General features: G+C 52.3%; 9 protein-coding genes and 1 pseudogene across 16 annotated transcripts; 3 read left to right on the plus strand and 7 right to left on the minus strand.

Moving 5' to 3' along the window:
* Positions 1 to 333: 333 nt before the first annotated feature.
* On the plus strand, positions 334 to 2,744 carry EMC9 (ER membrane protein complex subunit 9). The gene is made up of 5 exons (XM_057724280.1): positions 334 to 780; positions 923 to 999; positions 2,092 to 2,161; positions 2,254 to 2,348; positions 2,511 to 2,744. The coding sequence occupies exons 1-5, from the start codon at positions 583 to 585 to the stop codon at positions 2,689 to 2,691; spliced, it is 621 nt and encodes a 206-aa protein (XP_057580263.1). The 5' UTR covers positions 334 to 582; the 3' UTR covers positions 2,692 to 2,744.
* Positions 2,745 to 2,748: 4 nt separating this feature from the next.
* Positions 2,749 to 5,505, minus strand: PSME1 (proteasome activator subunit 1). The gene is made up of 11 exons (XM_057724279.1): positions 5,286 to 5,505; positions 4,682 to 4,714; positions 4,474 to 4,536; positions 4,248 to 4,358; positions 4,116 to 4,161; positions 3,904 to 4,001; positions 3,576 to 3,644; positions 3,422 to 3,489; positions 3,281 to 3,335; positions 3,119 to 3,205; positions 2,749 to 2,946 (listed from the first exon to the last, which is right to left on the minus strand). Exons 1-11 carry the CDS (start codon positions 5,322 to 5,324, stop codon positions 2,866 to 2,868), a joined length of 750 nt encoding a protein of 249 aa, XP_057580262.1. The 5' UTR covers positions 5,325 to 5,505; the 3' UTR covers positions 2,749 to 2,865.
* Positions 5,506 to 7,417: 1,912 nt separating this feature from the next.
* On the minus strand, positions 7,418 to 9,228 carry FITM1 (fat storage inducing transmembrane protein 1). The gene is made up of 2 exons (XM_057724278.1): positions 8,439 to 9,228; positions 7,418 to 8,056 (listed from the first exon to the last, which is right to left on the minus strand). Exons 1-2 carry the CDS (start codon positions 8,702 to 8,704, stop codon positions 7,444 to 7,446), a joined length of 879 nt encoding a protein of 292 aa, XP_057580261.1. The 5' UTR covers positions 8,705 to 9,228; the 3' UTR covers positions 7,418 to 7,443.
* A 3,263-nt stretch (positions 9,229 to 12,491) lies between these two features.
* Positions 12,492 to 20,556, minus strand: DCAF11 (DDB1 and CUL4 associated factor 11). 8 transcript variants are annotated; one of them, XM_057724346.1, is made up of 15 exons: positions 20,243 to 20,556; positions 19,430 to 19,664; positions 18,402 to 18,529; positions 18,052 to 18,179; positions 17,714 to 17,778; positions 17,301 to 17,401; positions 16,936 to 17,082; positions 16,672 to 16,726; positions 16,254 to 16,322; positions 15,836 to 15,893; positions 15,552 to 15,737; positions 14,945 to 15,098; positions 14,374 to 14,526; positions 13,441 to 13,547; positions 12,492 to 13,340 (listed from the first exon to the last, which is right to left on the minus strand). In XM_057724346.1, the coding sequence occupies exons 2-15, from the start codon at positions 19,582 to 19,584 to the stop codon at positions 13,206 to 13,208; spliced, it is 1,641 nt and encodes a 546-aa protein (XP_057580329.1). In that variant the 5' UTR covers positions 19,585 to 19,664; positions 20,243 to 20,556; the 3' UTR covers positions 12,492 to 13,205. The 8 variants fall into 8 exon arrangements, with proteins under 8 accessions (XP_057580329.1, XP_057580330.1, XP_057580324.1 ...); XM_057724347.1 differs by having other exon boundaries at positions 19,453 to 19,791; positions 20,243 to 20,491; XM_057724341.1 differs by having other exon boundaries at positions 19,430 to 19,791; positions 20,243 to 20,486.
* Positions 20,557 to 27,081: 6,525 nt separating this feature from the next.
* Positions 27,082 to 35,570, minus strand: PCK2 (phosphoenolpyruvate carboxykinase 2, mitochondrial). The gene is made up of 10 exons (XM_057725096.1): positions 35,368 to 35,570; positions 32,921 to 33,166; positions 32,271 to 32,455; positions 31,981 to 32,184; positions 31,437 to 31,624; positions 30,950 to 31,112; positions 30,449 to 30,667; positions 28,380 to 28,517; positions 27,955 to 28,050; positions 27,082 to 27,721 (listed from the first exon to the last, which is right to left on the minus strand). Exons 1-10 carry the CDS (start codon positions 35,394 to 35,396, stop codon positions 27,267 to 27,269), a joined length of 1,923 nt encoding a protein of 640 aa, XP_057581079.1. The 5' UTR covers positions 35,397 to 35,570; the 3' UTR covers positions 27,082 to 27,266.
* A 1,213-nt stretch (positions 35,571 to 36,783) lies between these two features.
* NRL (neural retina leucine zipper) lies at positions 36,784 to 47,915 on the plus strand. Its single transcript, XM_057720752.1, has 3 exons — positions 36,784 to 36,829; positions 46,209 to 46,616; positions 47,505 to 47,915. Exons 2-3 carry the CDS (start codon positions 46,236 to 46,238, stop codon positions 47,913 to 47,915), a joined length of 792 nt encoding a protein of 263 aa, XP_057576735.1. The 5' UTR covers positions 36,784 to 36,829; positions 46,209 to 46,235.
* A 2,969-nt stretch (positions 47,916 to 50,884) lies between these two features.
* Positions 50,885 to 57,410, minus strand: CPNE6 (copine 6). Its single transcript, XM_057722128.1, has 17 exons — positions 57,338 to 57,410; positions 55,850 to 56,021; positions 55,254 to 55,433; positions 54,827 to 54,901; positions 54,595 to 54,669; positions 54,331 to 54,414; positions 54,151 to 54,240; positions 53,673 to 53,777; positions 53,349 to 53,435; positions 53,052 to 53,111; positions 52,658 to 52,791; positions 52,527 to 52,581; positions 52,383 to 52,434; positions 51,916 to 52,049; positions 51,560 to 51,796; positions 51,188 to 51,362; positions 50,885 to 51,089 (listed from the first exon to the last, which is right to left on the minus strand). The coding sequence occupies exons 2-16, from the start codon at positions 56,015 to 56,017 to the stop codon at positions 51,225 to 51,227; spliced, it is 1,674 nt and encodes a 557-aa protein (XP_057578111.1). The 5' UTR covers positions 56,018 to 56,021; positions 57,338 to 57,410; the 3' UTR covers positions 50,885 to 51,089; positions 51,188 to 51,224.
* A 2,073-nt stretch (positions 57,411 to 59,483) lies between these two features.
* Positions 59,484 to 75,939, minus strand: CARMIL3 (capping protein regulator and myosin 1 linker 3). The gene is made up of 40 exons (XM_057722680.1): positions 75,847 to 75,939; positions 74,275 to 74,369; positions 73,912 to 73,962; positions 73,748 to 73,807; positions 73,547 to 73,662; positions 73,235 to 73,332; positions 72,927 to 72,997; positions 72,752 to 72,825; positions 72,444 to 72,519; positions 72,276 to 72,364; positions 71,751 to 71,845; positions 71,436 to 71,522; positions 71,108 to 71,217; positions 70,891 to 70,968; positions 70,254 to 70,330; positions 70,072 to 70,176; positions 69,908 to 69,977; positions 69,374 to 69,455; positions 69,150 to 69,246; positions 68,946 to 69,000; positions 68,693 to 68,865; positions 68,386 to 68,454; positions 68,069 to 68,162; positions 67,886 to 67,984; positions 67,366 to 67,494; positions 67,086 to 67,199; positions 66,459 to 66,634; positions 65,595 to 65,682; positions 65,317 to 65,454; positions 64,974 to 65,037; positions 64,657 to 64,856; positions 64,157 to 64,257; positions 63,206 to 63,521; positions 62,730 to 62,858; positions 62,030 to 62,096; positions 61,837 to 61,926; positions 60,270 to 60,388; positions 60,004 to 60,184; positions 59,740 to 59,850; positions 59,484 to 59,615 (listed from the first exon to the last, which is right to left on the minus strand). Exons 1-40 carry the CDS (start codon positions 75,884 to 75,886, stop codon positions 59,590 to 59,592), a joined length of 4,110 nt encoding a protein of 1,369 aa, XP_057578663.1. The 5' UTR covers positions 75,887 to 75,939; the 3' UTR covers positions 59,484 to 59,589.
* Positions 75,940 to 76,745: 806 nt separating this feature from the next.
* Positions 76,746 to 88,184, minus strand: LOC130845460 (dehydrogenase/reductase SDR family member 4-like). The gene is made up of 8 exons (XM_057722681.1): positions 88,026 to 88,184; positions 86,703 to 86,880; positions 81,922 to 82,023; positions 79,866 to 79,936; positions 79,718 to 79,769; positions 79,264 to 79,398; positions 78,762 to 78,817; positions 76,746 to 77,275 (listed from the first exon to the last, which is right to left on the minus strand). The coding sequence occupies exons 1-8, from the start codon at positions 88,154 to 88,156 to the stop codon at positions 77,161 to 77,163; spliced, it is 840 nt and encodes a 279-aa protein (XP_057578664.1). The 5' UTR covers positions 88,157 to 88,184; the 3' UTR covers positions 76,746 to 77,160.
* LOC130845462 (cytochrome c-like) lies at positions 85,305 to 86,142 on the plus strand (annotated as a pseudogene).
* Positions 88,185 to 102,945: the final 14,761 nt, after the last annotated feature.

A 102,945-nucleotide genomic window follows, 5' to 3' on the forward strand; every position in this document is an offset into this window, starting at 1 on the left:
CTGCTACATGCCCAAGTTCGAAGCTCCACGGCCCTGGGAGACACCCGCCGAAGGGCGCAGGCTCCACCCCGGTGGCTCAGCGTGCGAAGAGGGGCGGGAGGCAGAGGTTAAAAGAAGCAGCTATCTTGTAATCAAGAGCCTAAGCGAGGTAGCCTAACCAATCAGCGTGCGCATAGCTCTCTTTAGTTTCCAGTCAAAGGCGGGGCAACGTTGGATGCTACCGGTGATTGGGCAAAACGAAACCCTCTACGCCTATCAAAGAGCACCACGTGGGCGGGAGCCCAGAAGCTGGTCTGACTTGGAGCCCGGTTTCTGTGTACCCCAGGCTGGCACAGCTCTGCTGCTGCCGCTTGGGAGCGGGGCGGGGCGGAGCTCGGTGCTGCAGCAAACAATCCCGGCCGCCTGCATTCCGGGCCAGGTAGGGGCCGTGCGCCGGGCCGAGGTCTGCCGGAGCCGGCGGGCTGCCTTCGAGTCAAGTCAGCGTCACCGTCGAACCTAAGTGAGGGGGCACGGGGAAGGGCCCAAGAGGGCTCCGGGGCGCTGGAGGGGGCTTCGCGGACGCGAGCTGGGGCCCCGCTCGCCATGGGGGAGGTGGAAATCTCGGCCCGGGCCTACGTGAAGATGTGCCTGCACGCCGCCCGGTACCCGCACGCCGCTGTCAACGGGCTATTGCTGGCGCCGGCGCCGCGGTCGGGAGAATGCCTGTGCCTCACCGACTGTGTGCCCATGTTCCACAGCCACCTGGCCCTGTCTGTCATGCTGGAGGTCGCCCTCAACCAGGTGCCGCCGCTGGACGCCCACCGACCGCCGCGAAGCCCCCTAACACCCCTACCCCAAGCCCATCCCCGGCCTCTTGGCAGTAGTGAGCACCCATAGGGCGGGAGGCACGATTTAGTTACTGATGGCCCCTCTCCCACGGCAGGTGGATGTGTGGGGCGCGCAGGCCGGGCTGGTAGTGGCAGGGTACTACCATGCCAATGCAGCTTTGGACGACCAGAGGTGAGTAGGATAGCCAGAGGCAGAAGGCTGAGGGTTATGGGGTTGCGGGGGTGTCAAGAGAACCCCTGTTGGCCATTCCTTCCATCTTTCCTTCATCCAGGGCTTAGGCACTGTAGAGCAGGTACTAGGCAGGGTATGCAGTGAGGAAATATAAAAAGCATTATTTTCCTGGATGAGCTGCAGTGGGGGTGGGAAGAACAATAACAGGCTGACACCTGCTGTAACTGAGATGTCCCCCCAAGTGCTGAAAATGCAAAGGAAGCCCAACCAGCAACTTCTAAAAAAGGAAGTTTCTTTTTATATATACAGTTCACCATTGAACAACACAGGTTTGAACTACCTGGGGCCACAAATAGGTGAAATTTTTTCACAGAATAGGTACTACGCTACTACAGGATCTGAGGGTGGTTGAATCCCGATGCGGAATCCAGAATAGGGAGGGCCCACTGTAAAGTTATCTGCAGATTTTCAACTGTGGGATGCTCTGTGCCCCTAACCCCCTCATTGTTCAAGGGTCAACTGTATATAGAAAAAGTTATGTGTATCGTAATCTTGTCTTTGGAGCAAATTATACTGTTTTGTAATTTGCTTTCCTTTCCTTAATAAATATCTGACATCTTTCCATCTCTACACTAATATTTGCCTTACCCTAACAGCTATATATTATGAATACGGATGTATCATAATTTATTTAATGCCTTACATTTAAACAGCCTTAAACACTGAGGTTGTTTCCAATTTTTTTGTTATTACAGACATTGTCCTATTACAGTAAATTCTTCATAAGTAGAATTTCTGGGTCAGCATATGTATAGTATACAATATAAATTGGGATGGTTATGCCAAATTATTCTCCAAAAAGACCATCTTAGATTTCCACTCTCACCAGCAGTGTCTAAGCACCTGTTTTCCACAGCACTCAAGCATCAGGCAGTCATGAAGGAAGCATCAAGTAGGCCTGATGCCCCCAGGCAAGCTGCAGGGAAAGGCCAGCACTGCATCCATGTCTGTGGGCCCCGGGGAGGCCCAGCTCAGAGGGACCGGGTCTGCCCACAATAGTCTCCTCACACCTTTGATCTTCCCTCTACACAGCCCTGGGCCCCTGGCCTTGAAAATCGCTGGGCGGATTGCAGAATTCTTCCCTGATGCGGTACTTATTATGGTGAGGCTTGGGTTTCAGAGTGGGGAGTTGGAAAGAAAGTAGGAAGGGCGGAAATCCTTGAAAACCTCACCTGCCCTTCCTTGTTCTCACAGTTGGATAATCAGAAACTGGTGCCCCAGCCTCACGTGCCCCCAGTTATCGTCCTGGAGAACCATGGTCTCCGCTGGGTCCCCAAGGATAAGAACTTGTGAGTGCCCCACTCCCTCCACCTCTTCTTGGAAGCCCACAGCTCCTGACCCTCCACTGTTGTTGGTTCTGCTCCAAGGGTCCTTCTCTAGACCCTAACCTCTGCCAAGTGTCTGGCCCCAATGCCTGCTGAGTTTGACCTCCATGGGGGTTATTATTTCAGAGTGATGTGGAGGGACTGGGAAGAGTCACGGCAGATGGTGGGAGCATTACTAGAAGGTCGGGCCCACCAGCACCTTGTGGACTTTGACTGCCACCTTGACGACATCCGGGAGGATTGGACCAACCAGCCGCTCAACACCCAGATCACCCAGTGGGTTGGTCCCACAAATGGAAATACCTGAGCCAGGGCCAGAGGGGAGGCTCAGGATCCAATAAAGAGACTTGGGCTGTTGGGTGATGGTATGACTATATTTATTGTGCCTGGGAGGCAAGGTGAGGGCGAACCCTCAACAGGCAGAAGGTGAGAAGAGTCACGACAGTCCCTGCTGGACCCATCACAGAACGAGAGGAGGCTCTCAATAGATCATTCCCTTTGTTTCTCCCCGGGGCTTCTTGAGCTTCTCGAAGTTCTTCAGGATGATGTCATATAACACAGCCTACAGGGCCAGGGAGGAGTGGGGGTCAGCAGCAGGCCCCCGGTGGCTCTGTGCCCCATTTCACGCCTCGTGGAGGGGTTGAGCTTTGCACCCTTCGCCCCCAGCCTGCAGGGTCAGGGAGTGGACGGCCTGGGAAAGCTGCCGCTGCCCACCCCTGCCCTCGCCTCCTCACATAAGCGTTGCGGATCTCCATGACCATCAGCCGGATGTCCTGGTACTCTGCCTCATCCAGCTCGTGTACCAGCTGCCGATAATCACCCTGTGGGAGACTCAGGTCAGGCCTGACTTCAACGATGTCCCTCTTCCCATGCGCCCTGACCTGGGCCTCACCTACCACGTGGGGCTGCTTAGCTGCTTTGGCCACAGCATCACCGCGCTCAGAGAAATACCTGTGGGAAGCAGAAGGGTCTGGAGTAGGAGAAGGGCGCACAGGCCTCAGTCCCAGCCAAAGGCAGCGCAGTGGGCAATCACTCACTTGGAGATTTGAGTGTGGAAGCCTTCCAGCTTGGTGTGAAGGGCGGTCATCAGCTCAAACACCTTCTCCTGCGGAAAGAAAGCCAGGGGGAAAGTGGAAAAGCAGCATGGACTGGGGAGATAAGGGGGGCTGAGCAGTGGGGCAGTGCTCTCACCTGGACAGCCACTCCAAAGTTGTTCCCATCCTCAATCCGAGGTATCTGCAGCTGCAACCAGGTGGTGACCTGGGGGAAGGAACGGCACTGAAGCCCCATCAGCCTCCAACCCAATTCCCAGTTCCTGCCCTCCTTTGTTTCCCTGCCCACAGTGGGTGGAAGTATGCCAGGTCTGTCCTGAACCCCAGGGCCTGGAATTCTGGCTTTACTTGCTGTTCACTCTCCTACTAAGATCTGGCAGGTGCCATGCCCAACTGGCAGGGATGAAGGAGGACAAAGGGTTTGGGGTGGGGGGTGGAAGCATGGGGGTGGAAGTGGGAGGGCTCACCAGGTTGAGTTTCTCAATGACATCCTTGATCTCAGGCTTCAGGCGCTGCAGGAGGACCACGATCTTCTCATTGCAGTTCACTGGGCCACAAGGAGGACCTAGGAGGTGGGCATTGGGTCAGTCATATGACGGACTGTGCAGGGCAGGGAAGAGGCATCCTTAGAAGGAGCTCCTGGGAGGTGAGACACAAGTCCCTTCTACCATAGTAATACCTTTGTCTTCATCTTCCCCTTTCTTCTTCTCATCCTTGTCTTCCTTCTGTAGGGAGAGGGGGCTCTTGGGAGTCAAGCCTAAGGCTGATTTTCCCCAGGTTTGGTCCCTTCTCCCAGCTCTTCCCAACTTGCCTCCTGCTGTTTCTTCCTCTCCTCCTTCTCTTTTTCCTTGACTGGATCAGGCACTGGAATGTCCAACGGTGCCTTCAGATTGCTCAGGTTGGCTTCATTGAGAGCTGGCTCCTGGTGCAGGGTGGGAGAAGGGCTGGAGACAGGGGCGAGCTCTCACCTCCTCACTCTCACAGCCCCCCAGGCTCCCTTTGGGCTCTACTCTCTACTCCCTGCCCAGCCCCAGTACCTTTAAAAATCCATCCAACTCAGAAATCTTCTTGGGGAAATAGCTCCCGAGCAGGTTCTCTGTCTGTGTGTAGGGTAAGGGGAGGGGAGGATGAGGGTCAGAATCAAATGCCCTTCCTAGGCAGTGAAGCAGGGCTGCCCCTGCTCAGCAAAGAAGGGCTGAGCAGTGGGATTGGGTAGCGATGGCGTGATGACAGGGCAGGTCTTACCTTAGCACATAGGTCTTCACGGAACACATCAACCTGTGGGACACAGTCAGCCCTTCAGACATCTGGCTTTATGGCCAGTTTATTCTAGGACCCTTAGGGTTGTGTAGGGTCTGACTGGGGAAGGGTGGAGTGGACCCCGATGGGGCGGGATTTGGGGAATGAGAGGTGAAGGGCGGAGGGTTCAAGTGCGAACGGATCCCTCGGGTCTCCTGGGCTGTGGGAGGAGGGATGTAAGAGAGCCGCTGCGACTGGGGCAGGGTCGGAGTGCCCAATGGAGTGGGCCCGGGGCCTCCCATGGTGGCAGGGCAGGGTCCGCACTCCGCCTGTGTGTGGCCCGGGCCCGGGGCCAGCCGACTTCCCCTTCACGCCAGCGCTCCGCTTCACCTCACCCCGCCGAACCTCGGCCGCCTCGCTTCTCCCTCTCCCGGCAGGCAGACCTGGCCGGGCTCCCGGGGCTCAGGTGCTCTGGGCACGGAGGCTCACGAAGGTTCGCATGACTGACCCCGACTGGAGTCGGGGGGCTGGAGGGGCGGGTCACGGACGCCCTCAGCCTCTCAGAGCCACGCCTCCGTGACAGGCCCTTCCTCGAACCCGCAGCGCTCACCTTGGCTTGGGCTTCGGGCAGGACCCTGAGCGTGGCCATGGCCGGGGCGGGGGCCTAGCGCCGCACGCGGAGCGAGGAGTGGGCACGGGGAAGGGAAAGCGAAAGCAGCGCTCGCTCCGCGCACGGCCTTCCTGGGTAGTGGGAGTGGAAGTACTGGAGGAGGCGGGGACCGGAGCCGCGCGGGGAGGCAGCCCAGCCGGGGCTCCCCCTAGAGCTCCACAGGCGCCTCCCCGCCTCCCGTCTTTCGAGTCCCCGCCTACCGACTCCGCCCACCCCACCTCCTCCCTCCAGACCTCCTCCCTCCCGGCCTCCCCGGCCCGCAGGCCAGTGCCCGCCTCTGAACTCGCTGCCTTTTATCTCCCAGCTTCCTGATAGCTCTCTAGCTCTCTTCTTTCCCTCCTCGGCCTGGAACAGTGATTACCCACTTGGCTCTCTTCCTTCTTTTCTCGGTGCCGGAGCAAGACCTGGCCTCCCTTCCTTTGCCCTGCCAGCCTGGACCCCTGGCTCCACGGGCCAGTGACATTCAGACTCTGGCATCACCCCATCACAGGGTCAAGAAAGAGGGTCAGCTTTCTTACGACCCTTGTGGACTCCATTCCTCTGTAACCCACTCTCCACACAGCAGCAGGATTCCACCTTGCTCTTGCTTAAAACTTTCTCAGCTTTCTGTTGACCTTAGAATGAAATCGGAAGGATTTTCTTGGCCCAAAAGGCCTGTCTGGCACCTGTTCGCTTTCAGCTTCACGTTCCACTGCTTTCTCCCTCTTTCATTTCACTTATAAATACCTAGACTTTCCAGTTGTTTCTCAAACCTGTCAGCATCCCGTTCATTCCTGCCTCAGGGCCTTTGCCCTTGCTAATCCCTTTGCCTGACACCCTTCCCCTGCCTCAGGATGTCATTCTGTTTTCAGCTTAAATGTCACATCTTCGGGGAGAACTCTATCTTCCTTATAAAGTAACTCTCTCCATGTCTATTAGAAAGCAGCCTGTTTTAGTATCTTCATAGCACTATCTCTCTGATATTAGCCAGTTTATTTTTTGAGGATAGTGTGGTTAGACCAGGGGTTGGCAAACCTTTTATGTAAAATGCCGGAAGGCAAATGTTTTAGACGCTGTAGTCTCTGCAGTGGCTACTCAACTCTGCCACTGTAGCAGGTAAACAGCTATACTTAGTTCCCATAAAACTTTATTTACGGACAGTGGCATCTGAATTTCATGTAATTTTCATCTGTCATGAAATATTCTCCTTTGATTTTTTTTCAACCATTCAAAAATGTAAAACCATTTCTTAGCTCGCAGACCATACAAACACTGGCCACAGGGGGGCTGTCATTTGCTGATCCCTGATTTAGAGCCCAGACAACGGACCCATACTGCCAGGGTTAATAATTCTACCTGCAATATTTACTAGTTGTGAAAAAGTTACTTAAACTCTGTGCCTCCATTTTTGCAAGCGTACAATGGGAACAATACCAAACCTACCTCATAGTGTTGTTGTTTTGTGGGGTTAATACGTGAATTTATATAAAGAATTTATAGGCACTTAGAATGGTGCCTGAGACAGAGTCTGGTAAGCACAACATAAGTGTTTGCTATTATTGTTTGTCAGTTTATCTAATCAGGCAGTATCCCATGGGCCCCCAAACAGCAGAAACCTTGTCTTTCTTATTCACATGGCAAGGAACTATGCTTGCCTCAATGAACATCTTTTAAGTAAATGAGCACATACAGACCCCCTCTGGGAAGTCAGGGTAGGAAGGGTCCCTGAGTAGCGTGCCCAGATAGGCAGGTGCCTGAGGATGGTGGAGGCAGGATTCCGTGCTGGAGGTGGAAAAAAGGAATCAACCAGGCTGGAGATGGAGCATCTGCTCAGCAGGAATGCTGCCTATACCTAAGGGCACTCTTACCTGCCCTGGCAGTGCCAGACCTTGACATCAGAGCCCCAGATAGCTTGACATCTGCAGGGGCTAGGAGACTGAAAGAACAACAGGAGGGATAGCGATCAAGCATAAGGACATTCAAGGTCAGTGACAGCAAGGAATGGCTCAAGAACCCTGGCGACGATTACACTCTCTTCTTGTCCTTCTTACCCTTTGCGGGTCCCGCCAACCCAATGATGAGAAGAGCCACAGCCAGGCCTGATGTGCCTTTATTTCTTTCAGTTATGCTTGTGGCTGGAGTGGGGGCTAGGGAAGAGCCCATGGCCTGGGCTCCCTGGAGACCAGGGCTGATGATACCAGCTGCCGTAGGTGAGGTACCAGGCAAAGGTGCCCACGGCGGCGCCAACCACCTTGTGAGTATACTGGTGGAAATAGATGACAGTGCAGAGTAGCAAGAAGTTCCAGAGGCCCAGCAGCAGCACATTGAGCAGGAAGACAAGGCGCAGGGGTGCACCAGCGGGCAGCCCATGGGCTAGGTACTTGGCAAACACTGCAGCTTCCTCAGCCATGAGCAGGCAGCAGAAGGTAAGCAGGAAAGTGTGGGAGGAGACGGTGTAGCCCCTCCACTGGTGGCCGGCTGCCAGGCAGCTGCGACGGTCCGGCAGCTCATGGAGCAGCAGGCCCTGGGGCAGAGGCTCGAAGCAGGAGCCGGTCAGGTCCTCGATGAGCAGGAAGGCCCGACCAGCCCCCCGCCACACCGCTGCCCCCACCACCAACCGGCTCAGGTGCCGGGCAGTCACCGCCACGCGCCGTGTAGCCAGGAATACCACCAGCAACACGAAGCCCCCCAGGAAGGTGCACGTCCAGCCCCACGCCGAATTCACAAACTTTCTGTGGGCAGAGAAGAGGCAAGGCTGCTGAAACTCCTCAGCCCCATCTCCCCACCCTGCTTTGTGTTCCCATGATGGCTGTGTCTCCAGTTGTACCTATCATCCCCATTTCTGTTTCCTGTGCCCTCTGCTCTCCACTCCCCCCATCCACTTGAATGTGGCCATCTCCTTAGAGGCCCATTCAGCCTTCTAGGGTCCATGTTTCCTCTTCAGCCCTGCTCCTGTACCCCCATGACTCTGTTCCCCTCCCCACTCTGACCTTCTCCTCAACCTCCTAGTCTATTTTTAGTGTCCTGGACTTGGCAGGAGGACAGAAACCTGGAGGAGGGAGCTGGGATCCCAGAGCCCAGGGAACCAGCGCCCACGACCTTGAGTGGACTCACATGTTGAAGAAGTTGCCGTGGCTGGCGAAGATGGTCCGAGGGTTGACGTGGAACTGCAGAAGGGGCCCGAAGATGACCACTGCTGCCAACCAGGCATGGTAGAGGCGCCGTAAGCAGGGGCTGCCCAAGAGGCGGGCAGCCTGTTCACTTCCAAAGTACAGCAGGGCAGAGGCCACCCAGAGCAGCACCCTGACCAGGCAGCCCAGCAGTGCCCGGATCCGGGCCCTGGCCCCCGGCCCTGCCCCCACCACTGGCCCCCGCTCCATGTTCCCTCCCCTCCCCACTAACCGCTTGCTCTGCAGGGCAGCTGAGGAGGGGCTGATGGGGCCCCCCGGACAAGGACAGGCAGTGACAGGTGTGGCAGACACAGGGCAGAGCCCTGTTGGCAGCTGGCAGGCGGGGGAGAGGGGCGGGGGGCAGTAAGGGGCCAGGGTGGAGGGCTGCCACGTCAGCAGGGTTCTTGCCTTGGGTGCATGTCCTGACAGCAGCCTGTGTCCTTCCTTGTTAGTCCTGTGTCCCCTTGACCCTCTAGGTCGTGTTTCACCAGCTCAAACCATGTTCTAGTTCATGTTTCAGGATCATGTCTGTGGTTCAGGGATGTTTTTGTCCACAGCCTGTTTGGGTCTGCCTATCTCTGTTTGGTCAGCCAAAGTCACCCCCACCCAACCCAGATTGGACTCTCAGAGCCCCAAAGATCAAGTTCACTCCCAGGTGACAGAGAAGACCCTAGAAGGAAAATCCCCGGGCTGGAGTCTAGCGAATCCTTAGATTGTGTCCCCCAACCAATTACCCTGGGGCTCGGCCCCACGTAGGACTTGGCCTCCCAGCCTGACCACTGAGGCTGAAGCCATAGGGCAGTGAGTAACCTACCCTAGGGAAATCCCTGATATTCAGTAACCGTTTTGAGATCCTTTTTTGTCTTCCTTTCTCCTTCCTTAAAACTGGTGGTGGGATTTTAGAGCACAGTGGAGGCCCACGAAGTAGTGAAAGGAAGGAGTAAGAAAGGGCACCTGGGTTCTGGCCCAAATCTGTGACTTAACCAATCAGGATCCTTCCAGATCCTACAGCCCTTACCTCGACATAGTCCGTGCTCAGGGATCCTATACCTGAAGACCTACAGAAGCACACACACGTTTTTAAGTTGACACAAAATTTTGCATTGTAATTTTAAATAGTTGCAAAGGACATCATTTCTAGTGTAGCACATATACTGACATTTCAAAAATAAAGCTGTATCACTTTTTCAGATATATCCAATGGAATCTAAACACCACAGTGATTATGTACCTCACCATTTTTCATTTAAAAACGTGACAAAAGCTTAATAGTCAGAAATAGTATTTCCATTCTACTTTTCCACAGAAATTATCCTAATATGTTTTTATGCCTGAGTCTTTCACTAATCACACTTCTCTACCAAAAAAAGTAGATAATTTGAAACAATTTTTACACATTTCTTTTGATCACAAGGTTAAATTTTTTTCTTCTGTATTGAATTTCCGTATTTTTAGTAGCACAAACTTCAAAATTATTAGTAGTACAAAATGTATTTTTTTAAATAAATGTATTTATTTATTCATTGGCTGTGTTGAGTCTTCTTTTGCTGCGCACGGGCTTTCTGTAGTTGCGGAGAGCAGGGGCTACTCTTCCTTGTGGTATGAGGGCTTCTTATTGCAGAGCACATGTTCTTGGTGCGCGGGCTTCAGTAGTTGCAGAGCTTGGGCTCATCATTAGTTGTGGCTCTCAGGCTCTAGAGCGCAGGCTCAGTAGTTGTGGCGCAGGGGCTTAGTTGCTCCATGGCATATGGGATCTTCCCGGACCAGGGATTGAACCCGTGTCCCCTGCCTTGGCAGGGGGATTCTTAACCACTGTGCTACCAGGGAAGCCCCCAAAATGTACAACAAACATTTCACAGTTTAATAATTAATAATAAACTAAAATTGTACTGGAAATGCATTTCTTAATGAGAAGAATAGATAGCCCTTGGGGCCTTGACTAAATGAGGCTTTGAGGACACTAATGATTTTAATTGGTCTCTACCTTTGGCATCCTGGAGGGAAAAACAGTTCTGGGTGAGATGGGTAGCATCTCTGGGTGAAGAGGCAAAGGGGGCATGAAGAGGGCCAGTGGGAAAGATCTGCATGACAGTTTCATGCAGGCAGATCAACTGGAGGAAAGACAGCACATGAAGGCCAAGCATCTGGACAATTTACTCTTTTATTTTTTTATTTTGTATTTATTTGGGCTGCATCATGTGGCATGTGGGATCTTAGTTCCCCTACCAGGGATTGAACCTATGCCCCCTGCAGTGGAAGCATGGAGTCCTAACCACTGGACCACCAGGGAAGTCCCTTTATTCTTTAAAACTGTTTCGCTGTTGAATAGGTATGTCTTTTAACCCCTTGCTGTTTTTAAGACCCCTGGAGGTGTGCATCCCAGTTTGAAAACTGCCTTAGAGATCATGGGGAAAATCGATCCAAGCTGCTCCCCTACTGACCATACCATGGGTCTGCCCTGGGGCATGGTGCCTGACCTCTGCACACCTCCATTTCCTCACCTGTCGAAAAGGGTGGCTGTGAGGGTGGATGAGGTCCTAAGTGTGAAGTGTCCAGATGGGACCTCGTATCAGTGCCCACCAGGTGCTCTCTGGCTCGGGGTTACTTCTTTCTGTAGACGGCACCAGCTCCAGGGGAGAGCTGATGTGGGTGTTCTGGGTTCTCATCTAAAACGTGTTTATTTTCATGGTCCGAAAGGATACATGCACCCCAATGTTCACTGCAGCACTGTTTACAACAGTGAGGACATGGAAGCAACCTAAACATCCAGCAACAGAGGAATGGATAAAGATGTGAAATATGACTCAGTCATTAAAAAGAATTAAATAATGCCATTTGTAGCAACATGGATGGACCTAGAGATTGTCATACTGAGTGAAGTAAGTCAGACAGAGAAAGAGAAATATCTATCGTATGGTATCCCTTCTATGCAGAATCTAAAAAGAGATGATACAAATGAACTTATTTACAAAACAGAAACAGACTCACAGACTTAGAGAATGAACTTATGGTTACCAGTGGGCGAAGGATGTGGGGAAGGGATAGTCAGGGAGTTTGGGATCATCATGTACGCACTGCTGTATTTAAAATAGATTCTCAACAAGGACCTACTGTATAGCACAGGTAACTCTACTCAATGTTATGTGGCAACCTGGATGGGAGGGGAGTTTGGGGGAGAATGGATACAAGTATATGTATGGCTGAGTCCCTTTGCTGTGCACCTGAAACTATCACAACATTGTTAATCGGCTATACTCCAATATAAAATAAAAAGTTAAAAGCCAAAAAAAAGTCACATCAATTTCACCCTGTGCTGAGTTTGGTCAAGAGCTTTTTCAGCATCTATGGAAATAAACATATTTTCTTCTTAAATCGATCAATCTGCTGTGCATTAGTAATGGTTTTCCTAATCCCACATGTTCATAGTATTTGGTAGTGTGATGTGGAATTGTTTTCTAATATTTTCTAACATAACTACATGTGATATTTTATTTAAATATTTGCTTTAGTATTCACAGCAATTCAATAAGTTTATAGTTATCTTTTTTGAGCTACATTCTAAAAAATTGAGTTTAAATATCAATGTGACACACTACATAATGTGTATCACAATGTGATACTTGCTACATGAGAAAGAAATTGGAAGTTTTTCTTCATTTAAAAAACTTTGAAACAACTCATGGGGCAGTGGGGCTATGTAGTCTTTATAGATTAAGTAAAATTATTAATTGAAACCAAAAAAATCAAAAACCAAAAAAACATATTTCCTATTATCTCAATTTCTACTTGCTGGTAAGTTTCTGAGGTTGGTGAGAGAATCCCTGTTGCAAAGCTCAGTTAACAAATGATTTTGGTATTTCCCTTCACCTTGGGGGCATCAAAGAAGTGTTTTCTCCCACAGAGGAGCATATCTGAAGGCTTTGCTGAAACTATTTTCTTGAAGTGAGAGGATAAAAGATCTCAGACAGGAAAGAGAGGGAGACAGACGGACACTGAGTCAGGTTCCCACAAAGAGTTTATTGAGGGAGCCAAAGCCAGTGAGAGGACGAAGAAGTCCTACTTCAATATCCCTCCTTGAAGCTATTGGCCTCCAGCACGATGGAACACTCTGGGAGGGGAAGCCCTGTCCTGTGTGGGGCCACACGGAGCCTCTCACACCACAGCCTGCCTACCCCAAAGACCCAGATGCACGAGAGAGAAGACGTAATTTCAACCCTGGGAGGGTGCTGAGGACACAACTTAACCATCCCCCGTCCTCTGTGGGGCTACAGCTCTAGCCATTAGGACCTCTGGAAGAAAGGCCAGGATGCCTGGCCCTCTGATTGACCAGTCTAATCCTCAATGTGAAGGCCTAGGCAATGGGCCTGGCTCAGTTCAGACCTGGCCCCGGGCACCTACTCTAGGAGCCAACACTTAACAACCAAACATGATTAAAAACACTCAGGACGGTTCTCCCGCTGACCAGATAATGGCAGTGCTGCCAGACCCCGCCCAGAGACAGAGACCCAAGCTAATCGGTGTGAGCATGTGAGGAGACCACTCTGCCCCAAGAGGAGGATCTCCCTCCTGAGGCTCAGCTAGGGCCCGAAACTGGGCTTCTGTTTCTCCCCATCCAGTGCCAGTGATTCCCCAAAGATCCCCCAGAAGGGAGAAAGGGAGGAGGCAGAGAGTGGTCAAGAGGCTCCCCCATGAATGGGGTTGGAAGTCAGATCTACTGGGATGAGGAAAAGGCTGTAGACGTGTGAGACATTGGGGCAGGGGTGCTGGGGTGTTCCTCGGACTCTGGCATGTCATCCTGGAAGTACTCAGCCTGGCGGTACTGCCACAGACGTAGGTTCCCGTCCCACTGCAGGGCAGAAGGTTTGGGCAAGTAGTCAGGGGGCGCCGCCTCCTCCTGGGTCGAAGTCCCAGACACACACTGGCCCCCCTAACCCCAGCATCCTCACCGAACTGCTGACAATCTTCTCCTCGAAGGGGTGCCAGCTGACGTCACGCACACAGGCCTTGTGGTTGGTCAGCTTCTTCACGATGTGGCCACTGAGAAGGTCGTACACTGTCCAGGAAAGGCCAGAGTGGAGAGGGGCTGCCAGAAGATCTTCTAGCCACCCCTCATCTCTCTCCAAGCAGCATCACTTACCTGCCTCTCAGGCAACTCCCCACTTTCCCAGGGGAGCAAAGCCCATACCCGAGGATGGTGTTAGTTTCTTTTCCCTACCTCATTGAGGGTATGGTCTAGCAGAGCTTGGGTATCTCTGGCCCTTAGCTAAATGTCACAGGGTCTACAGTTAAGAAAACGAAATGTGGTTTTAAAGCAGCAATTTCCTTAGAAGCCCATGAGATATGGAAGACATCACAAAAGTGAACAATGGGCTGTCTCCACAGACATGTGAACTGCTGTTCCTTTTCTGGACGCAGGTGCACCTTTCTCTCTGCCTGGATAGGCCTCCATCTCAGGGTCTCCCTAGGGACGGCACTGTCTTAAGCTCCTTCTATCTGTGACTGTATGTTTTTTTTCGTGCATTCCTCCTGCTTCAACGGCTGTACATCTTTTACTACTTGGTGCTGTCTTTTTGTGCCATTCTTTTTTCTCTGTTCCCTCCTACCTTTCATCTGCAATCTCCTCCCCTGACTGGCTAAAAAGCAGAACTGAGTATATTTTTGGAAATCTAGTATATTTACTGACTAGAATTCTGTGTTCCTTTTCTTAATTTAAAATGCTGATGAATAGAATGTTTTCTCTTTCTCCATTTAAGCCTCCTTGCTCCAGGCTAAATGAAATTGTCACTGGGTTTCTTAAGGGGGTCATGGCTGGTTACAGGTAGAATGCCAGGGGAACGTTCCTGCCCTTCCTGAGGCCCCTGTTCTGACACAGTCCTTACCGACCACTTTGCCAGTGGAGCAGCCACTGTAGATGAACTGCTGGCCAGTGCTATGGCTGGGGGAGAATCGGCAGCGGATGAGGGTGTGCAGCACCCCGTGGCCCCGGTAGGTCATCAAGGAGCTGTCCCCTGGGAGCTTCAGCTTCCGCCAGGCTGGGGAGAGATGTGGGGTGAGCCTTGGGTTAAGGGAGTCTGGATTCTCCTGTATCACCATGGTCCTCAGTAAAGACGGATGCTCACAGACAACTGCCTTTCCAATTCCCAACTGGTGGCTCTTTCCCCACCTAACAGTCAGCTGATATACACCAATATGGCTCTGCTGATTGTTAAGATGCTGAAATACTTTTGTATTTGTAGGTTTGGAGTGATCCCCAGCCCTCATACTGGGAATCCCTGGCTCTCCCATGGTTCAGCAAACAAGGAGTTAATGCCTGGCAAGGGGGAGTCAGGGAGGGCTCCAGGCTCCAGCCCATCCACTGTGCCCATGCCAGGCCTTACCAGGGGTTAAATGTTTTAACTATCACCCCTGACTCTTCACGCTCCAGATCTCCCGTTCTACTTCCACTCTCACCTTTCTTGGGCACCTGCTGCCAGCGGTAGTCCCAGTTTTGCTGCGTGGCAGCCTGGCGAGAGGCTTCCATGCCTTCCCGGCTGGAAAAGCGTCGGATATCCCAGAGCTTGATGGTCTGGTCTTTGGAGTTGGAGATGAGATACCGGGCATCACCCTGTGTATCCCAAGATGGATAATGAAGCATCAGAGCTTGCAGATGTGTCTGTCAGTCCAGGTCCCCTCCCCCAGGTAAGGGGTACGAACGCTAGTCCTTTGACTTTGGTCTCCTCCTTCTTCATCCAGGTGGGCCTCACCATCAGTTTCCTACCACAGACCCCACACCCTGGCTAGGTTTCCCCTTCTTTGCCCAGGGTGCTGGCTGGGCTCCTGTTCTATCTTGGATCAGGTTGTCTTCTACTTTTCTTGTACAGAAAGCCCTGCTCCTTGAGGAATAGTGGGTACTCATGGATCTCACATCTCGTGGCTTAAGCCTCTTCCCTAAACTCCAGCTCTTGCAAACCTTGGCTAATGAGGAGCCTGGCGAGCTCCCACACCTATCCACTTTGATGCCCTCCTGGACAACCACAACCTCAGTTGCCTGGCTGTGTAGTCTTGCCTCTTCACCCACCTTGCTGTCAATGAAGGTGATGCCGTCCTGGTGTCCGGCCAACGCGCCCACGGGCTTGGGGTCATCCTCCCGCATGGTGCGTCGATCCCACACTTTGCAGATGGCATCGTCACCCCCGGAGAACAGGATCTGGGAGCTGATGTCAGCAAAGGCCACCGCATTCACATCATCCTCATGGGATTCAATCTAGGGGAGAAGGGGGCCAGGATGCCTCTGACCTCTTTCTAGGTCTTCCAATAGGGCAAGGACCAAGAGACAGAGGCTCAAAGTCTCGGGAGCCATACCTGAAGGGTACGCCGGTTCTGCTCTCGGTCAAAGACATATAGGCAGCCATCATTGGCCCTGAAAGTGGGGGATAAAGAGAGTTCTGGAGCCAGGACTGAGAAGACCCATGCTACATGTGCTCTGGAGAGACCACTGTCTCAAAGTCCTGCTGAGGGGCAAGCCCTTGTCTCTTCTTATACAGGAGGTGGGAGAAGAGTTAGCTGTGTTTGCAAGGAGGTTTGAGACTTCCCATCTTGTGCTGGGGAAATGGTGAGTGAGAGGTGAAGCAACTCATAAACCTTGGCCCTGGAGAAGACCTCGTTGTTCTCCACAGCTGCCTGGGTACGGGTGTCCGACGCAGTCTCTGTAACTGCAGAGCTGGTCTCTGGGAGAGCTCCTAGCTCATTAAGTGAGGGAGGCATCCCCACAAACACTCACCCTCCTAGTACTTCTCGTCCATCTGAGGAGACAGCAATAGAGAAGACAGCAAAGCGACGCTCATCTGGCCTGAGAAAAGCAAAGGAGGAGCTGCGTTAAGTGGACTTCCCTTTAGCCCTGGTTTATACAGAATGTGATGAAGGCCGTATGGCACACTGCTGAGGGGAAAAGAAGTCCTGCCAGCACGTGCCAGAACATGGAGCACCTCAGTGAGAACCCGGGAAGAATCCTGTAGCCGTCTATTTTACCCTGGTCCTCTAGCTGTCGGGCTGGGTGCTTCCCTCCCAGGAATCCACAGAGAAACTTGCAACCAGTGTACTTTTCCCTCTAAGCAGGAGTTCCAGTTCAAGAGGTTTGCTCCTGGAGAGCCTTCCTTGAGAAGTTTCTGATGAGTCTGACCAGGAAGGGAAGCCAGTACCTTAGATCCAGGGCAGTGTGTGTGTCTCCCTCCCCGTAGATGTTGCAGATATGAACTAAGAGAAGCAAGAGAAATGAGAATCTTTCAGGGCTGGGGTAAGGAGGGTTGAAGTAAAGTTAGGGAGGAGATGGAACAAAGGGGAAGGATGTTGGACCCTGGGAGTGATCTGCCCAGGAGGTGTGGAGTCAGAGCATGGAGGAGATGGGCATTTGGAGACCTCAGGTCCCAGGCTGGAGAGACCATGGTGGTCTGGGGCACACTCACTGTAATCAGACCAGCTGGAGTAAAGGAAATGGTTCCCATCAGGGGTGAAGGCCACATCCAAGACGCTCCAGCCTACATCTCGGGCCTTGATGCTCTTGAATTTATGAAAGCGGCCATATCGGCAGTCATACAGTCGGATTGTCTGGTCTGTGCGAATGGGGATCAGGCAGAATTAGGGAACACTCTCCTGGAATCCTCCCTAGACCAGACCTCTCTCATTCACCACTGATCTGTGGAATCTTCCTTTGATCATGGGACTTGTGTTTTAGCTAAGGGTCTGAGCTTCCTGGGTCTGGCGTTTTCTAGCCTCAGTCAGGGGGAACATCTCTTGTTCTAGGGCAGTTGGTAGGACTAGGGTCTGGTACCTTGACAAGCAGACATGAAGATTTGACCATCTTTGCTGTAGATGCCACAGAAAGCCTTCTGAGAGTAGGTATCAGTGAAACCCAGATCATTGGGCAAGAAGCTGGGGAAACAGAGGGAAAGTAAGGGTAAGGGGAGCTCAGGATGGGGAATGTCCCAGTTAGCAGAATCCTAACAGAGCTGGATGTGAGTACAAAGGCATTCTTCCCTTTGGCTTTGTGGTATAAGCCCCTTTCTTTGATTCATTCTATCATCCTCTCATCTGCTATAGTTTTCCACTTTGTTCACTCTCAAAGCCTCAACCCCACATAACCTAAACTTAACATCCCAGAGGATCTTTTAACACCAATCCCTTCAAAGCATAGGAAATAATTTATCTGGCCCTTGGAATCTCTCCACTAAACCCCATACTCACTGAGACATCATTCGAGACCGTTCTCCAAGGGAGAAGCTTCCCTGGTGGCAGAGACCCCGTTCTCTCTAAAGGAAAAGATTAGGGAATATTGCTAGCAGAAACAGAGGGCCATTCAGCCACACCCAGCCCCCACCTCCAAAAATATTGCTCTTGCTACAGAAATGAACCCCACACACAGCAGCATGTCCCACCAAACTCCAACTCAGGTTGGCTAAGAGCTCTCCAGCTCCAGCACTTGAGGCTTCCTTGGAAAGTTTACTTTCCTCATCTCTGGGATTGTAGCTTCTGGCTGCATTGATAGGCCTGTTGCCAGGCTGGCTGGAAGTGGAGCGGCCTACCTGGTGCAGCATTTGTGGAAAGCTGTGCTCCAGCGCTGCCCGCCTAAGCCCCAGCCGCCCTGTGGCCAATTCCACTTGTGTCTTGATCTCATTGCATTCCAGCTCCCGGGTGTCAGGGGTTGCATCCACTGTGAATACCAAAGAGAAGGTTTCTCCTAGGTCTTTTCCAGCCCAAAGGACAGTTAGCAGAGCTGTGCTCAGCCTACTCAATGTGGCTGAATATACTCGGGCTGCAAAGACTCCCTCATTCCCTGAATTATCTCATCTTCTTCTTTCGGTTATTTTTTTTTAAAAAGGTTTTCCGATGGAGACCCTTTGATATTAGGGTCTCAGTCTGCTTTTCCTCTTACCGGGTGGGTTGTATCGGTCTCCGAGACGACCATCCCAGGCACTGTCATGCTCTTCCTCTGAGTCTGAGAGGGCCTGGATGAGTTGTAAATTTGCTGCGCCTCCTCCCTGCACCAACCTCACTTGGCCTCTGTGGAGAGACCCCCCATGATAAAGGGGAGGATCCCTTCCCCAAACCAACCAAATTCAGAGTCAATGGCTAGGTAGTTCTTAGACCACCTTGTCCTCAAATCCTCATACTATCCCCATTTTAAGGTTTGAGGCTGACTTTGTTATTTTGTCTCCTGTAAGACACACTAGGAAACTAATTCTCACTCTTACAGCAGGAGTAGAAAACCCCAACATTGCATGGATGTTGACAGACCTACTAAGTTGACTTCCCAGAAAGCTAAAAATCCTGAGAGCATTTCCTTCTGAGCCTCTGCCCAAGAAATCCAGCATAGAACATGGTTTTCTGAAGGGATTCCCAAGCTTGTTTTCTCCCCGAAGAGCCACAGCTAAGAAACAAAGCCAGCTGCACCCCTTTCCAGTCAGTTCCTGGTGGTCACTTCCTTCAAAGCATTCTTTCCTCAAGAACAGGATTAGAGTTAGGTTAATTTAAACTTGTTTTTCAAGTAAATCCACGTGGCCTCATATCATGTGTCAATAACTTTCACTTAAGTTCAACACTTCCTCAATTCTTCTCTTCACCCCTCACATCACTCCCTTCCCTCCAGGGCACCCCCCCCACCTTTTTATTTTACTTACTTGGAAAATAGGTTACATTTGTGTAGTCATAGATAGAGAGACTCCCCTGAACAGTCCCCTCAAACACAAGATCAAGTCATCTTACTGACCCTCCCTAGGCAAGAACCACTCTTACTAGGTGTAAGGCTGAGTCCATGAGTATCCAGCAGGGAAGGCTGTTCTGCTCAAACAGAACAGCTGTCCTGGGCTAATCCCATTCCAACTCTCTGAAACTTCCCTGACTGGAGCTGAGATCAAGGGGCTGTGGTGGCGCCTGGTGGGGACACACTAGGGGGTAAGTTACCTGCGTAGGAGATAGGCCAGTACCTGGGCCAGATCCACATCTTCATCTTCCTCTTCCTCTTCCTCACTCCTACGCAGGCCAGCCCCTCTTCGGGGCAAGCCCTCGGAGGGGTCTCCGGACCCAGTTCCTGCGCTGCTGCTGTTCCGTGATCCCATCTTCTGGTCACAGCATCCTTACGTCCTGTGCAGGGACTCCTCCTGTCACCTCCTTGGGTTTGGTGAAAGCAAAGCCTGCTCTAGAAACACCAGAATCTCCTGAGATACAACTATTTCTATGAGGGCGACCCTTCCTAGGCACTGAGATCCCTTCTTCTTAGTCTGTAACAACTCCCAAGCCTTCGGGAACACAAACCTTTCCCAATCCTGTGGAACAAAAAAAAGCAGGCTGAAGCCTAGGGCGCGACCCTGGCTCACCAGTGAGAATCCTTTGAAGAGGAATTTCTCAGTTTTCTACCTCAAACTCACCTATCAAAATCCCTGGGGTGGGGGTGGATTCCCAGGTAACCTCGGCCGACCAATCAAAACCCCTCGCGGAAGAAAGCGCCTCATTAGCTTACCCCATTTAACCAATCAGAAGCCTTAGGACTCAGAGACCCCCCGACGCCCCCTTACCCGCCAATCAGAGCATTCCCTTGCGAAAGCCGGCGGCAGCAACAACCAATGAGGTTAAAATACGGCCTAACACCCCCTCCTTCCTCGCCTCACGCCCACGTGGTGTGCCGGGGGTGTGTACGCTAAGCTGAGGAGGCAGGGAGGGAGTCGAGAAGCACCTCCCACAAAGCCGGCGGTTACCGCCCCGCGCGAGACCACCCACCAGCCAGGAGCGGTCGTAGGGCCCGCAGCGGCGCGAGGCCTCGTTTACAAAGAATGCTCCCGCGGCGTCGGCCAACCGCCTCTCCGTAACGCGCCTCCTTCGTCACGTATCTCCCGGCTCCGCGGCCGGCAGACCGAAGACGTCACGCGACGCCCCTTGGCCCCGCCCCCTTGGCCCGCTCACTGGACAGCTGAGCGCGGTGATTGACAGATGGGAGCGAGAAAGTGCGCGAGGGGTCTGAGGGGAGGAGAAAGCGGGCGACCCAGTAGGGGCGATCGCTCCTTGTTGTGGGAGGAGTAAGTAGGGCACCGGCTGCCTCCTGAATCAGAGAGAACGGAACTGGAGTTCATGGGCGAGGGGCGGCGCTTACAAAAGAAGTTGGTTTGCTTCCCAGAGGTGTCTTAGCGAGGGATACAATTTGCTGCGGGCCCTTTAGGTTAATTTGGCTTCGCACTTTTCAGAAGATCTCTAAGGACCTACTCTTTCCTCCCGTTGTCCCCGTCCGGCTCTAGCCTTCCTCTTTTTGCCGGCTGCAGCTGTGGCCGTCCCTGCCCTAAGGGGTGCCCGGCGCTTTGGGATGTGTTCACCTCACAGGCCTTCACACCCGCCCTTCCGGGCTTAGCTTCCGGAAGCCTTGTTTTTGTGGGGACCGCCCTTTCTAGACCTCCCGTTAGCCGTTTTGGTAACTTTTTAGATGACCCCTGGCTTCCCTCCGCGGTCTTTGCAGACGCTCCCTAACACAGCCGAGGGTCTCCGCCGGCTTTTCCTTTTCGTCAGTTCCCCTCAGACGCCCCCTGGGCCCTCAGGGGTTTGCGGGCTTTCCTGAGACCCTCAGTCTTTGGGGTGCCTCTCCGCCCCGGGCCGCCGGTCCAGGGTGTGCACGCGCGGCGCTTCCTACCCCCTCCTCCGGGTTTATGAGTAACCCGGCTGAGTGCAAGGCCAGGACTTGTGTACCTCGGGATCCTCGCCCGTGCTGAGGTGGGGGGTGGGGGTGTGTGTGTCGGGGGTCCGTCAAGTGACCGTGCCGGGCGTGTAGGCCCGGGGTCCAAGCTGCACCTCAGCTCCCCCAGCCCGCCCTTTCTTAGAAGTGGTGCGATCTGACCCTCTCCCAGAGCCCCCGGAGGGCAGAAAGGGGAGCCAGGGCCCTTGGTTTTCCTGGGCTCTCCTTCTGGGGCTCGCTCTCCTTCTGGGGCTCACTCTCCCTGGGAGAGCGAGGGTGTGTTTAGTCCTTCGGGTGATGCCTCCTGGTTTCTAGATAGGAGCTTATCATCTGGTCACCAGGGCGGGCTTCATGGGCCCACACTTGGTTTAATGTTCTGCTATCACCCTTTGAAATTCTTAAAAATGTTTGAACAAGCGCATTTTCCTCTTGCTCTGGGCTCTATTAATTATGTAGTCAGTTCTGCCAGTCAGCCATCTCCTGTTGTCAGATTACTTACTATCTGCCCTATAGTATTTATTGTCTCAATAAATCTTAGATTTATTTGTAAATAAATTCTACAGTTTATAAATTATAAAATTTATAAATTATAAAAATTTATAAATTATAAAATCTAAATTATAAATCACAGAATCTTAGGAGTCTGTAGTTTCTGGGTTGTCCAGCCTGGAAAATCTGGAATCATTTTCCAAAATGATCTTTCCCTCCTCTTTGCCCTTTAAATTCAGTTCTTCAAATCCTACATTGATTCTTGGCTGATTAGTTGAGGAGGTTTTCAGGGTCATCACCCAATATAAAATTTTCATTATTTCGTGCCTTTCCTAGTTAGTTGATCTGCTGGAAGTATTCTTCTCTAATAGCATTTAGTTTTTAGGAATCTACAACTGGTTCACTATTGTTTATTGTTTCAAATGCAGACTTCTAAGCCTGGTTGTCTGTTTTTCACTAGCCTCATTTTTTGTTACTTCTGCCAAGCAAATATGGCCATGAATTCCTTGCTTGTTTCCCCCTCTGCACCTTCCCAGGAGAATTTCTTATCTGGGGGAAACTTTGTCTCTACCAATCAGGGTCCCTCCCTCATGACCCAGTGGTGTCACTTCTAGGAATTGAGCCCTGACCTATATGCTAAGTCTAGCATAAACGTTTCTGTTCAGCAGAGAATTATTGATAGTAGGAAAACACTGGAAACAAAATAGATCCAAACACACTGCTACAGGATGGGACTGGTTAAATTATGGCCCATATGGTAGACACAAAAATGCCAAGTAGCCATTAAAATGATGTAGTCTTCTATTTTTACGCTGTGGGAAATTGCGCAAGTTACATTTTTAGGTTTAAAAGAGGTGGTAGTTCTTCTGGTGACGTGGTAGTGGGTGCAAAAACAATATGGTCTAAAATTTGCATATAAAAAGTATAAAAATACCCAGGCTCATTATATCATTAAACAAATAATAAAATGGAGGAGGCCTTGCATGAACTAATGACAAAGATACAGTATGAACAAAGCATTATGGTTAACACAATTCGATTACTTGTGCTCCACAGTAAACAAATAACAACTTCTGTTAAACTCATTTCCTTAACTCATTTTTAAATTACCTCTTTCCTCTTCTCTTTCCAAATCCTTTTAATTTACAAATGCAGTTTAAAACTGAATAAAACCTAAATTCAAGCCTTTGAAATGTGGAACTTGTATATTATTGAATAAGACATTTAAAAGTCATGGTAAATGTTAAAAAGAAAAATCTGAGGTTTTATGGCCCAAACGAGTCTTAACATCAAATGCTAGAGAATATAGGATTTCATCTCTGGATTCCATTGGTTGATATTTGTATGTAAAAGATTTTTAAGCCTATGAACTTGATTATATCACTTGTGACTTACAGTATTTTAAGAATGTATATGAGCATTTATATGTTAGGGTATACTATGTGTTTCATTGAAAGAAGATGGCATTTCTTTAAAAATAATTTAAAGTCATTTTGATAAACTTTATTGGCCCTTCCTGTCATGATTTTGAAATTTGGTGTGTTGCTTGGTGACAATTTGCAAGTGCTTTCCATTTGAGCAGGCTGCACTCTCCCCAGCTACACTTTAAGGTGCTTGAGGCCACAGAAAGGTCTTCTACCTTTAGCACCCATTTTAGGACTGGTTCTAGTAACTGCTATGTAAATGTCAGCTCGTTGACTTCCTGTCTGACCTGCCTTGGACTGTTTCCTGCTCATTAGCATCTCCACCAGGGGGCGGGCTGGGCTTGAGAGGAGAGAAGGAAAACAAATTTTTCTCTCTGGCTACTCCTGCCCTCCCTCTCCCTGGTCTCAGCTCCCTCCTGGTGACTGCACGGAGCTCCTGGGACACGTGTACAGCTTCAGGCAACACAGGGAAAGTTCTGTCTTCCGAAATGACGGGTGACGTGTGTTTTTACATTATCTTCTTAGAGCACACACGTCATAGAAGAAAAGGGGGAAGTATGCTAATTTACCCAGGACTTAAAATGTGTTGACTCTAAAGCAATTGAGTAATTATGAGATTTCCAATACTCTTGTGTCCTGTGTCCTGGGGAACCAGAATTTTTTGTGTGGCGGATAGGAGGTACAGGTGGTAATAGAAGTTAAAAAACCTTCTAGCCCTGAGTTTGAATAGGAACTATCAGTATGAACTCATGAGGTGTTTTATCTTCCTATCCCTATCCACTGAAAAGATCTAGAAACAATCTAGTAGCAATAAACTCTCCTGCCACCTAAATCTTAAAATGCCATTTCCCATGGAAAGAAACTAGAGCTTGGGGAAATGGTTGATTCCAGGTCTGGGGTAGGAAATATACAAGGTGAGTGTGGAACAACTTACCATACCAGCTAGCAAAGAAGCCAGTAAACAATATTAGAGTAATGTCAAAAGGACTCAGGAGTCAAGCTTATGGCCAAAGATGGGATAATTTGAGCATTTTAAGGGTAATTTGATAAACATTAAGTATGTTTAATCTATGAGTTCATAGTGGGGGTGTGTGTGTGTAATTAATTGGTCACCATTTTGAAGAGTGATTTGAAACCAAATCATTACTTTGAAGATGGTAAATAAAGGAAAAGAATCAAGCAGTTATCTTGCTGTTCCTATATAAACTGTACCTCTGGGTAATGAAATAGAAGATAAAAGGCGTCTCCCTTAAAGGCATAATTTTTTTTTTTTAAATGGGCAAGGCTAAACTATAATGTCTAGGGATCTGGATTTGGGTAATACAATACAGAAAAAAAAAAAAGCAAGGATGCGATTATCATGAACCATGGTGTCCATTTACACCAGGAAGGAGGGGCTGTGATGAAGGTGAGGAACATGGCGATGGGGTGGGGGTGGGGGTTTAGTGCTTGGCAAAGTTCTGTTTCTTTTTCTGGGTGATAGTCTCAAGTTTGTTTGATTTATATTAGTTTATTAAGCTATACTTTTGTATGGTTTTCTGTATCTGTGTTTTAAAATAAAAAGTTTAACTAAAATGTGTTAACTGTATTTTATCATTTATCTGGAGCTGCAGGGCATGCAGCCCAATTTTATTTTAATTGACAAAATCATTTTTTACTTGGGTTCCTCCAGAATTTTTGTTTGTAAAATTTTTAAGTTGAGGTATTTACAATGAGTTGATTTACGGGTTGATTTACAATGTGTTAGTTTTAGGTATACAGCACAGTGATTCAGATACATATGTATGTGTGTGTGTATGTATTCTTTTTCAGATTCTTTTTCTTTATAGGTTATTACAAAATATTGAATATAATTCCCCGTGCAATACAGTAGGTCTTTGTTGGTTATCTATACTTTATATATAGTAGTATGTATATGTTAATCCCATCCTCCTAATTTATCCCTTTCCCCCACATTCCCCTATGGTATCCATGTTTGATTTCTGTGTGGGGGTCTAATTCTGTTTTGTAAATAAGTTCATTTATGTCCTTTTTTTTTTCAGATTCCACATATAAGCGATATTATATATTTGTGTTTCTCTGTTTGGCTTACTTCCCTTAGTATAATAATCTCTAGGTCCATCCATGTTGCTGCAAATGGCATTATTTCATTCTTTTTTAGGGCTAATATTCCATTGTATGCATATACCACATCTTTATCCATTCTCTCTCGATGGACATTTAGGTTGCTTCCATGCCATGGCTATTGTAAACAGTGCTGCAATGAATACTGGGGTGCACATATCTTTTCGAATTCTAGTTTTCTCTGGATGTATGCCCAGGAGTGGGAATGCTGGATCATATTGTAACTCTAGTTTTTTAAGGAACCCCCATACAGTTCTCTATAATAGCTGCCCCAATTTACATTCCTACCAAAAGTGTAGGAGGGTAATTTTTTCTCCACATCCTCTCCAGCATTTATTATTTGTAGACATTTTGATGATGGCCATTCTGACCAGTGTAAGGTGATACCTTATTGTAGTTTTGATTTGTATTTCTCTAGTAATTAGTGAAGTTGAGCATTTTTTCATGTGCCTGTTGGCCAGCTGTATGTGGAGCTGTATTTGGAGAAATAAAATTTTTTTTTCGGCTGCGCCATGTGGGATGCAGGATCTTAGTTCCCTGACTAGGGATTGAACTGGTGCCCCCTGCAGTGGAAGCAGCATCTTAACCACTGGACTGCTAGGGAAGTCCCCAAAATCATTTTTAAGGCTAACACCTTCCTATCTCTGTGCATTTAGGTACCAGAGAGGTGCCTGGAACCCCAGTACGCTGCCTCTTTCCAGGAGGGACTTATTTCCAAACCTACTTCTTTTTCTCCTCTAAATTGTATTTACATTGCTCATTTTCCTCTTAAACTGTGGAGTCAGCAATGTGTAACATATGCCTATGGGGCCCACTCTAATCAATACAGAGCAAAGAGGTGAGGACAGCTAGCATACATTCGATGGTTATTCCTTGTCAGGCATAGTTCTGAATGCCTGGCTTCACTGACTCTTAATCCAAACAACACTGTTAGATGTGTAGGCCATTTTACAGCTGAAGAAACTGAGAGGCACCCCTGGCCTGAGTCTGTGAGGTGCCTAACATCTATACTACGCTGCCTCTGATCATATTGTTTCAGTTATCACATGCTATTTGTGAAGCTGAGGACTGGGATAGATATTTTTTAGTGCAATGGACTCCACTGCTGTGTTTTAGCATGTGATCCACTCTGATCTTTAGATGCTTTTCTGCCCTTACACATTATAACTGATTATTGGCTGTTTTCTATGAGAACACTTGGTGTTTCTTCCTCCAGTGTTTTCTTTTGAGGGAATTCCTAGTTTTATTATTCCCATTTTTAAAACGGGAATTTTTATTTCATTAAGATTTGTCCTCATTTCCTGGGTACAGACTTCCATTGTACCCATCTCAGTTTATACATTCACTCAGCCTGATCCAGATCATGGGTGAAGTTATTCTTAGCTGACACCCCTGAACAGTGCCTGGCACACAGTACTATGGAAGTGTTAGCTGCCTTAACATTGAATAAGCTTTCATGAATACTTTGCGAGTCCCAATTTCAAGTCAAGCAGGAGGAAGAACCGGTTTGAGAATCGACACTGAAACAGCTTCACTGGAGAGTGTTATAGAGGCTTATGCATCTCTCAGGGGAGATTGGGAATTTTAAGCCTGGAGGCTGTACTGAGCTGCTCACAGAGGCCCCACCTTTTTAAGACCTCAGGACACAAGTAGACTCTGCCTTCTCCCAGATTCTACAGATAAGCAATTCCTACTTAGCTGGCTCGGTGGTAGACCTGCCTGTGAGAGAGATCCTTATACCACCAGGCTGTGCCAGGCTGGGCTGCATTGGGACACCAGCTGCTTGGAAGAAGACTGTGAAATTCATGTTAAAGGGAAGTCTGTGAAGACAGGCAGGGAATGAAAACAGCACAGATGTTATGTAAAATAAACGAGCATCTCATTATTGGGCAGCATGTGGGGGAAGGTCTGTGGCCTTATCTCATGGCACCCAGAAGATAGTTATGTCAAGTTGCTCACATTTTCTGCAAGCCTCGTGGCTTGCTTATTCCTGGGGGGTTGGAGGTGGGTAGGGGTGCCGTGCTCTCTCACAAGCTGGAGCCTTAGGTCACATTCTACGCACACGTCCCTCCAGGGCCTCCAGCTCAGCCAACACCTCCTTGGGCAGATCCTGGTTGACCTGCTCTGTCAGGTAGCTCCGAATGTCACGAACCTCCTGTTCCCAGAAGTCCTTGGGGAGTGAGAACAGCTGGGTGGTGTCTACGGCTCCCAGGCCACTGAGATCCAAGGCACCTTCCTTTGGCACCAGCCCGATGGGCGTCTCTCGGGCACTGTCCTCCCCCTCTAGCCGCCGGCAGATCCAGTCTAGCACCCGAGCATTCTCTCCAAAGCCTGGCCACAGGAAGTGGCCTGTCTCGTTGCGCCGGAACCAGTTGACATGGAAGATGCGGGGCAGCTGGGCCCCCTTGAGCCCCTCCATGCTCAGCCAGTGTTCAAGGTAGTGCCCAAAGTTGTAGCCAAAAAAGGGCCGCATGGCAAATGGGTCGTGCATGATGACCTTCCCTGCGGAGGGGAGCAGGATGGGTAAGGAATCTCCCTTCTTACTGGAGAAGAGAAGGGTACCCTGCCTCCAGCTGGAGGAAGTTGTGAAATGTTGGCAGTTCTGGAATATCCTCGAGGCAGGGGGAGGGAAAGGGAATGAGGAAAAGATACACATGGGAAGGGGTGGGTAGCAGGAAGGTCTGGCTCAGGAAGGGAGAGAAGAGGCAAGCTGGGCACACAGGAGAGGGGCTCACCTTTGTGTTCAGCGGCGGCAGTGGCCTCCGAGCGCATGGCGCTGCCCACAAACACCCCATGGCGCCAGTTGAAGGCCTCATATACCAGGGGGACTCCTGGGATACCAGTGCACGTGGTCAAAGGCAGCCAGGTCAAAGGCAGCCCTTATCTTTGTACGATCACTCCATCCCTTCTGGTGATCTTGACTCCTACTCACTTTCTCTGTCTCTCTCTCCCCGCTAGGACCTCAGCTGCCATTTTCAAACCCCATGCCTCCCCCCTCCACCTCGATTTTGCATTCTCCCGGGGGGGTGCTCTAGAGGCAGGCAGCTGCAGTTGGCGATCCAGGCTGAGGCTCTCTGAGCTTTAAGTACAAGAGGGAGGTGGGCCCTGATAGAGAGCCCGACCCTTAACCCAGATGGCATGGAGCCCACACAATGTTTACCTTTGGGTCTGCGGCCTCCAAAGATGATGGCGTCAATGGGGACACCCTCAGGGGCCTCCCAGGCTGGGTCTATGATGGGGCACTGGCGAGCCGGGGCACAAAAGCGAGAGTTGGGATGTGCACAGGGCTCCTTGTCACCTGGCAGAGCAAATACAAATCCTGTCACTTCCAAGGGCATGTCCACCCCCAGTACACACATACATTTGCAGACACTCTTGCACAATTTCTTTTTGCCTCATCAGCTCCCTGTGACATCGGGTTGGAGGTTGGTAAGGAGCAGGGAGAAGGGAGTCAGGACATCTCCCATGAAGATCAGGTTATTTATCCATAATGGTACTGCCAGCTGAGCTATGAGAGAAAAGAGCAGGAGAGGAATTGGGGTTTAGCAGGGCACTAATGTTTATGTCAAGCTACAGCCACCAGGCACTGACAAGTGCTCAAGGGAATGGGGGTTAAATATTGGCATAGGGTTATAATAGAACATTTCCCCCAGGAACTCTTCTTTTAACTTATGGGATTATTTTTTTAAATAAACACTCAAACCCAAAGCAGACCCTAAGACTGTCAGGTCAGTATGTCAGACAACTGACTTTCCATCAGCAAATGGTGGAAGACAGAATCTCCTGAGCTATCAAATGCAAACAGGAAATGATTCTAAAGCTAGCAGGATTTTGGTAATTTCCCTGGGTCTGTTCAGACCCTGCTGGAGTGACAGGGCTTGAAGAACTCAGATGAGGACATAATCTGGGCAGTTGTAACGTAAGGAGCCCAGGTCATTTGGCCCCGTCAGGTGCCTGGAGAGGAGCTGGGACTGAGTCAGTGGCATATGTATAAAGCACCATCAGGCAGGCCCTGAATGGACACAGTACTTTCTTTCCCAGAGGTTGCTGGTTGGACCTGGGGGGCAAGGGAGTCACAGAGCCAGCACCCCCTGCCCCCCTCCGGTCCCCCAGCACCTGTCTCCACTCTCATATAAGAGCCAACCCTTATGCATCTCTCTTGCACTTTCATCAGCCCCCAATTCAGAACGTAGCACAGAGTATTATGCGCAGAATTGAAGCTGGGCACAACACGCCCTAGTTACACCCCTGAATCCTGAGATGATGAAAGGGTTGGGCAACTAGCATGTGGGGAAATATGAAAGTCTCTTGGATTTCTCAGTAGGGTGGGGAGGCTGAGGAGGGCTTAATGATGGTGTTAGAGAAAATGCAGGATGACTAGATGAAGAGGGTGACTGCTAAGCCAGTCTGGAAAACTTGACTGTAGGCTTCAGTGACCACAGGCACCCTCCCCTGCTAGGCTCTTCTTTGTTCCCACCCTGAGGTCTGGGCTCTTTGAATGCCAAAGGACACTGAAAGCTAAAGGTCCAGAGTGCAGGGCTGGGGGGAAGGCGCCGGGCTGCAGGATACCAGGGAATAACGACAGGGTTGAGAAACTAGCTTTTAGGAGAGGCTAGACAGCTGGTCTGATTTTGTTTGGAAGGATTGGGGTGTGTGTGTTGGAGGGGCAGGGGAAGGGTGAGGGTAAGAATACTGACCTTTAGACAATGGTTATTACACGGGGGTGGGATGGGGGGGTGGGGGGGACCATGTGGCAGTGGGAGGGATAGGCTTCCTCCTTCCTAAGGGGTCAAACTTTAGGGACTGTACTTTGAGTCCAATTCTTTCTGTAATAATTTCCAAGACAGCGCCCCCCCCCCACCTTTAAAAGTATGCAGCTTATATTAGCTGAGCATTTACTATGTATTTGGCACTGTGTTGAACCCTGTGCACGCTTTGCTTAATTTAATCCTCCAACCCCTTACGAACTAGGTACTATAATAACTACCCCCATTCAAGGGACGGGGACACTGAAGCTCAGGAGGTTAAGCGACTCAGCCAGGCCACAAAGCCAACACTTGGTGGAGCTGAGATGTGAACTGAGATCTTGCTTAGGGTTGGAAACCGAGAACAGTCATAACTCCCTGTGCCTCCCAGAGGTCCTGGGAGATGGCTGCAGGTTGAGGAAAAGGCTTTTACATCACCAAGGTGCTGAGCCCTGGGGGCTGACTCCACCTCCCCACCCCATACCAGGTTTCCAGGGTTTGCCCAGCCAGGAGGTCACGGTGATGCCTGGTGGAAGAGGCTGGTCGATGCCCTCCCAGTACACGCCGCCGTCGCTGGTCTCAGCCACGTTGGTGAAAAGGGTGTTACTCTGGATTGTGGCCATGGCATTGGGATTGGTGGTGGCAGAGGTGCCAGGGGCCACTCCGAAGAAGCCATTCTCAGGGTTGATGGCCCGGAGTCGACCTGCCAGGAGGAGAAGTGAAAAAAAGGAAGGACTAACCAGGAAGAGTTGAGAGGTTCAGTCTCGGAAGTTTCTGCTCAGCCCCTCCCGGCCCTGAACTGGACCCTAGATCTGAGGGGAAAGGTTCTGCATCTCCAGGGTGGCTGGGCTGCCAGGAGGCACGGGGGAGGGGCCGTTGTTCTGGAAAAGGTTCTCACTGACAAAGTTCACCCTGAGCAGTGGAGGGGAGGCTCCTACACTCTGGTAGGAACAAGAACCGAGAGTACGATCAGAGGGCCTCTCACCATCACTGTCAAACCTCATCCAGGCGATGTCATCCCCCACACACTCCACTTTCCAGCCTGGCAGTGCCGGCCGCATCATGGCCAGGTTTGTCTTGCCACAGGCACTCGGGAAGGCGGCTGCCACATAGCGCTTCTTCCCCTCGGGGTTGGTGATACCCAGGATCTGTGAGGCGAGGAGAGAGGAAACAAGGAAGAGGTCACCAGAGGTCAGGCATGGTCTGCACGGGATGAACAGCAAGGGGTCAACAGGGAGGACCAACGTTTGTTCACTAAACAGGTGCGCCGCCTTGCCACACGGTGTGGGGTGGCAGCAAGGGGAAGCCCCCCGACATTCAGCAGCCTTGGGTCAAAGCTTCGGGCATTTGGGCAGAATCCCTGGCCCACCAGTCTGGCACCTGACAATGGAGAGGCGAGGCTGAGGATGACTGGCCAGGCCCCGCCCCTGGCCTGCCCCCTAAAGCTGCCCAGATCCTCACCAGGCCCTCACCAGCATGTGCTCCGCCAGCCAGCCCTCATCACGGGCCAGCCGAGAGGCGATGCGAAGGGCAAAGCACTTCTTGCCCAGCAGGGAGTTGCCACCGTAGCCGCTGCCGAACGAGACGATCTCCCGCTGGTCAGGCACGTGGCCAATCAGGGTTTTCTCTGGGTTGCATGGCCACTGGCTCACTGGCTCCCCTGAGGACAATGGGGTCATGGGGCTGCTGGCAGGGGCATCAGGCATTGGGGTGTCTGGGGCCGGAGGGATTGGGGTTGGCAGGAAAGACACTCGGGAGCAGTGGCGGTGTCAATGGGTGGCTGAAGGCTGCCACTTCATAGCATCCATCAGCTCCCATGCCCCTACTCTTGGCCATGGATAATTTACTCTTCTCAATCTCTTGCAAACTGCTCTTCCAATGCAGCCTCACCCCCAGCCCACTGTTGCCCTAGATCTTGGGAATTCGATATCTCACTGATTAGGATGGGTAGGGTGTGGGGTTTCCTCTGAATGCAAGCAGGCCTCTGTGCCCTCCCTGGGCCGAGCAGGCACTCACCTTGCCCAGTCAGGGGCTGGCCCACGGAGTGCAGGCACTTGACAAAGTCTCCATCTCCCAGGGCCTGAAGCACGGGTGTCCCCAGACGGGTCATAATCCGCATGCTTGCCACCACATAGGCGGAGTCCGTGAGCTGCACTCCGATGCGGGACAGCGGGGAGCCCACGGGACCCATGCTGAATGGAAGCACGTACATGGTGCGGCCTGTGGAGGAAAACGCCACCTGGATCAAGGGTTCCAACCTGTTCATACCTTCAGTGCCCCTGCCTCTGTGGCCCTGCCCTGGTTACCCTGCATGCAGCCTGGAAACCTCTCATCCACAGCTTGCTGGAACTCAGCTGGGGACATCCAGTTGCCCAGCTGCCCACGGGCCCCACCAGCCGGGAGGGGCACCGTGTCCCGTTGAGAAGGAGTTACAATCACCGTCTTGCTCTCTACTCGTGCCACATCCTTGGGGTCTGTGCGGGCCAGCCAGCTGGGGGAGAGCAGATATGAAGAAGACAGTGGCCAGCAGAGCTCCCTCATCCCAGACCCACTCTTTCAAGTCCAACTTTGTCTCTAGGTCTTCTGTTGGCCTTATTTTTTTCCCATCCATTTGCATCTCAGTTGCTTCCTCCAGATTTTGTCCCAATCTAAGTGTTAGTGCCCTTGGCCCCAGCCCTCTAATGGCCTCTGCCCTGGCAAAGACTCCCTGAACTTGTAAGTTTAAAAAAAAAAAAAAAAAAAAAAAAAGCAAAGGCTTTTATTTGTATCCGCTTCTTCACTTAACGTAAAAATACAGACCAATCCCAATAATTCCTGATTGTTTCCCCCAAAGCTCGCATTCTCTCTCATTCCATTGGGATGGTCTACTTAAATTTGATTCTGTCTTGGTAAACCCAAAGTGGCCTCAGCCCACACAGCTGCCCCCATCTTGCAGGTCTCTGGGCTCAGGGCTTACCAGTTGTTGTACTTCGGGAGCTTTCGGATGAGTCCCTGTTGTTCCAGCAGGGTCAGCGTGGCAGTGTTTTCCACCTCGGTCCCATCACAGATGTGGATGCCCTCTGGTTGGCACAGGCGGGCACTATGTTCCACAAAGTCTCGAACCTTAGCAGGCAGCTGGCCCAGATCTCCACTGAGTACTCGCAGGGTCTGGATGCTGCGCCGTGATGGCCAGAGCCAGGGGCTCAGCCCATGCCAGCTAAGCCTGCGAGAGAAGAAACAGAGAGGTAATGGGCCAGGCGTTCTCGTGGAAGATGGGCAAGTCAAGGGGACAGAAAGCCAGGCTGCTGAGGATGGGCTAAAGTAGGTCTGGGTACAGGCACCACAAAGAGGTTGGAATAGGTGAGGGAGATGGGTTCAGGCCTTGTGTATCTTGTGGCCTTTATGAGGCTTAGTGAGGATGTCTCCTGATTAGCAAGGGACAGGTATCACCAAATGAGCATAAAGGCACAGGTCTGCTGTGTGGAAGTGTATGTACAGGCATGCTGATTTATTGTAGGCCTAGCTCAAGCCCATTTTTCACTATGTCTGGTCAATGTTTGGAAATGAGCGGGTGTCCCATGGCCCAAATGCCAATAAATTGTGCCCGGTTGACAGCTTCCTGTGTTTGGTGTCCTTTTCATTCTTTTTTTTTTTTTTTTTTTTTCCTTTTTTAAGTGGCACCCAAACTGGAGCAGGGATCGAACCCGTGTCCCCTGCATTGGCAGGCGGATTCTCAACCACTGTGCCACCTAGGAAGCCCCTCCTTTTCATTCTTAAGTACAGTTTTTATAAGTTAAAAAGGCAGCTGTTTTTATTCTTTTCTTTTGATGTGCATGCTCTAAGACTATGAAAGCCTCAAGCAGAGGACCAGGTTTCTAGATTTGGGCCCTTGCACAGAGAGTGGGTGATCTGATGTCAGGATTCCAGGCACTGGATCTGCAGCTGCCCACCTGGGCCAAAAGGATTGCATAAAGTGTTGCCACTGGGTAGGTATTTTTGAACTGTGTGGAAGGGTGACTGCTGGAGAATGTCACTGGCTGGGGTGCAAGCCTCAATTCTTAGAACAGGGTCCCTGGGATCTGTCCCTTTACACCCCTAGGAGACAGAAAAGTAGGGTCTGCTCTGATTGGCCTGGACCCAGAGCAGAGTGACCCAGAGAGAACAAAGGCCAAGAGAGAGAAGTTGCCGTCCTCCTATGCCAGGGCCTCGTCCGCCAGAAACTGTGCCCGACATGCCCAGCACCACATGACCTTGGCTCTCTTTCCTAGAGAACACATGCCTAGAACTTTGGTTGGTGGTGGTGGGGTGGAACATTAGACAGCGGGATGCTCAGACTCACAGGGAATAAGCCTGGGGAAGGGAGGATGCTCAGACCATGAATGTGGGAGCTGGGGTGGCTTCACTGGGCAGGGCACGGTGGAAATCCAGTGTGGCCCCAGGGGCAGAGGTGGAAGCCTCCTTGGACCTGGTTCTGTTCCGCCTCAGAGAGAAGTTTTCCCCTGAGCATTAATTTTAAAGGCACACAGCCTTTGGGAGAACCTCTCTCCGTGGGGAAGCTGGCTCAGGAAGTCTCCTGTGAAGCTCCCCCACTCTCCTCCGGTCTACTGAGTGGGACCTTCCCCTTTCCCTCTGCTCCAGAGATCACCCACAAGGGCTGGCCAAGTGGAACCAGCTGTGGGAGAGCCAGAGGGTCAGCTCAGACTCTGGGACAAAAGCTGAGAAGGGAGGTTACAGAGGGAAGACAGGAAGCTGTGAAAAGGGGGAGAGGGCAGACATGCAGGGCCTAGGGGCTCCAGTCCTGGACAGGGGACGAAGCCAGCCAGGTAAGAATGAAGGCAACTTGGCCTCCTCCTGCACCTTGCCTCCCTCCTTCCCGCGGCCCCAGACCCCTCTGGCTGCGCTGGGCTTCTTGCCAGGTTCCAGTCCGGGGTGGTGGTGGGGCGGGGCAGGGAATGCTGTTTACCTTCTACCTCCTTTTGGGAGCTCTGAGTTTAGTGCCCAGGGGCTCAGGCACCCTTGACCCCAGGGCCCTACTGCTCCCTACCGCAACCCAGGGCACAAGCATTACATCTGTAAAGCGAAGGAGGAGACACGGAGACTGGGCCCAGAGAGAACGAGCGAGGAGGGGAAAGGAAGTTCTGAGAGTGGCAGACAGAGACGGTGTGGTCAGGGACCCGCAAAGCAGGGAGAGGGAGGAGGCGACGGAAACCGAGAGACCCGGAGCGGCTGAGGCCGCCCCGATCTCCGGCGAGACGCACGACCCCACAGGCCGGGGATCCAGACGCACTCGCCACCTGCCCGCCTCCTCCTCCTCGGATGAGAAACCAGGCAGAGAACGGCGAGCAGGAGAGCGCAAATGGCAGCCCCGAGGCGGGCGAGAGCAGAGGAAGGTGCGGGTCGGCCCCTGGACTGGGGGTCACTCACCGCAGGCCAGGGCGGTACACAGCGGCCATGGCACCTGGGCGGGGGCTGCGGGGTGGCCGTGAGAACAGAGCGGAGCCGGGGAGATAAAGAAGGCAGGGAAGGAGGGAGCGCGGCGCAGAGAGCGGGAGCTCAGGCCAGGCGGGAGGCGCTTAAAAAGGAGGAGGGCGGGCACAGGGGCGGGACCCAGTAGGGCCAGCCTGACCCTCTCTCCGCCCGGGGGCTCTAGCCCCAGGTCCGCCCAGCCAAGGTCCCACCCCCTGGCATTCTACCCCCCAAATCCTGGCTCCCATTGGAGGATTGGGTCCTCTCCTCGGCTCCCCCCTCCCTGAGGCCCCGCCCACCGCTCCGCCTCACCCCCTGCACATGATGTAATTTCGAGGACTCTTGCTCCCGGGAGATAGCGACTGGGAGACACTGGGTGACAAACAAGCTAAGAACAAGGGCCGAGGCCAGGGGCCAGGGGCCAGAGCCCAGGGGCGCTGGAAGTCTAGAAGCCGGGGGCTGGGCATTGCCTTTCCCCTTCCTCCCCGGGCTTGGGCCCTCTGAGCCCAGGCTCTTCTGTTGTTCAGGACCCTAATATGCCATGTTGTTCAGGGCCCTAATGCCTCCCAAATCCCTGTTTCTTCTTCCCGTGATGAGGGCTCTTCTCTGCTTTGCCATGAAGTGGTGATGTCTCCCCACCCCAGAATCTCTTCTTTGGGTCTCTGGCCTGGTCATTCTCTCCACACTCCCCTGGAGAACACATCTGCTCCACCCAACCACCACCATAAAGCCCTCTGGTAATTTCTCGAGTTATGTCTCCATCCAGACATCTCTCTTCAGCTTGCGACCATGGATATCACCCCAAATGCCATAGCACCTCAAGCTCAACATGGCTATGGTAAGCATGGGCCCAGCATCCACTTCCACTTTCTGGTAATAACACCCTGATGTTCCTTTCGGGCACCACCTCCTCAGTCTGTGTGGTCTTGTGGGTTTCCCTGGGGATGGGCTCTCAGCTTGGCCAATTTGTGCGTTCTTCATTCTGGCCACAGCCAGTGGAAATGTTCAGGAAAGGGCATAAATTCCCTCTCTGGGGCTTTTTCTGTCAACTTTCAAAATGAGTTCTCTTTCTGCTGGGTTGCTGGGCTGGGAGAACCTAAGCCTGATGCTACTGGGTGTCAACTTGGCCCTGCAAAGCAGGAAGCTGCCTGAGATGGAAACCAGCCTAGGGGAAGCAGGCAGAGGGGTGGAGAGTGACAGATTCCTAATTCTCAGTATAGGAGTCAATAAATTTCTTCTCTTGCTCAAGCTAATTTTAAGGGGACTCCTGCTATTTGCAACAGAGACAATGCTGATTCTCAGCTTTCTCAGAGTTCTGTGCTGGAATATAATTGGACAAGGAGAGCTGGCCTCCAGCCTTGGCCTTGCTGCTGACCCTCATCTCTTCCACCCAGGCTCCATCCTGGACTCAACTTCATGTGTATGTATTTGGGACTCTCCTCTCCTGTCCCTACATCCAAACTCTGTTCATACCCAATCCACTGCAAACAGCTGCCTCTTTGGTCACTCTCTGGGCCTAAAGATGTGCTCACTGATGGCATCATGGCCAAGCTATTGAAGTTCATCATCTCTTCTGTGATCCTGCACCTGCTCTCATGATGCCCTATCACAGCCAATGGCACCACTACTGAGCCAGTTGCCCTAGAGGAACCTGAATCAGTCTAGACTATTTCTTTCTTATCGTCCGTAGCTAATCAGACACCAGGACTTTTGAATTTGTATTTCACAATTAGCTCTCAAATCTGTGTCTGTGCCCCTAGCCACTGCCTTACTTCAGGGTTTATCTCTCACTTGGCTTCAAACAATAGCTTCCAAGCACCTTCTTGGCCTCCCACCTCTCCAAATGCCACCTCCTCTCCCTCCCACCAAGCTATTCTCCAAACTCTGTGCGTAAGTTCACTTTGGAAAATTGAGAGAGAGATAATGTTTGTTGCGTGGACAGCAGATGCCAGGCTCTGAGCCAGTAGATTTACATGCATAATGTCATTCAGGTTCACAGCAGCCCTATTTTACCGATGTGGACACTGAGGCTTAGAGGTTAAGCCATTTTTTCAAAGTCACACAGCTGATCAGCAGGAGAAATGGAATCTGAATCCAAGTCTTTCTGACTCTAATTACCAAGTTCGTCCCCCCCATCATCCCCTCCCCGCAATCCTGTATTGTCTCCTTGATTTATCATTAGGAAAAAAATGAGATCTTATCACTCTTAGGCTTAAAATTCCTTCAAGGCTTCCTACCACATGATAACTGGTGTGCTTCATAATCTGGTTCCCATTTATCTGGCAATATCACCCCCACCTCCATACTTGCTGCCTTCTCTCCTATCTACCAAACTCTGCAGTTCCCAGAGCACTTCTGTGAATCTTTCTGCCCTTCAGATTTAAATTAAACACCACCTTCTATGTGAAGGTCAATGTGCCCCTTAAAATTAACACCTGTCTCATCTGTGTTGGTTCTATACTGTGTACATACCTATGTTTTTTAATTAATCACACTTTATTATAGTTGTTTTTGTATCTCTGTAATCCTTACTGGATTGTTAGCTACTTGAGAAAAGGACCCAAATTTTAGTCCTGTTTTTATTCTAGCTCCTAGCAGAATCACCCATAATAGGTACTTAATATTGGTTGAGTGAAAGAGTGAGTGAATCCCACATTTCTAATTCCTCCCCCCATTCTTCCTTAACTTTAGGCAGACTGAACAAAGGGCTCCCTTGAGAGTTTCCTTATCTGATTCCCCTTATCTGCCACACTGTCTTGTTCAGTTCTCTGGCCCTTCTTCTAGCCGGGCCCACCAGCTGGTCCAGTGTCCATGGCACACCACCAGGGGGCAGGGTGTGATCAGCCTCGCATTGGCCTGCATTTTCTGATCCCCAGGGCATGCTGGGTTGGCCCTTGCATACCTCACAGACCCCCTGCAGTGGATGCTGGGGAGTGTGGCCCAGACCCCCTCTTCAGGATCACAGCACTCATCAAAACTGAGTAGGACCCTGTGGGGCCCTCCCAGGTACAACTCTTTTTTGTGTCCCCAGTTTCTTTTCTTTTCTTTTTTTAAAATTTTATTTATTTGGCCACATTGGGTCTTAGTTGCGGTATGCAGGCTTCTCTCTAGTTGTGTGTGTGAGCTCTAGAGCGAGTAGGCTCAGTTGCCCCACGGCATGTGAGATCTTAGTCCCCCGACCAGAGATCAAACCCACATCCCCTGCACTGGAAGGCGGATTCTTAATCACTGAACCACCAGGGAAGTACCCCCAGTTTCTTATTTGTAGGAAAAAAAGGCTTCAGGCTTCTAGACCTTCCCTGAGTACCAAAGGGCAGATTCAAACAGTTACTCCTAATCAGGGAGGGGAAGTAACGCAGAAACAGAGGGGGAACAGTCAAGAAACAATAGTGTGGCTACAAAGCAGGGTCCTGGTTCCTCCTTAAGGGACTAAGGCCCCCACCCAGGTGGAGAATGGTAACTTCAGGCTGAGCACAAGATCCTTGGAACACTGCCCTGTTGCTTCACCACCAATCAGTCAGAAGAAAAGTCACACACCCTGCAGCCCCCAGCTCAGATTTTGCTTATAAAAACATCTCCCCCAAAACCATTGGGAAGTTTGGGTGTTTCAGCACGAGCCACCTGTTCTCCTCGCTGGCCCTGCAACAAACCTTCCTCTGCTCCGAACTCCAATGTTGCAGTTTGTTTGGGCTCACTGTGTGTGTCAGGCACATGAACTTGCGTTCAGTAATAGGGGCAGGGTGTGGCCATCTTTGCCTTAGTTTGCATTTTGTCCTTCTCAGGGCCCTTTGGGCCCAGGCCTTGGACATCTCACGGACCCCTGGCAGTGGATGCTGTGGTGTGCTGCCCAGACCCCCCCTTCAGGATCATGTCCCAGCCGCTGAGTGTTGGCTGCTGATGGTGCAAAGCTGAGCACTTCCCTGAGCACCACCTGTGGCTGAAGGGCGCTGTCTTGCCAAATGTAACGCCCCCTTCCTGGGGTAGCTTGTGTCCAATGACTGGTTGATTCAGGGGTCCAAAGTCCTGGCCGCCTTGCCTCAATTTGAGACACTCTGAAGTTCCATCCCAGCTCCAGAGCTCCCATGGGGTCAGCTGAAGCCTCTGTTTCAGCTGTAATACTTTTCAATTCTCCCCTCTACCCAAGTCCCACTTCTCTCAGTGACTAGGAAAATCCTCCCAACAAATCACCTGTACACAAGTTTCTGTTGCCCAAATCTTAGCTCTCTGTGCACTGATGCTGAACAGAAATATGGAGACAGCGTTATGGAGAAGGAAGAAAGAGTGGCTTTATTTCTTTGCCAGGCAAAGAGGGAACACAGTAGGCTAGTGCCTCAAGAACTGTGCCCCTCTCCCTGGGGAATAGGGAGAGGTCTTGTAGCTGGGGCTTGTGGTCAGGCATAAGGTATAAGGATCAAGGCAGTAACATTGTTGCATTCTTCTTTCTTCTGCAGAGTTTCAAAAGGGCCGGGTTGCTGACAAGATTAGGGTGTGTGCAGGGTCTCAGGTAGTCGGTCTTCTAATCTTAATGAGCTTCTCTGGTCCCTTTAATCTTGCCTCAGGTGGTTTCCTCGCTGCTCCTCCCTTGATTAGCAACTATTCGAATCTGCCCTTGGAACTCAGGGAAGGTCATGGAGGCTGGAGTCTTGCCTACAAGAAATGGGGGACAAAAAGGCCTCCATGCCTGGGAGCCCCATAGGGCCCCACTCAGTTTCATTTCCATCTTGGAGTTTTTTTTTTTTTTCCCCTCCACCTTAAGATATACACCCCACCCTCCTCTGCCCCAACTCAATTTAGATACTGCATTAATCCCATAATCTGACTCTGATTGCATTTTGGCCATCCTCCACACTAGATCCGAAGTGATCTTTTCACAACCCTGCTGAAAACCCTTTAGCAGCTTCTCATTGCTCTTCAAGCAGAGCCCACATCCTAAACTTGGCCTACAAGGCTCTGCGTGATCTGGCCCTCCCCTCCCCTACTGTCATTCTTCCCACTTTCCTTGGTTTCTGCTCTCTGGTTACATTGTTTGTTTGTTTGTTTGTTTGTTGTTTTTTCCAGTTTCGTGAATATGTCTACCTCTTCCCTGCCCAGAGCCTTTGCATATATTATAGCTGTGGCTTGGAATCCCCATCTTCTCCTCCCTTCCAGGCAAGGTCACTTTTCACTCCCCTAGTCAGTATCAGTTTAATGTGACTTCCTTAGGCGAGCTGTCCCTGCAATGCCACCCGCTCCCCTGCTCCCACATTATATTATGTCCTCATGAAATAAAGTCTCATAGCCCCCTGCCCTTCTCCTGCACAGCACCCATTTTGTTATAATGGTTGGTTTTTATGTAGGCCCACCCCTAACATATGTAGGGCCTGGGGCAAGAGTACAAATAGAGGCTCACAAACCTTGTGTTTAAATATTTTAAATGTGTGACTCAAGCTAACAAACTATTAAATAAAATAAGTTATATTCTTCTACCTTGACAAATATACACATAATGGTCTAGAATTAGGTTCAGATTTGGATTTTGTTTGGAATCCACAGGATTCCATAGCAGAATGCGGTGGTGTGGGGAGAAGCAGCTTTCAGCCCCTGGCCATCGGGCCTGCTTCTTTTCCCATCTCTGACACCATCTTCTACTTTGAGGGGCCTCATGTGCATGCCTGTGGACCTTCCTGTCTACACATCCCATTGCTGTCCACAGCCTCCTGCAAACAGCCACCCCTTGGCCACCCTCTGGGTTTAGAAATGTGTGTACGAGTAGTGTGATCTACCCTTGGGAGGGCAAACCCAGGAAAGAGGTCCATGTGAGCCCTAGAAGTGGGCTTGGGACTCTTCGGACAAGGAATTCCTAAGTATCTGGAGTGTGGTCCAGAAGGGGTTGGGGGTGTGGGCAGGGGAGGCCTGGACCTCTCACTCCAAGGGACACAACCAGAAGAGGGTCAGAGTGGAGCCTTTCAAAGCACAGGGCCTAGGGCAGGGTCCACTCCTGCCTGGGCCTAAGGGCAATAAATTGGCTTTTCTCTGGTTCATCAGTCTATAAGCTCCATGAAGACAGGGCTGGTGTCAGTCTGATGTACTGAGGTGTCCCTTGTTCCCAGCACAGTGTCTGGTGCAGAGTTGGTGTTTAATACATTTTTGTCCCATGAATGAATGTATGAGGTAGACCAGGAAGAGGTTTGAGGATTTGGATCCATTACTGAAGATCTGGATTCCATAAACCAGAAATAGGAATGAGAATGGGTGGTACAGGGATGCAAAAATGGGGGTGCAGGACAGAGAAGATGGGAACAGCATCCTGGATTACTGACTGTGTCTCGCCTCCTCTCCTTCTGCTTTGTTTTCTACCGCACTTCTCCAGGCCCTTTACCTTCCCGGCCCTCTGCCGCCATGATCCAGAATCCCTCTGGCCATATCCTTCCACCTTTTTGTCCTTCGTCCATTGCTCTTTCTCTATGGCCTGACTCTCTAACTGTCTGTTTTTCTGGATTTATTTCTGGTTCTTAGTCCCCAGTCTTCCTTTCCTCTCTCCCTCCTTCCACCCTTTTGCTCTTCTAGTCCCTTGTTCCCATCACCTTTTGCTCCCTTTTGCTCCCCTCCCAGAAGCTTTCTTCTCTCTTTTAGTTCCCATGGGCCTTTGCCCATCTCTTCCATGTGCCTACCTCCCTCTGTCTCCTTCAATCCAGATTCCTGGGGAGCCCGTGACTAGTTCTGCCCTCTTTCCCACGTCCACAACTCCTGCCTCCTTGGCTAAGTCTTCTTGCCTCTCTTCCTCTGTTTTTTCCTTGCCAGAGTCCACCTGGTTTCATCTTTTTCATCCCCATTTCCCTGTCTCCAGATGTCCTTGAGCCAGTCAGTCTCAGCATGCATCCCTCCCAGCCCGCTACTCCCGGCCAAGAAAACCCATGAGCCACCTCCTGGGTCCTCACTGACCACTATAGCTTCTCCTCTTGGTGTCCTTGGTCCTTTCCCCTGGCCCAACGCTCACCCCCCAGACTCCTTTCCCTGGTCAGCGGCGCCTGGTCTGAGCCCCGAGCGGCTCAGCTTGCCTGAGCTTGTTTAGTCTGACTCCTTTAGCCCGTTAGCAGCTTAGCCCTCCCACCTCTCCTCTGAGCTCCAGTAAACAAGAGGATCAACGCAGACCTGACAGCTGCTGGGGGGCGAGGGTCTGGCTAGACCGGGCCAGGCCTGCAAAAGGGGCTGCAGTCCACACTTGCTATTCCTTCTTCACCAGGGAAATTCTGAGGTCTTTTTTCCTGGGTGTTTACCTTAGAACCACATTCCATGGGCATGTGTGCGGGGTTCCTGGTCTCCGTGTCCCCATTCCCATTTTGTGGCCTTGTTCCCAGGCCTTGGGCTTTTTGATTCTTCTGTGAAAATAGCACTAGATTCAGGCAATCACATGGAGAAGGCTTTCCACTTGAATAATGACAATGGTCTCTGCTCTACAAAAGGGAGGCCAAGTGTAGGAAGAGAGATATCATCTGATGTAGGTCTTCTTATATGCGTGTAGAGAGCATGATAGGAGAGACCACACACACCCCCCCCAAAGGAAGCTGAGTCGACTATAGGAACTCTGTAGACTAGGGGTTCTTAAAATTTAGTGTTCATTGGGCTTCCTAGGTGGCGCAGGGGTTAAGAATCCGCCTGCCAATGCAGAGGTCACGGGTTCGATCCTAGCTCCAAGAAGATCCCACATGCCACAGAGCAACTAAGCCCTGTGTGCCAAAAAAGAAAAAAAAAAAAAAAGAAAAAAAAAATTTAGTGTTCATCAAAATTACCTGGAGGGCTTATTAAAACACAGATTTTTGGGGGTCCCATCTCAGAGTGTCTGATTCACTAAGTTTGAGGTGAGATCAGAGAATTTGCATTTCTAACAAGTTCCCAGGTGGTACTGCTGGTCTGGGGACCCCAGTTTGAGAACCACTGTCTTAGATCATCTGAATCTACCAGCTCTTCACCTAACACCTAAGGCTGGGACCAGGTTAATTTTTATAATTGATGATCTTTGGGGCTGATGGACACCCAGGTCTCTCTCTCTGGGTTGGGAAAGAGGACCTGTTAATCCCAATGGAAGTGTTTGGATGTCCTTAGAAAGTAGGGAATAGCCTTTAACTCCTGGAGTTCTATTCTAGTACAGACCCTATTTAAACAGCTTCAGACAGGTTTAAACATCTCCTTGGCTAATTCCTAGTATCCCTGTTCCAACTTCTACTAGGGGATGATAACTCTAAGAGGTGTTAGGGGATTAGGCTGAAAATGTAGGTCACCCCCCAGCCATCTGCAAACCAGGAGGAGTGAGAGAGGAAGAGAGAGGGACAGAGACACACACAAGGAAAAGGTGAGGGGAAGCGGAGGGCACATGAGGGCAATTACAAAAGTGTCTCAGCTGGATTGGTGGTGATTGGATTTCAGTGTCCCGAGGTGGCCTGGAAGGAAGGAACAGGGTTCCCCATTCCCCCTTCTGCTCCTGCTCCCAAGCTGGCCTGCCTGTCCTGGGGCTGTGTCCACAGGAATGGGAGAGGCTAAGAAGAGGACGGGCAAGTCCTGGAGGGTTGCTTATCTTTCTGATGCCATAGCTGTGAGGGGCATGAGGCCAGATATGGTGGGAGCAAGGTGGGGGCAGAAATGTGAGGATCCTTGAAGACAGGAAACGGACCCAACAGGCCAGGTGAGAGTGGGTGTGGGGGAGTTCGTGCTCCCCCCAAACACCCACAGGTGCTGCAGAACCTTGGAGGGTAAGGGTGCTGGAAGCTCATCTGGCCCTCTTTTCCAGTCCCAGGCTTTCAGCTGCCAAGGGCTGAGGGTTGTGTCCACATGAGGGTGCCGGTGGGAGCCAATGCAGCACTCCGTACTAGTGAGCTGGGAACAGTGAGTCAGACCATCCGTGAGGCGCTTTGTTGGGGAAGATGCCCCCTTCCCTTCCTTGAGAACAGGCAGATTTGTCCTCTCCTCTCATTTCCCGCAACCCCCAAGCCAATGAGATATGCAAATGATCCTCTTACCTCATTGGCTGGAGGCCTGAGAACCACAGATGACCTCAGAGAGCTGGCCCTTTAAGAGTGCCCAGTGGGCTCTGTGCCCACAGCCCCTTGCTCTGAGCACGGAGGCACCAGGCCCTGCTCAATGGGGCCTCCAGCCTCTGGAGAAGCTGTGCCTGCCTGGTTCTGATACTACCAATCATCTCTGCCATCCCTAAAGTGAGTATGTCTGAGGCCTACCTGGGTGCCAGGCCTCTCACCCAGAGCCCCTCCTCCAACACCTGCTGTCTGTTTTCTGTGGTCTGTTTTCAGGAATCTTCACACTTCTGTCTGCTGCTCTCCTCCCACCCTGACTGGCTTTATGTTCCTCACTGCTATCACATCAGAAAGATAAACAGCCCTCCTCACTTATCTTTTCATCCAATTCTTTCTGGACACCGCTCTCTGTGTCTCATCTCCTCTCTGCCAAAGATCAGTTCCTTTAACCTGTGTTTTTGTTCCCATCCCCTCTGCCCTCTCAAGGGTGAGGGGCTCAATATGTAGGGCAACACCTGGGACAAGAAGAGAGAGAGGACTTGTCCTTCCTCCCACCTCTCTGGGAAGAGCCTGGGGGCCTGAGATGTGGTTGGAAAGTGGGCTACTCAGGTTTGAGGCATGGAGATGGAGCCAAACTCTAAGCCGTGGGGATGAGCACTCCCTGGGGTGGGTGGAACTGGGAGTTGGGCTCAGGCTTAGGCCTTCCAGGCTGGGAAGGCTCTCCAAGGTCACCTAGCCAGTGGTGCCTCAGGTGGGCACATGCTCTGCGGTTGATAACGAGGAAGAGTGTTCCTGGGTGATGTAAATTTGGGACACTCGAGGTTAAACAGATGATTTACTGGAGGACTACTCCAATTGCTATGCTGTGGTGCTCTGTGAACCTGCAGGAGGTAGGGATGAGACGCAGCATTTCTCAGAACGATCTGAGCACAGACCCCTTCTTGGCTACTTCTCAGACTTCATATCTCACAGAACGCACTTTAGGAAATGTTAAAGTCTAACGACCTTCCTTGAACAGAAGGGGAAACTGGGGTCAGAAGGGGAAGGTGACCTGCTCAAATTCATACGACGTCGCAGGTCCTGGATAGATGAGGAAAACCAGTCTCAGTTGGTTTCCCTTCGAGAGATTGGCCTTGGGGAAAGATGGTCACCGCTCTGTCCTGATCTTTCTAGAACTGATTCTGGGGCCTTTCTTTTTTTCCTTGAAAAGTCTCTTGTTCCTAGATAAGGGATGCATTGATTAACCCGCAGAATGAATATGCATTGAGGGTCTTCTGTGTGCAAGGCATTGGCCTGGGTGTTCTGAGAGAGAGAGGTATTACAGCATGTTATCCATCTATATAAAAATCTACAGCATATGTGCCTTCCCATTGCCCTAAAATATACACAGACTCTGTCACAGTTAATTAAGCAACATTTTTTAATTGCTTGGAAATGAAATGATGCCTCTTGAGATGACAGAGACACTCTGCACATCCCAGCACTAGAGCTGGGAGTGCTGTCATATCCTTCTCGTTTTTTGTAGGTCCCAGAGGCACCAGTGGGCCAGAGGCTGTGCTATCCTCTTCCTCATTCAGGCTTTAAGCCGCTTGCCCCCTGGTCAGGAGCCCCTGCCACCTAAGAAGTTGTCTTTCAGCCCGGAGGTGACTATGCAGGCGACAGGCTGCACAATCACTCCAGCTTTCCAGAACTCTGTCTCCAGGGCCCTTGGGCTTTGGGGGAAGTGGGTTTTTGGTGAAAGAGGCTGGCAGGCAGCCTCCAGGTCCTCCAAACCTGTCCTGTTTTTTTTTGCAGGTGCACCCCTCCTAATCCAGCCCCAGAATGGCACTGCCTCCCAGTCCCCTGGCCATGGAATATGTCAATGACTTTGACTTGATGAAGTTTGAGGTAAAGCGGGAACCCTCAGAGGGGCGATCTGGCCCCCCCACAGCCTCACTGGGTTCCACACCCTACAGCTCAGTGCCTCCTTCACCCACCTTCAGTGAGCCAGGCATAGTGGGGGCCACCGATGGCACCCGGCCAGGCCTGGAGGAGCTCTACTGGCTGGCTACCCTGCAACAGCAGCTGGGGGCTGGGGAGGCGCTGGGGCTGAGTCCTGAGGAGGCTGTGGAGCTGCTGCAGGCTCAGGGCCCAGGCCCTGGTGAAGGGCTCCACGCCTGCTACCCAGGGAGCCCAGAGGAGACAGGAGTCCAGCATGCCCAGGTGAGTGATCAGTGAGCTGGTCTGAGGGAGGGCGGGGTGAAGGAGAGTCCCTGGAGAGGGTTACCCATCGGGAAAGAGAGGACGGGAGAAGGGAAGAAGGACTTTAAAAAGATATCAGATAGAGAAAACTATTTTCTGGCTCCTCTTATTTTTTTTTTCCCAAATGAGTAGGCTGAATCAGGATGAAGAGGGAGAAGATAAGGTTAGAAGAGGGCAGACCAAAGGGGGAGAGTTGAGAAGTAGAGGCAGTCAGGAATGGTTGATTACTGGACGGTATATAGATACTGCGGCCGTGGAAACCACGGAAGGGGTTGTGCGGGGAATGAAGCAGAGTTGAGGCGGTGGGAACCGGAACGAAGTTGGCCTTTTCAAGACTTCGTGCTTCCCCAGTCCCCAACCTTCTCAGGAAGGATTGGGACTCATCCTATTAATTATAGACACAGATGGGGGTGTTGAGGGCATTAAGATTTAATCCAAATCCTTTGAGGGTCACAGGGTTGCAGCCTTTAGGACGGGGAACGAGGTGTGCTGCAGGGGCAGGGTCTGTCTGGCCAGGGTCCACGGGACATACGTGGGACAGGAGCCGGATGCTCACGACCCCGCTGGGCCGGGTGGGGTTCAGGGGCGCGACTGGCTCGTCCGACGGTGGGTGGGAGACGCGGGGACCACTCAAAGGGGTCGAGGACCCGTGCCGGGGGTGGGGGGCAGGGGAGGTCGTGTTGGGACCTGGAACGGGATCTAGACTGCGGGATAGTTTCAGGGAAGGCGCACATTCAAGTAAAAGTGGGAGCCGGGGGCGGAGCATTCCCGGGGGCGGGGCAAGGTGGGCGGGGCTTGGAGGCGGGCTGGAGCCGGCGCTGACCCGGGCCCTGCCTCTTCCCTCTGCAGCTGGCTGAGCGGTTCTCGGACGCGGCGCTGGTGTCGATGTCCGTGCGGGAGCTAAACCGGCAGCTGCGGGGCTGCGGGCGCGACGAGGCGCTGCGGCTGAAGCAGAGGCGCCGCACGCTGAAGAACCGCGGGTACGCGCAGGCCTGTCGCTCCAAGCGGTTGCAACAGCGGCGCGGGCTGGAGGCCGAGCGCGCCCGCCTGGCCGCCCAGCTGGACGCGCTGCGGGCCGAGGTGGCCCGCCTGGCTAGGGAGCGCGACCTCTACAAGGCTCGCTGTGACCGGCTGGCCCCGGGCGTCCCAGGGCCGGAGGCCACCCTCACTCCTTCCTCTGAGCCGCTGGCCGCTGCCGAGTGGTGGAGTCGGTGGGCGGGCAGCGCGCAGCACGCGGGAGGCGGCTGTACCATTCACTAGATGGTTACTGAGCGCCTTCTGGTGCCAGACACTCCTTTGGATGACCACACACATTTCCCCAAACTTCCTGGACCCTCAAGGCATGCTCCGAGGTTAGATGCCGGTCATTTTCTGGAAGAGGGGTCCCCTTCCCTCACGCAGGATGTGCACAGAAACCCTTTACCTTCTGCGCCACTCTGCATGACCAGGTCCCTGAACTCTGCAGGAGTCAGTGCCAGGCACTGTGTGGGGGACAGGGCGCAAGGAGGTGTGAAAGGCGCACAGTGACTGGGAGGTGAGGGAATGGTGCAGCTCCCCGCTCAGTTTAGATTTTAAGTCAAGGTTTTCAACCTGTAGTGCACTAAGGTGGTCATTAGCAATGAGGCTATGTTTTCATTCGAAGGCTTGTAACCTCCCCATTTTAGGACTACTACATTTTCAAGATTTCGGCTCCCAATATCAAGCCAGACCAGGAACTCTATTCAGGAGGCTTTCTTCCTAGCCAACTCCGTGGCCTCCAGGGTCCAGAGCAGCAAAGGCCTGAGGAGCTCTGGTGGTGGTTGGTGTGGGCTGGGAGGGAACCCTGGGCAGGAGTCTGGAGACTGGGGTGCTAGGCTCAGCGCTGCCACAGGATATCTCGGTCACCTTAAGCAAATCGCTTGCGCCCTGGGTCTCGATCGCCTCATCGAATCCTCATCTGGACTGGATGACCTCTGCCAGCTTTCCAGTTCGGGCCTCTCCTCAGTGTGAGAGCGCCAGTGGTCTCCCCGAGAATCCCCCAACACTGCCTCACCAAAGGGACTTTCTGCCCTGCTCCAGCTTCCTGACCGCAGCGCAGGCAGTGGAGAAGCCTGTGCACTGGCCCTTTGTTCCTCCCTCCATGCTGCCTTGGCCTCCAGACCTGCATAGGGCGCCCCTGCTCCCTCCTGCCTCTCTGAGGGCTGAGGGGAGGCTTTCCCCAGCCTGACGAGGCGCTGAGAGAATGCAGCTTTTGTGAATTAAACTTGAAGTCTAGGCACAACTGTTTGCTCTTGGCTAGATGTTCTTGCAATTTGAGAAGTGTTTATTCTATATCTTTGCTCCAGGATATACGTGTGTGTGTGCGCGCTTGTGTATGTGTGTGTGTGAGAGAGAGAGAGAGGAAGAGAGATTGGATAGCCCCTACCTGGGCTGAGTGGAGCCTCTCAGTTCTGAAGGCCCAATGAAAATGGTGGGGAAGGGTGGGGATTGGGCCAGATGGAGCCTCCCCCTCCCACCTCCACTGCACAGAAGCCCAGGAACAGTAGTGACCCTGCAAGGCCTGCCTGTGGCTATCCTGCTGGTTCACAGTTGCCATGGTAACTCAGTCCTCTGGTTCAGCAGCCTACAGAGAGAGTGGGCGGGGGCTCTGGGCAGAGCAGAGACAGTAGCTGGGAGCAGTTACCTGGGAGCAGCCTCTGTCATAGGTCCTCTAAGGGACATAATAAATGGGGAGAAGGAGTTGGGTGTGGGGGAAGAGGCTCCCATATGTCTCTCTTCCTTTCTGCCCCCTCTATCCACCCCCTCCCCAGCTGTCTCTTCCCATCCCCGCTCTTGTTCCCTCTTCCCCCTCCTCTAGCCGAGCTCGTCCCTCCTCCACTCAGGAGCCTGCAATGGGAGTCCTCTCCTCTATCTCCACCAGGATTTCTTTCTCTTCTCCTCTCCCTTCCCCACCGCTGGCCACTGGCCACCCTCTTGGGCTCTGGCTCCTCTCTCTGAGTGGCTCATGGCACCTTTAGCCTCTCCTCCTCCATCCCCTTCCACGTGCATCGTTGAAGGGAGAGGCCAGGACAGGAAAGGTCCTTCTAGGAGCCCAGTTCTTCTCGCCTCACTCTGGCTAACTCTCAGAGCCTCACCTGCTCTCTACAGCTGTGATCCAGCCCCACTGCTGCTCTTGCTTGCCTTCCTTAACTGGCTGAGCCCCTGCAGGGCACACATAAGAGCAGGCACCTACACCTGCATGCACAACCGGGCCAGGTTTACGCACACTTGGGTCACAAGCTGAGGGGCACACGGATACACCTCAAACGGAAGTTGTGCACTCATGATTAAATGTGGGCCCTTTAGTCACGTGGGCCTGGACTCAAGTTCCAGGCTTACCAGTTCTTCTTTGACCCTGGGTGAGCTTCAGTCAAGCTTCATTTGCTTTGTCAGGAAAATGGGGGAAATAATGGTAACTACCTAGTGAGAGTGAACGCATTTAAAGCACTAAGCACAAAGCTTCACACATGCTAAATGGCAATGTTTGCTGTTGTTGTCAATGTTATTAACAGTACACAGGGAATTCCCTGGCTGTCCGGTGGTTAGGACTCGGAGCTTTGACTGCGGGGGGCCGGGGTTCGATCCCTGATTGCAGAACTAAGATCCCACAAGCCGCGAGGTGTGGCCAAAAAAAAAAAAAGTTCAAAGCTTGACTTCCGAACCACTAAAGGAGAGTTGGGATACGCAGTGCACGAACACACATACACACACACACACACACACACACACAAACACACGCACGCGCATATTCACACACCAGGAAAACCAGGCTGCACAGACCTTAAATACCCCCTCTGTATTCCTAATCTACTAGCAGACCTGCTGCCCTCCTTCAGTCTTCCGCCATCCCCCCACCCCTTCTCAGCCCGCCCCACAGCTGTGTGGGGGCTGGAGTTCAGCCCCTGGGGGTGCTCGGCTGGGCTTCTCTGGAGACAGCTTAAGAGGGCATCAACTCGCCCCCTCGACAGCCCCTTATTACCCCTCCATCTCTGGTAATTAACCCCCAGCGAGCCTGGGCCCCCCTGGGGTTGGGAGGTGAGGGTAGGGACTCAGATCTCACTGGCACATAGTTGGGGTGAGACTGCAGAGCCACCAGGCTGTCTGGGGAGCTCTGGCTCAGAATTCAAAAGGTGCTGATCCTCATGTCTTAATGGTGTGTGTGGGGTGCTATGGACTGCCCAACGGGCATCTGAGGCATGATGGCTAGAGGCTGAGGTGCTAGGAGTAGTTGCCTTTATTAACGGCCAGAAAGTCAGGATCACGGAAGAAAGTCACTGAGGGGCCACGGAGGCTGAGGGGTATGGGGCCTGGAGAGATGGGGCAGGGCTCACCACTCACTTCCAGGACCCAGGGGGCACACGTGGTCCAAGAGGGAGAGGCACTGGTCACTTGAGTCACAAGGGTCAGGACAGGCACCTGGGGGAGAGTGGGATAATCATAAGCACCCTCGTCTACACGACACCCAGCCGAGATGGACTCCACCAAGCCCCACCGCCAAGTGTCCCAGGACTCACTGAAAGACTGAGGGAGTGTCGGTCAGGTTGTCGGCAGTCACAGGCTAGGGCTGGGGGTCGTGGCTGGCGTGCAGGACCTGGGAGTCCCGGGGCTGATGCCCTGGCTGGCATAGTACTCCACCACCTGCCGGGGCACTTCGGCCAAGACGCACTTAGCTAGCGCGGAAGGCGCGGCCTGGGATGGGGGCGGGGACGTGGTTAGGCGCTTGAGAGTGGGGGAAGGCGGGGCTCAGGTGAGGGGCGGGGCTTCGGGTGGCCAGCTGGGCTCCAGCGTCCTTCGCAGGACATCAGTCAGCTGGGAGAGACCGGTCAGATTTGGGGGGCAGGAGCGCTGAGGAGTCCTTCACCCGGGAGGCGCCTCCAGGCACTCACATCCTTGAAGTCCCGGAAGGGCACGAACTGGACGATGTCGCGAGCCGCGGGTACCCCTCGGGGGCAGCGCAAGGGACCGTCGTCGCCGTCCAGCAGCCGCATGTCGGAGAAATCGGCGTTGCCCACGCCCACGATGATGATGGACATGGGCAGGCGGGAGGCGCGCACGATGGCGGTGCGGGTCTCGGCCATGTCGCTCACCACGCCGTCCGTGAGCACCAGCAGCACCGAGTACTTCTGAGGGCAGGTAGACAGAGAGGAAGGGTCAGCTCTGCGGCCTTGGCACTGGCCCCCAAGCCCGGGCCCTCGCCCCACCCGAGGACACCAGGCTGCCCACTTCAGCTCTGGCTCCTCACCGTGGCTTGGCGGGTGCTCTGCTCCCGCTGGGCTGGCCCTGCCACGCGGTTGATGATGGGGGCCACGTTGGTGGGGCCATAGAGCTGGATCTGGGGCAGACAACGGCGGTAGGAGGCGATGACTCCTGAGATCTCTGTGGGCAAAGAGGTGAGGAGGGCAGAGATCAGCAGGGAGCCCTTCCTGATCCCCCTTAAGTCAAGGAGGTGCTTTCCTGTCTCAGGACTCCCCTGTCACCAAGTTCCTCATTAAGCAGGAGCGTTAGATGGTCCAGGTGCTGGCAGAGTTGGGTGGGCAGATACTGGGCCAGGGGCTGGAAGTCTTACCAAGTGAAGGCAGGTGTTGGATGGGTGAAGGCGCAGGGAGATGGGCCCATGGGAATGGAGTCTGTGCTCCTGCATGGGGTGTACAGGAGTGGGCAGCAAGCTGTATGGAGGGAGGCGGGACTGCTGGGAATCTCCTCTCTTACCTTCACATTCAGGATTTTCCGGGTCAAAGTTGATAGCAAAGTCATGGGACACCTGTGAGGACAGGGTGAGGCCAGCCAGGGGATGTTTTTCCTTCCTGTCTGGCTCTCCCACCATCTCCTCCCTTCCCCTCGCACCCAGCCTACCTCGAAGTTGGGGGGGATTCGAGCCCCAAAGCCAAACGCTGGGAACCGTTTGTCACTGGGGAGAAAAAAAGCTGTGGGGCCCCATCAGGCAAGGTGTTCCTGCCTGTTCCCCACCCCCAACCTCCTGCTACCTGTCGTAGTCCTGGCAGATGCCTCCCACTGCTCGCAGGGCCTGTAGGTAGTGGTTGGGCTGGCGGGGGCTCAGGCAGTGCAGGGACTGGCTGCTCCTCGGGTCCCCATTGGAGGCGGTGAAGTCAATGGCCACCTGGTGGAGATGGGGAAAGGGTTATTCTGCATAGAGCCCACAGAGAGGCTAGGCCAGAGCTAGGGTCTGCAGGGCGGACTAAGGTGACTCTGAGCAAGCCCACGGGTAGTCTCGGGTAGTCTCATCATGGAGTCCAGAGAGGCGAACAAACTGGGCTCATAAGAGGTCCAGGTAGGGGCGGTGGGGATTCTGGGCTCCTTCTGTTCACCATGGGCCGAGCCCCTCCCCCTTGGCCATGTCCCCATCCCCTGGGTCTTCACCGTGAAGCTGATCTGGCAGCCGCCCATGATGTAATCCAGGAAGGTGTGCACCTTCTCCACCTGGTGGGAAGGGGGAGATAGGGTGGAGGGATGGTCCCTTGAGGAGGAAGCTGGGTGGGGCTTCTGTAGGGGAAATGGAGGGGCCAGAGTTTTGGAGTTTGAAGTTGGTGGTGGAGAGGGTAAGCGTTCTCAGTTCCAGGAGCAGGGAAAAGATCTTTGAAATGAGGGTAGGGTTGAATTGGAGGTTGCCTCGGGGGTTGGGGTGGGGCAGGGCTTGAGGTGGGCACTGGGATTTACCGTGCATTGGGCCAGCACTACGGTCCCTGAGCTCTTGTAATTCTTCTTCTTGTCCCGGTACTTGGGGTTGATACAGTCCCACTGCATCTAGACGCCACACACCCCACAAGCCCAGGGTCACATCATGTGACCCTTCCTCCGCCTCCCAGAGGAGCCTCTTGGAGTAAGACCCCCATGCCCAGCCCTCAGGCTGAGCCGAGGGCTTCCCACCCTCTCCACCTCCTACCACATGGGGGGTGGGGTGGGGTGGGGAGCTCTTCAGCATCACCCTCGGGATTCTCCCAGGGATCTTGGTGGGCTTCGGGCTGGAGGTCTTTGTGGTACCTCCTGCCCAGGGTTCGCGGTTCCTTCCTGCATCTCCTGGAAGGTGCTGGTGAACTCGCCGATGAAGTCATGCTTCCCGCTGGAGTCATAGTCATACACCAGGAACTGAGACGGCAAGGGGGGATAGGTGGGGTTGGGCTCAGGGAGGCTTTGCAGAGGCTCCTGGGGGCAGGAGGAGGGACTCAGGGAGCTAGGGCTCTAACAGTTGCTAGGCCCAAACAGATGTCCTCAACCTGCCCAGAGAAGCCACTTGTTAAACTTTATCCTTTGGCTCAGTCTGGCAGGGACTTTGGCCTCTGATAGAAGACACACACATAGAAGGAACATGGGGCTGTGATTGGTTCTTTACCACACAGTGGAAAGGGATAGCACATGGGGGAGAGGGAAGGACTGGCCACTCTCAGGGTTGGGGGTGGGGGATGGTCTTGGGCAGAGGCTGGATGCTCTAACAGGCAGCCCTTTTTTGTGGGGGCCTCACCTTGAGAGGCCGGTGGACATCGCAGCTGCACAGGGAGTGCAGGGACAGACGAAACGGCTCCCAGCTGGGGTTCAGATTGTTCTTCACCACCTTGAAGAGGTACAGAGAGCTGGTCACCCCCGATCTAGGTTCTCCTATTCTGCCCTTCCTCCCTCCTTCCCCACAGCGCCAGGTACCAACCTCCGTCCTCCAGACCAGCTGGTCACTCTGGTCGCCATTGGTCTTATAGATCTCCATAAAAGGGTCAGACTTGCTGAACAGATCCTGGGGACACAGGGGAAAGGGCCCATGAGCCTGGTGAGGTCTGAGGGGGAGGTGGCTAACACTGAGATGGGGGCAGCGCTGGGACCTAGGATTTGTCCTGGGGGTGGGGGGTGGTTTGTAGAGGGGAGCGGGGCTAGCTTCCCTAACAGTGGAGATAGGGGCCTGGACTCGGGTTCCAACCTTGTTGTCCAGCTTGTGGGCTCTGAAGGTGAGTTGCACGTAGTCATTGGTGCCAGATACCTCTTCGGCCACAATCTGCAAGGGGGACGCAGATGGCAGGATTCTCCCACCCCACCCTCACGAGGCCCTTTCCCTTAGGTGAGGGCCAGCCCTGGGCATGATGTCACCATGGATGTCCATGCAGGGGCATTGAATGCCCTGTCCAAGGGTGAGTACAGGTGACTTTGCCTACCGTGATGGTGGACTTGCCCGCGTTCTTCCCATTCTTCAATAGCAGCGGCTTAGTGACCTTGGTTTGTGACACAATCTGGGGATGGAGGTGGAGGGAGACCCAGAGCTGTGACACCCCCACCTGCTCTGGCCAGGGTACAAGGGACAGGGTAATAAGTGCCTTCTGAGCACTCACAGCGACTGCACTTGGGCTAGGATTGGACTTAATTCCCACAGCAAACTTAAGAGGTAGGCACTGTGACCCCCACTGTTTACATGAGGAAACTAAGACTCAGAGAGGTTAAATATCTCGCCCAAGGCTGCACAGCTGGTGAATGGTGGAGATGGGGTCTAAGCCCTGACTGAACCAGCTCCGGAGCTTATCCTCTGTCTTCTTTTGGCTTCCAGAGGCAGAGCCATGGGCGTGGGGGTGGGGTGGGAACGCAGACCTGGCCCAAGGTGCACTCAGTAGAGCCGAGGAAGGTGTCATTGCGGGGGCTGGTGGCTCCGTCCTCAGCGTCAAACACGTGGAACTGCAGGGGCTGCTTCTCCTCAAAGAAGTACTCGAGGGCCAGCACCCGGGAGAAGACAGGGCTGGAGCAGGAACGCAGCACCTCTGTGCGCTCCACCTGGCAGGAGGGGAGTGCGCCCTTTGGGAACCCGGGCTGCTTTGCCCTGCCCTGCACCTCCTGGGTCTTGCCAAGTTTCCTCAGGCTCCTGCACCCCAGCGACTCGCTCTTCTCTCCCTGGGCTGAACCTCCAGCTTAGTGTGCTGCCGGCCCCCCAGGACCATCAGCCCACCGGTGCTCTCGTATTTGGGAGCTGCGCCACTGATTTTGGGGGCAGCCTTGGGACCCAGTAGGACTCTGTGGGCTGTGGAATGGTGTGTGGGTAACGATGGCACCCCTGTCTCCAGGCTTACTCACACAGCCCGGAAGAGGCCCCTGGGAGTCCTGACAGTCCCCCGTGAGGCGTTCACTGCCCCCACCCAGCCTCCTCCCGCTCAGGCCAAGAGGTTCGTGAAGGAGAGCCCAGCCACTCTCACCTCCACCCACTGCTCGTCAGAGTGGAGCTTGAGCAGCACACAGGGGTGGGGCTTGGTGAGCGTGTCTCGGTCTAGGAGGCCGTGGCAGGACACCCGCAGCTCCACTCGCGAGGCCCCCAGCGTCATGGCTGGGGGCTCAGGCACCCAGGCCATCTCCGGGTCGGACATGTCCCTGTGGGGACAGAGCAGATGGCCTGGACCCTGGAAGGGGAACAACTGCCGGGGGAGGGGTCTGTCTCTGGGAACCTGGGCCCCACCCCCTCACCCTTCCTCCTGAGGCCCTGGCATCTCAAGGACCTGCTTCCCCGCTCCCCTTGCCCGGAGCTCTGAGCTGGGGAGGGTGAAGGACCCAAGCCTCCCAATCCTGCACAGCCCAGGGCTCCTGTCAGCCGTGCTGTCCTCGCATGCGTGGGTGGGCTGGAGGGGGCTGGAGGGGGCTGGAGGGCGGGGGCGGGGGCGGGGCTTCCTGGCAGCCTAGGCTCCTAGGCCGTCCATTGATCTACACTTTCTGCTACTTCAGCACCTTCTGCTATTTCCCGACTGATGTTTGAGCCAGCGCTGCACTCAGTCTTGGCTCAAAGAAGCTGAAGTAGGGCAAGGGGGTGGGGAACGGGGTGGAGGGGCCCCTGCGTGTCTGGAAGGAATGGTCAGGAATGGAAGCTGCAGTGGGCAGGAGGAGGCAGGTTGGAAGGTGCCCTGCGGGGCTGTCCCCATCCTCCTCCCCCGACTCACCTTCTGGTTGGCTGACAGAAAGGGAGCGTGGTGGGCTTGCAGAGTGAGAAGCAGAGCCCGGTCCCTGCTGAAATCTCCTCCAGATTCCTGGCAGTGGCTCCCACTATGACAACGCTGGCTTTCCTCCCCACCTCCCCTGTTCTCACACTTCTTGGCAGCACTGCCACTGTCTCTTAGCGACAGAATTTTTGGGGCGCCGTGGCCCCCTCCATGCTGCCTGTGGGATGCACACACGCCACCCTCCCCCAGCAGTGGTACCAAGCTTCGGACAGCAGCAGGCAGGGGTCCGCTGGCCCGAGTTCATGGCCGGTCCGTCCATCTATCTGTGTCTGTCCACATCTCAGGGTGAGGCTGTCTGATCCTATGTCTGCTTACCCAGTGAGTGTGTGTTGGTGTGTCTGAATGCTCCCACCCCGTGTCTTTCCCTTAGTTGGGTGTCTGTCTTCAGGAGGGTGTGACAGTTCCTATACCTTCCTCAGAGCAGGGACCCTTCCCTGGCTGGGTGCCCCTTCCCCACAGCATGTGCCTTTCTGGATATGTGAGGGAGGGTCTGAGTTGGGGTGGGGGGGAGGTTCTCTGCCTTCTAGCCACAAATCTCCCAGCTCTCATAGGTCCCCTGAGTTGGGCAGGGGCATGTGATGGTAAGGGTATTGGGCAGGACTGGAGACCTCTCTGGAGGCTGGGGGCGATGCTGTTATGGAGACTGGGCCAGGCTGGGGTGGGCTGGGGTGGGCTAGGGAGAAAGGGTGGGCTCACCTGGGCTCTAGTCGGGAGCTTCTCTCTCCGGCTCTCTGGCCCTGGCCCCGACTCCCTTGCTGCTCCAGCTGCTGGCGCCGGCTCCGGCTCCGGCTCCGGCTCCGGCTCTGCTGCTATTTATGGGGCCTGGATGGGGAGGGGTGGGGGGGCCGCAGCACCAGCTCCCCCCGCACAGACCGATTGGGAGGGAGAAGAGGGGAGGGGCAGGGCCACTGCCTAGGAGGGAGCCATGGAGCCGGGGGAGGAGGGCGGGCTGGGGGAGGCTCAGAGGCAGGACCCCCGCAGACACAGTGACACACATCTTCCCCTTCATGCCACACCCACACCCAGCATCACAGAGATGCACACATTGCGGTGGTGCATGCGCACGCACACACATTCACGCCGGGAAATGATGGAGACATATGCACCCACGACTCACAGGCTCACACATATCTTGACACAAACAGGTGCCAGCACATAAACTCACTGACACCATGACAGCCCTACAGATACACATAGGGAAACACCCAGTCTCATAACACTCTCCACATCACATTTGTTAAGGACATTCGCAGTCTCATATAAAAGAACACTGGGCTATACTTGTCACACACACACATACACTCACTCATGCCAACCAATCTGAATACAACAGAATGGAGATCTTCACGTGCTCCTAAGAGCCATCACGTACCATGCTAAGCCTCATAGCTTTGAGAATTCAAAATTCCCTAGCCACCTTTTAACAGGGAGACAAGGAAATGGACACAATTGCTTAAGGGCGTGCAGTGTCACATCCTGGTTGTGAAGCCCCCTGAAGACAGGGGGAGACGTGCTGGGCTGATTCCCAAGGCATCTTCCTGGCGCCCACAACTCACCCTTCAACTCTGAGATTCAACCCGTCTGACCACATCCTTGTGGGAGGGGCCGTGCCATGCACAGATCTTGAGGAAACAAGACCTTAATCATCCCCTAGTGAGGCCAGGGGAAGTGAGCAATTGTCCGGGAAGCTGCACGCCACACGTGAAGACACTTGGGTACATGGTGATCTGGGATGAATATGACAGAGGGGTCACCAGGACGTCTTCTCCCTCTATCCCCAAAGCTGCTCGTTTATTAAGGAAGCAGCCATTTATTGAACGTCTCTTGGGTGCCAGGCACTGTGCCAGGGGTTGGGGCTACACGGGTAATTAAGACACAGCTCCTGCCCCTGAGGGAGGTGCATGTATATGGAACAAAAATCACACAGACAGAGATGATCAGCCAATGCATAAATGCAATGAGGTATGACAGGTGCAAAGTATGGACCTATTCAGGACACAGTGGGCCACAAAGAGGGAGGGCTCAATTTGGATGAGTCAGGGGAAGGCATCAGGAAGGCTTCACAGAGGAAGAGGCTACTGACCAGTCTTGAATGCCAAGCTGGTATTTGTTAGTACCCTGATGGGAAATGATTAATTTTAATCATTGAACTTCTCCTGCCATAGGCACTTCTGCCCACCTGCAGGCCACTCTGCTCTTGGGATTTCTGACTATTGATGGTGCCCCAAGGATGACACAACATCATTTAACTCCCCCATTAGTGAGCCTGCCTGTGTGTAAACACACACACACACACGCACACAGAGCAGAGAGCCCTGCTCCCCAATCTCCTCCTGGGACACCGGGATCTCCCCTATCCCACTGCACCTCCCCAAAGCCCAATACACACTGGTGTTGGTTTCTGCCATCGTGGCCCCTTCTCCAGCCAGTGCAGCCCAGACCCTGCACATAACCCCCACCCTGCTTAGGGACTTCTGAGTCCCCTCCCGTCCAGCAGCTCTTCAGTCTCTGCCTCTCCCCTTACAGCTCTAGCCCCATCCCTGGGGGGATGTTCCCCACTGTGGGGGCTTGAGGGAAGGGGAACAGCTTGTGGGGGTGGGGAATAGGACCAGAACACAGGGAAGACAGCAGAGACAGGCAGGCAGTGATTTTGTTTTTTTATTCTATACAAGTGGAGAGAGAGCCCCTGGGGATAGAGGGACAGATATCCGCCCTCCCAGGAGAGGAGACGCCCCCCCCCCCCCCAAGGTCTGCAGAGCAAGCAGTGCCTCCCTCTCTGCAGGCTGCTCCCTCCCTTCCTGCCCCCCACGTCCTGTCCCCCAGGCCTCATCCTACTCCTGTGGGACCTGGGCTGGCAGGGGGGCTTGGAGGGGTGGGGGTGGGTGGGGGTCTGAGTCCTCGTGAGGCACATGTCGAGAGGAGGGCTGGGGAGGGTGCTGCCGCGGCTGTCAATCTGTTCCTGGCTCACTGGTTCCTGCTGGGGAAAACCCAGGGAGCCCTGTTTCCCGGGCAGGGAGAGCCAGCTGCCCTGTGTGGGGGCACCTCATCAGATGGATGGGTGGCAAGGGAGACCACCCTCTCGCCCACCCCTCTGGCACCTGTGGGGTCAGGGGGCCGTCTTCTATCTGGCTCCAGCTTGTCACAGGACTGTGCCCGCCGTGTCCTCTTGGGCTTCAGGGGGGCAGTCCGGCGGCCTGGATCAGGGGGCCCTAAAATGACAGTCAAGGCAGGCCTGGCACATGAGTGGGGCTCACAGGCTGGCCACTCATGCAGGCTGTGAGTCCTGGCTGTCTGTCACTCAACCTGGGCCCAGGAAGAGACCTGATGCGGTGCCCCACACCCCCTCTAGCCAGGTGGCAGACCTTGGACCTCAGGCTCCTCTTGGTCCTGCTGTGAGCCCAGCCTTAGCCGGGGTTTGTTCATTCCCAGGGCTGCACCCCCAGTCTCAGCTTCTTCCTTGCCCCCTGGCTCCTGGGGGGGCCGGTGACCCCTGGGCACAGCCACGGGCTTGGGGGGCCATGGAGCTAAAGGAGGGTCCTGCAGCTGGCAAAGAAGGAAGATGCTCAGTCAGTTAGCTTGTCCTTTGGCCTCACTAAAGTGTCCTCCCCGCTGCCTCGCTGGCTCTCACCTTGGCATTCCTAGCGGGAACTGTCCTTTCTGGGAATAGGGCCCCCTCCTTCTCTTCCTCCCCATCTTGGGAGGCTGGACTGGGGCTCTGGCAGCTGTGGTTGGGGGCGCTCTCCTCAGCTGGGGGGTGGGAAGAGAGGAGAAACTGCAGGAAAAGACATTCTTGCATAGCCCTCCCTGTCCCCTGTCCCTGTGAAGCCCTGGAGGCCAGGACGTTCCCCTCTGAACCCACTTGCTCCTATGTCTCTGCCTTGGATGTCCCCTTCTGCTCTCATGTTTCCTTAGCCCTTGGTCCCCAGGATCTTCCTGAGCCTGTCACCTCTGCAGAGGGCTCGGGCTGACCCTCTTGAAGAGCAGGGACAGAAACAGGGCCCTGGAGCCTGCTGGGTCCACAGGCATGGCTGCCCATCCAGGGCTGCAGTGCCCCGGGGCCCTGCCAAGGCTGCAGCCTGGCATTCTTAGGACTCTCTGCCAGTCTGATTCAGATGGTGAGCCTGGAGGAGAGGAGCCTGGCAACCTCACCGCACCCCCCGCCCTGCCTCTGTGGCTGTGTGCACCCTGAGCCCGAGGATATGCCACGTGGATGGGGTTGTGCGTGTGTGGCTCTGCGAGGTGCAGGTGAGGGTGCTGGTGGTAGGGGTGTGTGGGGGGAGCACCTGACAATCGTGGTCTCCCAAATGAAGGATGGAGCCCCTCTTTGGGTGTCTCAACTAGTCTGTGTGGGACGGGATCATCAGCGAAGAGGCCCCTGGCGCTGGGTCGGCCTTGGAGGACGGGGCAGGGGCACAGGCATTGCCAAGCCTCGGGCCAGCCTGGCTCCGCACCGCGCCCTTGTGCTCTAGCGCTGGGGTGGGAGTGGAGGAGGGAAGGGAGGGTCGGCCTCTCCAGGGAGATGTGTCCCTGTCAGTGTTGTTGGAGGGTCACATTCCAGACCTCTGGGAACGGAGGCCGATGCCAAACTGGCTGGCTCTCCTTCAGCGGCTCCCTGAGCGAAAGGTGCTCTGAACCAAGGAGGAGGGAGGTGTCACACTACGGTCCCTCACCCTCTACTCCGGGAAGTAATGCCTTGTTTGCGGTCAGCACTGTGGGTGGTGACTGAGCCGGCACTAACACCCGGGGCCTCTGGCCTCCGAGGCAGGGGCTCTTGCCGCTTCTGCGTGGCACCTTTCTGCGTGAGTGGAGGGTGGCCTGCTGAATGCGTTTTGGAGGAGGCTGGAGTGTTTGAGGTAGGCCTGGTGTGGCTGGTACTGCCTACCCTTTCCCCAGCTGGGGTGCAGAGAGAGGCCTTCTTTACAGAGGGTGCCATTCTGCTAACACCCCCGCTCTAGAGAATTCCCCGGAACCATCCACAAAGTGTTGTTCCTTGTCAGCTAAGCCTGGCAAAGCCACTTTTGTTCTGCAGGACCTTTCTTTGGATTGGGTTGTGTGTTTCTTTTGCATGTAAGTTTGTAAATATCCTGAAGCATTTTCACCGTGTTGACATTCTACTGCCCCACCTTAGCTGGCTTCTGTGTCCGTGGACACACCCGGGCTTTCAGAGCTGTTGCCAGAGAAGAGGCTCTCCATACCTATGTGCCACGTGGCCTCTGCTCGGCGCATGGCACTGAAGCTTGGCTTGGTGCTTTGGGGTGGTGGTGGGGGCTTCCAGGCTCCAGGCCCTGGAGTGGAGGGAGGGGACGGGAAAGGGGGAAGGAGAAAAGGCATGTTAAGAGGGCCCTGAGAGAGGGGTCAAAGGAAGGAAGTGAGGGAGACCAGTCTCACCTGCGTCATCTGAAGAGCGCCGTTTCTGCCAAGACTGCACGCTGCCCTCCGGGTCTGGGCCTGTGCCCTGAAAGGACAGCTGAGTCAGGTCATAAAAATAAAGTCCCTTCCATGTGGGGACTGCAGTTAGCAAGGGGCTTCTGCTCTAGCATCTCATGGCATTAGTCCCTAGGCACTCAGACTGTTTTTCCCAAAGAGTAGTACGCATACCACCTCAGGGATATAGGAAATGGTTTACAAAAATGAACGTACGGTTATTTTAACATGCGTTTATTTTATGTGTAGTAGAAAAGACATGACTAGTACAACAAGCCTGTAATTTTAAAGATGATAATGCTTAGGTCCAGGCTGAGTTTAAAAAGGTGAATTGACTTAAATAAAAATCTTACATAAATAATGCTCTGGTATGTGGAGAAGGTAAAAAACAGTCAAAAAAGGTGGTAATCAAGTCACCAAAATTTGGGAAATAGAGCTAGAGGTGTTTTTAGGGCCACACACTTTACAAGGAAGCAGAGGCTCCAGAGGGTTAAGCGACTGGTCCAGGGTTCCACAGTAAGGGTAGGGGCAGAACGGCAGCTGACACCTTCTCCTCCAAAGCACTGCTCTCTCCATTGACCTACCAACCGTAGGGCCGTTGTGGGGTGGGGTGGTAGGCAGGGACCCGCGAGACCCTCAGTGCTCCGCCCCAGGCTCCCCTCACCTCTCGTTTCCCGTCGAAGCTCCAACCCTTGGCTCTTCCCAACCCTGGAAGGGCGACGCTGTGGACCCTAGGCTGCTGTGCTGTCCCGGGGGCCTGGCCCCCCTCCCCAGGCTCCGCCCCCTCGGCGCCCTGCAACAAGGTTTCAGGTTTAGAAGCAGTTCCTGATGGAGAAGGGGCTCCACAGGCAGTAAGGGAGCAGGGGAAGGCCCCTGCCCCTCTGCGCCCCCTGGCTGGGGGAGCCCTACCCTGACCCTCGGGGGCGTCCTTCCACTGCCCTCATTTGCATGCTGGACTCCCAGCATGCTCTGGGTCACCAGGCTTAGCCCAAGGAGCCAAGGAGTGAGGTTTGGGATGACAAACGTTCCCCTGAACCTCGAGCCCTAGCATTCTCCCATTAATTGCCTGGGGTGGGGGGGGTGGGTGGATGGGCTATGTGTGGGGAGCAAACCAGGACTCGGCACCCCTGCCTCACTTACCATCTTCCTGTGGAAGGAAGGCCCCCGGCCCCCGCCAAACGCAGGGAGGAGGCTGCTCTCCTCCTCCGGGCTCCAGCAGGGGGAGGAGTTACTGCCGAGGCTGGGGGGATCTGGACTGGGGGGGGTCTCCTGAGTTGGGGGTGGGGGTGGAGGCGGAGGGAGGAGGAGCCCGGTGGTGGGGGACCCTGGCCCCCTGTCCCCCTTGAAGCTCCGGGGCCGGCGGAAGTGAAACAGGCCTCGGCGCCTCTTCTTCTGGAGGGGGGGCAGTGGCGGTTCCGAGAGGCCTGGCCGCAGGGTCCTCAGCGTCCGGGGGTAGCTGGGCAGGGTCGGGTGAGTTAGTGACAAAGTCATGGGGGAGACACCAATGCCAGATGCTGAGGTTGTTCAGGGCCCAGGATGGTGCTGGCATTAGGCCAGTCCTAGCTCCCAGGAACCTCCTGCTCTCCTCTCTCATCTAGTCTTTCCTGCTGCTCCATAACCCCTTCCGCCTATTCTCAGGGGATGGTGTCCTCACCTTCTCCATCGTAGCCCTCCAGCAGCCTCTTCCCTCCCAGGCACCCCTCCCCCATCTCCTCTCAGCCTCTCCAAGTGACCCAGTTCCATCTGGAGAGATGCTGGGGCGTCTGTGCAGGACAGGGACAGAACATACCCTCCAGACCTGGTGTCACTAACCGTCACCCCATCCCAGGGCCTGCTCTACGCCCCCCCCACCCCCCATCCCACTGTGGTAGCTCACTCTGGCCCCATTCTTTCTGGCTATCCTGAGGACAGTCAGAGAACACGGGAACTAAAGGCTGGGTGGGGAAGAAAGAGAATGTGGGGGGACATGTCCCAGAGAGACAGGCTTTGGGGCACTGCCACTGGAGAGGCCTCCCTGGGAGATGGGCAGACACAGGAGCCCCCCAGGGCCTCGGGGCCTGCTGAAATTGGGGGGGTGCCTGGGTGCCACACCTGGAGCTTTCGTCCATGACCCTTCGGCTGAAGAAGTCCTCCAGCCCCTCATCCAGGCGGGTGGCCATTCCGTTCTCCTGACGGGCCCCAGGTACTGGTGCCTGCTGGGAGGAAAGTCCTGTAGGATATATCACCTGGGTGAGGAAGCCCTCCTCCCGTCTAATAAGGCCTTCCCCTTTGGCCTTGGACGTGCCTCTTCTTGGCCCCATGGAAACGTAGACTTCAGGCTACCTGGGCATTTCTTAAACTTGGCAGCTCTGGACTCTCTATCTATCTTACCAAACTGAGAACTGCCACTGTCTAGCAGACAGAGGTTTCCTATCTGTGACAAGGTCTAGCTCCTCCAATCTGGATAACCCTTCTTCTGTTCCATGACCTGCCTGGGCCCCTGCCCTATCCCCCAAGGCTAGTACCTCTGGCATTGGTGTCCTAGAGCTAGGATCCCTGGCTCTGGCATTGCTAAGTGAAGTTGGTCCTCTCGTGAGGCCTTGGGGACTCACGCTGGGCCGACCAGGTCCCGGAGGGGTGGTCCGGGGGGGCCGGGGCCTCCCTTGTGTTTGATGCCTTAGTTTATAGCCATGAGTGGGCAGCTCAGATAGACCTTCCCAGGAGCCACTAGCTGTGGGCTGGCTGCTCCCGCGTCCTGAGAACCAGCCAGGGGGGATCCCCAGCTGGCTTTCCATGTCCTGAGGGCTCCCACCTGTGGGGACAGCAGCGTTAGAGGGACTGGCAGGAGGGATGGGGAGAAAGCAGGCTGGTGAGGCAGAGATAAAAGAAAGGGAATCAGGGCCATTACCCCTGAGGCTGGAAGACTCACTAATGAAGGCAGACACTGGCCGGATCTTGCGGCAGCGTTTCTGCTTTTTGATGGCCATGGTGTCCTGCAGAGATGGAGGGGAATGGTGGGCCCAGGTGACAAGTCCCAGGAGCCTCACCTGGAGCCTCCCATGCCTCATAAAGCCTTCTCTTTAGAGTCCATCCTGCCTCCCTGTCTTTAGGCGGCCGGGGAAATGGGATGAGGGAAGAGGCTGGGTGGGATGGGGGGAGAGGGGATGAGACACAGTGAGGGGCAGAGAGTAGAGCCCAGGGATTAGAAGAGGACAGTGTTTTTCAGATTCAGGGCCAGGACCAAGGTTGAGGAGGGGAGTGCGAGTGCTCACGATGTTGGTCCCAAGTTCATCATCTGTGGTCTCCTCATGGTCATGGTTCCGGCCTCGGCCACGGGAGGACAGATCCTGTCCTTGGCCTGGCCCCCCTGGTGGATCTGATAGTGTCCTTAGCTGGGCCAGGTGTCGGGCCTGGAGAAGGACAGGTGTGAACAGGAGCCCAAGGAAGCTGCTCGCCTCTCAGGCCCTTGATGGGGAGAGTTGGTGGGGGAGACGGGGGTGATATGGGGTAGAGGACATGCCTGGGCCTGGCTGAGGCTCCGAAGTCTTACCAGGCTCTTGTGGGAGTGGTACAGCTCCTGCAGGATCTCGTCCACTATGGAGTTAGTCAAGTAGGTGACGACTGAGAGCTTCACTTCACTGTGGGCACAGGAGGGTAGCTCAGCTCCCCTCTCCCTGTCCCTGAGCCTCCACCCCAGCCTTCCCCAGATACCCGAGGGAGTGGACCAGCTGCCCTGGCAGCCCACGGAGGACACAGCTGCTGTAGGAGGCACCTGGGGTCTACCAGCTCCACCCACAGCCCTTCCAGCCTAGGGGTGTGTGGATGGGAAGTGTGGATGAAGAGGAACTGAGGGGAAGGAGGAGTAGAGGGGCTCTGGGTCAGGCCCCTGGAGCTCCAGTGGAACAGAGCGAGGCAAAATGAGGTGCAGAGTGAATTCCGCTGGTCTCTGCTGTAGGAGCAGGAACCAGTAGTTCTTGAGCTTGGTCATTTTGCGGGTTTGTGTAATAATTTTCCTTTGTTTTAGTGAGAGGTGGCACTCAGACTGGAATGAAAGAGAGCTCTAGGGGCCATGAAAACTTGGAGGGATAGGCAGTGCAGACCATGCACCCCTATTCTTTGTTCATACCTCCAAGGAGGCTGTGCTCTGTTTCTAGAGGTCAATTCCTGGGGTATGTGTGCAGCTGTATGTATGTGTACGCCTGTGCGCACTGTCCGGACTCCTAAAACCCAGCTCAGCACTTAGACTTCTAGGGCAAAGACCAGTCAGACCCTAAATAGCAAGGTTGCAGTTGGTTAATGATTCATCCCTTGTAATGGAGATTGGGTCATTCATTATTCATTGCTGACAGCTGGGTCCCTGAGTCCCTAAGTGCTCCAGGTCAAGTCCCGCCCCCGCCCCGCCCCCGCCTCTCACTCCAGCTTGTTCTGAATGTCCTGCCCCGCCTGCTCCAGCAGCGCCCCTCGGATGAAGTTCCGGGGCACGGTGACGCGCTCGGCCACATTGCTCAGCATCTTGTTGTGCCCTTCGGCCACCCGCATGGCCACGGGGCATAACTCCTGGGTTAGGCTGACCATGGACTCCAGGATCACCTAGTATGTGGGGAAAGGAGGCCAGAGCCCCAAGGAGGGCAGGGTCAGGGCTGGCACCACGACGGAAGAGACTCCAGCCTGTCTATTTCAGCCCCCAGTGGGGAGACTGAGGGGCCCGCCAAGGTCACAGGGCTGGTTGGCAGCAGAGTCTTGGACACTCAGGCTTCCCCACATCCTGGCCAGTATCCCTTCCAATCTACCACATGGACACACGAATAGGAGAGAGTCAGTCCAAGGATCAGAGTGCAGAGTGAGAGGTCAGAGTTCAGGGGCTAAGGTTGACACGAGCAGCAAATATCCAAGGCCAGTTTTCTAGCAGTGGCTTGGCACAGTGGAAGTATAAGTGGTCCCAATTCTGCATTTCCTTCTTGCCCACAGTAATCATCCCATGCTGACTTCAGCCCTCGGCTTAGGGCCTTGGTCAACACTGGGCTCCCTCCCTGGGACTTGCCTGCAGCTCCTTGTCCACAGCCTTGGACACCTCACTGGCTACCGACTCCAGCCTCTGCCGCACAGGTCCGTCATTGGCCAGCATGTGGCCCAGCTCATAGAGGCTGGGAAACAGCTGGGGGAGGAAGGTGTTCTGATCAGAAGGTCAGAGTCCGGCCTCGCTGGGTCCCTGGGCTAGGAGAGCAGGTGCACGGGCAGGGCCTGGACACTCCTGGGTTGGCACGCTGGCTTTCTTGGGCTCTCCAGACTGTCAGGGGAGGGTGGGGCTGCGGGGGGCTCACCGCCCGGGAGTTCTTGGCATCCTTGATGAGGTCCCGAGCATAGAGCAGCTCATCCTGCACAGGCTCCAGGGGGCACAGCCTCAGGGCCCGGACCTCCTCCTGCACCCGTCCGCACAGCCGCTGCAGCATCTGCAGCACGGGTGGCAGGAGTGTCAGCAGGGACCCCGCATCTGCACCTTCCCAGTGGGCCCCCATGTGCCCCATTGCTGGGCTCCCTTGGGCAGTGCTACTGGTGCTGGCACTGGCAGGGGTAAGGGTGATGCCTCCCATGGCCTGTTCCCTCTTCTTCTTGGGGATGCCCATCGTCCTGGGACCCCCCTGTTCGCCCACATGTTCTCTCATGTTTGGGGCCCACATGCTGCATGTCCTGTCATTTTGGTCTCCCACATGCTCAGTCCAACTGTGGGCACCACACGCTGCATCTCTCATGCCCCCTCCCGCCCCACCCTGCGCTCCATCACAGCACCCCCGTGTCCCGCGTGCCCCACACGTGCCCCGTGTCCCAGAGGGAAACGTTTACTTGCTCGGCGCTGCTGGTCACCAGGCCCTGCTGCAGCCTGAAGGCCTGTTCCTGGGGGCACGTCTGGGAGTGGTTGTTCCTCACTAAGCACCACTGGATCTGCAGATGATGCGTGGGTGGGTGAGGGCCAGGGGAGGCGGGCTGGCCCCTGCCCCTCGGGCTCCACCCCGCTCAGGCCGCCACCTTCTGCCAGACGTCCTCCGTGCGCTCGGGGGCGCTGCGGTAGGCTTGGGAGATGTCGCTCACGGGGAAGGACATGAAGCGCAGCGTGTGGTTGCTGTGGGACAGAGCGGCGCGGCTGGGCGGCGAAGAGGTGGGCAGGAGAGGCTCGTGCCCCCCAGGCCCCGCCTCCTGCTGACCACTTCCCTCTTCTGTGGTCCTTCTAAACATTTCTGTACAATTAGGTCAGGCGGGCTCACATGCGGCTGGTGTAGTTCGGGCCTGGCCCAGGTACAGGGAGGCTGGGGGCTTGGATCAGGGCAGGGCCCAGGTCTGCTCACCTCTCCAGGGCCCTCGCAATATCCAGAAAGCCCAGGGCGGATGTGTTGTTCCGATCCCATAGGATAGTTCTGGGGAAGGGATGAGCATCAGCTCATCACCTTTCCCTCCGGGTGTCTCTTAGGGGGCAGGGACACCCCCCCCTCGGGAGCCCTCCCTCCCTTCCCGGGTAATGAGGCTGACTCAGAGGTGGGTCTAAGGGTCTCCTGGAAACTGGGGTACAGAGCAGCGAGGCGGCAGGGAGGGCATGTATGTGTATGTGTGGGAGGGCTGGGGCTCCAGGTGAGAGGGTCCAGGTGCGGGCCCCACCTGAGGGAGGAGTTTATCTGCAGGGCCTTAGACAGCATCTTGGCCCCAATGTCCTCCATGCCATTGCCGCTCAGATCCACCTTGGCCAGGCAGGTGTTGCTGCCCAGGGCGTTGATGAGGATGCTGGTGCGAAGCTTCAGCCTCGAGTCTGCCACCGACAGTGACTGCAAAGACTGTGTGGGCAAGTGGGGAGTTGGGCCCAGGCCCTGCAGCCCCTGTCACTGCAGGTCCCCTCCCAGGCCCAGGCACTCACACAGTCCTCTTCCTGGATCAGCTGCACCAGCTTGTGGAGGATCTCCTCCAGGGTCCTGCGGGGAGTCAGGGCTCAGAGTAGGAGGGGAGGGGCCTGGGGTCATGCTATTGGAGCAGTGGAGACGCGGTCAGGGGTAATATAGTGAGCCAAAAGGATAAGCGGATGATGGAGTGAGGGTCTGCGGCTATAGGGAGGGGGCCTCACTTGGCCTTGACGTTGAAGTTCTTGCCCAGGAACAGGTGCTTGAGGGACTTATTCTTGCCAAGTGCGGGCACCAGCGTCAGGAGGTCCGAGTCAAACCCTGGCCATAGATGGGAGAGGCCTGGCCTTGAGGCCCGAGGCTCAGTGGAGTCTCCTCAGGGCTCCTCCCCCACGCTCTAGGCCCCTGTCCCCACTTGACCCCCAGGAAGGGAAGTGCCCCCACTCACCATTGTCTGACAGATCCAGGCTGCCCACACAGGTGACAGCCCCCAGCTGCTCCTGCAAAGCCTGGGCTCCAGCAGAGCGGAGCTGCAGGGACATGGTGGGGGTGGGGGTGGGGGCAGGGAGGCAGAGGTCGGGGTGGAAGATAGGGCACCTTTAATGCTGAGAGATAAGAGGAGTCGCGCCAGGATTCAAGGTCATACCAGGTCTTCTCGGGGGTGAAATCTGGAGGCCCCTTCTCTATACCAGACCCTTCCTTAGGTCTGTCCCCTCCCTTCAGCCGGAAAAATCTCCGGGCCGCTGCTCTGGAGACAGCTTGCTCCTGCCATCTGGTGGGAAAGCCTGGTATCTCCCACCCCAAAGCGGTCAGGGAGGAGATTCTGGAGACTGAAAATGACCTCCAGACAGAGGGCCGCAGGCCACAGATGGAGAGGGGAAAGCGGACGTGTGGTCGGGTCAGGGGGGCAAGATGGAGCTAGAGCTCGACTTAGGTCCGAGAAATGACCCGTGGGGTGGTGGGTGGGGGGCTGAGGGCTCACCTCACAGCTGCTGAGGTCCAGGTGCAGGTCGCTGAGGTGACTGTTGAGGGAGAGGCCCTGGAGCAGCGCCCTGTGGGAGGAAGGTCAGCAGGCCCCCCTTCACCCCTCACCCCCTTCTCCCGGAGAGCCCCCTCGGACGCCGCCCAACCCCGCACCCACCCGACCTGAGGGCCTCCAGGGGCAGCCTCGTGGCCGACAGGCTGACGTGGCTCAGAGCGTAGGCGCTGCTGAAGAACTGCTTGAAGGCCGGCGGGGCCTCGCGGCCCTTCCTGCGGAGATGCCTGGGGTCAGCAAGTGAGGGGGCACCCACGACCTGCCCTGCCCCTCCCCGCACCTGTGCGCCCACCTGTGGGAGCAGCTGTTGCGCGCCAGGTTGAGGTAGGTGAGGTGGGAGCAGCAGCCGTGGAGCAGGGCGCCCAGAAGCTGTGAGGGGAGACCGCGAGCGGCTCACGGGCTGGGAGGGCTGCTGGGAGGGGCGACGAGGACTCCCCCCTCCCTCCCCACTGAGGTCCCGGCGCTCCGCCCTCTGCCCTCCGTCTGTGCCAGCCCCGCTGTGCCTGCCCACTTAGCCTCTTCAAGCCTCAGTTTCCCCTCCGTGGAAAGTGGGTCTACTCCCACCTGCCTGGCCCCCAGGGGTGTGAGAGGCTCACGGGCAGCGGATGGGTAAAGCCAGGCCCACCGCAGGCTCTTGAGGTGCCTGGTTCAAGTTAGGGGAGGAGTCCTTTCCTCCTGGTGGACTCAGCCCTGTGCTGCGGCGCGCAGCCGGGCAGTGCATCAGGGCTGGCTCTCAGGCACAGCCAGCACAACCTTGGGCAGAGCACGGATAAAGGTGTGAGCTCTGTCGTTGATTTGTAATTCAGCTGAACCTGACGCCATCCTGCCAGCTCTGCCCGCCTCTGTACTCAAGGAGGGGGTGAGGCAGAGACCCACCCCGGGCCTCCCCAGATCACCACGGGCTGGCTCCCCCATCACCAACCCCTCACCAAGTCCACGGCACAGTCAGTCCCCGCCAGGTCCAGGTGCACCAAGGCATTGGGCTGGGCCAGGAAGCTGTAGAGAGCCTGCGAAGGAAGGACGGAGGGGCTGCAGGTGAAGGAGTGACAGAGCCCGTCCCCTCCCCAGGGCCACCAGGCAGACACCCCAGGCCCTGAAGCCTGAGTGTGCTGCTGCAGGGGCTTGAGGCTACATTTGTGGACTCACGTTGGCCTCATCTGTGGCGAGCAGCCCAGGGTTCTTGCTCAGGTCCAGGTATCGAAGGGAGCTGGCAAAGGCCGGGTTGGCCCCGAAGGTCTGGCCCAGCGCCTGGAGCCCTGAGCACAGCGGGCACTGGGCTGGGTTGGCCCCCACCCACACCTCTTCCCCTTGCACACAGCTCTTCCTCACTCTCCAAATGTGGCTCCTTTCCCTTCTTTGATCCCTGGGATGCTGTGTGAGGGTGTGGGTACACCTCTGGGACTCGACACCCAGGCAGTGCTTAGGGTCAGTGCTCTGGGTCAGAGTCAGAGGTTAGGGGTCCCGGGGCAAGTACCTCGAGGGGAAATGGCAGTCTTGGCCAGGCACAGTTTGGTGAGGCCAGTGGGGAAGCAGAGGAGCTGCTGGCTCAGACTGAGGAAACCTGCGGAGTGGAGAGAGAAATGGGCCCACTGAGCGATGGGCAGTGGGGACAGGTGGTGCAGAGTCAGACTGGGGGGTTGAGTGGGGTATGGGCCTGGAGTCGAGGATGGCAGGATTGGGGCAGGGGCTGGCATCCGGTCGGAGAGCCCCTGTTCAGACCCGGGTTGGGCTCTGGGCTGGGATGGGGTCTGCATTGTGATGGGGGGTAGGATTCAGTGCCGGGGCTCACCCTTGTCCTCGATGGGGTTGTGGGACAGAGTGAGGGCATGCAGCACACAGCTCCCGTTCTCCCCAAATACCCCGGCCAGCTTCTGGACAAAGTCCCTTCGGGGAAGGGGAGGAAGGATGTGTTTGTCCTGGGCCCTGGGTTTCCCCTCCTCCTCCACCTGCCTGCCTGGCTGGGGCTGCAATGGTCAGAGGCAGTGCGGGGTCTGTCAGGGAGCTTGTCGTCACTCTGGAGTACCTGGGAAGCTGTGCTGAGACAAAGCCCAGCTTCGGGTCCTCAAGACTGGAGCAGCACACTCTGCTCGGTGGTTGATGGCAGAAGGGGACGGGGCATGGAGATACTGGGGAAGGCCATGGAGCTGGGGGTCAGGAGGCTTAGGTGTGACTTGCTTTGTGCCCTCTTTGGGCTTCTTCTGTAAAGTGAGGAGCTGAATGAGATGGTTCAGAGGCCCATATCGTGCTCTGAGGTTCTGGGACCCTAAGACTACATCAGGATGGTACCACTGCCCAAGGAGGAGGCTGGCCTCACGTCTTAAGCCCGGCATTGTCCAGCACCAGCTCTTCGAGGCTCCCCGACTTGCTCAGGGTGTGTAGCACCTGTTCTAGCACTTCAGAGCCCTGAGGACAGAGGGGGTCATGTGATCAGGAGCCAGAGAGGGACTACTCTTCCCTTCCCACCGCCCCTCCTGGACCCTACCAGCCGCAGGTCCTTGCAGTAGAGTTTGGTGAACCATTGGTTGTAGGCCAGGGCTGCCACCATTAGGGCCAAGTCTCTGTGGGGAAATTGAGGGGGCAGGAAAGTGGTGAGCAGGTGGCGGGGCAGGAAAGGAGAGTCTAGGAATGGGGTGGTTGTGCAGGGGAAAGCCTAGATGGGTGGAAGGCAGTGAGGGTGGGGGCTGGGAGACAGAGCTGGGGCTGTGGGTGGGACCAGAAGGGAGAGTCTAGAAAGGCCAGGGCTGCGCTGAGGCTGGAATGGGGGGTTGAGTCTCTACCCCATCTGCTTACCGGCTCTCCAAGTGGCTGAAATCCAAAAGATTGAACTCCCGGTTATCCTCGGCATGATAGATGGTGTCCACATCCTTGGAGAGGTGGAACTGGCTCACACCTGCTCCCCTCCTCCTCCTCGGCCCCCTCCCTCTGGGTCCCAGCTGCCCACCTGCCAGGTCCCTGCCCAACGCACCCATTGCACCTCCTCACGGCAGTGCAGCCCGTTGTAGTCGCACAGGGCGGCGTAGGTCTCGGAGAAGCCACCTGTGGGGCAGGAGATGGACTGGCTCCTTGAGCAGCAAGGGGGGTGGGGAATGGGCTTGGAGTTCAAGGAAAGGTCAAGGTCACTTTATGCACCAGCGTCCTGGGTCCCTGCTACATCCTGAACCCCTGTGGTCTGGGGGCTGTGGAGTCTCAGGGCAGGCAAAGCCCCACACACAGAGGACTCTGAGCAAGGGGCAGGGTGGTGTAGGACCCACTTCCGAGTCTGCCCCTGCTCACCGCAGACACTGTGAGTGGTGGACGTGGAAGTCTCAGAGTTGGGGGATGTGTCTCGGGGCCCTTCTGGGGTGTCTGCATTTCCACGCCGGATTAGACTCCTGGAAAGTGAACAAATCCACCCCAAGAAAGGTGGAAAGAAGCTCTCAATTCTTCCCCTGTTACAGCTTCTGGATCCCCAGGAAAAGCAGGAGTAGGGACATGAGAACCCTTCTCCTTGGTGTCCCCAGGGGCCCAGGTCCAGGGGATGGAGGGAGGGAGGAAGGAGGTCTCCTTGTTGTCTGACCCCAGAGAGACTCCTCCTTTGCCACTCACCCAGGGCCAGGGCAGACCTTGGCGAGGGCGGAGCTCACATGTCGTGTCACCTGGTCCACGCTCTCGGCTGATGGCAGTCGCATGCTCACCACGCCACGCTCTGTCTCCACTAGGATCTGGGGGAGAGGGAACAGCAGGGCCTCAGATGCGGGCTCCCTCCTCCTGCTGGCCCAGGAGTGGGACCCAAGCCCTGGTGCTCACCTGGTTCTGACTGAGAGTGTTGAAGGCCCGGATCTCCAGGACATTGAAGGAGCTCTCCACCTGGGGGGAGGGGGCATGGGGATGCCCAGCTCATGGTCAGCGCCTGGCTGCTGGGCTCAGAGGGGAGCATGCCAGGTACTCTCCCGCTCATCAGCCCAACTCACCTTGGCTGGGATTTTAAGGGGGAAAACGTGGAGGCGCCAGGAGGTCAGGGCCTTCAGAGAGGGGAAAAGAACATCAGCAGCAAATAGTTGCTTCCTGGGCCCTAGTCACCCTGTCCTCTGTTAGCCCCCTCAGCCTGAGTTCACCCCCTGTCAGCTGACCCTCTGCTCTGGAAGTCCCCCCTCTCTCTCATGCCCCACCTTAGGCTCCTGGACATCTACCCAGTCCAGCCTCCCCCTCCCCCAGGCTATGTCTTCTCCGCTCTTCCCCACCTCTATCTCCCCTGGCCCTCCCCCAGGCTCCCTGACCTCACCAGCCCAGGTGCCCTTGATTCCCCTTCCCCTCCTCCAGCCCAGTGCCCTCACCAGCACGCGGTCCTCGAACTTCTTGGGCTTCGTCTCCAGCTTGACACGATGTTGTTGGAGCACAGCCCCTTGGCTCAGGCACCTCCGGATGCTGTCTGCAGGTAGGTGGGGGGCTGCTCAGAGCTCCCCTTACCCTGGCCGCCCCCACATACCCACGGCTCTCCAGGGGCAGGGGCAGAGGGCAGGAGAGGGAATCGGAGAGAGACAAAGAAGGACTGAGACCTTTCCTTCTTGGGTGGTTTTTCTCTTTCTATTAGAAAGGCAGGGGGGTGTGGAGAAAACTCTGGCTCCTGATGTCCCTGAGTCTGGGGACAGTAGCCGAGTGACACCACAGGAGCGTGTGAAGGATTTTTCCAACCCATGCACTCCAGCAGCTGTCAACACATACAGAGTGAGTCAGTGTGTAGGGGCGTGGGGGTGTCCCTTCGACTACATTCTAGGTGGTCTGTGAGTGAGTGTCTGCCTTTTACTACTCATGTAAAGAAGATGCCAGGGAGCCCGTGTGTGGCACTGGCGGGGATGGCTGAGTGTGAATGAGTATGCTGTGTTTGCAGTTGTGAAAGGGGCACAGAGCCAGCCAGTTCTGGTGTGGGTAGGGGGGTGGGGGTAGGAAGGAATTAGTGTTTAAATGAGTCCCATACCCATCTGCTGGCGGAACCATCCAGATATCCCAGTGTGTGTGTGTGTGTGTGTGTGTGTGTGTGTGTGCGCGCGCGTGCAGTTTCTGTAAAGATGTGTGTATACACATCTCAATACTGTGCTTGTGTGCCTGTGGAGGTGTGGGAAATCGCCACCGTGCAGCACGCCTCTGAGTATCCTTGAGCGTCCTGGTGTCTGCGTGGGCTAGCCTGTGCTCCCGCCTCTGGGGGTCAGGGTTGTGGCAATGCTGGGGGGTCAGGCCTTGGTTTGGACTGAGTCTGAGAACAGCGCAAACAGGAGAGGCCTTGAGGTGTGGGTGTCGGGTAGAGAGAAGGGGGCAGGCTGGGATGGGGGCTGTGGTAGGTGAGCTGCAGGGACCTTGCTCCTGGTTTAAGCTCCAATCCAGGAGCTTAAAGCTCTTCCCTGACTCCCTTCTTTGCCCCGCTGGCCTGGACGCAGTCGGGCTGCTAGCGGGGCTCTCTGGAGCCAGTTCCGGGGCGGAACCGGGAGGAGGGAAGGTGTTGAGCCAGAGGCGGTCAGGACCTGGGGCAGCTCCCATCACCCGGCGGGGCGGGCCTGGCCCCGCCCGGCGGGGAAACGGGGACTCTCCGGAGGGGACACAGGATGCTTCGCCGAGAGGTGGGCCAGGATCGCTGAGAGCCAGCCCCAGGGAGCGTGAAGGGACTGCACCTGTCACTGAAGATCGGGACGGGCGGCTCTGGGACAGGTAGGTCCTGACGGGGTGAGGCGAGGAGGGCAGCGAAGGATGCTCTGGGGACAGCGATGCCCCGAGCTGGGATGAGGGGGCAGGGGGCTGCCTTGGAACCGGGATGCATGAGGGGCGGGAGGCAGCGGGGTATACCGCGGGGAGGAACGCACTGGGTCTGGGAGGCTCCAGGACGGGGCGTCCCGGGGACCACCGCAGCCTCGTACCTTGCAGCTCGCGGGTGAGCTCCGCGCTGGACTTGGCCATGGCGGCCGTTGCTGCCGCTGTTGCTGCAGAGGAGCCGCGGTCGCCGCCGCCGGGGAGCCGCGGCACATGCTAGACCCGGCTCCGGCAGGGCCCCGGCGCTGAGCGCTGCAGCAGCCGCGGAGCCCGCTCCCGTTAGGGGCGGCTGCGCGAGCGCTCCTCCCCCCGCCTCGGAGCGCCGGGTCTCCCGCCCCGCCCGGTGAGGCGCCGGCCTGAGCATGCGCGCCGCGCCCCCCAGCCGCGTGAGACCCTGCGCGCTCGCGCCCACCCCTCCCGCCGGATCCCGCGTGCTACGCCCAGTGCGTGTCGCCTGGAACCCAGACCATCTCCCAGGCGGGGGGCAGCGTCCCCACTTCCCGTGTCACCCACTCCTCGGGCACTGTGAGCAAAACCCATTTCTTTTGTTTGTAGGCCTGGGTACCCCTCGCCAGGTCATGCTTGCAAGGCTCCTCCCTTTTCACTGCTTGCTCGGGACCCGTCTAGCTCGTCCTCACTGACCCTCGAAGGAAGGAACTCGCGGCAGAGGGTGGAACTGGCCGAATCTGCGGGAGTTCGTCCTTCGTTTCCCGCTTGCCCAGCCTCGGGGAGCCCTGCGGTGTTCTTGGCACTGTCCCCGCGGGTGTGAGGCCGAGAGTAGCACCTGGGAATTCCCGTGCCACCTCCTCCCAGCTGGCAGCACAGCAAACAGCCCCACACCCAGCATTACACTCAGGTCCTGGAGACAGGGAGGAGGGTTAGGATCCAGACTTAGTATCTGGGGGGATCTTAGGGGAATCCAGTCCACTCAGACTTATGCCCTCTGCTTGGCTACCACACCTATCAGCACCCTAAGCTGAAAAAACAAACACATTGATTCAGAGCATCGTGATCATCTGCATTTTATTTGCACCTCATTTGCGAGTTGTTAATTTCCAGCCCTGTTCCTTCCACCCCAGGTTCCTTCTTTCCCATCTCTCTAAAATTCCCCAGAAAAAAAAAAATGAGTTGGTCTTTGCCACCGTAGACTAAGCCCTCTCAGCAGGTCTGCCCTATGCTCTCAGGGGAAGTCTATTCAAGGCTACAGCAACAGTGAGAATCCTCAGAAGACCACACCTTGACAGCAGAGAATGCTGAAGTTTTTCACAGGGCAGAATTAATATGGGGGTAGGCGGGGGTGGGGTTACAGTGTAAGGTGAGCGGTATGCTAGACAGTGGTGGGAAAGACCAGTTGATGGATGCTGGAACAGGATCCAAGAGTTGCAGCCCAATCTCTGCACTGGTGGAAGTTCTCTAGGTTCTCAGAGGCGGGATGGCATCCCTCCAGCCACCACCACTGTCTCTCCAGTGATGTAGCTGGCGTCTTCAGAGCAAAGGAAAGACACGATGCCTGCACAGTCCTCTGGCTTGCCTATCCTGGGGAGGAGGGGAAAAAAGGAAGGGAGTAAAAATCAAACAGGGAATGAAATTTGCTTCATCAAAAAGTATCAGGTGATTTTGCAGAACCAGTGTGCTGTCCATCAAATAGGGTTACCATGAGTATAAGCTGTTTTAATTCAGTGTAAGGATTAATACTGTACTCTGCAAAAACCATTGCATATTATATTCATATAATATAGAGATACTTTGTTTTTTAGAGAACTCAGGACACCAAAATCCAAAGTTATATAAACTGGTGAGCAGCTATTTCATTCCTCAAAGAATTTGCTTCACGTGTGTGCATGCTATTCGACTGTCAGGGAGTCTGTGAGACAGTAAATGGTTTGTTTAAAGTGATTCCACTCGTACAGCTTCCATTCACAGACAATTTTCTTCAGGAATCTATTTTTGTCCCTTAAAGTCATTTTGTGAGACTGCTAATTCTCAGTGTTTGTATCAGTGATTGCATAGTTAGGAACACTTTAACACTTTAACCGTAGAATGCTCTAGAGGTGGGTGGAGAGGGTACCTCAAACCTAGAAGGCCTGGATTAGTGGTTCTCCATCCTAGCTTCACACTGTAGTCATCTGAGAGGCTTAACTACCTGCCCCCCAATGCCACGCCAAAGATACCTAGGTCCTACCTTGGATCAATTAGAAAAAGAATCTCTGGGAGTGGGGCCTGAGCATCTGTGGTTTCGCAAGCACCCCACCTGATTCTAATGTGCATCCAAGACTGAAGAGCATGAGGCCAGATCATTCACTGCTGCTCAAGGATGACAGTACCCTGACTTATTAATGAGTTGTGAACTAGGCCTGCAGCTCATGCCTGACATCAGAATGGTTTGGGGAGCACTTGAGGGCATCTCCCTTCTCAAGTAGGCACTGCTGGTATGTGTCCTTGAGGGGACGAGGTGGAGGAGCTAAAGACAAGAGAGTTCCCAGAAGCCAGAGCTGGAGAGAGGCAGGGAACTTAGAGGAAAGAGAGCCAGATGAAGGTGCCTGAATAGTGCGGCCAACCCTTTGGAGAAGAGGCTAATTATCTTAGGCAAGGGGAATTTGGGGACTTGGTAAAGCTCTTCGTTCCTTTTATTTGGATTGTAGGATCATCAACGTGAGCTTTGGAAATGTGCCTCTTTTTATTCAAGGGGAACTAACAGAAGCATGTTTTGGTTTTGGTTGTGGTTCTTCATCCTTAGGGATGCCCAGAGGTGGAGGCAAACACCCAGGTGGAGAGAGGAGTCAGGGCCTCCCCCAGGGCTCTGCTCTGCTAAATATGGATGCCTCTGTGTTTGGTTTTTGCAGTGGAAGCAGACTCCTTGCACACGGCACTATAGTGATGCTGTGTTCCAGAACTTGTGAAATCTGTGTGTTTGAAGCAGAGGAGAGCATGCCTGTGCTGTCTGCAGGACTGAGAGATGGTGAGCCGTGGGCTGTGAGGGACCATCTTTATCCCTCCTCGCCCTCCCCTGTGACAGCCTTACCTTTTGATCTGCATGGCTGCTTTTAGCTTTTCCAGTGTTGCCTGGTCTTCCCACAACTGCAGGAAAAAGGGAAATCTCTTCCTGTGAGGGACAGTGAGGGGAGAAACTGCCCACCCCCACATCAGTTGAGAGGAAGGATGGAGAGACGCCCCTTTCACTTCTTAGTCCTTCCCAGCTCCCAGTCTCTACCCACTGCCCTCTTCTGTTCCATTCTCTTCAAGTTCTAGTGAGGCATTTTGCTGGGTCACCCCAGGTCTCATCTACTTAAGGAGACATGAAATGGCCTGAGTGATACCTGAATTCCTCAGCCTCACTGCAACTCAGGAAAGGATCTGTGGGGGTCTGGTCGGGACATGTGGCTGGTATGGAGGGGGGATATGGAAAAGTCGGGGGTGGGGGGTGGGTAGCAGTGGTTGGGAGCTCAGGACCCAGGGGCTTGCTGTCTCCATCTGAGAAGATGACCTTTAGGTTCCCAATGGGATGCAGGACGCCCCTTCCTCACCGAACGGCTAAAGCTCGTCTTGATGAGTCCAGGTGCCAGGCAGTTCACCCTAATGTTCCTTGGGGCCAGCTCCACGGCCAGGCTCTTGGTGAGGCCCAGCAAGGCTGTTTTACTAACGTTATAAGGGACCATGCCCTGGGGAAGGAGAGAATAGGTTAGTCTCTTCAATTCCAATTCATTCTTGGTTCTTAACATAAGATCTAAAGGGCAATGGATAATAGGGAATCTCTTGTAGCGGGGGGGGTGGGGGGGGTGGGGTGGTTCCCCAGTTAGAAAACTGTCTTGTGGTTAAACCTCCCCCAGATTAGCATTTGTGCAGGTGAGGCCTCTATTTTGTTGGAAGGTACTTGGTGGTGTGATTCCAAAAGGGGACACAAACTTCTTAGGGTAACTGGAGGGGTGGAAGGTACAAGACAGAGGAAGGGATAAAAGTAGCAGAAAAGGGGGTTCTTACAGAAGTCATGTTGTAGGCTCCTATGGAGGCCACAATCACCACTGAGCCGCCTCTGGAAAAAGAACAGAATGACCGTCTTCCCAGGGACACCCCAACCCCCAGCCTGTGTGGGGCCCATTGCTCCCAGGCTCCCTCTCACTCTCTGTACCCTCGTTTCTCCATCTCTGGCACCACTGCTGTTGTCATCAGAGCTGTGGCCGTCACATTAATGCCCAGAATCTGCAATAGAGAGAAGAGGGGGGAACAGCATGAGGGAAGAGGGCTGCAGAAGGCAGAGTGATGGGGAGTTAGAGTGGGGTTCCCAGGATCTGTTTGTTAGGGCTGGTGGAGATCCTAGAGGTGATTTACCTGGTCCTTACAAGTGAAGAAACCGAGGCCCAGGGAGAGGTGGCTTTCGCCGGCTGATTCAGCTAGGTTCAGTGAGAAAGAATGGAGCCTGGTTCATCTTGTTTCCCAAGTATTGTTTGACCCAGAATGGACCTGAACTCTCAGGGCTGCCTTGGACTTAAGCTAGATTTTCTGTGTGTCTTCCAACTAGGGAGAGCCTGGAATTGGGCTGGCTTCCTGGACCTGCCCCAGAGTGGGCTGTTTCTCAGGGAAAACGTGGCCTGACCTCAGGCACTTGGGGTTGTTCCAGCACTTTTCTGGCTTCTGAGCTTAGTGAGTAAGATGTTCTTGGCCCTCCAGGATGGACTGTCTGGCTGGACATTTATTGGCAAGTGGGATCATGAGGAGGCACTTCTGGGGGAGCTGGGACATACTCTACAATCAAAACCCCACATCTGTAATTTAAAACAAATGCATAACCCTTGTTTACATTGTTCCAGGTACTGCTGGGATAGTCCTCTCCCATGCCCCCCATGCAACTTCTTATTTTGAAAAATTTCACTCTTACAGAAAAGCTGAAATAGAAGGACAATGACTATCTGGGGATCCTTTACCTACATTCACGAGTTGTTCACATTTTGTACCATTTGCCCTGTCTGTGTACTTATGCAGTTTTTCCCCTTACCCTTGAAGGTGAGTTGCAGACATCATAATGCTCTAGCCCTAATACATTAGCATTATTTCCAAAGAGTAAGGATGTTCCGATATACCGCCACCCATGATCACACCCTGGAAATGTAACACCGACAATGAGTCTACCTAACATACTGTCCACAATAAAACTTCCCCAATTGTCCCCCGAATGTCTTATTTTAAAAGTCCAGGGTTCAATCAAGGATCAACCATTGCATTTAGATTTGATATACTGCGATATTTGAAAAAAGCCAACTAAAAAGAAAAAGTACTGGTTTGTAACTGATTTTCATGTGGTCTCCATTCAGACTGCTCATGAAAGACGTTTCTCTGCATTAAAGAATATCAGTCAGGAACTGACTCACTGAAGAGCATTTTGGCACTTTGGTCTCTATGTCTGTGAAACACTGATAAACAAACTAGAATATTTAGTATCCTTAAACTTCAGTGTGGAGAAATTATTGATGACATCAGGGTAAAAAGCAAAACCATGGGAGATCATAAAAAATTTAGCGTTTCCAAATCATGTAGGAATATTGACCTTAGTAAACAAAGACAAATCTTTTAATTAAGTTTTATAATTAAAGAATGTAGGTGTGTGAAATATATTATAAATATAAAGGAATTATACACCCTCACATGAAAACCAATATTCTGGTCCTTGAATTTAGACTTCTGGATTTCAGATGTTCTTGACATTGGAGTTGAAAAGGAAAGAGTGCAGGTCTTTTTCAAACGCTGTATGTTATAAAGCAGCAACGTAGTTCATTTCACCAGAATTGATATTTCACTTAACTAGCAGCTATTAAAGTTTCTCAATGAATGAAAAATCAGTCTTTTTTGGCAGCTGAAAAGGGAGGGGTGGTGTGTAAGTTTGAGTGTATTAGTTATTGGCATGTTAGCTACCATGTCTGCTGGAAATAAACAAGAAAGAAAAGCCTGGATAAGGCCACAGGGGCGAGGGGTGGAGGAAAGGGGGGAGAGCTGAGGGAGGGAAGCAGAAGACGGTTAGCAAGGACAGAGGAAACACCGCCCTCCCATTCGCCCTTTCCCAGCTGTACTGCAGGTGTGTGGCAAATTGCAAGGATTCCTCACATTTACACTGCACTTGACAAATGCATGCTAAAAGCAGACTGTGTGCTGTCTTCTGAGGCCCGCCCCCTGCTGCTCTCATCCCCTCTCACCTTGTCCCACATCTCCTCGGTGACATCCACTACATCTCCAAAGAAAGGGTTGACGGCTGCATTAGAGACTAGGATGTCCACGCCGCCATGAAGGTTCACAGCCTAGAGGGGAGTAAAGTCTGAATTAGGGCTGCAAGACAGTAAGAGGGAGGTGCACTTATCAATGTTGACAAAGAATTCCTTCTTAGGAACAGTTATCAAAATGACTTCTTTTCTTTAAAACATTTTCTCTCCAACAGCACCCCAAGTTCTGCTGCTAAAACATTTACGGTCATCTCATTTCTTTTGTAGTCTTGTCTTCCTGCTTCCATTTCCTCTAAGGCTGTCACTGACCCTTCGTTCTTTAGACTTTCCCTTTGGGAGCTCCTTTATTCTCATGGCCTCGGCTCTCACCTCAAAATCCATTTCTATTCCCTTCCTCTTTTGCCCCAGCCCCATTTCTCCCAGTGCTTACTGTCCAGTTCTCCTTGAATGAGTTACCATGATCTCAGACTCAGCCTGTTCACACGTACCTGAATGGAGAAACGAGTTTAAATAGACCTATAGAAAGTTGCCACTGGGAGGGGCCTTTGAGATCACCTAGCCCAGTGTCCTCATGGTGAAGGTGATAAAACTGAGGTCCAGGGAAGGTAATTTCTCCAGGTCATATAGCTCAGTAATGACATGTGAGGGGCGGCTAAGAACAGGAGGCCTGCTCCCTGGGTCTTTGGGAGAGGTGAAGTGATTTGCTCAGGGCACAAGGCTAGTTAGTGGTGGCAGAATTTACACTCAAACCCAGAGCTAATTCATAAGAGTCCTCCGAAAGTGAGTCGGGGGTCACAATGAAACTGGCTACCCAGGAGAGCCTTGATGGAGGAGATGCCGGCCTGGGCTTAAAGCAGTTCCACACTTGGTATGATGCCATTTTCTCCCCTCCCCCCACCCCCCTGCTTTTATTTTTCTGGCCTGGAGGCATGGAAGATGCAAGGCAGAAACTGAGATTTAAACATCTCGCCTCCTTAATAAATTGTAAGTAGGTGAAGACACGTGCTGGAGTAACGAGTAGCCAAACAGAATCTGCCAACATTACGCCACCCTGCAACCAGACTTCGCGTTTGCCCAGAATCGACAATTTTGATGCCTTGGGCAAGCGGCACTAAATGGGCCCTCAATCAACTTTGTGCTTCCCGATTTGGCACACAGAGGGGTGTTATTAACAATGTGTACCATCTGCTAGCTTCTGTTTTTAACTAATCATTCTTGCTAACTAGGTGCTAATCTCAGTTGCTTCCACACTGCTGAGGGGATGCCTGGGCTGTCAACCTATAAATTTAAATTTTAAAATCACAGACTCTTTGCAAACCTGTATCCGTAGTCTCTTGCACTAAGTTTTGGTGTCCCGGCACAAAGTTCCAGTCACCTGCCTTGGCTCTGTGTGAGTGTCACGATGAGGAAGGCGCAGGATGTGTTAGAAAGTGATGTGTGCTGGGCCGTGTGCGCAGGTGTGTTTGGGGGTGGGGAGGTGGTGGACTGCAGCAGCATAGCCTGGAGCACTTCTCCACGTCTGCTGCGCATCCTGTCCCCTTCTCTTTCTAGGCCTATCAGCATGGAGAGAAGGCTGGCTTTTGACTGAACAGAGACAGAGAACTGTGGAAGATTAATGGCAAGGCTACTATGACCACCCAGGTGTCTTTTAAGGCTTGCTCTACATTGGGTGATTGCTACCCTATAGTAGTTGAATTGCTTGCTCTGCGTTCTGACAGGTCTATTTTTTTTAAAAAAGTAGAATCAAGTGGAGAAGCGGCTAATCTGGTTTTGGCTCATGACCCCTTTGAGAAGCTTCCAGGTGCAGATTAGGAGGCCACTGGGGAGTAACCATCCTCAGGGCAGCAGCTTCCCTCATCACAGGGTAGCCGCTGGCAACAGGCAGGACACATCTCAAACTGCTAACAAGTATCCTATCATTCTCCACTTGACGTTGGTCATTCAAACTACTTGAGAGTCAATGTTGATTCATCCCTCCTAGTTCCCATTTCTGGACACCGGCTAAGAAAAAAAAATCTTGGTTTGTTCCCACTAAATGTCTCTTGGGCACATCTGTCCAGGTCCTACTGCCACTGCTCAGACCTAAGTGACAGCATCAGTTTCCTCACTAATGTCCTTGGCTCAGAGTCTTCTTTTCTCCAATATGTCCTTCCTCCCAGTGCCAGATTATTGTTCTTTAATAACCATTTTCACCTTGCTCAATACCTCACATGCTTTCTTATTTCCTCCAAGAACATCTAAACTCCCTTGGGAGGCCACGGAGGCCCCTGTCCCCCATCCTTCCCACCCAGCCCATTTCCAACCAGCCCTCCTGAGCCTGTGCTCTATCTCTACTATGGGTTCACAGTGTTCCCCTCTCCTTTTCTGTCCCTCTCTGGCTGTCTGCTCATTTTGCAGGGTCATCTGGAATCCCAGCCCTATACCATCTGCCCAGTCCCACCCACTCCCCAAGGTCTAGTTCAAACCCCACTTCTGGGCCAGAGCTGCAGGATGGGTAAAGTGGACCTGGTGAGGTCCAGAGGTCATTTTTCCAGCAGGATTTTGAGTGGATTTAAGTGGTCACATACATTTCATAGGGCTAGTCACTGGTTGGCCCAGGATCCCAGGTGGCTCCCTCACCCTGAGGATCAAGGTCTCAATCTCAGCCTCTGTCCAGCAGCCTATGCCAGGCAAGGTGGCTTTCTTGGACCCACATCTGGCTCTCTCCAATGCACATCTGAGCATTTGCCAAATGACTTCTGACAAATGGAATAAACTTATGCTGTCTACTGTACCACCGTCTACCATCATTTCATGTCCTCCTGTCTAAGATTACCCACATTATTTCTACCACCTTTCATTCTGTTAGCACAATATCCTTTGCTTCCCATTCTTGAGTAGATTCTCCCTTCCACTCCAAGAAGTAAAGGCTGTGCCTGAGCCCAGGGAAGGATAGCCTCCTTTGCAAGACATTCATATTTTCTTGTGCAGCTGGAAGACTGGTGCCAAGCCCCAACTCTGACACTGGCTTAGACACTTGAGACTAAAGTCCAAGTGGGCAACCTGAGGCCTGACCTGATGGGGAAATGCCTGGTAGTCTGTAGGCAGCATAGCAAGTCTGGGTGGGCTCACAGCTCTTCTCTTACTAACTGTGGGACCTTGGGATGTTGCTGCAGCTTTCTGAACCAATCTTTCAACAGGGAGACTAGTCCTGGCCTTGCTTGGGTTGTTGTTTGGAGAGAACCTGCAAAAGGCTCGAAACAGTGAATGGCACACAATAGGTGATTGAAACATGAGGGACTGCCTCCTGTAGGTTCCCAGGGACTCAGCTTTATAAGCTGAAAAACAGGGATTGATTGTTTATTAGCTCATAGGGGGAGTACCTACTGTGCGATTGTATTTACCCTTCTCATCTGCCCAATTAGATTGGAAGCTACTGGACAGCCAGGATCAGCTGGTTTTTTTTTTTGCGGGGGGAGGGGGGGGTGCCCCAAGGTACAATGCAGGGTTGAAACAGTAGAGTGGTTTTTGATTCTCTGACTGAGATGGGATGATTCTCAGAGACAGACCAGAAAGGCACATAATAAAAATGTGCTGGTGGACCGGCGTGTCCTTGGACTTAGAGAGCGGGACGTTCGACTTGCGAGTGGCACCCACTTAGTCGTGCACCGAGAAAGAACGATTTGAAAATGGGTGATGTTGAGAAGGGCAAGAAGATTTTTGTTCAGAAGTGTGCCCAGTGCCATACTGTGGAAAAGGGAGGCAAGCACAAGACTGGGCCAAATCTCCATGGTCTGTTCGGGTGAAAGATGGGTCAGGCTCCTGGATTCTCTTACACAGATGCCAACAAGAACAAAGGCATCACCTGGGGAGAAGAGACGCTGATGGAGTATTTGGAGAATCCCAAGAAGTACATCCCTGGAACAAAAATGATCTTCGCTGGCATTAAGAAGAAGGGAGAAGGGGCAGACTAGATAGCTTATCTCAAGCTACTAATGAGTAACAGTTGGCCACTGCCTTATTTATTACGAAACAAATGTCTCATGACTTTTTATGTGTACCATATTTAAATTGATCTCATACCCCAGAATTCAGATCATGAATGGCTGATGTAATATTTCTGTCCTGATTTAAATAAGACTGGCTTGTGGCTAAATGAATATGGTCAGCTTTTTGAATTTTGGTAGCAATTCCAGTTCAATAAGTGCTATCACTGTTTTCTCCTTCTAAAGAGATGATTAAACTTGAATAAGAAATGTTAAACTTTTCAGGGAGATGGTGAATGCTTTCTCAAACCCTTTAGGAGATTGGTTTTATATTTAGATTTCTATAACTGGTTATATTAATATATTTAAATATTGAGAAGATCCCTTCACTGTCTTATAGAACAGAACAAGATTCACCTATGTTTCAAGTTGTGTTCATTTGCCTTTTAAGGCAAGGGCTGAAGATACACTGACAACGTCCACTTTATCTTTTTGGTCTTAAGTATGCCAATTTAATTAAAATTCTCTAAAGTATTTCTTTAGAAATACTTTATCTTCACTGAGTAAAAGGCATTAGTGTAGTTTATGTGTAGCATCAAGTAAAGAATATTTAGCACTTCTCAAGAAAAAGAAAAACAAGTGCTGGTGGACTGGAGTGGGTATGCAGAACGCACTGCTGTGTTTTAGTTAACAGTGCTGGCTTGGATTACGCCCATGTTGTCCAGGAAAGCCAGCTCAGGCTGGCTCCCTTCTGCCATCTCCTGGCTCTGTGCCCATATCCTTGCTGCTCACCGTGGCCACCAGCCGCTGCCGGTCCTCAGCCTTCCCCACATGGCACACAGTGCCCGTTACACTCAGCCCCTCCCTCTGCAGCTCTGCCACTGCCTTGTCCACTTTCTGCTGCTTTCGGCTGCTGAGTACCACGTGGGCCCCATCCTGCGCCAGACGCCTGGCGATGGCGAAACCGATCCTGTGGGCAGAGAGAGATAAGGACTTTCAAGTGTGGTATAGGCAAAGGGGGAGTGCGTGGGCTCCTGAGTCAGACTGCCTGGGCTTTGAATTCCAGCTCTCTCTCTCTCTGTAGGGCCTCCACGTGTTAGATGGGGTTAATGGCACAGCCATTACCATGATGGACATGCTTAGCATATTTTTGGCACTGGTTTACTTATTTTTCCTATGGTTTTGGCCCTCGATCTAGATTCTGGGTAAGCGATATCACCTTCCACAGGTGCCACCACGGGTCACAGGCCCCACACCTTTTGGGAATGAGGAGAGAGAAATGAGTTAGGGATATAACAAGCAGCAGCTGTTTCCATGATGGGAGGGTCTCACTTAGAAGAGCCTCTACCCCTAAATATCTTCCTTAATAGTCTACGTCATCTCAATATTCTACTGCTAGGTACGTTTTGGGGTACATGTGAAACTGGGGGGTCTCTGGTTACAAACGTAAATTTTTTACATCCTCCCCTGGGAGAAAGGGTTACACGTTTTGCACTTGTTAGCCATTAGTATTTCCCATTCGTTCGTATTTTAGATTTGTGAAGAGCTGGCATCTAGCAGGGTTCTGTGGGAATGAGAAACAGGGTAGACAACAGCTGTTGGTGAGAAACAGGCTGGCAAGGGAGGCCAAAAGGTACTGAACTAAACAAGAATCTGGACACATGCCTTTTGTGTCCCCTCTAGGTAAAGGGCTCAGTTCTGTGAGACTCGTGGGGCGTCTGGAACATTTCCACAGTCGGTGTAGGCAGTGGATAGGATTTTTGGAATCTGGACTGTCTTGGATTTCTGGTGTCTGGTCTTCCCAGACTCTAGGTGGGGCCAGTTGACTGGGGCAGCCCAGAACCCTGGGAGATTAGATTGACGAAGGAGGGGGCCAGCGAGCCAGAGGCAAGCGGTGACAAGAGGGCTGGCAATTGCGAAGGAGGGTCGGGGCGGGGGGGGGGGGGGCGGAAATCCGGGGGGGGCGGCTGCAGGCCAATCACGTGGTTCCTTTCTTCCCGGGACGACTCTGGCCACACGTGAGACCTGAAGATGGGGCACCGGAGGCCCAGGACAAGGGGTTAGTACCTGCTTGCAGACAGCGGGGGTCTCCGAGACTTGGGCTCGGGCACTCACCCTTCAGTGGAGGCCGTTACTAGGGCCACCTTATTCTCGAGTGGGTTCCGGCGCGCCACGCTGGAGCTAGCCATCCTCATCGACTTCCAAGTCTGTGCACAGGCACCGAATAGCAGCCCCGCCTTTTGCATGGCGCCGGCGGGTGCAGGGTTCTGCGCCGCCCAGAGGAGGTGACGGTGGGGTAGGGCGAGGGGCAGGGCGAAGGATGAACCGCCCACAGGGAGCTCCTCTCCCAGCTCCCGGCTCCCCACTGGCCGCTTACCGCCCCCAGCTCCCCAGCAGCCCTAGACCGGGACAGGGGTCCGGCTCCCCTCGGGCCCTTGGTGCCGGGTGCCGGCTGTGGCCGCGGGCGCCCCCTGTCGGCTGTGGCGCCGCCCCGCAGTGCCCTGCTCGCCCCGGTCCGCGGGTGTGGGAAGGTGCCATCGGTTCCGGTTCCCTTTTGGGCCATCCCCACCTCCGGGAGCCCGTAGACGTCTCTGTCCTCCCGCCCCTTTTTCCCATGTCTTTTCTTGGGGGAGAGGGGACTTTGAGCTGGTTGCTTTTGCTTCCGAGAGCCTCAAGGTGGACTTTGTTTTGCAACAAAGTCTGGGTCCACGTTTGTGACAGCCCACAGGAGGGCAAAGGTTTTGAGATTGCCGTCGGGGGTGAGGCTCGTGGACCCTACGGAGCCCACCCACCAGGTGAGGCTGGAGGAGCCTGGGAGAGACAATGAAATGGGGAGCAGCTGGGCTAGGCCTGCACTGCCCTTCACTCTGGCTCAAGTTCTCCTCCATCCCCACAGGCCTGGAGCACAGACTGTGATCACCAGTCGTAACTAGTGTGCAGAATTAAAGATCCTGACAGGAGAAGATCTCTTATACCCTCCACCGGAAGAGGACTTCTCCATTTCCCCCAAACAGTGGTGGAGCACTCAAGTTCTTCATAATTGCAATGTTCCAGGTCTTAGCCTTCAACCTAGTTCAATAAATATTTGTTGAATGTAAAAGCACTTTATAAACTGTAAACTACTAAACACATAGTAATTATTGCCACTATAGAGTAATTATTACTGCCGCCACAGGCCAGGCTCTTTGTCTGTAAACTGAGGGTGCTGGAGTAGATGATGGATAAGGTCCTCTCCAGCTGTAAATTCTGTGTGCAAGACTTCAGCCTCCACTTCTGCCAAGTGGGCTGAAATGATCTCGCTCCTGGGTTTCTGGGAGAATTAATAAATCTGGATGGCTTATGCTACACTGTAGAAAGGCCCCAACAGACCCAGTGTCAGCATCTGAATTGGTTTAACCCAGTGGCCTCCAAATGCCAGCGTGAGAAGCTGTGCAGATCCATGGCAAAGTTTTCACTGGTTCAAGGCAAAAAGAGGAAAAGAAAGACAATATAGTGTTTCATAAAGCTAAGCTTATTTAATTTAACAGATTAAGAATCCCTATACTCTGGAATATGCTTTCGCTCCTTTTTTTTTTTTTTTTTTTTTTTGGTGTTAGTCTTTTTGTTGAGAGAAGATGATGAAAGCAGATGGGTAGGTTGAGAAAGGTGTTGTTGGTGAAATCACCAGTCTGGCAACCCGAAATCAGTCCCTACAATTAGAGGAGAGAGAATCCTGGTCTGTGAAATTCAGTTCTGGGGATCGCTGCTTAATAACAGTCATACTAGCTAAAGATTCATTTAGTATACGTGCAAGTCAGCTGAGCAGCCAAAAAGGACTTCAGCATTCAAAAGGGGGTGTATGAGCAGCGAATGATATACCAAGCATGCACTGGATTTATAGTTTATCCCTCAATCTAGATGTTACAGCTGCATTACTCAGCACATCCCGATGAGATAAGAGAGCTTTGAGTCTAATTTTCCCCATGTCCAGGGAAAACTGACTCTTTGACTGGTGTCCCTCAGTCTGAACCTCATGAATTATTGACAACAGAGGCTGGATAGCATGACACTCCTCTTCCTCTTGACCTGTTCAGAGCTAATGCACTGTGGGAACCCTTCCCAGCTCTCCACCTGCCTGCGTGGCTGGGGGAGGGGATAGAGGAGGCCTAGTGCAGAGCCTCTCAGGGCTTTTAGTTCAAAGGGACAGGCCTGCAGGATATATTTGATCTCTTTCACCTCCTGTCCAGAGGTGAGCAGCCAGATCCTGGGGTTGAGGTTGGAGAGGGAGGCTGACAGAAACCATACCCCAAAGAGCAAAGGTTTTGGGGAAAAGAGAATTCTGGCTTGCGATCTCGTAAACATCACATGGCCCCTCCATGTCTGGGCGGAGTTGATATTTGGCCTCCAGCACCATTTCTTTCTTTCTTTTTTTAAGAACTTTTATTGAGATATAGTTAACATACAATAAACTGCATATATTTAGAGTGTACAATTTGGTATCCCAATCTCCCAATTCATTCCCCCCCAACCCTCCCCGCTTTCCCCACTTGGTGTCTCTATGTTTGTTCTCTACATCTGTGTCTCTATTTCTGCCTTGCAAACCAGTAGATTTGTACCATTTTTCTATATTCCGCATATATGTTAATATACGATATTTGTTTTTCTCTTTCTGACTCACTTCACTCTGTATGACAGTCTCTAGGTCCATCCATGTCTCTACAAATGTCCCAGTTTCATTGCTTTTTACAGCTGAGTAATATTCCATTGTATGTATGTGCCACATCTTCTTTATCCGTTCATCTGTTGATGGACATTTAGGTTGCTTCCATGGCCTGGCTGTTGTAAATACTGCTGCAATGAACATTGGAGTGCATGTGTCTTTTTGAATTAAGCAATTCTTTTGGGAGAACACAGGGGACATTAGGGAGGGGATCTATGAACAGAAGAGCATAGAGGGTCGGCAAGAAGGGTGGGAGTCTCCAGCTCCTACTACTCGTCAAGCTGGCTTGTTGGAGATGAGGGTAGGAAATCTTCAGGGGAAATACATATGTATGTAGGAGTCTCTTTGTAATGGGGATTTTAATAGATAATGGGATTGTTCTTGTATGGAGGCGGTACCATCTGCAGAGCTTGAGGAAATGCCTCCATGATTGAGGACTACACTCCCATCATCTTCAAGGGCTGACTGCAGTCTGGAAGGAAATGCACCTGGGGTGGAATTTGTCTTGCAGCTTGCAATAGCCATTCCACCTTGGCCATTGACTCATGCCTCATTGACACATGTCAGGTTTGAGTGGTGTGGGAGGGCTGTGTGATAACAGTGACTTTTACTGAACGCTTACTAAGTGCCAACAGTTTTTATAAATTTTATTGAATGTGTCTAATCCAGTGAGGTAAGCAGTTTTATTTCTATGTGTGAATCAAAGTGAGTCATGACAACATGATCTGCTGTCAGTGTTGAATAGCTACTCTTAATTTTTCTGATATTGTTAGAGAATGACAGTTTTCTTGGAAATTAATTTTCTCTGAATTGGAATTTTACTTTCTGCATCAATGCATTTTTGTTTTAATCATTAAAATATTTTTTAAATTACAAAAATAACACATGTTCACAATTTTTAAAAGAGACACAAGGTTATAGAGTGAAAAGTAAAGAAAGTAACTCTTCCCTATGCTTCTTTTACCTGCTCCCCATATAGCTCTTGGTCTTGTGTATATCCTTCCAGAAGTTTCCTATGCAATTACATGCATATTTTCCCTTAAAAATGTTTCCCACGAATGGAACGACACTATACATAATGTCCTTCAACTTGTTTCTTTTCTTTCTTCCTTTCCCCACTTCTCTCTTTCATTTCTTAAAATACATTCTTGCAGATTGTTCTGAGTGGTACACAATAGATCTCCTTTATTCTCTCTCTCCCTTTTAAAAATACCTGTACAGTATTCTATTGTGTAGATATTCCATAATTTATTTAGCTAGTCTCCAACCGATGAACATTTAAGTAGCTTCCAATGTGTTGCCATTTCAAACAACTCTACAATGAACAACCTTGGATGTATATATATTTTGTATTTCGTGCAAATATATTTGCATCCTGGGTCAAGTGTTTTCAATTGATGGCTATGGTCAAATGACCTTAAAAGAGATTTAATTGGGGGACTTTCCTGGTTGCGCAGTGGTTAGGAATCCCCCTACCAATGCAGGGGACGTGAATTTGAGCCCTGGTCTGGGAAGACTGCACATGCCCACGTGCCACAACTGCTGAAATCCATATGCCTGGAGCCTGTGCTCTGCACCAAGAGAAACCACTGCAATGAGAAGCCCAGGCACCGCAACAAAGTGTAGCCCCCGCTCGCCGCAACTAGAGAAAGCATGCATGCAGCAATGAAGCCCCAGTGCAGCCAAAAAAGAGATTTAACCAGTTCTAATGGTACTAAATTTTTCTAAACTGAATTTTTCTGCTGCCCTACTTTCTTATACATTGTATGCATTGATAGAACGGTTTAAACTGTGTGTGATGGCGCAAGCTTGGCGTGGTAAGAGGCAGTGCACCTTGGCCTCAGGGGCTGGGAACCTATGGGGATCAGTGGGTCCCCCAACGTGGCAGCTTGCAGACCAGAGGTGCGCTTAGTTTCACTCATGTTTGTAATTGACAAGGCCAGCCCAGCATGGCCGGATCTTAGGAATTTTAAGCAGAAGGTAGAAATCTGGGTTTTAATATGAAATATTTGATTTTAAATGTTGGCAACGAATTTACTAAGACAAACCAACCAAGACAACAAAACAAGACAAAAACAGTGACTATATCTGTAGGTGCCAGAGACTGACACAGTCTTTGCCTATTTACAGGTAATGGATTGTTAACTACGTGAGGTGTTGCCTTATCCAGAATCTCATAACTTGATTGTGTAGCTTATTCAGTTTCTGGTTTTTCAAACATTTTCCCAGTTGCCCTAAATTTTGGCAGTTGTTTGTGAACACCGTTCAGAAATCAGCCACCCAGTGTTTGTACATGTTCGTTTCAGGAGCTCTGTACAGCAGCGGGCAGAGGTTCTTACAGGACAGGCATTGGCTCCTCTTTCCCCTCATGCCCAGGGTTGCTTTCTTCTGCTGTACTTGGGAAGGGGTGGGGGGGGGGGTGGGGATCCCCCAGGGTATTTTCAAGTAGCAGTTGGTTCCACCTTGGGCTTCAGTTCTCTCTGCTGCTGGTCCCTCCTGGGAACTCAAGGATTATAGCCCTTGAATGGTTTCCACAGGAGGCTGAGATGCAGGCTTTGAGGCAGCGGCAGATAGGGAAGGCCACGCTTCCCCAGCTGCCTTCGCCCTCTTCCCTCACCATGCTATTGCGCCAAGAAATTCACGAAGTGTTTGGGGTGGAGTGAGTTACAATTCAAACTAAAGAATGTCACTTGCCACCAGGTTCTACAAGAATGAAATCACGAGCCACTGCAGCCTCTGACCTTTAACAGACGCTAGAAGGAGTTCAGGACAGATTAGGAATGAGGCATTCTGTGCTCTGGAAGAAGCTGGCAGAACAGGCCATCACATAGTTAGATAATTTCAAGAGAAAATTATGTGAACCCAATTTCTTGCATCTTCCCCTACTTAGAAGAGCACTAAAATCACCAATGGACACATCTTCTCCTTGTGACTAACAGCAACCTTCTACCAAGGTGTGTGTTGGTTGCACGTACGCCTTCAACAAAATCACATAAATGTTCATCTCCCCCTTACCTCTTCAGAGCAGTTCCTCAGAGCTACCTGACAGCCTGTCTCCTAGGCTAGAGTCCTTAAGAAACCCTAAATAAAACTGAACTCACAGCTCTCGTGTTGTGCTTTTCTTTTTTCAGTTGACACAATACAGAGACAAATCCCCCAAATAGCCTGCCTGATATGGCCTCACGTTAGGTCCTTTATGGGCACAACCAAATTCTCGGCCCTGTTTTCAAAATTGTGGTTTCCCCCTTTTCTTCCCTCAGAGAGTCCCTGTGGCAGATGTGGGGATGCAGATAACAGCTCAGATCCTCCTTCTAGAAAGGACTCACTCGGGCTGCTGGGAGTCTGATTAGCTGTCAGCCTCCAGCTGGCAGTGAACTCCTTCCAAGGGTGGCCCCAGCCAGTGACTGAACAGCATGGTGGTACAAGGACCTCCCTACTTCTGCCTAACATGGGGCTTCTCTAAGGGTCCATCTTTGCTTTGGAGCTTCCTGTTGGGCTGGCGTTTGCCAGTTCTGCATCTCAGGGTCTCACAGCTCCTCCTTCTCAATCCTGCTTCCTCCCTTTTCCTTTCACAGATGTTTCTCCGACTAAACCCTTTGGACTCCTAATTCCAGCTGAAACCAATAGGTGTTGTTTCAGGGGGGCGGGGCTCCAAGGAGCTTCAGCCCTTTATGTCTCAGCTCATTCAGCGAGAGGCAAAGTGATACATAAGAAGTGATTGAATAGGATGCTTGTTCTGCCCGAGAACTTAGTGGGCTACAGTTTTATAATCAAGGGAAAGTGGGGAGGGGGAAAAGACCACTTTCTTCCTCATTCTTGAATAGAACATCACGCTTCCATCATCAGCTCCTCCTCCAGGTTGGTGGGCAGGGGAGTTTTCTTGTCCCTACCTGGTCAAGCCAGCACTGTCGTGGCACTATGGAAAAGTTATTTCAGGTCTCAGTACCATGAGGGTCTTTCACTTTGAACTGTCACCTTTCCATAAATTATTGCTTTTTAAGTGTGCAAAGAGCATGTCCTAGGGGTCATTAACTTACTGAGCTCACTGGACAGCTGTTGGCCTCATGCCACCATTGTTCTATTATTTTGGGACATGTCTCTTGCTTCTGTCACATGGTTTTTTTGCTAATGAAGCCTGCTTGGTTTTGTGATTATGCAAATCTGCTTTCTTGAGTAATCATGAATGTATAGGAGTGTCCTATACTTTTTTCTACGTATAATCATCTAGTGGGATTAACTATTTAATCACCTACTTTGTCCCTTTACTCTGTCTCTGTCACAACCAGGCATCTGCTTTGCTGGGGACTCACAGTTTCTTTCCTTCAGAATCTTTCCAATGCAAGACCCCACTCCCAGCACACAGGGGATGTTATCGCAGAGGATCTGTCCTTTCCCCTAAATCAGAGCCTCAGGGCACTCTGAAGCAAGAATCCTCTGTAACTGCAGTTCCTGCCAGTTTGAATTCTTCTGTGGGGCTTGAGTAGAAAATTGCAGGGTGGGCTTTGGCAGTCTCAGGGCAGCACAAGAGTGAAGGCTAGTCCTGGAGCTCCACACGTTTTCCTTGAGATCTCTCTGCTGGTACAAGATGAAAAAATGTTCCCTGGTCCCCCCTGAAGTATTTTATCTGCCTGTAAATTTCTGGATCAACAGAACACACACACACACACACACACACACACACACACACACACACACACACACACACCCCTTCCAAGAACTATCAGCAATTCCTAGGGAGGAGGCAGTCTAAATCCACAAAAGAAAGTGAACCATTTCCCTAGAGGTGCCAGCCTGTCCTCTCTGAAGATAACATTTGCCATTATCATGCAAAGCAGTTTCAGTTACCCTGTCCTGCTTTTCGAGCAGCAGAAGAGCCCTGTGGTATGAAATGAATAAGGCCCATCACAAACCTTGCCAAAAGGACAGAGCGGTCTGCTTCTGAGCGCTCTCTCTTCGTTAGGCCAGATCAAATTTTTGAGCAGTGTGCACTCTTTTTAATCTCTGCATGGGAAGTAGAGGGACTGTAAGAATTTATTATCCTCTGCCTCAAGCAAACCCTCAGGAGTGAAGGGGGGGGGTGGGTTTGTCCTTCTGGTTGCATATGCTGTCCTCACTCATTTTGAATTTGATGACAAAGGGATCGTTCTTACCTTTTGGTATTTTGTAAAAAACCAAAGAATCATACTATACACACTTCCTGTACCTTGTTGTTGTTGTTGTTGTTGTTTTTAATCTTTTTATTTTGAAGTAATTATAGTCTCACAGTAAATATAAACTCAAAAGTAATACATAGAGTCCCTGTGTACTCTTCCCCCAACTTCCTCCCTGGTGAACTCTTACAGTGGTAATATCTGTAGTACAATGTCAAGACCAGGTCACCCACACTGGTGCAACACTGTTACCTAGAGAGGGTTGGTGTCTATCATTTGGTGTCCATCATTTTTTATGTACACTCATTTGTGTGTGCCAGTGCACGCACGCTTCCTAGCCTGTTGGCCTGTGCTGGAGATCTTTTTTTTTTTTTTTTTTTAATTTTTTTATTTGTTTTTTTTATTTTATTTATTTTTGTGCTGGAGATCTTGACGAGCAGGCCATACTTCATCCTTATTCCTTCTTTCATTATCTGGATGCTTAATCATTTATCAGTTACCCATTGAAGCTCCCTTCAGTTGTTTATGCCTTTTCTCCAAAATATATGATGTTGCAGGGCTTCCTAGATGGCACAGTGGTTGAGAATCCACCTGCCAATGCAGGGGACATGGGTTCAAGCCCTGCTCCAGGAAGATCCCACATGTCAAGGAGCAACTAAGCCCATGCGCCACAACTATTGAGCCCACGTGCTGCAACTACTGAAGCCCACACGGCTAGAGCCCGTACTCCACAACAAGAGAAGCCACGGCAATGAGGAGCCCGTGTACCACAACGAGGATTAGCCCCCACTCACTGCAACTAAAGAAAGCCCCCACACAGCAAAAAAGACCCAACACAGCCAATAAAAGAAATAAAGAAATTTACAAAATATATGATGTTGCAATAGCATCTTTTTTCATTTAGCTAGGAGAACTTGTTTGTACTGGCCCAGATAAATAGTTGAAGCAATAGTTAGCAAGTATGTGCCTTTGACATTTTGAGAGAAATTGCCAGTTGCCTTCCAGAAAAGCTGTGCCCATCTCCAGGCTCAGATACCCTTCCTGAGAAGGCAATTCTGTGTGATGGTATCCATTTCATCACACCTTCTTAGCATTCAGTTTCACCAAGCATTTTAACTTTTGTCAGTCTGGGTGAAAAAACTATTTCCGATTTATATTTCTTTATTAAGATGATTTTTTCATATGTTTACTGGTATTTGTATTTCTTGTTTCATAAAATGCTTGTTCATGTCCTTTGTCCAGTTTTGTTGTTTCCTTTAAGAAAATTTTTTTTCATCTTTTTGGAATATAATTGCTTTCCAGTATTGTGTTAGTTTCTGCTGTACAACAAAGTGAATCAGCTATATGCATATATCCCCATATCCCCTCTCTCATGAGCCTCCCTCCCACCTCCCTTTCCCACCCCTTTAGGTCTTTACAAACCATTGAGCTGCTCTCCCTGTGCTCTGCAGCAGCTTCCCACTAACTATCTATTTTACATTTGGTAGCATGTATATGTCAATGCTACTGTCTCACTACATCACAGCTTCCCCACCCACCATGTCCTCAAGTTTGTTCTCTAGTCTGAGTCTCTATTCCTGCCCTGCCACTAGGTTCATCAGTACCACTTTTCTAGATTCCATTTATACGCGATAGCATACGACATTTGTTTTTCTCTTTCTGATTTACTCTACTCTGTATGACAGACTCTAGGTCCACCCACCTCACTACGAATAACTCAATTTCATTCCTTTTTATGGCTGAGTAATATTCCATTGTGTATATGGCCACATCTTCTGTATCCATTCATCTGTTGATGAACATTTAGGTTGCTTCCATGTCCTGGCTATTATATTTATTTATTTATTTTGGCTGCACTGGGTCTTAGTTGTGGCATGCAGGCTCATAGTTGCAGCAAACGGACTTCTTAGTTGTGGCATGCATGTGGGATCTAGCTCCCTAACCAGGGATCAGACCTGGGCCCCCTGCATTGGGAGTGAAGAGTCTTACCCACTGGACCATCAGGGAAGTCCCAGTCCTGGCTATTATAAATAATGCTGCAATGAACATTGTGGTACATGTATTTTTTTGAATTATGGTTTTCTCTGGGTATATGCTTATTTATTCTTTTTTAAAAAAATATTTATTTATTTATTTGGTTGTGCTGGGTCTTAGTTGCAGCAGGCAGGCTCCTTAGTTGTGGCACATGGGCTCCTTAGTTACAGCAAGTGGGGTCCTTAGTTGTGACATGTGAATTCTTAGTTGCAGCATGCATGTGGGATCTAGTTCCTTGACCAGGGATTGAACCTGGGCTCCTGCATTGGGAGTGCGGAGTCTTATCCACTGCATCACCAGGGAAGTACCTCTTTTTTGGTCTCATAAACACTTCATGGAAGGAAATTAACCATTTGACTGTCACGTGTGGCAAATATCTTTCCCAGTTTGACTTTTGAGTTTATGTTTTTTAAATGTCATGTAGAAGCTTTAAATTTTTATGGAATCAAATTTATTTATCTTTTCTCTTATGGCTTCTGAGTTTTATGTCATGCTTAGAAAGGCCTTTCTTACTCCAAAAATATAAAAAATTCACTCATGTTTTTCTATAGTTATTCAATGTGGGTTTTGCATATGTGTGTGTGTGTGTGTGTGTGTGTGTGTGTGTGTGTTAAAATCTTTGGGCCATCTGATATTTGCTCTTGTATGGGAAGTGAGATAGAGATCCAGGTTAATTTTTTTCCTGAAGGGTTAATCAGTTATCTCAGCACTGTTTGCATTATCCTTCTATGCCTTGATTATTTTTAGTATTTTCATATGTATTTTTTTAATTAATTCATTTAGTTAGGATGTATATACATTTTAAAATTAATTAATGAATTAAGTTATTGGCTGCTTTGGGTCTTGGTTGCTGCGCGCTGGCTTTCTCTAGTTGCAGTGAGCGGGGGCTACTCCTCATTGTGGTGTGCGGGCTTCTCATTGTGGTGGCTTCTCTTGTTGTGGAGCACAGGCTCGAGCTGTGTGAGCTTCAGTAGTTGTGGCACACAGGCTCAATAGTTGTGGCTTGTGGGCTCTAGTGTGCAGATTCAGTAGTAGTAGCACACGGGCTTAATTGCTTCACAGCATGTGGGATCTTCCTGGACCAGGGCTTGAACCCATGTCCCCAGCATTGGCAGGCTGATTCTTAACCACTGCGCCACCAGGGAATCCCCCCATATGTATTTGAGCCTATTTCTGGATTCTATTTCATTCCATTGATTTGTCTATCTGTTTCCATGTCAGGATTTTAATGAATACTGCAAAGAAGTAAATAAAAGGAAAGTGGAAAAAGTTTCATAAAATAATTTCAAATAGAACAGCATGACAATTCAGAGAAGGGAGAGAGTGTTTTTAGTTGGGGTGGTCTGGGAAAGCTTCATGAGAAAGGGACATTTAAGACAAATCTTGGGAGATGGTTCAAGATGGCACAGTAGAAGGATGTGCACTCATTCCCTCTTGCAAGAGCACTGGAATCACAACTAAATCCTGAACAATCATCGACAGGAAGACACTGTAAATCACCAAAAAGGACACCACACATCCAGAGACAAGGGAGAAGCCACAATGTGACAGTAGGAGGGGTGCAATCATGAAAAAATCAAATCTCATAAATGTTGCTTGGGTGACTCACAAACTGGAGAATAGTTATACCACAGAAGTCCACACACTGGAGTGAGGGTTCTGAGTCTCATGTCAGGGTTCCCAACCTGGGGGTCTGGCAACGGGAGGAGGAATCCCCCAGATTCAGAGTTTGAAGGCCAGTGGGATTTGATTGCAGGACTTCCATAGGACTAGGGGAAACAGACTCCACTCTTGCAGGGCACACAAAAAGTAGTGTGCACACCAGGACCCAGGGGGAAGGGGCAGTGACCCCATAGGAGACTGAACCAGACCTACCTGCTAGTGTTGGAGGGTAGCCTGCAGAGGTGGGGGGCAGCTGTGGCTCACCGCAGGGATATGGGCACTGGCAGTGGGGGTTCTGGGAAGTGCTCATTGGTGTGAGCCCTCCCAGAGTCTGGAGTCCTGCCATTAGCCCTGCCAAAGAGCCTGTAAGCTCCAGTGCTGGGTCACTTCAGGCCAAAGAACCAACAGGGTGGGAACGTAGCCCCACCCACTGGCAGACAAGTGGATTAAAGTTTTACTGAGCTCTGCCCACCAAAGCAACACCCAGCCCTGCCCACCACTAGTCCCTCCCATCAGGAAGCATGCACAAGCCTCTTAGATAGCCTCCTTCACAAGAGGGCAGACAGCAGTATCAAGCAGTATCAGCAGTATTTTATTCTGTGGAACTGAAAACCACAGCCACAGAAAGATAGAGAAAATAAAAAGACAGAGGACTTTGTGCCAGATGAATGAACAAGATAAAACCCCCAAAAAACAACTAAGTGAAGTGGAGATAGGCAACCTTCCAGAAAAAGAATTCAGAATAATGATAGTGAAGATTATCCAGCACTTTGAAAAAAGACTGGATGCAAAGGTTGAAAAGATGCAAGAAAAGTTTAACAATGACCTAGAAGAATTAAAGAACAAACAAACAGAGATAAGCAATACAATAACTGAAATGAAAAATACACTAGAAGGAACCAAGGGCAGAATAACTGAGGCAGAAGAACAGATAAGTGACCTGGAAGACAGAATGGTGAAAATCACTGATGTGGAAAAGAATAAAGAAAAAAGAATGAAAAGAAATGAAGACAGCCTAAGAGACCTCTGGGACAACATTAAATGCACCAACATTCGCATTATAGGGGTCCCAGAAGGAGAAGAGAGAGAGAAAGGCCCTAAGAAAATATTGGAAGAGATTATAGTTGAAAAGTTCCCTAACATGGGAAAGGAAATAGTCACCCAAGTCCAGGAAGTGCAGAGAGTCCCAGGCAGGATAAACCCAAGGAGAAACATGCCAAGACACATAGTAGTCAAATTGACAAAAATTAAAGACAAAGAAAAATTATTAAAAGCAACAAGGGAAAAAGGACAAATAACATACAAGGGAACTCCCATAAGGTTAGCAGTTGATTTCTCAGCAGAAACTCCACAAGCCAGAAGGGAGTGGCATGATATACTTAAAGTGATGAAAAGGAAGAACCTACAACCAAGAATACTCTACCCAGCAAGTATCTCATTCAGATTTGACAGAGAACTCAAAAGCTTTACAGACAAGCAACAGCTAAGAGAATTCAACACCAGCAAACCAGCCCTACAACAAATGCTAAAGGAACTTCTCTAAGCGGGAAACATAAGAGAAGAAAAGGACCTACAAAAACAAAACCAAAACAATTAAGAAAATGGTAATAGGAACATACATATCAATAATTACCTTGAATGTAAATGGACTACATGCTCCAACCAAAAGACACAGACTGGCTAAATGGATACAAAAACAAGACCCATATATATTCTGTCTATAAGAGACCCACTTCAGACCTAGGGACACATACAGACTGAATGTGAGGGGTTGGAAAAAGATATTCCATGCAAATGGAAATCAAAAGAAAGCTGGAGTAGCAACACTCATATCAGATAAAATAGACTTTAAAATAAAAAATGTTACAAGAGACAAGAAAGGACACTACATAATGATCAAGAGATCAATCCAAGAAGAGGATATAACAATTATAAATATATATGCACCCAATATAGGAGCACCTCAATACATAAGGCAAATGCTAACAAGTATAAAAGAGGAGATTGAGAGTAACACAGTCACAGTGAGGGACTTTAACACCCCACTTACACCAATGGACAGATCATCCACACAGAAAATTAATAAGGAAACACAAGCTTTAATGGCACAATAGACCAGCTAGATTTAATTGATTTTTATAGGATATTCCATCCAAAAACAACAGATTACACTTTCTTCTCAAGTGCACACAGAACATTCTCCAGCATAGATCATATTTTGGGTCACAAATCAAGCCTTGGTAAATTTAAGAAAACTGAAATTGTATCAAGCATCTTTTCCAACCACAATGCTATGAGATTAGAAATCAATCATAGGAAAAATACTATAAAAAACACAAACACATGGAGGCTAAACAATACACTACTAAACAACCAAGAGATCACTGAAGAAATCAAAGAGGAAATAAAAAAATAACTAGAGGGGCTTCCTAGGTGGTGCAGTGGTTAAGAATCTGCCTGCCAATGCAGAGGTTACGGGTTCAATCCTAGCTCCAGGAAGATCCCACATGCCGTGGAGCAACTAAGCCCGTGTGCCAAAATAAATAAATAAATAAATAAATAACTAGAGACAAATGACAATGAAAACACAATGATCCAAAACCTATGGGATGCAGCAAAAGCAGTTCTAAGAGGGAAGTTTACAGCAATACAATCCTACCTCAAGAAACAAGAAAATCCCCAGTAAACAATCTAACCTTACATCTGGAGAAACTAGAGAAAGAAGAGCAAACAGAACACAAAGTTAGTAGAAAGAGAGAAATCATAAAGATCAGAGCAGAAATAAATGAAATAGAAACAAAACAATAGAAAAATCAATAAAACTAAAATCTGGTTCTTTGAGAAGATAAACAAAATTGATAAAACTTTAGTGAGACTCATCAAGAAAAAGAGGGAGAGGACTCAGATCAATAAAATTAGAAATGAATCAGGAGAAGTTACAATGGACACTCCAGAAATAAGAAGCATCAAAAGAGACTACTACAAGCAACTGTATGCCAATAAAATGGACAACCTGGAAGAAATGGACAAATTCTTAGAAAGGTATAACCTTCCAAGACTGAATCAGGAAGACATAGAAAATATGAACAGAGCAATCACAAGTAATGAAATCGAAACTGTGATTAAAAATTTTTCAACAAACAAAAGTCCAGGACCAGATGGCTTCACAGCTGAATTCTGTCAGACACTTAGAGAAGAGCTAAAACCCATCCTTCTCAAACTCTTCCAAAAAATTGCAGAGGAAGGAACAATCCCAAACTCATTCTATGAGGCCACCATCACCCTGATACCAAAACCAGACAAAGATACTACAAAAAAAAAAAGAAAATTACAGACCAATATCACTGATGAATTTAGACGCAAAAATCTTCAACAAAATACTAGCCAACAGAATCCAACAACGCATTAAAAGGATCATACATCATGATCAAGTGGGGTTTATTCCTGGAATGCAAGGATTCTTCAATATATGCAAATCAACCAATGTGAT

The sequence above is a fragment of the Hippopotamus amphibius genome, chromosome 2 (assembly GCF_030028045.1).
Source record: "Hippopotamus amphibius kiboko isolate mHipAmp2 chromosome 2, mHipAmp2.hap2, whole genome shotgun sequence".
NCBI classification, from domain to species: domain Eukaryota; kingdom Metazoa; phylum Chordata; class Mammalia; order Artiodactyla; family Hippopotamidae; genus Hippopotamus; species Hippopotamus amphibius.

Excerpts from the sequence above, each read along its gene's own strand:
- EMC9 (XM_057724280.1), top strand. The coding sequence starts at position 583 with ATGGGGGAGGTGGAAATCTCGGCCCGGGCCTACGTGAAGATGTGCCTG. Across the intron at positions 781-922 it reads TGGAGGTCGCCCTCAACCAG|GTGGATGTGTGGGGCGCGCA; the intron begins GTGCCGCCGCTG and ends CTCCCACGGCAG. Across the intron at positions 1,000-2,091 it reads GCAGCTTTGGACGACCAGAG|CCCTGGGCCCCTGGCCTTGA; the intron begins GTGAGTAGGATA and ends CCCTCTACACAG.
- PSME1 (XM_057724279.1), bottom strand. The coding sequence starts at position 5,324 with ATGGCCACGCTCAGGGTCCTGCCCGAAGCCCAAGCCAAG. Across the intron at positions 4,359-4,473 it reads AGTTGGATGGATTTTTAAAG|GAGCCAGCTCTCAATGAAGC; the intron begins GTACTGGGGCTG and ends ACCCTGCACCAG. Across the intron at positions 3,336-3,421 it reads TTCCACACTCAAATCTCCAA|GTATTTCTCTGAGCGCGGTG; the intron begins GTGAGTGATTGC and ends TGCTTCCCACAG.
- FITM1 (XM_057724278.1), bottom strand. The coding sequence starts at position 8,704 with ATGGAGCGGGGGCCAGTGGTGGGGGCAGGGCCGGGGGCCAGGGCCCGG. Across the intron at positions 8,057-8,438 it reads CACGGCAACTTCTTCAACAT|AAAGTTTGTGAATTCGGCGT; the intron begins GTGAGTCCACTC and ends CTCTGCCCACAG.
- DCAF11 (XM_057724346.1), bottom strand. The coding sequence starts at position 19,584 with ATGGGATCACGGAACAGCAGCAGCGCAGGAACTGGGTCCGGAGACCCC. Across the intron at positions 14,527-14,944 it reads GCAGCAGGTGCCCAAGAAAG|CCTGGCGGAAGCTGAAGCTC; the intron begins GTGAGAGTGGAA and ends ATCTCTCCCCAG. Across the intron at positions 13,341-13,440 it reads AGAAGATTGTCAGCAGTTCG|TGGGACGGGAACCTACGTCT; the intron begins GTGAGGATGCTG and ends TCTGCCCTGCAG.
- PCK2 (XM_057725096.1), bottom strand. The coding sequence starts at position 35,396 with ATGGCCGCTGTGTACCGCCCTGGCCTGCG. Across the intron at positions 32,456-32,920 it reads CTCCCGAAGTACAACAACTG|CTGGCTGGCCCGCACAGACC; the intron begins GTAAGCCCTGAG and ends GCTCTCCCCCAG. Across the intron at positions 32,185-32,270 it reads GTTTCCAGGCTGCATGCAGG|GCCGCACCATGTACGTGCTT; the intron begins GTAACCAGGGCA and ends TTTCCTCCACAG.
- NRL (XM_057720752.1), top strand. The coding sequence starts at position 46,236 with ATGGCACTGCCTCCCAGTCCCCTGGCCATGGAATATGTCAATGACTTT. Across the intron at positions 46,617-47,504 it reads CAGGAGTCCAGCATGCCCAG|CTGGCTGAGCGGTTCTCGGA; the intron begins GTGAGTGATCAG and ends TTCCCTCTGCAG.
- CPNE6 (XM_057722128.1), bottom strand. The coding sequence starts at position 56,017 with ATGTCCGACCCGGAGATGGCCTGGGTGCCTGAGCCCCCAGCCATGACG. Across the intron at positions 54,670-54,826 it reads CGGGCAAGTCCACCATCACG|ATTGTGGCCGAAGAGGTATC; the intron begins GTAGGCAAAGTC and ends TCCCCCTTGCAG. Across the intron at positions 52,435-52,526 it reads GAATCCCCCCCAACTTCGAG|GTGTCCCATGACTTTGCTAT; the intron begins GTAGGCTGGGTG and ends CTGTCCTCACAG.
- CARMIL3 (XM_057722680.1), bottom strand. The coding sequence starts at position 75,886 with ATGGCCAAGTCCAGCGCGGAGCTCACCCGCGAGCTGCAAG. Across the intron at positions 71,523-71,750 it reads CAACCCCATCGAGGACAAGG|GTTTCCTCAGTCTGAGCCAG; the intron begins GTGAGCCCCGGC and ends TCCACTCCGCAG. Across the intron at positions 60,389-61,836 it reads AGAGGCCACGTGGCACATAG|CTGAGGAGAGCGCCCCCAAC; the intron begins GTATGGAGAGCC and ends CCCACCCCCCAG.
- LOC130845460 (XM_057722681.1), bottom strand. The coding sequence starts at position 88,156 with ATGCAAAAGGCGGGGCTGCTATTCGGTGCCTGTGCACAGACTTGGAAG. Across the intron at positions 79,937-81,921 it reads CCGAGGAGATGTGGGACAAG|ATTCTGGGCATTAATGTGAC; the intron begins GTGAGAGGGGAT and ends TCTCTATTGCAG. Across the intron at positions 79,770-79,865 it reads CCAGAGATGGAGAAACGAGG|AGGCGGCTCAGTGGTGATTG; the intron begins GTACAGAGAGTG and ends TTCTTTTTCCAG.